This window comes from Leucopleurus acutus (assembly GCF_964270905.1).
Source record: "Leucopleurus acutus genome assembly, chromosome: 11".
Lineage (NCBI taxonomy): Eukaryota > Metazoa > Chordata > Mammalia > Artiodactyla > Delphinidae > Leucopleurus > Leucopleurus acutus.
The window spans coordinates 53,117,878-53,262,056 of record NC_139152.1 but is presented as its reverse complement, the minus strand read 5'-3'; positions in this window follow the sequence as shown (position 1 = coordinate 53,262,056).

The window sequence follows — 144,179 nt, the reverse complement described above, 5'->3', positions numbered from 1 at the left end:
CTAGTTCATGTGGATGCTTTTTGGTCAGAATCATTCAGTCTCTGCAGCTTCAGGGCTAACAAAAGCTCATGAAAGTAGCCCCCACCAAGGTCCTTGCATCTGTTGCAAGACCATACTTGTCGGTTGCTTTCTCTCTCCTGTTTCTGATAAAAATTTCACATTGCCACATGGTTCTGGTGGAAGAGGCCTGAGAGGCAATGGTAATAGGCTTCCCTTAGACTGAACTAGCTGTTTTATTTGCACAATGCACCTTGTCTATCTTCAAAGTCTTATGGAAATAAACGATTTGATTTTGGTTTTGACTAGTATATTTACTCCTTTTGTCTCCAAACATTTCCACAAGTGAGCTGAATTTATGATTCAGTATGAAACTGACCACTTGCTTACCTGGGTCTTAGACATAAGATCAGTTCTCAAAGCCTTGGAATGACTTAAATGCCCATTCAGCTAATAGGATGAGAGTTAAACCTTTAGACCCATGATTTTATATTCACTCCAGACTCCATGGAGTCCCAGAACCTCACATTTTAATTTTCCTTTCATCTTAAGTCAATTCTGGCACTTCCAGAAACTACCACAAGTTCTGATATCTCCCAACTGGTAATTCCTATACAGAATGAAATATGTTAGGACTTCCCTGGTGGCACAGTGGTTAAGAATCCGCCTGCCAATGCAGGGGACATGGGTTTGAGCCCTGGTCCGGGAAGATCCCACATGCCACAGAGCAACTAAGCCCATGTGCCACAACTACTGAGCCTGCGCTCTAGAGCCTGCGAGCCACAACTACTGAGCCCGTGTGCCACAACTGCTGAAGCCTGTGTGCCTAGAGCCCATGCTCTGCAAGAAGAGAAGCCACTACAATGAGAAGCCTGCACACCGCAACGAAGAGTAGTTGCTCGCTGCAACTAGAGAAAGCCCACACGAAGCAACGAAGACCCGATGCAGCCAAAAATAAATTAAATTTATTAAAAAAAAAAAAAAAAGAAATACGTTAGAAAAATAGGTAAAATCTCTTATAGCTAGACGGATATCAGTTGGCTGGACGTATGGCAGCTCAAAAGTACAAGCTAATCCTTCTATAATGTGGTGGTAACCTGAGAAGTAAGCCCTCTCTCCTGGTTCAAATTTTCATTTGGATGGTGGACTCACTTTAAAGTTTTTATTTGTGAAGGCCTTAAGACTTTACTTCCTTACTTGGAGGGGACTTGGCAGGCGATAAATCTAGGTTTATATAGGTTTTCTTCAAGTGATGTTTAAAAATTATATGACTTGACTCGAGTCAAGTTTAAGGTCTCCTGTCTTTAAAGATTTTCCCTCCGGAGATCAATGTCTTCAGCCTCTCCACCACTGAGATGCCGTTGCTTTGTGTTGCCTTATTTGCACACCCGAAGGCAACTGGTGACTTAACAGGTGACAAGACCGTCTCAGATGCAGCTTCCGTTTTTGTGGTTGACTTTTTATAGTTCTTATATCCCAGCTGACTTAAATGTATTTTTGCTTCAGTTAATACCACCATTCCTCTAGCAAATATATATTGGGAACCCAATTTAGTAAGAACAGCAAACATTACTGAGCATTTACTATATTCCAGGCACTGCTGTAAGAGCTTTACAGATATTTTCTTGCGTTCAATCCTTTTGACATCCCTGTGATATAGTTTTATTATTCATTTATAAGTGAATACATGAAAAAACCCAAGAGGTTAAGTAACTTGCCTCTGCAGGTTGTTAATAAGTGTCAGAGAGAGGATGTGAACCCAGGCAGTCTGACTTCAGAGCCTCGACATTTAATCCCTACCCTATACTACTTGCAGCCCCATACAGACAATCAATAAAGGTATGAAAGAAAATAAAGCATGATCATTGCTGTACTTTTCACTCCCTCCTCCCTGCCCACTACCATCTAGGTCAGATTCCTGAGGGCAGTGCACCCACTCCTACATCTGTGCTCAAACACTGGTCCTGTATGCTGAGTGCCATCTGTATCCAAATCTGACTGCATTCTTCAAGCAGTTTTATCTCTCCTCCCACCCGCCCCTCCCTGCCTTCCGAAGCCATGCTAGCTCACTTCTGTCTCCTCTTCCTTTGACCTTATTACAACTAATCAGACACTACCAGCAACATTGTTAGCTCCTTGAGGGTAGGGTTTCACGCGTGTTACTTCCTTTATATTCTCTAGGTTAGATAGAGCAGCCAAGCTGCTTCTACAAAGCACCTTCAAATCCACCTCCAGCACCTAGCAGTTTCTTCTGTTTGGCTACCCTACTGTTTTTCTTTTCTTCCTCTTCCTCATTTGTCTCCTCCTCCCCCCTCAATATTATAAAAGTAATATCCATATACTCATTGTATCTCTTCATTGTTTCTGATGAGAGGTCAGCCTTCATTTGTCTCATCATTCCTCTGAATATGATTTGTTTTCTTTATTTCTCTGGCTGTTTTTTGCTTTGTTTTGGGTTTTCAGCAGTTTGACTATGATGTGCTGAAATGTGGTTTTCCTTGTACTTATTGGCATTTGCAGAGCTTCTTGGATTTGGAGGTCAATTTTTTTGTTTGTTTATATGGCTTTTTAAAACCAAATTTGGGGAATTTGGGGCTATTACTTCCTCAAATATTTTTTCTACTACATTTTTCTTTATTGGAGTATAGTTGCTTTACAATGTTGTGTTCGTTTCTGCTGTACAGCAAATTGAATCAGCCACACACATACATATATCCCCTCTTCCTTGGATTTCTTTCCCACTTAGGTCACCACAGAGCATTGAGTAGAGGTCCCAGTGCTATACAGTCAGTTCTCATTAGTTATCTATTTTATACATAGTAGTGTATACATGTCAGTCGCAATCTCCCAGTCCATCCCATCACCTCCCCCCTTGGTATCCATGTTTGTTCTCTACATCTGTGTCTCTGTTTCTGCTTTGCAAATAAGTTCATCTATACCATTTTTCTAGATTCTACATATATGTGTTAACATATGATATTTGTTTTTTTCTTTCTGACTCACTTCACTCTGTATAACAGTCTTTAGCCCACGTCTCTGCATATGGCACAATTTCGTTCCCTTTCATGGCTGAGTAATATTCCACTGTATATATGTACCACATCGTCTTTATCCATTCTTCTGCTGATGGACACTTAGGTGGTCTCCATGTCCTCGCTATTGTAAATAGTGCTGTAATGAACATTGGGGTGCATGTATCAGTTTGAATTATGGATTTCTCTGGGTACATGCCCACGAGTGGGATTGTTGACCCTGAATAGCCAAAGCAATCTTGAGAAAGAAAAACGGAGCTGGAGGAATCAGCCTCCCTGACTTCAGACTATACTACAAAGCTACAGTAATCAAGACAGTATGGTACTGGCCCAAAAACAGAAATATAGATCAGTGATATAGGATAGAAAGCCCAGAGATAAACCCATGCACCTATGGTCACCTAATCTACAGTAAAGGAGGCAAAAATATATAATGAAGAAAAGACATCCTCTTCAAAAAGTGGTGTTGGGAAAACTGGACAGCTACATATAAAAGAATGAAATTAGAACACTCCCTCACACCATATACAAAAACAAACTCAAAATGGATTAAAGACCTAAATGTAAGACTAGACACTATCAAACTCTTAGAAGAAAACATAGGAAGAACACTGTTTGACGTGAATCACAGCAAGATCTTTTTTGACCCACCTCCTAGAGTAATGAAAATAAAAACAAAAGTAAACAAATGGGACCTAATGAAACTTAAAAGCTTTTGCACAGCAAAGGAACCATAAACACGATGAAAAGACAAACCTCAGAATGGGAGGAAATATTTGCAAATGAAGCAACTGACAAGTGGTTAATCTCCAAAATATACAAACAGCTCATACAGCTCAATATAAAAAAAAAACAAACAACCCAATCAAAAAATGGGTGGAAGACCTAAATAGACATTTCTCCAAAGAAGACATAAAGATGGCCAACGAGCGCATGAAAGGATGCTCAACATTACTAATTATTAGAGAAACGCAAATCAAAACTGCAATGAGGTATCACCTCACACCGGTCAGAATGGCCATCATTACAAAATCTACAAACAATAAATGCTGGAGAGGCTGTGGAGAAAAGGGAACCCTCCTGCACTGTTGGTGGGAATGTAAATTGATACAGCCACTATGGAGAACAATATGAAGGTTCCTTAAAAAATCTGCTCCGTTCTTTCTCTCCTCTTTCTGAGACTCCAACACATACCTTAGGCTGCTTGAAATTTTGCTACCACTCACTTTTTAAAAACTGTTTTTCTCTTTGTTCTATGGATTAAATAATTTCTATTGATCTGTACTTAGGTTCACTGGCCTTTGTTCTACAGACTCCAGTGTCCTGTTAAACCAATTCAACGAGTTTTCCATTATAGATATTATAATTTTCAGTTCTAGAATTTCCATTTATTTCTTTGTTATCACCTCTCTCCTGATAATTCCCATCTATTCTGTCACTATGTCTATCATTTCCTAAGTTCTTAGACATATTTATTATCACTGCTTTATAAAGTCCTTGTCACCTAATTCATCATCTGAGGAATCTCAGTATCTATTTCTATTGACTGCTTCTTTTCTTTGACTATGAGTCACATTTTCCGACTTCTTTGCACACTTTGCTCAGTAGATTTTTATTATAATCTGGACAACTTCGATGATCAGTCATAGGGAGACTAGAATAGGTTGTCTTCCTTTAAAAGACATCTATATACTTTTTTTAAAAAGCATGTATTTATTATTTATTTATTTTGGCTGCATTGGGTCTTTGTTGCTGCACACGGGCATTCTCTAGTTGCGGTGAGTGGGGGCTACTCCTCATTGCAGTGCACAGGCTTCTCATTGCGGTGGCTTCTCTTGTTGTGAAGCACAGGCTCTAGGTGTGCAGGCTTCAGTAGTTGTGGCACGTGGGCTCAGTAGTTGTGGCTCGCGGGCTCTAGAGGGCAGGCTCAGTAGTTGTGGTGCACAGGCTCAGTTGCTCCGCAGCATGTGGGATCTCCCCTGACCAGGGATCGAACCCATGTCCCCTGCATTGGCAGGTGGATTTGTATTCACTGCACCACCCGGGAAATCCCAATATACTTATTTAAAAATGCATTTGAAAGTACAGGGGAAAAGAAATTATCAATTTGTTCATAGGCCAATGTAAACATTTTAAAAATAACTATTCATCTAGCAGACAGTGTCTTCCATCATTCTACCATAAGTCACTCTCAAGAGCTGGTTTCTTTATGTTGCTGGAAACATACTCAAATGGAACTGACTCCAAGTTGTTTGTTAAAAAGATAAATGAACAAATGAATTGTAGTTGTAAATTCCAGGGAAAGACTTGAAGAAAGGTTAGAATTTGGAAAAGGTTATGCTAGGCACATGGGGCGTAAATGCATATACTCAACAATAAGTTCCATATCTTCTTGACACTATCAAGAAATAGTGTTCTTATTTCATCCTTTTCCACTACCCTGTTGACAGCATTCAGAAAAGATATAATATGTTCATAGATCTCCCTTTCATGGGTTTCTTGCCGCTTTACTTAGTCTTCTAAACTGCCGTCAACTATTGCCTTATTCCAGGATCTGACCCCAATCCTTTGCTTTCAGGGATCGGGGGCACAGCACTTGAAATAAAGATAGAAAGGTGGTTTACTATGACAGCTACCCTTCAGCTTAATTCCTGTCTTCTTCCTGCCCTGCTTCAGCGCTGCTGTCACCCTCCTTGACTTGAGTGGACTGTCTGATGTCTTAAAAAAGTAAATTTCTGAATTTCTAGTTCTGTGAGCAGTGGGTCACCGTGGGAACAGCCTAAAATGGCAGCCCTAGTTTACCGGCAACTTCTTAACTGAGTCCAGTTTTTAAATTCTTCTCCACTAAGCCCATTTTCAGTCCCACCACCCTACCCCATTCCTTGCCCCTGTTTTTCCTTCCTTTTAAGAGCAAACAGAGCCTGCCAGTCAAAAGTCCTGAAGTCCTATACATCTTGGACCCTTCTAAGCCTTCAGGCCTCTATCCCTTCTGGGAGGTGAAATGGGAATAGCTAGAACATGAGATTAGACCAGACATTTGGTTTTAATATTTAAATGCTGGGATCATGTTTTATGGAAGATGCTTAGTTAAGTATCCACTGCCCCCCTTTCTTCCTTGCTGACAGAACTCTATTTGCCTTGTGTTGGCAGTGTGTTCAGTCCCAGGCTTTGGCTCATAATTGTGATGGTAATGCTCACCTCCTTTGCAGCTAGTTGTGGTCATTTTCCCAATTCTGACCAGTGAGATGATAGGAAATCTGTTATAGTGGGATGTTGTGGGAAAATGTTTGCTTTTCTCATAAAAGAATAGTCATGTGGGCATTGACCCTTCCTTCTTCTACCCTGCATTGAATATGAATGTGCCAGGAGAACGCGCAGCTCTGTGACACTGAGGAAAAGTCAGGGATGAGCAGAGATGCCATAGAATCTGTCCCAGCAGGTATCTCCCTCAAGCTTCTTATCACTTGGAAAAAAATATTTGTTTGAGTTACTGGTCATCAGGTTTTATTTGTTGTTTTATTTTTTATTTATTTATTTTTGCAGTACGCGGGCCTCTCACTGCTGTGGCCTCTCCTGTTGCGGAGCACGGGCTCCGGACGCGCAGGCTCAGCGGCCATGGCTTACGGGCCCAGCCGCTCCACGGCATGTGGGATCTTCCCGAACTGGGGCACGAACCTGCGTCCCCTGCATCGGCAGGCGGACTCTCAACCACTGCGCCACCAGGGAAGCCCTGTTGTTTTATTTTTGTTTCTTTGTTTTTTGTAGCTGAAGCATTCCAAATTGATAGGTTTGGGGGATTTTTTCTTTCTTATTCTAATAGGAAAAAACACAAATCCATAGCGGAAATGAAAAGAACAGTGGAAGAAAATACAGATCAATGTAAGAAGTGCCTGTTTCAAAACACCTAAAGCCTGTGGTTGATAGAGGGCGCTATGATCTGAATGTTTGCGTCCCCTTAAAATTCATATATTGAAGCCTAATGCCCAGTGTGACAGTATTGGGAGGTGGGAAATTTGAATGATGATTAGGTCATGAAGGTGGAGTCCTAATGAGTTGGATTGGTGCCCTTATAAAAGAAGCTCTAGGCAGCTCTCATGCCCTTTCCACCACATGAGGACACAGCAAAAAGGTACCATCTATGAAGAAACGAGCTCTCACCAGACACCGAATCTGCCAGTGACTTGATCTTGGACTTTCCAGGTTCCAGAACAGGGAGAAATAAATGTTTGTTGTTTATAAACCAGCCAGTCTATGGTGTTTTGTTATAGCAGCCCCAAAAGACTAAGACAGAGAATATTGTTTTAAAGTTACAATACTGTATTTTAGATTTTTCCCCTTCAGGCTATTTTTTTTCCGGAACTCTTCATTCATTCATTCGTTCATTCATGCATTCAGCAAACATTTACTGAGCCCCAGCTATTTGGCTTTCACTAGGATAGGTACTGGGGGTACAAAAATGAGATGAACAGCAAAACCTCTTCTGTCCTCACGGAGCTCAGACTAGTAGGGGAGACACAAAAGTAAAGCAGCGTGATTAGTAGGGGAGGGAAGAACAAACATAACAAGCTGAGAGAACTGTACGTACAGAGGTTCAGAGATAAACTGGCCTATGGAATATTAGTGATGAGTGAGAAGTTCTGCGTAGAACTTGCAGGATTGAACGACTGGAAATAAAGTTGACATACTGAGCAGGGCTAGGTGCAAAACCCTTGATTGCCAAACTTTATAATTTGGTGAAGCCTACGGGCAATAAACTGTAGGTAATCTAAACCTTTTTTAGATTTTGTCATATTTTAAAATTGTTGGGTTGACATGGTCAGATTTCCTTTGTAGGAAAATTGATGGGAGTTTAGAGGACTAACTAAAGTGAAAAGAAATCTGTGAAAGGGAGTGCCACCATCTGTGTGCTACCATCACAGAAAGTTCTGTTCAACGATGCTGGTTAAATGTTTTAAAAGACTTGAATGAGGAATCAGGGAAATATAAATTTAAATGACAGTCCATTTCATATCTGTGAGATTAGGGAAAAAATGGAAAAAGCCTGATAATTCCAAGTGTTGCTGGGGATGTGGGAAAGGGGGGCGTCTGACACGCCTTTAATAATCAAGCACACGGTTATAAGCACTTTGAAGAACAATTTGGCCCCATCTAGTAAAGATGAAGCTATGTAACCCTACAACCCAGCAATTTAATTTTTAGGGCCAAAAGTAAGAGAAACATTCTCAAGCAAACAAGGAGCCCAACCAGTACAAGGACATTGCTACAACAGTCTTTCTAACAGGAAAAAAAAAAAATCCTCTAAATACCCAAATTGGAGGATAAGTAAGTAAATTCTGGACTCTTCATTTAGTGGAAAACTATACAGTGGTTAAAATAAAGAGCTCCATGTCTCAAAATGAATATATCTCAAAAGTTTATTGTTGGACTTCCCTGGTGGCACAGTGGTTAAGAATCCGCCTGCCAATGCAGGGGACACGGGTTCGAGCCCTGGTCCGGGAAGATCCCACATGTTGCGGAGCAACTAAGCAAGTGCGCCACAACTACTGAGCCTGTGCTCTAGAGACGGCGAGCCACAACTAGTGAGCCCATGTGCCGCAACTGCTGAAGCCTGCGCGCCTAGAGCCCGTCCTCCGAAATAAGAGAAGCCACCACAATGAGAAGCCCGCGCACCTCAAGGAAGAGTAGCACCTGCTCGCCACAACTAGAGAAAGCCCGCGCGCAGCAACGAAGACCCAACACAGCCAAGAACAAACAAACAAATAAATAAATAAATTTATTTAAAACAAGAACTTTAGGGCTTCCCTGGTGGCGCAGTGGTTGAGAGTCCGCCTGCCGATGCAGGGCACACAGGTTCGTGACCCGGTCCGGGAAGATCCCACATGCCGCGGAGCAGCTAGGCCCATGAGCCATGGCTGCTGAGCCTGCGCATCCGGAGCCTGTGCTCCGCAACTGGAGAGGCCACAATAGTGAGAGGCCCACGTACTGCAAAAAAGAAAAAAAAAAGAACTTTAAAAATAATTTTTAAAAAAGTCTATTGTTGAATGAAAAATTTTGTCTATATTGTAAACAATATGCAGGGGGGTATACTGTGTTTGTTAATTCCCTGGCATAGGGTTATTCTGCACACTGCCTCCATGCTGCCACCAATTTCTCTAAAAAGCTAATCTGGTTATGTGAACCCTTGCACTTTCTTTAAATGGGATAAAAGTTCCCTCACTGAAAAAAATATACGTTGTCATTTTCCACATTTGAACAATCTCTATCCAGTTAAGTCTTGTGTTCTCAGCTCAGCATTTATGTAGTTTGAAGGTGGGTCAGAAAAGTAATAAAGACAATGCAAAGTTGGAGAATGTTACATAATAAGGAATGTTGGCATTGTTAGCCTGGAAAACAATATGAACTTGAGGTGTTTAATGATGGTTTGAGGGCTTCTGTGTTTTCACTTAGATGTGCAGGATCTGTCTGGTTTAGCCTTGAAGATCTAAGTCTAACCTGTTTCTTTCAGTGGATCTGAAATTATTCTGGGATTCCCTCCCCCACCCTCCTTTTCTTTCTCTCCTTCTCTTTTCTCTTCTTCTTGGAAAGCTTTATATAACAATGTTAGGAAAGCTTCAGGTGAAAAGCTGATTCAGTTGAATTCAACATGATTAAAGGCAGAGCTACTATTTATTTACCAAGCCCTGTACTAGGGTCTGGAGACATCGAACTGAGTAACACAAACCTACCCTCAAAAATCTCAGAGTCTAGTTGAATAAAGATCAATATAAACTAGTCATTGTACCCCTGCAAGATTAATGCCAAAATAGACTACTTCAGCGTCTTTATTCTATGCAAAATAGCCTTTATAGAGTCAAGGAGAAGAATGGCTGTAAAGGAATCTCGGTCACTGCGACCACCCAGGTGGTGCCAGAGCTGGAAGTAGCCCTCCTCCCCCAGCACCCGCCAGCAATGCGGCTCAGAACGAATCAGCTTTTCAGGAGCGCAGAGAGCAACGGAAAAGGCGGCCAAATCTTCCAGGCAGAAGCAATTCCGATCTGAGGATTAGAGCCTATCAGTGAGGGGTGACCGAACTGGAGGGAGGATAGAAGGAAGGAAATAGGGCTTAAGCTCCGAGGGAGACTCTCTCAGGAGACAGGGTCAGGCACCAAGCCGCCGCCTTCGTCGGAAAGCTTCCACCCGCGCGGGGCTCTCGCGGCTGGGCTGCGGCCTGGCTGGGACCCCGCGCCCGCCCGGCTCCAGCCCGCGCCCCGACCGCCCGCGATCTGAGTCGCCCGGAGGAGGAACTCCAGCGGCCAGGCCTCCTTTGAAGTCTCGGCGGCCGAAGGGAAGGGAGATGGATGACACGGGGGACAGGGCCGGGGCGGAGGGGCCCTGCCCGGTTCCCACGATCGATCGGCCAGCTCGAGGGGCCAACGCAGGGTGCGGGCTGGTCCTAGCGTAGGACGTGGAGTGGGTGTGCACACGTGTGCGGAGCTGCGCGGGGAGAGGAGCCGGCCGAGCGCACGTGAGAGAGGAGGCCTGGTGGACTCTGGCTAGGGGCTCGGGGTCAGCTACCAGGAGTGTGGGCGGGACCGAAGGCTGGCGGGGAGGCGGCCGAGAAGCCGCGAACACTACGCCCCTCTTTCAGGGTGGCAGGCGGAATCCCTGCCCCTTCCCGGGCGGCCTGGGGCACGTCGGTGGAAGGAGACTTGGCAGGAATGAGGTTCCGTTTAACCTAGCAGCGCAGGAAGAGCTATTAACTTGTCACTGGCATCTGCTCATTCTTGAAAGAAAAAACCCCGCGAGCCAGGGGACCCCCAGGAGGGAGCGCTGGGGGCGTGGCCGTCGCCCCCTCTGCTCTCAGGGGTTGTTTCCAAAGCTCGCCCGGCCCCGCCCATCAGCTCGACCCCGCCCGCTCAGACTGCGCGGCGTCGGCCAGCGAGCCAATGGGAAGCTCTCAACCTCCAGCCCTGGCTGCAAATCACCGCAGGAAGTGTTAGGCTCGCCTCAGCCCCAGACAAAATCGATTACTTTTCTCCCCTGCTTGGTCCGACTGGGAACTCGAGAAGAACTCGGGTTGTAACCTGTTGGTCTGCACTCGGGCCAGGAGAACTAGAGCTGATGGCTCCGGGGGCTCGGGAGGTCTGCTACTTACCTCTTCCTCCAGCCTTGCCGACACGGATAATAACGCGCCCAGTTTGAGGCTCGGAGAGAGGCTCATTAACTAGACACAATAAAGGCTCTCCTGGAGAGGAAGGCGGTCTTCTCAGACCCCGACCCCAGATTATTTCCGATGGGGGTCATCGGATAAATCCACAGGTCACATCTGTTCAAAGGGACCTATTAAAATATTTGTTGACCTAGAGTGAGAGTTACATCTGAGAGGGCGTGTGTGTGTGTAAATTTGGAGGATGCACCCCACCCACCTGCTAAAATGCACACAATGAGAGGATATGAAGGGGTCTTAAATAACTACCAGTTCAAATCCCCCTTCTCTCCCAGTCTTTATGTTTGAATAGTCTCCGCGTGCAAGGTAGAACTTTGGGTTGCAAGGTAGTTGGGAATTCCTAAGATTTAGTGGTTAAGAAAAGCTTTGAAATGGGGGCAATATTACACTGAAAAAATTTGAGCAGCGAAACCAAAAGATGGGAGGGAGGGAGATAACAAAATAGATAATAGAGGACGCTTTAAAAAATATCTGTATTCTTCAAGCTCAATAGGCATTCCTAGAGACCTCGGCTTTCTGTGGCTGATTCAGAGCTCAAATCTTTGTCCTTAGGGAGCTGCAGATAAGGGTGTTTTTCTTAGCACTTACATTATATATTTATGTGCTCTTTTGGCTTATTATCTGTTTTCCTTGGTACAACATAAACTCCCCAAAGGCAGGCGGCAATTTTGTTTGTTCGGTCATTGCTGAATCCTCAGTGCCTCTGTGTGTGGACATAGTAGGCCCTCAGTAAATGTTTTTCGAATGACAGTTCTCCTAACTTGTCTCACTGACATCTGTCACCCTCCTTCATTCATCCTTTGAGCTGCCATCAGGGTGATTTGCAAATCCAAATCTTCTTCTCTCCTTGCAGGGGCACATCATGAGGTCCAATCTCCTTAGCATGTATTGCATAACTGTTGCCCAAAGGCCACCCAGCTACCAAGTGGCAGAGCTGAAATTCAAATCTGGCTCTGACTGACTTCAAGCATCCAAACTCTTCAGAAGTGTATTTTTCTTCTTCTTTTTTCCAGAAACATGGGGACTCTTTGGGCTTCCAACACAATGGGCTGTTTCACACTTCTGTGCTTTGACATATGCTGTTCCATCTGCCAGCAATGTTCTTCCACTTCTTCCTTATTCACCTTGTAGCTCCTACTCATCTTTCAAGACCCAACCCAAATGTCACTACCTTTGAACCTTCACTGATCCATCAACCTGAATGAATCGCTCTGTTAGCTGTCCAACCAAAATACTTTACACTGTTTCTGTTTTTGCATTATCGCTCAATGTTGTAATTATTTATTTACTTTTTTTTCATCCACACAGTGAGTATTCAATCAATGACTATTGAATATTTTAGATACTTAAGAGTCCAGTTTTCATTAACTATACTTGAGATGGATGGATAGCACGTTAAAAATTAGTTTCTTTACCAGCCTACTTCAGCTTAGCTGCTCCTAAGTCTCTCTAGACTCATAACTTAATTGGCTAGTTAGAGAATTTAGAAAGTGTAGCATTTAGGAGTTACCTTCAGCTGCTAATGACCGAGACCAGAAATAACATTTGCCAAAACATGACAGAAATTTTTTTTCTCTTGCAGAGACAGTCCAGGGCTAGTATGGTGGCTTCACAGCCATCAATGACTCTTTTTACATTTTTGTTCAGCGGTGTGAACACACTGATTTGCTTCTGCAACTTTAGTAGAAGGATGATGACACACTTAGCATTTGTTCAGCTGTTTTCCAAACCCTACGAATCTGTACTCTATGATCCCAAAGTAATACTAACACCCTGGGCTCTTGCCAGAGAGAAGAATCTTAATTTTAAGTTATTTGGCTCAGCTGAGACAAGTGATATATGGGGAAGGCTGCCCAGTGGATATGTTATTTAGTGTTTAAAGTGAACCCTCAAATACTGAATTATATTAGCTTAGTCTCCAAAGACTCCCCTTCACTCAAGTCTTGATTTTTATGGAAGGTTATTACAAGAAGGTTATTACAAGCCACCACCATTCATAGTAGGTTGCTTCCATTCCCCAGATTGTTTCATGGTCCATGATGGACACTGGAGCTGTAGCCATCACATCTTTTTTTTAAAGACAGGAAGAAGGAGAAAGGGACATTAGAATCACAGAACAGCTATATAAAGTTCTGTAGATCCTTGGTGCCTCTTGGACTAGATTCTACAAGCTTCTCCTTCCACAACACAGCTGGTTAACACTGACTATAATTGGATTAAAGCATTTTGCTACCTGTAGTGGTTATTTTAAAGATTGCTGCAAATCCTTTGCTACTCTTCCCATTGGGTGGTAAAGTGCATGTCCACTTCATGCAAATCTGGGTAACCTTGTTTTGACTAATGAAGTATGGCAGAAGTGATGCTCTGTGACTTTCAAAATTAGATCATAAGAGGCCGTGGAGCATCCCTCTGGCTCTCCCGAGAGGTTTGCTCTAGGTTAAGCCAGTTGCTATAGAAGAAGTCTGAATATCCTGAGACTGCTATGCTGGAGAGGCCACGTGTAGTCACCATTGGTAGCCCCAGCTGAGCTTTCAACTGAGAAGCAACACCATTGGCCTACCTGTGTTGGATGTCCCAGCTGACATGTCAGTGTGACCACAGGAGAGACCCCAGGGCAGAACCGCCCAGCTGAGCCATGCCCAAATTCCTGACCGACAGAATTGTGAGCAAACTGAAATGGCAGTGCTAAGCTGTTGGGTTTGGGGGTTATTTGTTCACAATAACAGATAGCTGAAACATGACCAGACTGTTCCGATTGAGGTGTGCCAGTCTTTACCAAAGTATTTCAAACAACCCCTCTGGTAGGATCCTGTTTACACTCCTAATGATGTATCAGCAGCTCTTTGTATCGCACCGATTATAAATCCAACCATATTTTTGCATAGTTGCTCCAAAACTTTTTCCAGTTTTCTGTATTTCTGAGGCTCTCAGCCTGACAGTTTACCTAAGGAACAAGTAGGTTACAGATGCAACTACCCTTCCTTAATGTTCAATGATATATTACCTATCTCCTTCGGGAGAAAGTTGCCTAGAACCATGTAAGATGGTTTACAGGTTTCACCGACTCTTCATTTTGTGGATAAGAACTGGTTATGAGTCACATGGCGTGATTTCAACATAGATTATTAGTTAGTCATGACCTTTTAAAAAAGTTCTCCTTAAAGTCACTATGCTACATAAGTCAGTCACAAAAGTACACATACTGTGTGATTCCATTTATATGAGGAGGTAGAATAGTCAAATTCATAGAGACAGAAAGTAAAGTGGTGGTTACCAGGGACTGGGGAAGAGAGAAATGGGAAGTTAGTGTTTAATGAAACAGAATTTCAGGTGGAGAAGATGGAAAACTTCAGGCAAATGATGGTGGTGATGGTTGCACAACACTAAACTGTACACTGAAAAATGGTTAAATGATAAATTTTATATTATATACATTTTGCCACAATAAAAAAAATTCAAAATAATTCTCCATTCCAACACCCCCTATAAAAATCAAGACAAGCAGTAACAGTCTCCTGACAGATCAGATAACAGTCCTTTGAGGGGTATAAAACAGGATGATCTCCCTTGTCCTTTAAAAGACTCCCTGCCATGGTAAATAGGAAGAGAAACCTTTTCCTCTGGTCTGATGGCATTGTTTTATTACCAAGAACCAAAAGTGGCCTCAAAAAAAAAAAGTGGTTGCAGTATCTAACACCTGTCAAAAATAACAGCCTAACCAACTATAATAAAATTAAAGTCCTCGTTTGTGGGAGCTATTCTCAACTCATTCAATTTCATTTTGCAATGAACTTATTCTGGAGTCTCGTCAGAAAGCCTCGTCATTCAGTCAGAGGTACTCTGGGAGTCCTACTGATGTTTTCCTCCAGCCACTGTGGGTGATTAGGAAACACCAGCTTTGAAATTTTTTCCATGCCAAAACAGTATGGAGCTCCAGGGACGCAATTAAACATTTGTTCAAGTGCTGGAGCATGTTCAAAGCAACTTCCTAAAGAAAATTTTGGCTCACCCTTGAGGTGCCCCTGCAGCCTACCTCTGAGGAAACCTGGGGTGGTCTTCATCGGTGTGAACACACTGATTTGCTTCTGCAACTTTAGTAGAAGGATGATGACAAACTTAGCATTTGTTCAGTTGTTTTCCAAACCCTACGAATCTGTACTCTATGATCCCAAAGTAATACCAACACCCTGGGCTCTTGCCAGAGAGAAGAATCTTAATTTTAAGTTATTTGGCTCAGCTGAGACAAGTGATATATGGGGAAGGCTGCCCAGTGGATATGTTATTTAGTGTTTAAAGTGAACCCCCAGGGCTTCGCTGGTGACGCAGTGGTTAAGAATCCGCCTGCCAATGCAGGGGACACGGGTTCGAGTCCTGGTCCAGGAAGATCCCACATGCTGCGGAGCAACTAAGCCCATGCACCACAACTACTGAGCCTGTGCTCTAGAGGCCCTGTGCCACAACTACTGAAGCCCGCATGCCTAGAGCCCATGCTTCGCCACAACAGAAGCCACCGCAATGAGAAGCCCGCGCACTGCAACGAAGAGTAGCCCCCACTCTCTGCAGCTAGAGAAAAGCCCACGCAGCAACGAAGACCCAACGCAGCCAAAAATAAATTAATTAAAAAAATAAAGTGAACCCCCAAATTCTGAGTTATATTAGCTTAGTCTGCAAAGACTCCCCTTCACTCAAGTCTTGATTTTTATGGAAGGCTATTACAAGAAAGAGGGCTGTGATAGCCTCTTTTCTTTTCCATAAAAGTACTGTTAGGACACTTCCTGTTACGTCCTTTGGTGCCCTTTATGATACTCCACATAGGAAATTTCTTTTAAAATTTAATTTCATTTGAAAATAGGCATTCTTTGCACTTTTCAACAGCAAGATCAATATCAGGGTTTTTCTCTCTTTACCTTGGCTTCTGAGAAGCTCAGAACCAAATCTGAAGCTTGATTTTAATAATCATGTTCACTCTTAGGGTTGCCTTATTTCAAGTTTCCATTTTTTTCCCTGGTTTTCTATTTTGATTTTACCAATTTATTTGAAATGGGGGTGTTTTCAGTTGTAGACCACCCAGATTCTTTTTGGAAAGAAATAATAAGTAAAACGTACTTAGCTCATAACTCTTAACTCCCTTTGATTGTGTCACCTCAGCTCAGCCTCAATTTACAGGGATTAACCCTCAAAACGAGTGCTTAAGAAACTTAAGGGAAGAAGGTGACGACTTAAGGCTGGTAGGAGGAAACATACTGAAGGTTCTGGAAGAGGCAATCTGTATGCTAAATCCACATCAGAGACTTTCTTAGAAGGAAATGACCTTTAGTGAATTCCTTCACTTACTTGGAGCCCAAGACAGAACTGAAGTTTGGCCAGACTCAGTTTAATAAAGGACTATCCCTCAGCTGGGAGTAATCCTGCCTCCACTGAATTCCCTAGTACTTTATTTGGAGCCTATCTTGAGGCATTTACACTTTCTACCCCTTGTTACTGTCTAAACTTTCTTCCTATCACTAGACTGGATGATCCATGTGGGTAGGAGCCCTGCATTTATTCATATTTTATCCCTTTCCCAATTCTTTCTGAACCCTCCTACCAGAAGAGGTTTGTCCAAATATTCCTTGAATGAAAAATCACTCACTCACTCATGAAGTGATGTTCTTTCAAAAGTTGCTGTGTGTGTGTTATTCACTCTTGGGAATCTGCTGCACAGGTTTGTCCCTTTCTCTGTAGTGTCAAACACTGGCTCTTTGCCCAGACAGGATACCAAGATCTAAGAAGCATGTGACATTCCTGGCATTGCTTTGCTCTCCAATGATGGTCGGCCATAAGGTTTCTGATAAGTAAATGGATGTCTCAGTCGGTCCTTTCTATTCCTTCCCCAAATTATCCTGATCATTAATTACACTTTCCAAAATTACTAGGCTTATTTGTCTCGAATGATGGCAATTAGACTTTGGAATACATTCCTAGAAGAAGATGCGGTTGAAAAACGAATTTGTATGAGTATGCCATTTGTGATTTTCTTACCAGGGATGAGTTTTTTAAAAATACTAAATAGAAATCTGCTCTAAAGAGATGTTAGCCAACTTCTAATCCGAAGTGCAAAAAAAAAAAAAAATCTAGTGGCTGAATTCTTTCCAGGGAAGGAGGGCAGCGGGATGAATTAATAAAGGAAAGTCTGACAAGCCAACCTGTAAGAAAGCACAGAGGCATAATGTTATGTTTGTGGGCGGAGGCTGCCGTTCATTACTATTCCTTAGGTATCCTGAATGACCCACGGCTCGGCTTTTGTACTTAGAATAGCTTTTGGGGGACGTCCTCCCCCTCCCGCAGAATCGCAGTTAGCAGCAGCTCGCCGCTGCCCGCTCCCCGCCCTATCGGGTCGCCGGCCAGGCTGCGGCGCCGGTAAAGCCGAACCCGCGCTCCCCGGGACCGCCCGGCCGCTCGACCGCCCCGACCCCCAGCCGCGCGCGCTCGCGGTCCCCGGCGATCGGGACGCGCCGCCGGAGCCCCTCCGCCAGCTGCCGGCTTCCGGGGGTCTCTGGCCCGCGGACCCGCAGGGACCCCCGCTTCCTGGGACGCGGAAGTCGCGCCCGGGAGCAACCAACGTTTCCATCCCGAGGGCAGTGTTGGGAACCCGCGGACACCTTTTCCGGCCGCAGGGGGACCGGCGTCGAGCACGGGGGCGGTTGCTCCCCGAAGATGCGCCCCGGGCGCCCACCTAGGGTGTCCTCGCGGTGACGTCGGCTCCCAGGTCTGCGGCGCGCAAGTGCCCACGACCCGGGCGGAGCGAGGGGTGTTCAATTTCTCCCTCCTCGCGGGCGTCCAGGTCCCGGTGTTCCTCTCAGCCACGCGCCGATGCAGGGCGCTTTGACTTTCACCAATTAGGGGCACGTTTAGAGCCGGCATGAGCGTTTAAAATAATAACAATGATAATAACTATTATATTAATTAATTAGTATAATTAATATATTAATAATAATTATTATTATTTTAAGCGTTTCGAAGAGGGAGGGGCCGGAGTGAAAGTGGAGGGTAGGAGGGGAGAAGTGTTAAAATCTCTACCAGACCAGGAGAACTCTTAACTGGTTACGAGTTTGTGACAGTTTATTGGCTTTCCCCAAATATCCTCAGATTAGCCTGACAGCTCCTTCCCTAAAAATACCGAGTAAAAGCCCCCGACTCGGGAGCAGTTAAACGGTGTCACTGAATCCAATCTCAGAGCGATTACAGAGTTAATTCACATAATAAGCAAATCATAGAGTTGACAGATTATTATATGAACACGGACAAATTGTTACATAAAATATTTTAATACTGATTGTTATATTAGTAATGTTAAGCCTCTTCATGGCTGTTTCTGTTTCTCAGGACTGACATGTTAAACAATGCTCCCTGCTAAATAAATAAATCAAAACGGTGTGAACTGTCTCCGTCATTTAACTGTACACTTTCATTAACATTATTAACAAGATTATTGATAATTCTACTGGATATTTAACCCGTATAAGGTTTTTCAGTAGCAAATGTTACCCACAGAGGAAAAAAAAAAATGCCAGCTTGAAGTGGACTTGAATAACATCCGGGAGTGAAACAGATCTTTTTGATGTTTAAAGATAACATTAAGGGTTCTTGTATCCTTAGACTATTATGATTTTCCAGTGCACATGCTCCAGCTCTTAAAATCAATTTCAATTATTAATGACAACAACAACAAAAAAGTACAAGGGGTGTAATCATAAGTCAAAACTTAGAAAAATGTTTTGCCTAGCAAAGAAAGGGGAAATGTAATTTATATTTCATTTTATCAAAGAAAGCTCTGTGCAGTTTACTTAGTGCTGTATAATTATGATTTCTAGTTTTAATAGAGACATGTGCATATAAAATCAAAATGATTAATAGGTATTTTGCTGATAAAAAGAAACACAGCAACTCAATCTTTTACATTTCAAGTAAAGCTTCATTGACAAGGAACATTTTAGCTAATGAAAAGTCTTTAAGAACTTAAGTGGGGTGTTATAAGTAAGTGAAAAGTCAAATTTTAAATTCAGCTGGGGTTATCACTTTCTCTCAGAAACTGGAATCTTACCTATAAAATGAAGTGAACTTGGGGAAGGGGTGAAGAATTTGGAAAGAAGAAGAAGGAAACTAAAGAAATTTTAGTTTATGAACATCATAAATACATCAGTAAATCATATACATCTTTTTCTTGTAAAGAATAAATAAAAGGACAACAGTAAAACTTGTTAAAATTTCGTGCAACACAAAGGAAGTGTTCAAGCAACACCATCTATACTGTCCTGTCATTCTCTTTCTGGGCACTAATTTAACCAAAAATATGTTTCCTAGTAAAAGAAGCAAGAAATCCAGAGAGACATCACTGAAAAGTGTCGTTTCTTAGGGGGCAGCTTTGCACATTGCAGTATTAGTAGCCTTGAAGGTACTAACTATGGCATGAGGTGGTCATTAGACCAAAAGTCAAATTTGCCTGTATGTTTTAGACAATGCGAACTGGAAGTATTTCAGAGAAGAGCACCGCCAGGACTAGAAATTTAAGTTACATCAATTGGAAACATTAAAGGAGTTAAGTTTAAATCCCTGGTAAGGGAAGGTTTAGGATGACTGATAATCATATTCAGTTATTTAAGTGTTATCCTAAGGGCACTGGAGTTGGGACATACTAAAAATTTTAGTGAGAAGAAATGAGACTTCAGTGGCAATGGGAGAAATGGGTATTAGTATCTGAAGACTTTCCTAATCTTAAAGTTACTGAACAGTAACAAGTCACTAAGCAATGCATTCCTACGGAGCTATAGCTCAACTACCTGTTTAATGTACCTTAACGTTTAGAATCTTCTAGACTAGCTGGTGAAGAAAGCTGAACTTGGGAGGTCCTTCTGGTCGTTCATTGTGAAGTTCTACATAAAAATAAAACTTGTGCAAAAATATTTCATTAAAATATTATTTTTTATTGGAGTATATTTACTTTACAATGTTAGTTTCTACTGTACAGCAAAGTGAATTAGCTATACATATACATATATCCCCTCTTTTTGGATATCTTTCCCAGTTAGGTCACGACAGAACACTGAGTAGAGTTCCCTGTGCTATACAGTAGGTTCTCATTAGTTATCTATTTTATACATAGTATTAATAGTGTATATATGTCAATTCCCATCTCCCAATCCATCCCACCCCCCTCTTCCCCCTTGGTATCCATATGTTTGTTCTCTACGCCTGTGTCTCTATTTCTGCTTTGCAAATAAGATCATCTATACCATCTTTCTAGATTCCACATATATGCGTTATTTTATGATATATTTTTTTCTCTTTTTGACGTACTTCACTCTGTATGACAGTCTCTAGGTCCATCCACGCTCTACAAATGACCCAATTTCGTTCCTAAGTAATATTCCATTGTATATATGTACCACACCTTCTTTTTCCATTCCTCTGTTGATGGACATTTAGGTTGCTTCCATGTCCTGGCTATTGTAAATAGTGTTACAATGAACATTGGGGTGCATGTGTCTTTTTTTTTTTTTGAGGTACGCAGGCCTCTCACTGTTGTGGCCTCTCCCGCTGCGGAGCACAGGCTCCGGACGCGCAGGCTCAGCGGCCATGGCTCACGGGCCCAGCCGCCCCGCGGCATGTGGGATCTTCCCGGACCCGGGCACGAACCCTTGTCCCCTGCATCGGCAGGCGGACTCTCAACCATTGCGCCACCAGGGAAGCCCACATGTGCCTTTTTGAATTATGGTTTTCTCTGGGTATATGCCCAGTAGTGGGATTGCTGGGTCATATGGAATTCTATTTTTAGTTTTTTAAGGAACCTCCATACTGTTCTCCATAGTGGTTGTATAAATTTACATTCCCACCAACAGTGCAAGAGGATTCCCTTTTCTCCACACCCTCTCCAGCATTTATTGTTTATAGATTTTGAAATGATGGCCATTCTTACTGGTGTGAGGTGATACCTCATTGTAGTTTTGGTTTGCATTTCTCTAATAATTAGTGATGTTGTGCATCTTTTCATGTGTTTGTTGGTCATCTGTATGTCTTCTTCGGAGAAATGTCTATTTAGGTCTTCCTCCCATTTTTTGATTGGGTTGTTTGTTTTTTGACATTGAGCTGTATGAGCTGCTTGTATATTTTGGAGATTAATCCTTTGTCAGTTGCTTCATTTGCAAATATTTTCTCCCATTCTGAAGGTTGTCTTTTCACCTTGTTTATGGGTTCCTTTGTTGTGCAAAAGTTTTTAAGTTTCATTAGGTCCCATTTGTTTACTTTTGTTTTTATTTTCATTACTCTAGGAGGTGGGTCAAAAAAGATCTTGCTGTGATTTATGTCAAAGAGTGTTCTGCCTATGTTTTCCTCTAAGAGTTTGATAGTGTCTGGCCTTACATTTAGGTCTTTAATCCATTTTGAGTTTATTTTTGTGTATGGTGTGAGGGAGTGTTCTAATTTCATTCTTTTACATGTAGCTGTCCAGTTTTCCCAGCACCACTTATTGAAGAGGCTCTCTTTTCTTCATTGTATATTCTTGCCTCCTTTGTCATAGATTAGTTGACCATAGCTTCATATTATTTTTGATGATAGGTTCCTCCTTTGTCATTTTCCCCCCTGTATTCCTACAATTTATTTGAATTTTTATAAGAATAATTATCTACTAGCTTGGACTGACTGCATAAACTCACTGAGTCTCATTTTCTTCCACTATGGTAATAATTCCTATCTCACAAGTTGTCTTGATGATCAAATATGATAATGAAGTAAATTCATGTTTAAAAAGGGTAATTAATATTAAAAGAAACTCCGTACATATTTATATTATGGGTGATGACTTTCTATATTTTTTTCTTGCTGTATTTGGTTGCCTTTTTCCCAAGTGGTTAAAAGATCAAGAGCACAGTTGTCTTTCCTTGTTAGTTGTTTTAGCTGTAATTACAATTTTTTGTTTTTCTTTTGAGAAGTTAAATGAATACCCTAGTGGAGACCTACCTTTATTTAGCATGCCTTAAGGAACAAATTCACCATTAACGGTGAATATCAGAATTCCCTATCGTGGGTCCCAGTGACCTACCCCTGATACAGTGAGTCATGAAGTCCAAGGGTGGGATACAGAAATCCTAGTTTGAAAACGCTCCAAGAAACAAGATGCATGCCCCCAAATCTGAGAACCCCTGTCCCAAGAGTTAAATTCATTGCCTTCTGTCTATAGCCAGATATGCCAGTCACGTTTGTGTATTGAGACCACAGAATGATTCTAGCTTATGGCTGTCATCTTCACTCCCTAGCCTTCAGGGAGACTGCAGAGAGCTGATGTCCTTTGTCACTTGCGAGCTAATCTGGCTCACACTCCTTCAAATTCAAAAGGGCTCAGAAATGATTGGGTCTCCTAGAGATCTCAGAGCCTAAACTTTAGGATGGGCTTAGAATTTGCATCCATCTCTTTTCACAGTGATCGATGTGTTATTAATTCTCATGGAATAACAGGTGTCAATTGTGTCTGCCCTGAGCAAACATGGATGTAGGGTCAGCCTACCAAACTTAGACCAGACTTTCTGGAATCAGCCTGGAAGCATCAGAAAAATCTCAGCAAACCCTCCGTAACCAAGGGGCATATCCAATCTCCTTCCTTCCCCCACCCCCAGATCCTGACTCAGAGCTGCAAAACAGGACTTAGGATGCTTTGGGGGATCGAGAGTGGCCCTGGAATCCAGTCTGGTAGTCCTAAAATGAGGAATATCTTCCCTGGGGACTCCCCTTTCATCATTCTGTTGGTTGCCAGACAACCGAGAAATGTCATGAGGGTAAGGGTGTCCTGGGGCTCCTGAGCTTCTAAGTCCATGGCTGGCCGTTGTGCACAGCCCCTCCCAGGCAGAGCTCCTCCTGTCGCTGCTGGTGAAATGCAACTTCTCTCTCCATTTGCTGATCACCTCCTCATTTCCCAGTTTTCCCTGAAAAGCTCAAATGTTTTACAGGCCTAATACAATTAACCTTCCCAGATTCTTTCTCTTTCTCTAGGACTTTGTAGTTATGGAATTGCATTAATCTTTTGTTTCCATTCTTTCCTATCTGTTGACGTTTTCTTCTCTTTACTTTCCTCTTTTCTGTATTATTCTTTCTATCTGGATGCTATGACAGGAAGCCTGACTAGAGGAAGGCCAAAATTAACATATGAGGACCAGATTGAATGACTAAGAGACAAGGAGATGGTTGAAAACCTTGATGGAGTTTAAAAGATCCTTTAGGAATAGGTATTCAGGATAAAAAAGCAGAGGAAGAACATTGGAATCTCAGTGTTACTTTTGAAAATGTAAGGATTTGTGGTGTGTGTATGTGTGTCACTACAGACTTTATCTTTCCTGAATTCTGAGAGCAGCCAGGAGACTAAATAAGCAACATCAATGCCAGCACTTATTTTTGATCATTCAGTGCCAGCAGCAGAGGCGAGAAAATACAAAGTCTGTTGTGTTTTGTAATTTTATTTAAGGACCAAATAACAAGAGGGAGGACGTTCAGTGGTCTCTCATTTAATCTTTATGAAATTTGTTGCTGAAGCTGTTTTCTTAGAACTATTTTAACCTTTTCTTATGTATATATTTTCAGTTCCCTGCTGCACTGCTTCTCTATGTCTTATAAGGTAATCCATGAATTTCTCCTCCATTTCTACAGATGAGAAAACTGAACCACCTTTATTTGTAATCCATTTCTGAATTCTCACTAAAGCATGAACCCCTGGACATTATCACAACACTAAACTCCTTGCAAATTACTTCTACCCTTTGACTGAAAAAAGAATGAAAGGAGTCTTAGAAAAATAAGGTTAGCATTTCTAGAAGAACGCCATGAACATTTCATGTAATACAGTGTGAAGGCAGGAAAGACCACACCACTGTGGACATCACCGCCATACACAAAACACTTGCCATTTTTATCAAGCTATTCCACAAATTTGGCTTAGTTGGGGGCAAATTCTTGCCCTTTTCAAGGTGAAAGGGAACGATCAAGTTAAAACCATAAAAAATTCCATAGTTTCAGCTTTTGTTTTTAGGATTATTGGAGCTTGAAATAATGAGTTCCAAAATCAAGGGTGCAAATTCTAAGAAAACCAAAACCAAACTAAAAATAATGGAAACAAAGAAGAGGTTCATCGAACACTACAGCAAGCCACTCCTCCAGTTTTGCAGTTTCACTCCCCTGGAACTTTAAGATTTTACATAGTTATATATCTAGTAAAGCTAAAATCATTTATCTAAGAAAGAATTGTATAATATTAAGAAATGTACAAGAAAACAGTTGACTATCTTACTGAACCAAATGTGAATGTTCAAAATTTGATCAGATCTCTTACTAAAATTCATTACATTTTTAGAACTCTACATCTATGAAAGCTTTTCCAGGAGAGAAGTTTATATTGTAAAACATTTCATAAAAACAAAGAAACAAACACAACTCTGACCTTTGAAATTACCATGGAAAAGAAATCCAAAATATTGACATAAACTGAGAAACATACTTGGGAATTTAAAAGTTGTTCCTTCTTTGCTTATCGGCTTGCTCCACTTAAATTAACAATGAATGAAATACACTCTGCCTTTTTCCTCAATTAACTTTCCATTCATTGACAAATACAGTGGGCCTGGGCCCTGGAATTAGATCTTTCATTCTTCTTCTTCTTCTTCTTCTTCTTTTTTTTTTTTTCTCTTAAAGCAAAATCATGTAAATTTTATTTGCCAAATAATATGAGTAAAAGTTTTCATGGCTTTCAAACAAGCACATATTAACATTGGTAATATTTTTGTGACCTGAGAAAATAAATAAAATAAACAGATATTAGATCTTTCATTCTTAAGTCTGTGAAAGTTGTTAAACTAATCAAAGAAACAAAACAAAATGTGAAGTAGCTCCAAGGAATTAAGGCTGTTCCCTTAAGGTAGAGATGATGTCTCATCACCTACAGTCCTACAAATCCTTGGCATTCTCCAAAAAGTGAAGATTCCCAAATTTAATTTCCCTCTTAACTGACAGTTAACAAATCCCATAAAAAAAGTTAACTGGTAACCACAGGAGGGAGAGAAGGGACGGAGGGAGGGGGGTGTGCATCGGAGCATCAGACTTGGAAGGAGTTAGAGAGCTTTGCGTCCCCATCTAGTTCTTCTGTTTGTAAGGAAGGAACGGTTGTTAATGAAGATCAGACAACGTTAGAAACCAAAATCTCAGTTTGTAGGGTCAAACAACTCATGGGCCTTTTAAATATTTAAAAAACAAAACAAGTTGCACAATCAATGTTATGCTTTAAATAACCTACTTAAATAATCTGAGATGTTTCAGATTTCATTCCACGAAGTAAAATGAAATCCAGAGACATAAGTTTTCATCAAACAATTTGATATGTTTGTAACATATATATACACTCACAAACAATAAGCACATACACAGACGTCTGACTTTCAAGGTTTTAAGATTACATGCACCTGAGTCATTAAATTAGAGGAAGTGCTACAGGTCTGTTTTAATAGAACATGAAATAAAATCTGTATATACTTCAAGGGGTTAGGATTACTAGCATAGAAATGGGTAAATAAAAGCTTAAATCTCCTCTGATCACACTGTGTCATCATTCTAAAGGCTCTACGTGCTTTCCTTGGAGAGTTAGTAGAGTAGACCATAAGCCCTTCCTGGAACCATGGGTGTCCCAGTATAATAAAGACAGAGCGGCCTGAGGGGAAACCATGCTTGACTATTGTAACCACGCTATTTATCACAATAATGAAACTCTGTCGAAAGCAGTGGTCAGGATGATGCATTGCATGGCCGAATCGTAAAGCATGGTTACCACCAGTACTGAAAAATCTCAAGACTTCGGCCACCTCACAGATGGGCTTGATGTTTGTCCTCTGTGATAGATCCTCTGCACTCCATCAACTGTGTTTACGATATTGCAATTCTCCCTTGTTGTAGATGTCAGGTCAATATACTTGCAATTTTAGGCAATAATTTTTTTTTTTTTTTTTTTTGCGGTACGCGGGGCTCTCACTGTTGTGGCCTCTCCCGTTGCGGAGCACAGGCTCCGGGCGCGCAGACTCAGGGGCCATGGCTCACGGACCCAGCTGTTCCGCGGCATGTGGGATCCTCTCGGACCGGGGCACGAACACGTGTCCCCTGCATCGGCAGGCAGACTCTCAAGCACTGCGCCACCAGGGAAGCCCTAGGCAATAATTTTTAACTTATGCAGTTGACATCTTTGCTCAGTTTAGATTTGTGGGCTGGACCATAGGACTTTCCAGGTGACTGAGTGCCCTCCCTGTCGCTGACCATAGATGGATTTTAATCATAGATTTCAGATACAGCCAGCGGAATACAGAGGGTGTGAGGCCCAGGACCAGATGCACCTCCTGACTCCATAATACCTGCTACAGTCCTTCCCCTTTGCCTCTCTAAATTATTCTTTAGGTCTAGCTTTGCTGTCCCAGAGCTGTGATTTTAAAGATGCTATAGTGTCTTTTCAACTTCCTCCTTTACCTTGTGCCTATCACCTCCACCTTTTTGCCAAGGATTGACATAGGACAGCTTCCTACACTGAAAGAAGGTTTAATGTACAAATAGCTTTCAGTGAGTTAGTATTTAATTGTAATTCACACTATAATGTAAATGACCTGCACAGAATCCTTTCAGTGTCTGAAAAAGAGAAACAGCATAATGTTAATAGGTGTAGGCATTGTCACGAGCATTTCACAAGTCCTTCATTTACAAGGCCATCCCCATTAAAGCACAGCTATCCTCATTTTACAGCTGAAGACAGTGAGGTTTAGAGAAGTGTGAGAAAATTGTTTAAGGGTTACTATAGGACAGAGCCAGGCTTCACCCACATCCACCTGATACAAAATTTTAAGCATTCAACTCTACTACCTGAAGGAATTTAGCAGCTTGGCCTAGGCCTTTGTTCTCAGCCTCATCGCAGATTGACCCACAGGCATATCACCATTATGCCAATCCTTTATTTCACCAATATCTCTTTTATTGTTTCCCTAAATGCCACCACCTCCCTTCTCATCCTCTGTCTTGTCTGTGAGAAGCACCTGTAACCTCCATTTAGAATCTCTTTACCCAGACTTGTGGACTTTATTCCAGAAGATTGATTTCTTCCCTTTAATTCAAGGTTCTTTTGTTTTAATTGAAGTAGAGTTGATTTACAATGTTTCAGGTGTATAGCAAAGTGATTCAATTATACATATACATTTTTTTTCAGATTCTCTTCCATTACAAGTTATTACAAGATATATAGTTCCCTGTGCTATATGGCAGGTCCTTGCTGTTTACCTATTTTATATACAGTAGTGTGTACCTGTTAATTCCAAATTCCTAATTTAGCCCTCCCCTTCTCTTTCCCCTTTGGTAACCATAAGTTTGTTTGCTATGTCTGTGAGTCTATTTCTGTTTTACAAATAAGCTCATCTGTGTCATTTTTTTAGATTCCACATACAAGTGATATCATATGATATTTGTCTTTCTCTGCCTGACTTATTTCACTTAGTATGATAATCTCTAGGTCCATCCATGTTGCCACAAATGGCATTATTTCATTCTTTTTAATGGCTGAGTAATATTCCATTGTATATATATAGAGACTACATCTTCTTTATCCATTCATCTGTCAATGGACATTTAGGTTGTCTCCATGACTTGGCTATTGTGAATAGTGCTGCTTTGTATTTCAGGGTTCTTAACCTAAGATCTAAGAAAAAAACTTCTGGGGGTAAGGGGCATTAGGATAGGCAAAAGCCTTGAAACTGTAATTTTTCATGTATATAAACAAGTACATTTTTTCAGAAAAAGGAGGGTTCATGGTTTTCATCAGGTTCTCAAGGAATCTGTGACCACAAAATATGAAAACCATGGCTTGATTCAATTTCCAGTGTATAGAGGTGAGAGAGAATGAATTTGCCTAGAAAGTGGAGTTTGGGTGACATCAGAGTAGCGCAAGAAGAATTTACTTTGAACTTCACAAATATGCCTGAAATGTTCTATATGCTCTGTTGCAAAAGTTTTACCCACTGCCCACTATTTGTTATGGAACTTAGCTCACTGCTAAAAAATCAATCCTCAAGAGAGGCAAATGTTGGTAGAAAGGAAAGTTGCTTTTAATCAGAATGCCAGCAATCTGGGGAGATGGTGGACTCAGTGTCCCCCAAAAACCACCTCTGAAGATTCTGCTCGGCCATGAAAGTTTTTAAAGGCGAAAAGGGAAGTAATATCAGTTAGCCATTGAGATGGGGGTCAGAGTCATTGCCATCCGCCACTGTATGCAGGCTTGTCAACTTCTTGGGATTTTCCTTTAGATGCTATCTTGTTCACACAGTTTGTTCCTGAGATTACTGAAGGGGAAGCTAGGGAAGAGATCTTCTCAGCTGTTAATTACTTATTTTTCATTTCTAATTCTTCGGTCTATGGAAAGAACCAACAGGTTAGGCAAGGTATTGTGTGACCAAGAGATTTGAATGGTGCGCTAAGTCCGCAGATGAGTAGAGCATGGGGGTGCCTGGTTTAAGGTTAGTGACAAGACAACGGGGTGCCTCCTGCAGAGAGCTCTTTCCTGCGGAAGCTGCTTACATATTTAGTTCTGCACGTCTTATATGTGGAGCATGTAGTAGGCATTCTTGATGCACCACCTTCCCAGCTGGTCCTTGGTGGAAGGGGTTCTTGGTTTCAGACTTGACTGCTAGAGCGACAGTGCCCCTGAGCTTCTGGGATGCTCAATAAGCGTTTGAGGAAAGTGGGAGAGATGGTGACAAGAGTGGTAGAGTGTGTCTGGTAACTATGAACTATGAAACTCCTTGGGTCCCTGGAGACTCTTCAATAGCCTCGCATTTTATGGTGTGGTTTACTGGGTCATGCAAGGTGAAATTATAAACTGCTGTCTGATGAGACCCAACGCTTTTGATCATGATTAAAGTGTTAGGAGAGTTGAACGTAAGTGAGATTTAATGCAATTTAAGGAAGGTATTTAGCGGTGAGTGGATAAATAGAAAAAGTTTAAGAGGAAAAGTGTACTTTTCAAAAGAGAACATACTCAAATGCAAGGAAAGGAAAGGCTAATGACAAATGATGACAATCCTAATTACTAATAGTTCTAATTACTATTTGGATGTTAGTAGTTAAAAAGGTTGTAACCACCCAATAACTATGTTTTCTCATTGATGGAGAACACAATGAAATCTTTAAGGAAAATAATTTCCTTCTGAAAAATCATGGTTGTTGATCTGGAGGTGTGGCAGGGAGATGGAGAGAGGAGAGAATCAGAAATGGCAGTAGCCTTGTTGTTTTTTACTAAAAGTAAACGAACAGGTCCAAAGTGGTTTAACACATGCAAGTAAAGCCTCTAGGAGCTGCACTGAAGATGTCAAGGAGCATTGTGACATCTTGCTGGGGAGGCTTTGGGAAGCAGCTGGGCTGGGTCCAAGCAGACGGTCCCAAGCAGACGAAGGAGAGTCAAATTGGGAGGGACGAGGATGCACCATTAAAAGTCCTAAAAAGGAAAGACAGAAAGGATGCCAGGAGACCACGTGTGGGGCATCTTCTGTGACCCCCTTGGAAGCAGGCAGCACAGAGAAGAAAGCTGGACTCGGAGGTGGGTCTTGATCACAAATAAACTGGAAAGAATCTTCAGGATTAAGTTAAAAGAAGACATTCAGCACATGGGAGAGACTAAATGGTTTTTTAAACCCTGGCTAAGGCCACAAGACAACATGAAACTGTGGTATTAGTCCTTAGTTATATATGGTTTGCATTACCAAATTCTCTGGACACACAAAAGTCATACAAACTCCTTATAAAATACATTTCACAGTGTGTACAAAACTATACAGAATTATATAAATTCCGGATACAAACTATAACATAAAAGTCTTTCCTGATCCCATTACTTTTTCCAGAGGCAACCAGTGTTAATAGTTCTATATGCATCAAACACTCACATACACATATGCACACAAGTTTTTTGTATATATGCCTGTGTATTCTGTGATTTACTAAACAGTGTACTACAATCTTCTCACCATTTTAACTCATATAGATCTGCCTCATGCTATTAATGGTTACAGATGATTTTGAAGTATCAAATATTGTAATTTATTTAGCCATGTCCCCTTGCCAATCCCGTCTTTAGCAGAAATCTCTCAAATGCCCTTTCATTCATTTATTCATTCATTCGTTGGATTCTGAACATCCGCAATCAGTATGGCTTCACGTCAAACATATGGTTAGTACAAAGATGTAAAATCCATGATTTTTACACTCAATACTTAAAATCAAGTGGAGGAGATAAGAACCTAGTTGTATTAATCTAGCTGTAAAATATAAGACAGTTTAAAGCCACATTAAATCCTTTCTGCTCTAGGCAAAGTATTAGTAGGAAGGGAGTCAACGTAAACAAATAACCAATTTGCAGCACTGTATTAATGCTGCACGGGGAGTATAAACTAAGAGCGTCGGGAGTTCAGAAGAGGGAGAGATGTCTTCCAGCAGGGCTTTCCTGCTCCCATCCCCTCCACGCAGCCCCGCCAGATCAGTCTTCCCGCAGCAGCACTTCGATCATGCCACTGCTCTTCTCATAAACCTCCCGTGACCCTCCATGGCCTGGCCTTTCTTCCCATTTGCTGCAGAAATTACTTCATCCATGTCACTGTACCATTAGAATGGAGGTCATTGTCATAGGGTTGAAAGCAACCCAGAGTTGTTCCAAGACCTGAGTGTGAAACCTGCTTCTGTCACTTCTCAGCTAGGTGACCTTGGGTAATCCATGCAACTTCCCCGGATTCAGCTTCTTCCTTTGTCGACTGTTGATGTGGCCCATCTCATGGGTTTGGTATAAGAATTAAATGAGATAAGGTGGGTGAAAGTTCTTTGTTAACTATCGAGTGTGAGTACAAGATATATACGCATATGTGATATACAGATTTGCAAAAAAAAATCATGTATTTATAAATATGGCTAGTACTTCTGTATGATATGTCTAAAGGAAGCTTTGATATTTGGTTTAGACTCTGAAGGATTGATGGGATTTTGAGAGGAGAATGGGGGAATGGCATGAGAGTATGTAAAGAGGTTGGAAGGCCCACAGTGTGTTCGGGGAACAGCAAGTCATGACCGGCTCAAGTGTGAGGTTTACCCAGAGGAGAGCAGGAGCTCATGTTGGAAAGAACTGGGATCAGCTCTTGTGGAGGTTCCCAAGGGCTGGGCCACGAGAGGTTTCTGAGCAGAGGAGCGATGTGATCAGTGTTCTGCGGGATGGATCGACAGGAGGGTGGTTAGAGGGAGAGAGGATTGCTGAAAGACGATGGTTAGGCCAGGTGGCAAAAAATAAGCTACTGAGCCAGGATTCTGGCAGAGGAAATGGAGAGGAAGAGATAAGTTAGTGAGATTGCTGTGAAATCACTGGCTGGATTCTTCTTGGTCATTGATGGTACTCTGGGGCGGAGGGAGAAAGATGGATGAAGGAGGTTTTAAGCTTGATGGTGATCTGGGGTTGGGAAATGGGGCCGCTGAACAACAGAGAAAATGGGGGCGGAGGGACGGTGCATTTATTTGCCTGGGATATTGTGGTAATGGAAGAGAAAATAGAAAATGTAGCCAGCAGTGATAACTGACCTAGCCAGAGAGGCAGCCGCCTAGGGGCTAGTTAATGCCCCCCAGTTTCTCCCAAACCTCACTGATTCAGAAACCCGATTGAAGCATACATTTGCATTCTCTGTGAACACAAAGTGTACCCAGATAATTAATAGTGAAAACTAGACTTGGGGAGACTCTTAAATCTTAAAGGAACAAACAGTTTTCTAGAACCCACTTATTAGAAACAATTGACTTGATGATTATAATTTATTCTCAACTGTCTCTTCTATTCATGAAAGAGTTTCCTTCAAAGGATTTGGCTTAGAAACTTTATTAATCATGTTTCAATGACGGTATATCCTTAAAAGGAATCCAGATGCATTTCTCTACAAATAGTCTTCAATTCAGACATTTTACCAGTTCAAACCCACTTTGATTTCTAATATGTTTGAATAAATAAGCCTATGCTGCAAAGCTAATCTATTTCCTGAGGATTTGAGAAATAACTTGGAAATCAATTGTGAAGCACTATTTTCTGGGAAAACCCAATACTCTGTAGCCAGATGTCTCCTAAAACACTATAACCAAGAAATATCCTTCATCTGCATTATTCACCAAAGGAAACAGGAATTTCTCCCCATTGTCAAAACTAATAGAAATTTCTCTATTTTATGTGGGTTTACTCCATTTCGTCTTGTGATCTACTATTATCTATACTGAAAGCAGCAACGAAATATAGTTCACCATAAAAATAAGTCACTGAAGTATAAATGAGACCTTGTCATGCAAATAGATTTTCACGTTGGGACAGTAACCAACACAGGGAAAATCAATGGTATAATTCCCAGACGTTAAAAAATGCACAACTTCATATTGTCTCATTTATTCCAAAGACATATATATTTTGAATTTTATTTATTTATTTATTTTTGGCTGCGTTGAGTGTTCATTGCTTCGTGCGGGCTTTCTCTAGCTGCAGCGAGCACGGGCTACTCTTCGTTGTGGTGCGCGGGCTTCTCATTGCACTGGCTTCTCTTGTTGCAGAGCACGGGCTCTAGGCGCGCGGGCTTCAGTGGTTGTGACTCACTGGCTTAGTTGCTCCGCGGCATGTGGGATCTTCCCGGACCAGGACTCAAACCCATGAACCCCTGCATTGGCAGGCGGACTCTCAACCACTGCGCCACCAGGGAAGCCCTAGAGACCTATATATTTTAAAGAACTGACTAGAATTTTTGGTGATTTTTATACTTGAAATTATATAATGGACCTTCTTGAAAAGTTTCCAACAGGGAATTCCCTGGCGGTCCAGTGGTTAGGACTCTGTGCTTTCACTGCCGAGGGCCGGGTTCGATTCCTGGTCTGGGAACTAAGATCCCACAAGCTGCGCAGCACAGCCAAAAAAAAAAAAACCCAAAGAAAAAACAACTTACCAACATAATTAGAAATAATACTTTCAGATCTTAAAACACTATATAGTGGGAGGTGGTTATTGGATTCAAAAGTACTTCTGCTGAGGGAAGTAAAAGAAAACACTTTGGAAACAATTGTTCAATGCATGTAATGGAGTGTCAAGAAATTGATAGGCTTTTTGATCAGTTCATTTCTAAAAGCCACTGATGCTAATATCTAGTGTCTTTTTTTTTTTTTTTTTGTGGTACGTGGGCCTCTCACTGTTGTGGCCTCTCCCGTTGCAGAGCACAGGCTCCGGACGGACGCGCAGGCTCAGCGGCCATGGCTCACGGGTCCAGCCGCTCCGCGACATGTGGGATCCTCCCAGACCGGGGCACGAACCCACGTCCCCTGCATCGGCAGGCGGACTCTCAACCACTGCGTCACCAGGGAAGCCCTTTTTTCTTTTTTTTTTTTTTTTTGAGAAAAAGTATTCACTGTAGAAGTCTAGTGAGGCAGAGGACATAGAAACATTGGAATGAATGTGTGGCCAGTAAGTAAGAGCCATAGAGGTCTCTATCTTTGCTCCATATGTTCTGAAGTGAGTCTGATGGGATTTCAGATCATGGCCCGAGATAGCCCAGGATTGTGCAAAGCTGCTGAATGAAAACTCCAAACTTCTGAATCAAAACCTCAGATTCAGGCCAAGCTGGCCGAGAGGTTTGCTGCCTCCAGTCCTAAACTAGAGAGGTGCACATTTCAAATGAACCTGAGATGAATTCTGGTTTCAGGTGGAAACCAAGTGAAACTCAGTTTCAGCTGTGCTTCTGTGTAAACTTAGGGTGAGAATCCACATAAGCCAGAAATATGTGCTCTTTCCCAATGTCTTGTGAACCTCACACAACAGAAAACACGAAACCTCCAGCCACTCAAGTTAAAGACGTTTTTGTAAAAGGCATGCTTTTGTCTTGTACAAAAGTATAACCCACAGCCATGTTACTTCAATGGGTTGGGGGCTTTGGGATTCCTGAAGCAAAGGATGAAAGTATTAATGTTCTGGACATGTTTCATATGGATACCTGGCATAGAACCCCAACTCATCCTGAAATAATACTTTATGCTGGTAGCTTTGAACAAAAACTAAGTATGCTGGGTAGACAGTCTTCATAATCCTCTGGCTGGCAGGATACATAGTCTCCCATTTCATGGACAAAGAAGTCAAGAGGGCCAAAATTCTGGATTACTGATTTTAAGGCCCAGGATTACATAACCACAAGTCATTTAACACAGAAAATGAAGATGTGCTACCTATTACTTGGCCCTTTCCATACCTGTCCCATCCACACCATCTCTTTAAAAGATGAAGATAGAATGAAATAGAAATGAAGAAAACAATAGCAAAGATCAATAAAACTAAAAGCTGGTTCTTTGAGAAGATAAACAAAATCTATAAACCTTTAGCCAGACTCATCAAGAAAAAAAGGGAGCGGATGCAAATCACCAAAATTAGAAATGAAAAAGGAGAACTTACAGCTGATAGCATAGAAATACAAAGGACCATAAGAGACTACTACAAGCAACTCTATGCCAATAAAATGGACAACCGGGATGAAATGGACAAATTCTTAGAAAAGTACAACCTTTCAAGACTGAACCAAGAAGAAATAGAAAATATGAACAGACCAATCACAAGTAATGCAATTGAAACTGTTATTAAAAATCTTCCAACAAAGAAAAGCCCAGGACCAGATGGCTTCACAGGTGAATTCTATCAAACATTTAGAGAAGAGCTAACACCTATCCTTCTCAAACTCTTCCAAAAAATTGCAGAGGGTGGAACGCTCCCAAACTCATTCTACGAGGCTACCATTACCCTGATACCAAAACCAGACAAAGATATCACAAAAAAAGAAAATTACAGACCAATATCACTGATGAATATAGATGCAAAAATCCCCAACAAAATACTAGCAAACAGAATCCAACAACACATTAAAAGGATCATACACCATGATCAAGTGGGATTTATCACAGGGATGCAAGGATTCTTCATAAACGCAAATCAATCAGTGTGATACACCATATTAACAAATTGAAGAATAAAAACCATATGATCATCTCAATAGATGCAGAAAAAGTTTTTGACAAAATTCAACACCCATTTATGATAAAAACTCTCCAGAAAATGGGTGAAGAGGGAAACTACGTCAACATAATAAAGGCCATATATGACAAACTCACAGCAAACATTATTCTCAATGGTGAAAAACTGAAAGCATTTCCTCTAAGATCAGGAACAAGACAAGGATGTCCACTCCAGCCACTATTATTCAACATAGTTTTGGACGTCCTAGCCACAGCAATCAGGGAAGAAAAAGAAATAAAAGGAATACAAATCGGAAAAGAAGAAGTAAAACTGTCACTGTTTGCAGATGACACGATTCTATACATAGAAGATCCTAACGATGTCACCAGAGAACTACTAGAGCTAATCAATGAATTTGGTAAATTTGCAGGATACAAAATTAATACACAGAAATCTCTTGCATTCCTATACACTAACAACGAAAGGGCAGAAACAGAAATTAAGGAAACCATCCCATTTACCACTGCAACAAAAAGAATAAAATACTTAGGAATAAACCTACCTAAGAAGGCAAAATACCTGTACGCAGAAAACTATAAGACACTCTTGAAAGAAAACAAAGATGACACAAACAGATGGAGAGATATACCATGTTCTTGGATTGGAAGAATCAATATTGTGAAAATGATGATACTACCCAAAGCAATCTACAGATTCAGTGCAATCCCTATCAAATTACTAATGGCATTTTTTACAGAACTAGAACAAAAAATTTTACAATTTGTATGGAAACACAAAAGACCCTGAATGTCAAACCAATCTTGAGAAAGAGAAAAGGAGCTGGAGGAATCAGGCTCCCTGACTTCAGACTATACTACAAAGTTACAGTAATCAAGACAGTACGGTCCTGGCACAAAAACAGAAATATAGATCAGTGGAGCAAGATAGAAAGCCCAGAGATAAACCCACGCACCCATGGTCAACTAATATATGATAAAAGGAGGCAAAAATTTACAGGGGAAAAAAGACAGCCTCTTCAATAAGTGGTGCTGGGAAAACTGGACAGCTACATGTAAAAGAATGAAACTAGAACCCTCCCTAACACCATACACAAAAATAAACTCAAAATGGATTAAAGACCTAAATGTAAGGCTAGACACTATCAAACTCTTAGAGGAAAACATAGGCAGAACACTCCTTGACATAAATCGCAGCAAGATCTTTTTTGACCCACCTCCTAGAGTAATGAAAATAAAAACAAAAGTAAACAAATGGGACCTAATGAAACTTAAAAACTGTTGCACAACAAAGGAACCCATAAACGAGGTGAAAAGACAACCTTCAGAATGGGAGAAAATATTTGCAAATGAAGCAACTGATGAAGGTTTAATCTCCAAAATATACAAGCAGCTCATATAGCTCAATGTCAAAAAAACAAAAAACCCAATCAAAAGTGGGAGGAAGACCTAGACAGAAATAGACATTTCTCCAAAGAAGACATACAGATGGCCAAGAGGCACATGAAAAGATGCTCAGCATCACTAATTATTAGAGAAATGCAAATCAAAACTACAGTGAGGTATCACCTCACACCAGTCTGAATGGCCATCATCAAAAAAATCTACAAACAATAAATGCTGGAGAGTGTGTGGAGAAAAGGGAACCCTCTTGCACTGTTGGTGGGAATGTAAGTTGATACAGCCACTATGGAGAACAGTATGGAGGTTCCTTAAAAAACTAAAAGTAGAGCTACCATATGATCATGCAATCCCACTCCTGAGCATACACCCTAAGAAAACCATAATTCAAAGAGACACATGCACCCCAATGTTCATTGCAACACTATTTACAATAGCCAGGTCATGGAAGCAACCAAAACTTCCATCAACAGAGGAATGGATAAAGAAGATGTGGTACATATATACAGTGGAATATTACTCAGCCATAAGAAAATGAAACTGGGTCATTTACAGAGACGTGGATGGACCTAGAGACTGTCATATAGAGTGCAGTAAGTCAGAAAGGGAAAAACATATATCGTACATTAATGCATGTATGTGGAATCTAGAAAAATGGTATAGATGATCTTATTTGCAAAGCAGAAATAGAGACACAGATGTAGAGAACAGATGTATAAATATCAAGGGGAAAGGAGTGGGGTGGGAGGAACTGGGAGATGGGGATTGACACATATACATATTGATACTATGTATAAAACAGACAACTGATGGGAACATACTGTATAGCACAGGGAACTCTACCTAATGCACTCTGGTAACCTAAATGGGAGGGAAGTCCAACAGGGAGGGGATATCTGTATGTGTATGGCTGATTCATTTTGTTGTATAGTGGAGGTTAACACAACATTGTAAAGCAACCATATTCCAATAAAAATTAATTTTAAAAGTTAAAATAAAAAAGATGAAGATAATATGAGTTTGTAACTTCTAATAACGTTGTGAGTTCCCACCACTCAAGAAGGAGAGACTGAATTGGGGGAAGTAACTGGGATAATGACTGTTGGAAACAGAATTTCCCCTCCTGGGGAGGCAAGAGAGGTCTGCTGTGACACAGAAGGGGGAGACAGGCAGAGAAGGGGACAGCCCTCTGGGGCAGGGGAACTTCATTAACGTGAAGTTCAAAAGCTTCATCAACAGCGCCCTGGATGTCGGCTCAGAATGGCTTACTGAACATCAGCTACTGCGTGTGTGTGTGTGTGTGTGTGTGTGTGTGTGTGTGTGTGTACATGCGTTCACGTGTGTATAGAAAAGTTAAAGAGAGGAAAGCAATCACATTGCTGTGACAGAGATGGGAAGAGAATAAACTATAGCAGCTACAATAATTGGATCCTAAGGATAATTCAGGAGTCACTTGAGATGTTGGTGTGGATGGAGAGCAAGTGGAAAAAAGCTGGGGTTCCAACAAAGTTACAAGTGCTGGTCCCAATCAAACAGCGGTTGTCCCAGCCTTTAGTTTGTTGCCATGATGATTCACATCCTTTGCTTTTTACCCTCTCAGGCTAAGTGGCCTGGCCAACACCATAGCATGATGTGTATCACTCTCCCCGACCTATCCCACTAGTGTGTCCTTCATTGAAACAGGGTTTGTGAGAATTTGAACAAAGGCAGAGCTAGAGATAAGCTTGTATCATTTAAGAATCAGTGTATAATAAAACTGTAGGGAAAAAGCATAAATGTGAGGGAAGTTTTAAGTATTCCAAAAATACAGACAGATAGCTGACAATGCCATTAAATTCTTTCATATCTATTTGCAACTGTCCGAAGAGTCTTTTTTTTTTAATGATTCATCAGAAAATGCAAAGTTGGACTGAAAATTACCAGCAACAATAATATAATATGAAATGACTGTGAAAAAGATAATATGAAATATGAAAATATCGTTTGGTGTTTAAGCAGATAATTTCTTAGAACCAAAGGACAAGATGAAGACCATGTCTCCTACTTGTTTTTCTGGATGACAAAAACATATTCAGAGGTTTTGAACTTGAAATTTTAAATGCAAAACTAGAAATATTTTGGTCACATTTAAAAATTTTCAATTCTCATTAATAAGATGTATGCAAAGTCTTAATACAAAGTGAAGTTGAGGTAGACAAATAACCAGTGGCTACATTTAATATCTCTTTGGACATCTGTTTGGACCACTTTTGTGCATTTTCCATATTTTTTAGCCAAAAACTTAATGAATTCAGGAAACAAATTATCTACAGATTATTTACAGAAAAATGTAAAGATATGCTCTGAACATGAAGAGGCTAACATTTTTGTTGTTTTTGTTCCTAACATGGGGCTCATCAAGTTGTATTTCAGCTTCCGGGCTTTGGTCAGATTCTCATTCTTGAACTTGGAAATTTTACATAATAAAATTAAACAACGATCGACCAAAATAGGATGTCACATACTTTTGGAAAAAAATTCATTCCAATCTATGGAGAAGACCAGAGTGATATAGTTTTAACATAATGTAGTTTATTCCTAAAAACTAAGGGTCTTGGACTTCCCTGGTGGCACAGTGGTTAAGAGGCTGCCTGCCAATGCGCGGGACATGGGTTCGAGCCCTGGTCTGGGAAGATCCTACATGCCGCAGAGCAACTAAAGCCTGTGAGCCACAACTGCTGAGCCTGCGTGCCACAGCTACTGAAGCCCACGCACCTAGAGCCCATGCTCCGCAAAAAGAGAAACCACCACAATGAGAAGTCCGCACACCGCAACAAAGAGTAGCCCCCCATCGCCCCAACTAGAGAAAGCCCATGCGCAGCAGCGAAGACCCAACGCGGCCAAAAATAAATAAATAAATTTATTTCCAAAAAAAAAGAAAGACTAAGGGTCTTTTTTTGAATAAAACAGACTTGAGCCAATTCCTAATATTGTGTGTGCTTGAAAGTCATGAAAATGTCTGTTGTTCAAACATTTACCTCTTTGGTGATAACTTTTCACTTTCCAATCTCCTCTTCCCTCCTCATCTTATTGCCCTTCCTTTACCTCTGTCCCACACAAATCTATCCAAATGGGGGAGTGGTTTGTTTGGTTTTTTTTTAACCATAAAACACTTTGCCTACTACCATCTGTTGACTTTTGGTTTTCATTCCACACTCCTGTATGAATAATCAACTAAACAATGCCTCCAATGTAACCTCAATGAAATCGACATACGGATTGGCCTCGCTTCAATTTAAAGGTAGAGGCAGTTTCCCACATATCTATTTTCAGGTAAATGGCTCAGATTCCCTCCTGGGGTTCACAGAAAACTCTTAGTAACATCTGATGTGTTTGAACTTTAGAGTGGCAAGGCAAACAAAGAAACTTGATTCTTCTTAAGGTGGATCTATTTCTATAAAAAGTAACCATTATAAATTAGAAATGTTGGAAATAAAATGAAAACTACATGCTGAATTAATCCTAGGCTCCTGGTACCTGGTCAGCTCCTGAACATCTTTAAACAGTTCCCTTAAAGATGTTGGGGTCAGCCTACAAACACTGAGCCCTTTATGGGACACCAAAACTCAGACTTGGAGTAAATAATGATCAGAAAACAACTCTCCAACCCTAACCTCTAGCCCTATATCCCTCCCTGCACTGTCCTCCCTATGCAGTGGAAATTGAATACAAAATTTATATCATCAACTCAAGATGAAATCATCCCCTTACCACTTTACTAACTTACTTACGTTTTAACCTCTTTGACATCTTACAATCAATGGTCTCATAATCAGTGTTGGCCAGGTAGAAGTTCTGACATAACCGTCATTGCTTTTGTTCCCATAACCTTGAATTTGGTTGACATTTTGGAAACATGACTGGATAACTGCAACCCTTCAATATTTAAGTCAACAAACTCTTAAAAGATAATTTGAGGAAGAAACATGAATTCTGGCTGTTGTCTGAAAATCTTCCTTTGATCTGGTGAGATCAACCAATAACCAGCATTTGCAGAAATGGGTGTCTATGACTTGAAGGAAAATCCCATAGAGAATAGTGGAGCACTCTTGTGCAGCAAACACAACATTTTGATAGCACAGAGAGCAACGCTGTGTGTGGAGAAAAATTCTGAATCAAAAAATGATGGAAGGGCTTCCCTGGTGGCGCAGTGGTTGAGAGTCCACCTGCCGATGCGGGGGACACGGGTTCGTGCCCTGGTCCGGGAGGATCCCACATGCCGCGGAGCGGCTGGGCCCGTGAGCCATGGCCGCTGAGCCTGCGCGTCCGGAGCCTGTGCTCTGCAACGGGAGAGGCCACAACAGTGAGAGGCCCGCGTACCGCAAAAAAAAAAACAAAAAAACCACAAAATTATACCTGAAATGTTGGTTAGTCTTATAATCAGTGTTATCTCAGATTTGATGAAATAGAAACACATTCTATTCTTTGTGGAGGGAAAAGAAAAGAGGGAGGGAGTGGATATAGAGGAAAAGGAGAGATTTCTCTGTGGCTAGGAGGACTCTTCTATTGCTTCTTGCTATGTAGAGGTACAAAGCTGAAACTAGCCACTGGTTCAGTCTAAAGATAGCAGACTAGAACTTTGCACAGGATTAAAACAAGTGTGCCAAACACCTTCAAAGTAAGAAAATATAAGGAGGAGGCAAACCAGTGTTATTTATTTTACGACCTTTCTGTTGACCATCAACACTTGGTATTCCTGCAACGTGTTTCTTGGCAATTTGCAGCTATAGGCTGATGGACCTTTGATCCTGTGAGGCTGACAGTTTGTTTTTACTTCCACTTTCCATTTCTACAAAACATGAAGCCAACCAGTGCCTCCTGTAAGAATTGAGTCAAGCTATTGACTGTTGAGAAAGAACTGTAGTCCTCTGCTTCTGCCACTAGACAGTGTACTCTCTCTATATTCAAGGCACTGACAATGCTGTGTTTCCTTAACCCTGAGAAACTGGCTATCTAATAGAAAAGGTAGCCTTATAAATAACTAAACACTAAGTGTAGATGGACTAGCTAATATTTACTACAGATCGTATCTGGGATGTACTCAGTGTCTTAAGTGCTTGTCTCCTCTGGATTTATTCCAAGAGTAAGAGAGAGAAGATTCCCAGGAGGAACATTGCATTCTTATGGCTCACTATTTTTTCTTGGGAAATGAATGATCTAAACTGCAGATGAATTCATTGACTCTCCAAGCTGTAGGCACTAGCTCCCCCACTCGCACCACAGGAATCCAAAAGCAGAACTCCCTTGTCTTCTGGAATGTTGGAAAAATAGAAAGAGATATGGAGCTCCTTATAGTTATTTTTGAAGTAAACAATTGACACATATTTATAAATAGAACTACTGAGGTATAATGGAAAGAATAAGGTTTTGATGCCAGATCTGGGTTAGCACCAAAACTGTGTGATATTGGGCAGATTACTAAACCCCTCTGAGCCTGATTTCATAATCTGCATCATGGGAAGCTTACAGGAGATAAATTAATCACTGGCTTGTAGTAGAAGCTCAATAAATTTTCATTTCTGTGAAAGAGAATGAATACTGGTATCATTACTTTATAAATCACCTCTTCTTAGCATGTGTGTTATTGTAAATAATGCTACAATGAACATTTTTGTGCACAAATCTTTGTCTAATTCTCCAATTTTTTTCTTAAAATATGTTTTGATCAGTGAAATCATGAGATCAAGGGTATAAACATTTTTAAAACAAATTATATCCATGCCTTTTCAGAAAGTTTATGTCTTTTTATTTTTATTTTATTTATTTTTGGCTGTGTTGGGTCTTCGTTACTGCCTGCAGACTTTCTCTAGTTGCGGCGAGCAGGGGTTACTCTTTGTTGCGGTGTGTGGGCTTCTCATTGCAGTGGCTTCTCTAGTTGCGGATCAACTTCTCTAGGCACGTGGGCTTCAGTAGTTGTGGCTCGCGGGCTCTAGAGCGCAGGATCAGTAGTTGTGGTGCATGGGCTTATTGCTCTGAGGCATGTGGGATCTTTCCAGACCAGAGCTCGAACCTGTGTCCCCTGCATTGGCAGGCAGATTCTTATCAACTGCGTCACTAGGGCAGCCCAGAAAAGTTATGTTTTTTTTTACTGAGTAGGAGAATGCCTTTCTCACCTATACCTCATGGGCATTACATTTAATTTTTCTTGTTTAATGGTATCTTTTACCTTACCTTTGTTTTAGTTAGCATTTTTTGATTACTTATGAAATTGAACTTTATTATTTATTAATTATTTGTATCAATAACACTTTTTCATGAAATACTGATTTGTGATGATTCATTTCTCATATAAGTTTTCATGCATACTAGAGTCTGATTCTGAATCAGCTATGTCTTCCAGTGCTATGTCTTTCCAATCTTGTAACAATGTCACACTGTTTCAATTATCATAGCTTTACTCCAAATTTGAATATGTTTTGAAAAGCCTTAGGACCACTGAGCTCAAAAATAGCAAGGCATGGTAAGATGCTGCGGAAAAAGCAAAAAGAGAAAAAAGAGACCTAGACAGAGATAAAATGTTGGGAAGCCTCAACAAACTTCCCAAAGACTTGCATAAGGCTTGACATAAGATTTGGAAAGTCCCTTAAATCCATTAAGGATCACGATAGAGATGAAAAAGATGGGTAGGGGGGTAGCTTTTCTCTGTACTCTGATCACAGCCTCAATGACCAGATGATAGGTGAAGAGTGGATCCCTTTGTGTATGCATTCAGTTTTCCAAATTGATTTTTTATTCACCTGCAAATGAGATCACATCACTTTTTTGTTTGGAAATTTCCAATCACCTAACCATCACATAAGAGTGAAAACTACACTTCCAAGGCATTGAATGGCCTGGTTCTTGCTGTTCTGTGCAGCCCTATCTCCCTCAAAGCCTTCCCCCTTCTGATGGCAGGAGAGGATCTGAATTCCCTGGGTAACCATCCCCCTTCCTTCTGTTCTCCTGATTTTTTTCCTCTGACAAATCCCCATAGTCCTTTACATTTCAGTTCAAATAGAATCTCCTTAATCAACTCTTTCCAGCCTCTTTCAGCTGCTCTCTTTTGTACTTTCTTCATCTTTCCATCACAGCAATGACTTTATTTTAAGGATATACACTCCTTGGGGGCAATGACCATGTTGTTTTCATCTTTGAATCCCTGGCATCTAGCATGGTTCCTGGCACAGAATGAGTGACTAATAAAAAGTTCTCAAATAAATGAGACCAGATTGGATCTCGGATGCCATGTAAGAGATACAGCCCCCTTTTTCCCCTCCTGAGAAATACTCCAGAGTTAGAAATGAAACACAACTCTGTACAAATTTTTTCAATATTAGTCTTTTGAATTTGTTTATTTGCTATAGCCAGAAGGGCATACTTGAAGATTTTTCTCCATCCACCTTATTGAGGGATGTGTAATGATTGTAAAGCTCTTTTTGTAGAGAGGAAGCACGTGGCTGGGATAAATGTGGCTAATCTGAAGAAGAGGAGCGATATCTCTGAAAAAGCACCGCCATCATCCAAAGAAGGGAACTCGCAAATCCGCCCACTCACTCATCAAAAACCAAGTAGGACAAAAACTATCAGCACCTTCTAACCACAAGACTAAATTATAAACTTCCAGCTGCCAAGCCTCGCTTCAGATAATGCTCTTATTTCTGGCTTTTCCAGAATTTTCCAGCTCTGACACACATCTCAATTTTAGTGCTAAACAATAAAGCACATCTTAAGGCCACAACTGAACAAAAACCCCTGCTGGCCTCAAAGTCCAGTGCTTCTGGGGACAATCCCTGGGAAGTGGGCTAGACAGGAAGCAAAGCTACCTCTCACTTTCACAAGTTGTAACAGCCTTCCAGATCGTGTCTGTGGTCAATGACTGGCCAGAACTGGCCAGCCTCCAACAGGCTTGTTTAGACTACTTGATGAGTTGACACAAGCAAGGACTCTTTCCAGTGCTATTAGTGTCTGAACATTAACGAGCAAGCGTTCAGGGAGACTATTAAAGAGAAAGGGCATTTTAATCTTTGTTTTGGAAGTGAGCCCTCCAAGTAAACCCGTGGTGAGGGAACCCTTCTGAGCCAGTGACTGGATGGCGGCAGCGGTTGACAGGAGATGGGCTGAGTCATCGCTGCCCAAGGATCCTCCGCTCAGGGACCGGGAAGAAGGGAGGGGACCGCCCCAGCCCACCGCCCTGAGAGAAAGAAAATGCTAAATACACCATATGATGAATTGTCAGCACTCTGTCAGCAATACTATACGTTTAAATTCCAAGCCAGTGGTTCACAAAGGAGTCCCTTATCTTTCCTAACTGCAAAATAAACAAACCTCCAGGAGAGAGGGTTTCTCACCTTACAAAGGAACCCTTGCAATTGAGAGACTGCTAGGATGGTATTTAAAATTATGGTTCTGGGAACTGGTGTGGTTCCCAGGTGTGTTACCCTGTCAATGACAATCTCAACTAAAAGTGTAGAGATGGTGGCAAGAATGTGACACACGAGGCTGTATCTGTCTCTAAGAGTGGGCATTCCAAGCCAAAACAAAGGCAAATGTTTCACGCGCGAAGGAGAAACATGTGCTGATCTTTGCTTCTTTTTTTCATGTTCTTTTGTCAGCAAACACAAAAGCAGAGAATCATAAAACTTAGAGTTTAAAGGGAACTTAGAGGTTTTCTGATCTAAGATCAGTCTGTTTTGCATATTATTAAGCTGGAGAGTTCAGCTAATGAGGGCTCTAATCATACTTTTCATCAAATAGTAATAACCATTTAATTTTCTCCCTGGGGACTTATAAAACTAGAAAGAGAAAAGTTGAATATCTCTGCATCCATAAGTATGAATCAAGAATCATTGGTAGGGGATTCCCTGGTGGCGCAGTGGTTGAGAATCTGCCTGCCGATGCAGGGGACACGGGTTCGAGCCCTGGTCTGGGAAGATCCCACATGCCGCGGAGCAACTAGGCCCGTGAGCCGCAACTACTGAGCCTGCGCGTCTGAAGCCTGTGCTCCACAACAAGAGAGGCCGCGATAGTGAGAGGCACGCGCACCGCGATGAAGAGTAGCCCCCACTTGCCACAACTAGAGAAAGCCCTCGCACAGAAACAAAGACCCAACACAGCAAAAATAAATAAATAAATAAATAAATAAATAAATAAACTCCTACCCCTAACATCTTCAAAGAAGAAAAAAAGAATCATTGGTAGGATCTATGACACTTCTACTGAGTACTCATCGGTGTTTATTTTTAATCATTCTTATGCAGAATTTCCAAGCAGCAAGAAATTACTGACTGTTCCACAAAATCTCTTTTCTTCTAACCATTCGGTTAACTGAGTCCATCATCAATTTTGTTTGTATAACAGGGGCTGAAATGAAAAACAGAGAGTTTTAACTTCAGACTCTCATGTTTAATAAAAGTGTTTGAAAATGGGAGAGAGTGAGAAATAAAACCATCACATAATATTCAAGCTGAAGAGGATGAGAAATCGGACCTGTGTATCCTTTCATCCTCCCCCTCCATCACTGAGGAAACTATAAACACTGGATTGTGAGAGCCCACTCAAATAAGTAATCTTGGAGAACAGCAAAAGAAAAGAATGGTTACAGCCTCAATTATGTTAGTGATTACAATCAGCACCTGCAAGCCTGCTGCAACTATTTCTATGTTGACAATGTTAGAAATGATGGAAGATTGGTGCCCATTTTCAGGATGAGGTATATATGCTGGTGATGACTTAAGGTTGTCATAGAAAGTAACCACAGCTGTCTTTTGCTTCATTTATCTGTTTCTTTCATGCAAACTATATATTTTAGAAAGTAATTGCCTCTGTCTTATTCCAAATTTGGAAGTAGAACTTTAAACCACCGGCCTCCTATTCAAATATATGTTTTTCACTTTGGTAGGCTGAATAATGGCCCCCCCCAAAATACCCAGGTCCTGATTCCTAGAAACTGTGAGAGGTACCTTGTACGATAAAAGGGACTTTGCAGATCTAAGTTCAGGTTCTTGAGATGGGGAGGTGATCTGGGATTATCTTGGTGGGTTCCAAATACAATCACAAGTATACTTATAAGGGGCAGACTTGATTATAAAGAAGAAGGAAAAGGTAATGTGACCACTGAAACAAAAGTCCAGACTGTTGACTTTGAAGATGGAGGAAGGGGTCGTGAGCCAAGGAAAGCAGAGTGCAATTCCAGAAACTGGAAAAGGCAAGGAAACAGATTCTTCCTTAAAGCCTTCAGAGGGCATGAACCCTGCTGACACCTTGGTTTCCACCCAGAAAAACCATTTTGGGCTTCCCAGCTTCCAGAACTGAAAGAGAATAAATTTCTCTTATTTTAGGTCACTGAGTTTGTGGTAATTTGTTACAGCAGCCATAGGAAACTAATACAGTCACCTTTCCTTATTAAACAGGCTTTGTGGGAGTTCCCTGGTGTCACAGTGGTTAAGAATCCACCTGTCAATGCAGGGGACACAGGTTCGAGCCCTGGTCGGTGAAGATCCCACATGCCGCTGAGCAACAAAGCCCGTGTGCCACAACTACTGAGCCTGTGTTCTTGAGCCCCCAAGCCACAACTACTGAGCCCACGAGCCACAGCTACTGAAGCCCGCGTGCCTAGAGCCCGTGCTCCGCAACAAGAGAAGCCACCGCAATGAGAAGCCCCGTGCACCGCAACGAAGAGTAGCCCCCGCTCGCCGCAACTAGAGAAAGCCCGCGCGCAGCCACAAAGACCCAATGCAGCCAAAAATTTAAAAACGAGACAAAATAAAATAGGCTTTGTAAATCACTCACAAAATCAACATTTTTTTTTCCTTAGAATTATAGCTGATGTATATGGAAAACCTGGGCTGTTGAAGAAGTTGCACAATGCAGCACGATAAATTGAAATACTCTGCCCCTTTAAAATTGGTCATCTTTGGAAAGACACTTTTGCTCAACTATTTTTTGGCTTGCAACTTATAGCTTGTATAACTCCAAATAAATATTATATATTTCTAAAATTAGAATATTTTTGACATAATTTTATTTAACCCTTCGTTTCTATTACTCAATATTTAAAATTTCCAGTTTGGGCCTATTGTTCCTTTTAAAGCAATTTGCCTTTACAAAACACAGTATTTTCCCCCCCTTCTGAGAAATTAAATGAGAAATGGTGGCAGTCTATGTTGAAACATTTGTCCTTTAAATTATTTAAAAATCTCCAGAATAATCACATTTTAAACATCTGAAATGGCATAGGACCATTAAGGGTATGACTAGTAAGGAAGTGATTCCGGAGAGAGGAATTGTAGAGAGATGACACTGATGATCTACATACTTCATTGTCAAGCCTGTTTTTGAGTATGGACCCTTTCCCTCCTGGCACACTAATATTTAGCTATGACACCTTTATGAAAATACTTTCACTGCTTGTCATACTTTTATCTTATGTGATCTCATTAATTCAATCAACACTTGTTAATTAGTACCAGGCAATGTGCTAGATAACAGGGAGACAGTGTTAAAAGAAGACCCAGGTCCTTGCCCTCATGGAACTTATATTCTCATCTCAAATCAAATTTAAATTCTTTACCACCAATCTTTAGCAAATCTCCAATGCTATGAATTTCTCTTTCCTTTCTATCCAAGGACATACCAGCTTCTCAATAAATTGGTAAAAGAAGTAATGCTCTCTACATATGAAAGGTTACAGAATTTATGGAGTTTGGAATCTCATATAGAGAGCATACTCTTTTCCTTCCTTATTGGATTTACAGTTATTCTCTTAGCCTCTATACCCCACCTGTCTACCAATTCATCCTCACAGTTACCTCCCAAATAATCCTTCACCTGAGTGCACTTTGAAACCCAAGGAGGAGTCAAAAAGAAAAAAAGAAAAGGAAAGAAAAAACAAAAGGGGAAAAAAACGAAAGAAAACATTTGGGAAAAACAAACAAACAAAAAAACAACCCAAAGAGTCAACTCTTGGGAGTGTGAGTGAATGTGTTGGCCAGGAGTTTATGAGGACAAGCCTATGAGATTTCAAGGCAAGGGAGACCAGAAACAGGAGAACCGCACATCTTCTCTCCTATGGTTTGCTACAGAATGCTATGTCATCAGTCAGTGGTAACAAGAGACATTAACTGAACACCTACTTTGCTGTAGGTACTCTGCTCAGCACTGGAGTTGAGGTGAAGATTTCCCATCTTCAAGGAGCTCACAGACCATGAATTTAATGAGTACCTGCATGATAGTATTGTTTCCTCTTAATTACCATAACTCAAGAGGATGATAAAAGAGAAGGTCACATGAATGTATGAAACGGTAAGAAACTCTTTATGTCTCTTTATGCTTGGTGGATTGTAGTAAGACCCACATTAGCAGGGTCCAAATGTTATCAGCTGGTTATTAATCCCATTGTTATATCATTTGTTGTTTCTTGTCTTGGTGAAAAGTACTGCTCAGAACCAACAATCACCTGTGCTTTTCTGCTATGTTCATTGTGTAGTAATTTTATAAGTGAACATGAAAGGGTGATGGTGGATGGGGAAGCATGGGTATTAAGAGTTGAAGTATCTATGTTACAATCCCAGTTCTGCTATTTGCTAACTCTGTGACTTTATACAGATTTCTTAATTTCTCCCTATCTTCATCTGTAAAGGTAGAGATAATATCTCTTCATAGTGATTTTAAAAAAGGATCAAATTAGATAACAGATAAGGAATATATCGAACCAAACCCAGGCACCATTGCCCTAGGAGGAGAGACAGGACATAATAGTGCCATGTTGGAATTGGGTCACAACCACGAGCTGGGATTTTTTTAGAGGGCTGACATTCAGCTGATGGGCACTGGTTCTGCTAGAGTTGTCGCTTATAGTTGGGGTCCATTTTGATCTGTTGGTGTTTGCACTAGACTGGCTATAAAATATTCTCAATTTCACTCTTGCCTTGCAGGAAGCTCTTTCAAGGATAAAACTACTTGTTAGTCTGTTGACTCTAGAGCAGTTGAAAACAACCTTACAGAGGTCAGAGCTCCCTTTTTATAATAATTCCCTTTATTATTCTAAAATAAATTTTTTTTATTATTCTGTACAAGAAATATAGAAAAATTAAGGAGGAAAAGTACAAATGGATACTCGAATAAACCTAGTGTTAGGGTGAGTAATAACAGTATATGTGTTTACATATAATAATAAAAAGAAAACTAATCTTAATTTAAGTAAGGGGAAATGTCAAGAAGATATACAGAGTCGAAGTGCAGAAAATGAAGTCCAATACTCTTACAAATGAGCTGGGTTCTGTTTATAAGTATAATATCAAAATGATTCCCAATTTATGACATGGATTAGGCTAATAACACTATCTTACTAGACGTGTATTCAGTCTCTAGGATTTTAAAAATCCTTGGAGGCTGTATCTTGTTTTTTCTTTTTTTTTTTCTTTGCGGTACGCGGGCCTCTCACTGCTGTGGCCTCTCCCGCTGCGGAGCACAGGCTCCAGACGCGCAGGCTCAGCGGCCATGGCCCACGGGCCCAGCCGCTCCACGGCATGTGGGATCCTCCCGGACCGGGGCACGAACCTGCGTCCCCTGCATCGGCAGGCGGACTCTCAACCACTGCGCCACCAGGGAAGCCCCGAGGCTGTATTTTTTGTTGGATGATGCAGAATAGAAGGTTTGGGAAAGGGAACTATAGTTCAAGAGGTTGTTGAGAAGTTGTGTGGTGGTACACCTCTGGGGACAAGGTCAGAGTCAGACTGAAAAACATCAAACACCCCCCGCCCAAATTAGCAAGTACTTCCAAAACATAATTTTCACAACATAAATTTCTTATTATAGTGCCTCCAAATTTTTGAATATGAAATATTATAAACCAGCCCTTTTTTAAATGGACCTCAATCTGATCTCTATGTTTTGCGTGTCTCTGCTCATATAATGTTTGAATGTTAAGTTCATTAAAAATACATCTCAGATATCTTTTATTACAATTTTTGGTGACATCTACAGATGTAGACTGAAACAGGTTTGTTGTATGGGCTGTTGAAGACCTTGAACAGCATTGTGATTGGTGACACGACTTCTCAAAATGACAAACAACACTTACTAACCTTCTGAACCAAACAAAGGACCTTCTTCCTTTGACTTAGATGGTCTGTTGCTTTGCTGGAAAGTCAGTGTCTATTAAAACTGTTCAAAAATTCTCTATATAAAGTAGCATTAGGTTCCGGCTGAGATAATTATAAACAAATTACTCACTTATTTGACTATTTGCTGGGATATTTAAAAGCTGTACAAAGCTCAGCTTCTTCATTGAGCAGACTGTCCCCTGCCCTGGGAGACCTCTAGCATGCCTGCTTCATCAACTGCTAGAAGTATACCCTAATCATTGTGAAAACAAAAAATACCTCCACAGATTTCCAAAATGCCCTCTAGGGGGAGGTACCACCTCTGTTGAGAATCAATGATCCAGATCTGTGAACTTGCAAGTATGAGGATGGCCGTTCTCACGTAGCCTCTGAACACATACTTTCCCCTTTGTTTCTGTGTTGCATTATCCAGGCAATCCTATGTGATATTTCCAATTTTAATGACAAATGAACTATAGAATAATTAAAATATTTCTTAAGGTAACACTTGGCTAGAAGTCCAATTTGGTTGGACCCTGTTTTTAGTCTTTCTGTATAACACACAGGATGTGGTCCAGTGAGGGAGGTGCTTCACAAGTTATAGATCAGAACATGAGCATTAGTAGAGACGGGTGAGGGCTGTAGACCTCTTGATGCTGGGATTTGCCTTTTCATCTCTTCATCAACTAGGACAATGCCTGGCCTGTGACAGCTGCCACTGTTCCTTTCTGTTGGGTCCGTGTTGAACGCGGTATGCTGCCACACCTGTTGCAATGCAAGGTAGAGGAAATAGGGACAGTGTCAGAGCTTGGCATCACACTCATCCGTTAGGAAGGATGGTCATTTCTGGAAACTGGTACCTGAGGGGCACACCAGGCTCAGTCTTAATCCTGGAGCTTGTGAGCCCAGGGGATGTGTGAGGTGGGTGGGAAGGGAGAGGAGTGAGAAAGCACAGTTCAAGATGAGGTTCTAAAGGCTGTGGTGTGGGGCAGAGTAACCAAGAGTCTTGGGACAACACCTAGGCAAGCAGGAAAGCTACACTGCTGGTTCACATCCCCTATAGCCGGGCTGAGACCCTGGGGTGAGACTCTTGGTCCTCCTGAGAGGGCCTTCAGGAACACAGTACAGCAAGGGGCTCTGGCGCCAGCTTGGAGTTTAGGATCATGTCCCAGGTCTCAGGGAAGTAAGCAGGGCAACCGGCTGGACATTTCAAAACAGAGTCAAAGGAAGGGTCCCAGTTCGATAGCCTGAAGGGGAGCATGAGATGGCCTGAAGAATTGGGGTGGGATGAGTTGTGCTGGGGGACGTTGTGGACGACCAGGGGCCACGGTCTCAAGTCTCAGGTATGATTGATGGCAAACGTAAGTTTAGGAGCAATGTGGTGGGACAGAGTCTGCCACCGGGCCCTGTGAGTGGAGCAAGGCATGTTGAGATACTTTCCAATGAAAGAGAACCTGAGGGTGTCCTGGAAAGTAGGGTCAGGCTGGTCTCAGCTTGGAAAGACTGGATGAGGCAGAAGGAAGGGAAACTAACTGGGTGGGTGGTAGAAGTGAGGTGAGGTAGGCAGCATCATTTTTCAAGTGTACATTTGAACGAGGTGATGTATTTTGACGTATAATGTACTGTGAGGTGCGTGAATTATGGTTAGTTTTAACTATGTAAGTAAATCACAGGAACTTACTAAGAAAGGCTTAATTCTTAGTGCCCTGACCCGAGGGCAAGCAGACCAAAATTCCCAGGTTAATTTTCAGTCACTAAATGTTGGGGAAAGGTCTAAAGTCTTCCAGATGGAATGTAACTTGAAGTGGGAAGCAGGAAGGAGGGAGAAGTGTGTGCCATTTCTCACCTTGACTTTACATCTGTTATTAGTTTCTTATTTCCCTGAGATACTAGCCTTGCCTCCACAAAAAACAATCCCTTCTCCCTTCCCGTAGCAAAAAGAAGGCAGTAATATAAATGTGAGGCTTTTTTGTTTCTAAACCTATCAATAGGATTGATTTTATTTGAGCATCAGTTATCTTAAGTTTCAAGATTGTCTTATCCTGAGCCAAGCAGCGACTGCTTATGTAGAAACAAAGATCACATCACCGTTTAATGATGACATTAAACGGGGTGCGATGACAACACATTTCACTCTAAACAGGAATCTCAGCATTAATAGATTTCATGTTATTGAAACCTCAAAACTTTTTAGCCACATGGCCTTGTATTATGGATCCTTGGTCCACGTTACTCCCGAGCTGGATCCAGTGGGAACGACAAGTAGTTATTTCAACCTAACATTTTGTGTAGATCAAAACAAAGAATCAAAGAGAATCGTTTAAAACAACAGACAGCAAATAAAGTAGAAGAAATTTGAGACAAGATATCTGTCTCAGGGTCTGGTAAGCTGTGCTGATTCAAGAAAAATATCTTCACACCTTTGTTGGTCCATTCGTGGGTCAGATTTAGAAGCAGTAAATTTAAGTTCTGGGGCGTTTACAAAGCAAAGATGAGATTTCTCACCGTCATCCTTCAGAGTCATCAAATAGCTATGGACAAGGATCTACGACAAGATGCTGGGAACCTAATAAAATAGCTGCTAAGGGCCAGATCACGCACCTGGATGATAACTAGTGAAACATTGTTGCCACCCTGTAAGTATCAGTCCTTGCTGTTTCCCAAGTCCTTTTTTTGTAATTTTAAAGTTAGGTTAACCCACAGGAGCAAGTAAGCCTTCCCCGCTTAATAAGAACCATGATTGGCCCTACGGTGAAAAGATCCTGACCATGTTGGATAAATTAAGCCTATCATTGTTATTTTGCAAGTAGACGGCATTCTCTTCTCCTTACCTAGAACACCGTCTTCACACCCTCCACTGATCTAAACAGCATGCCTCAGGCCTAGTGAAAGTCATTCATCATCCTAGAGCCTGACACTCACTGAAGCTCCCTACAGTCCTGAGAGTCTCAGCTACATAATTCAACCTGTGTTTCTTTGGGGTTTTCTTTCTTTCTTTCTTTTTCTTGATGCATGCTATTGCTTCCAGTGTTAATCCGGCCTCTTCCACCAGAGCACTTCACTTATTCCCTTAAGGCGAGTTTCATGTGGTAAGCATCTTTTGCCTTCAACTGGTACAGAAATGAGTTACTATTTTTGGCAAAACGAGTTTAAGACTTACAAAGCACTTTCCTGTATATTTTTCTTTAATCCTCATGATAATTCAGTGAGATGATACTATCATTATCATCATTTTATAGATGAGGAAACAGACTCACACAGGTCAAATTACTGGCCTGGGATCACACCCTTAGGGAATGGTGAGACTAGAATTGAACTCGGTACTCTGGATTCTAAATCGTTGACAATTTCCACTCTGTAGATGGCCCCTTCCTAACAGGGTGCTCAGTGGACCTAGAATTTTCTTATAGAATAATTCTGTTATACAGGGGTGGGCAGGGGCATGCTTATGATTCTTGTGGTTTACAAGATGGAATTTAGTTTGTGAATATTCAAACATTTTAAAGGTTCATGCTTGTAAGAACTTTAAATGCATGGATACTGTGGGAAGAGATAGATGTGAATTTCACTTCCATAACTGCCTGGAGCCATGTAGTTTTACACCTACATGTAGATATGTACTGTATATGTTCAGTTCTTCTTCTTTTTTTTTTTTTTTTACTAATTAAATAACTTAATTTTGAAATTAAAAATTTCATATGGTTGATCACCTTCACTCATTTAACCCATCCCCAAACCCCCTTATCCTCTGGTAACCTCCAATATGTTCTCTGTATCTATGAGTTTGTTTTTGTTTTATTTATTTTTTGTTTTGTTTTTTAGATTCCACATATGAGTGAAATCATGTGGTATTTTTTTCTGTCTCCACCTGACTTAGTTCACTTAGCATAATACCTTCAAGGTTCATCCATGTTATCACAAACGGCAAGATTTCATTCTTTTTTTATGGCTGAGCAGGATTCCATTGAATATCTTTATCCATTCATCCATCGATGGACACACAGGTTGTTTCCATATCTTGGCTACTATAAATATGCCACAGTGAACATAGGAGTGCACATATCTTTTTGAATTAAGTATTAAGTGTTTTTGTGTTCTTCGGATAGATACTAAGAAGTGTAATAGCTGGGTCATATGGTAGTTCTATTCTTAAATTTTTGAGGAATCATCATACTGTTTTTCCATAGTGACTAAACAAATTTATGGTCCCACCAACAGAGTACAAGGGCTCCCTTTTCTCCACATCCACCCCAACATTTGTTATTCCTTGTCTTTTCATAATAACCATTCTAACAATTGTCAGGGGATATGTCTTTTGATTTGCATTTCCCTAATAATTAGTGATGTTGAGCATATTTTCTTGTGCCTATTGACCATCTGTATGTCTTCTTTGGAAAATTATCTATTTAGATCCTCTGCCCATTTTTAAATCGGGTTGTTTTATTGTTGTTGAGTTGTGTGAGCTCTTGATATATTTTGGGTATTAACACTTTATCAGATATATGATTTGTAAATATCTTTTCCCATTCAGTAGGTTGCCTTTTTGTTTTGATGATGGTTTGTTTCACTGTGTAGAAGTTTTTAGTTTAAGTCCTGTTTGTTTATTTTTGCTTTTGTTTCCCTTTGGAGTCAGATCCTCAAAACTATCACTAACACCAATGTCAATGAGATTACCACCTCTGTGTTCTTCTAGGAATTTTATGGTTTCAGGTCTTACAGTCAAGTCTTTAATCCATTTTGAGTTAATTTTTGTGTATGATGTAAGATAGTAGTCTAGTTTCATTCTGCATGTGGCTGTCCAGTTTCCCCAGTGCTATTTATTGAAGAGATTATCCTTTCTCCATTGTGTATTTGTTGCCCCTTTATTGTAAATTAATTGTCCATATGTTTGTGGGTTTATTTCAGGGCTCTCGATTCTGCTCCATTGATCTGTGGGTCTGTTTTTGTGCTAATAGCATACCGTTTGGATTACTATAGCTTTGTGTAGTATAGTTTGAAATCAGGGAGCATGAGACCTCCAGCTTTGTTTTCCTTTTTCAAGATTGTTTTGGCTATTCAAGATCTTTTGTGTTTCTATACAAATTTTAGAATTATTTTTTCTAGTTCTTTGAAATATGCCATTCAAATTTTGACAGGGTTTGCATTAAGTCTGTAGATTGTTTTGGGCAATATAAACATTTTAACAATATTAATTATTCCAAACCAGGAACAAGGAATAGCTTTCCATTTATTTGTGTCTTTTTCAATTTCAAGTTTAGTTCTTTATTCCACATTAAATTTCTTTTTTAAGTATGGTGTGAGGCAGGGATTCAGTTTATTTTTCCATTTGGAAGGCCAGTTGTTCCAACACTATTTGATGAGTAATCCATCACTTTCATTGATCATCAGTACCATTTCTACACTCATCAAGTTTCCATGTAGGTTTTTGATTATGGACTTCTTATTTTGATCCATTAGTTTGTCTATCCCTGTGCTAATAACTTTATAGCTCCTTAATATTTTAGGGAAAATTCCTTAGTCTTAAAAATCATTGTGACTCTTCTTGGCTTTTTGTTCTTCTAGGCCCTTAACCAGTTTGTTAAGTTTCACAAAAAATCCTTTTGGAGGTTGATTATAATCACATTGAATTTATATATGTACTATACCCATATTAGAGAAAATTCAAAAGCAGAAAGAACAAAGTCTCACAATATTAGCACCCTAACACCATCACTCATGGATACATATATATTCATACATGTGCTTATTGTGTATTTCCCACTAGAATGTTTCCTCCCTGAGAACCAGGACTTTGCATGGCTTGTATTGCAGCAATACTGTTGCCTGGAAAAGTGCCCAGCACATAGTAGATACTCACTCATTTGTAGAATAAATAAATAAATAAATAAATGTAGGTGCATTTTCTTATCATCTTTTTTTTCATTACTGCATCTTTAGGTAGTTTTAAAACCTTTAACAGAGGAATTCGATTTTTTTTTCCATGTAGATTTGTGAAGAATAAGACATTATTCTAAGAAGACATATTTCCCATAATGTGTTGCACAGACATTAGACCAGCAGGATGCTGTGGGAAAAGAGAGCTCAGTGGGCAAACATGTTTGAGAAATGCCTCGTGCAATACTTGTCTCTTAGAGTCACCATGTATATCAGAATATTAAAGGTTCTAAGAAGTTCTGTAGTCATAAAGCTAGTTCAATTATTTTCCAGAAATGATCTGCCCCCCTCCCACCTTTTAAAAATGCCAAACCCCTTATTATGTCAAACGCAAATACTGTTCTAAAAAGCAAATCTACTATATCTGGGAAAGTGTAGAACTGGAAAATATTAGAAAATGTAAAATGATTTAAATATCTTCTCCTATACAATTGAACACTTACTATAGTAATGCTATACGGCATAGAAAAGATGAGTGGATGGGACTGGCACATCCCTTGAGAAGACTTCAACTTTAATAACTTTTCCCCTGCTAGTATTAGATAAAGTGGAAATGATTAGTTGCCATAAACTTCCAAATTTTTGCTAGTTCATAGAAGTAAAATATAGTCAGGGAAATACATTTACAAATGTCAATTTCATTAATTTTATGCCTGAAGGAGAATAAACTTGTAAACACTGTCCTGTATTTGTGTGTCTATGCTATTATACTAGTGCTGGCATGGCAGCCAAGCTACCTCTGTGCTACAGCCCTTTTTTTTTTTTTTTTTTTTGCGGTACGTGAGACTGTCACTGTTGTGGCCTCTCCCGTTGCGGAGCACAGGCTCCGGACGCGCAGGCTCAGCGGCCATGGCTCACGGGCCCAGCCGCTCCGCGGCACGTGGGATCCCCCCGGACCGGGGCACGAACCCGTGTGCCCTGCATCGGCAGGCGGACTCTCAACCACTGCGCCACCAGGGAAGCCCTACAGCCCTTTTTAGTCACTCTTTGATTCTTTGGCTCCCAGAGGAGGAAAATTATTTAAATAATTGAATATTATATACTGTGACAACTGTATTTTCCAGATTTTAGTGACAGGTGGTATTTCCTGTCCCGGACCAAACACTAGATTTAAAAAATTTCTTCACTATAACCATTCTGCAATTGATTTTACATCGAATAACTGTAGTTCACTAGGACTTTTTTTTTTTTTTTTTTGCGGTACACGTGCCTCTCACTGTTGTGGCCTCTCCCGCCGGGGAGCACAGGCTCCGGACGCGCAGGCTCAGCGGCCATGGCTCACGGGCCCGGCCGCTCCGCGGCACGTGGGACCCCCCCGGACCGGGGCATGAACCCGCGTTCCCTGCATCGGCAGGCAGACTCTCAACCACTGAGCCACCAGGGAAGCCCAAGACTTTCTTGAGAGTCAGTGTGGGCACTGTTCTTACATCAGGACAGTAGACATAAACTGGGACTGTCCCCTGCAAGTCAGGCATGCAGTCGTCCTAATTAAATAAGACTCATTTCAAATGACTCCTTTAGTGTAGGATGACTGATTGTAACTATCCTACTTTTGAGGGCTTTAAAGCATATATTTTTATTATAATTGATGCAGTCATTTAAAAAATTACCCACGGGCTTCCCTGGTGGCGCAGTGGTTGACAGTCTGCCTGCCGATGCAGGGAACGCAGGTTCGTGCCCTGGTCTGGGAAGATCCCACATGCCGCGGAGCGGCTGGCCCCGTGAGCCATGGCCGCTGAGCCTGCGCGTCCGGAGCCTGTGCTCCACAACGGGAGAGGCCACAGCAGTGAGAGGCCCGCGTACCGCAAAAAAAAAAAAAAAATTACCCACAATTTTATGATTCCATCATAAAATCAAGAGTGTGAGGGAGTTGTAAGTGATAAATATCAGTCTTACCAGGCATCAGAAAATGTAGGATCTCTTTTTATAAAGCATCATAACACTGTACTTTAAAAAGAACTGTAGGACCCTGAATATAGACAAAGCCAGTGTGTTTCTTTTTGTTTGCAACTCTTTTAAAATAAAATTTATGTATCATAGCTTTGAAAAAATGCCATGGATATGTCAGCTACCCTGGAGGTGACTGCACTGGCATTGGTAACACATCTTCAATTTCTGTTTGGGGAACGGGGGTGGCTCTTTCCAAGGGGAAACCTTAAGGATAAAGCAGTGGTGATATTTTTACATTTTTTCAAATAATAAAGTATGATTTTGTATGCTATTTAGAATTAATAATTTATCTTTTGGGAACCTCTTTTCGACATCTCGTTAGAAGATAGTAACAAAATAATCCCCCCAATTGGTGTTTTATGAGTAGAGTCATCTTCTTGCTGTAGATATTTGATTCAGTTGGTCTGTAAAGGTATAACCTGGGAGTGCTTAAACTGAAGTCTTATGTATACATAACACAATTATAAGCATAGCCAGATACAGATACAGATACACATGGTATAGATACACAGTTATATATTCTACTTCTGAGGAGTTTCTCGTAGGACAGTTTGCTTATTTCAGAAATAAGTTAATCAGCTGTGAGGCCTTAGTAGTAAAATAATCAGGTCACATAGCCAGCAGCACATTGATAGATGATAGATAGGTAGATAGATGGATAGATAGATGCAGGTATGGGTATAACCAGAGTATATAGCATATTTCAAATGTAAATAGAGATATAGATGATACAAATATAGGTATATGCAAATAGAGACATAGACACAAATATAAGTTATATAGCTTATTCTTTCCTATTTGAATGAATGTAATTTAACGAATGCACATTAATAACAGCAAATCCTTACTTTCATCTTGATTTATTTTTCCAAAATATATTTTGGCTGTTATATAAATGAAACCGAAGGAATGGCTAAGATTCACATTAAGATTACAGACTTCTTCCATTACATGCTAATCTGAGTTGTAAGTTTAGAGAATAACTGAGTTGGAAGACTACTCAATGGCTTGTGCCCTGCTGGCTCCCCAGCCTGGAGTGTTCTTGCCACAAATTTCCAAGGCACAATGTTAGTGTCATCTACTCAGAGAGGCCTTCTTGAGCACTCTGACCAGGAGAGTGGACCAACCCCGAACTCTCTCTAATACTCTGCTTTGTTTTATTCTCTTACATTTGTCATTCCTCCTCCCTTCCTTCCTTCCTTCTTTCCTTCCTTCCTTCTTTCCTTCCCTCCTTCCTTCCCTCTTTCTTCTTTTTCCACTGTCTTTGTCTCTAAGGGGCTGGAACTTCATTTACATTATAGTGTTTTCAGTGCCTAGAATATTGCCTGGCACAGAGTAGGTATTCAAAATATCTTTGTTACAAGGGTAAATGGATAAATGAATTAAAGTTCACCCAGTTTAACTCACCAGATAATGAGAATTTTGTGATCCTCCAATACGAAGAGGAAACCACAGTTTTTTGAACTCCAACCATATTGCAGGCACTGTGCTGGGAACTGCTGGAATATCATTCAACAAAATCATACGTGTGAAATGGAACTGTTCTCATGTTTCTTTAACTGAATATAATTTCTATCTGGGGCCCTTATTTTGTTGGGCAGCGGGAACTTTATCTTCATCTATTTGGAATTCCATGCCCCTTTCTTTGGGGTTGTGCCTACATTTCCAAGATTGACATGTGTGAGTGCGGAAACCAGGTTCTGGTGTTATCAGCTCTCCATGCTGGGATCTGACGAAGCATCCTTTTTTCTGTGTGGTCCTTGTCTTTTGTCCAGTCAGGTCCGTTCAGGTGTGACCCTCTCAGCTAATTCCTGACACTCTGAGCACGTGGCCAGGCTGAGATGTGGGAAACTCTGCTTCCTTGCTTCTTTCAGCTACCTGAGACCACTGTCCTTCATCTGAGAAGAGAAGGACAATGCAGATGGCACTCAAGGGAACGTTTAGGAAACAAGCAGAGGAAAAGGTGCTCCATTAGATCCTTAGAAATGATCAAGAGATATGAGGACAGAATGGCATCATGGGAACCAAAGAAAGAGAGGATTTTGTAAAAGTGAAAGTGGTCAACAGCATCAGACACCAAGAAAAATCAGTTGAAACGGTGAAAAAGAGGCCCTAGGATCATGTCTATGCGGTGCCCAAACAATGATTGAAAAAAAGAGAGAGAGTGAAAAGAAACATTAGCTAATATATGGTAAAACATGGACAAAACATTTGTTTGGACTCTTTTTCCTTATGGAAAAGTTTTGCCGTTATTCTATACAAATACAATGAATGAATGCTGGTCAAAGGTGACTTTTCAGTCGTAAGATCGCTGACTACGGGGATGTTCACTGGCTCTGTCTCCTCAGCCTTTAATTTAACTAACTTGGCATACTTGAAAAATATTTTGTATTCCATCCTTAGATTTGTCAGTGACCTTTTGATATGGTCAGTTGCTCATTTTCTTTCCGCCCGCCCCCCAAAGAGAAAGGTTTTGTAGAGGCATTATACAGAACAGCTGCTTGAAACATGCATAGGCCAGTTTACATTAGGCTGTTTTTTCTAGAGAAAGTCATAGTTTAAACAAATGGTTGTGTCTATTTTAATCATTTTTGCCCTCTTTTGAAGTGTTTTTTCAAGCATAAGTTTTTTTTTTTAGAATAGAGTTTTGCATTATAAATTAGTCTGCTCTGTCATGTCCCTTTTAAACACAGCTGTTACTACAATGTAAACAGAGTTTTTAAAATGTAGATAAACAGTTATAAGAGGAAGAGTTTCAGGTGTTTTTAACACATGGTCAGTTTTTGCTTACTTGAATTCTGTGGTTTGAAAGTTGAATTCAAAATACACTTTTGATTTCACAGATGTCAGGCTATTCAATACAGCTGTTCATGGATGCCCTAAAAGGCATCTTAATTTCACAGTCATTACAATTTGATAGTATCATATTTTTGAAGTCATACTGGTAGTAAACGTAAGATGAATATGGAAATTTTATAATGGTACACTACATAGTACCCTTTTGAGGCATAAAAGTGGAATGGAAAAAATATCTAGTGGCCCAAAGCTAAAATATGAAAGGATTTTGTGTGACCAACCCAACAATGTGAAATATATAGTAAATTTTAGTATCTTGGAAGGAATGATAGTCTTAGTAAAAGAGTCCTTATTCTTCAGTGGAATGATCTTATACCTATAGTCTAAGAATTTGTGCCTAAGTCTACACCTTGAAATGTGAAAAATTAGGCACTGTTTGAACATAAAGCTGATCTAAGTTTATTATTTAACAAATTTCAAAAAAATGGACCTGGGTACAGCAATGAGTCTAATATTTCCCGAACACCAAACTAGGTCTTCTAGGTACACAAGAAACACAAGCATTTGAAACTGAGAGAGTATTAGAACTAGAACATTTCAATGATTTTTGGCGGTATGGTGACAATATATTTGAAATCAATACTTCCATGAAATATCTGGAAATCTACTATCAAAATATTCTAATGGATGTTTATGGATATCATTGTATAAATTATTATCCCAAACTCCTCGATTCATTGTTTATCTGTAATAACATGACATATTACTTGAGTGATAAATTTAGGGACCACAATATTTTAGATGATTATTTGGAAAATGTTCTCCCAGGCAATGTCACATAAAGTAAAAATTAGAGTAAATTAAATTATATCTAAAATGTAGTCTAGTTAGAAAGTGGCATTCATTTGAACGTCCAAGAAAAACATACACAATTTCTACCCATATTGTTCCCAAACCACCATGTCTGAGTTATGGATCTTAGGGAGGAAGCCATGTTACTAAACCTAATTACTCTGTGTTTGCTTGGAAAAATAGTTAAGTGATTATTTAGCTATATCACACAACCCAACATGACCTCATTTTCAACAAAAAAACATCTGATTTGATCCACAGCCTTCTTTCTGCAGTACTGCATAATTAGACACCTTATCCATCAAGGTGCAAGGAAACCTTGCTAAAGAGTAAAACAAGAATTTTCATGTGTTAAGTTATACAGTAGAGGGAGTCCCGTGAATATAATACATACATACTGATATTGCCAAAGAAAAGTCAATTAAAAATTATATGCACTCTAAGAGTTACAAAACTCAAAACGTGCTGTGTAATTCAGGTCAAATAGCCCTTGAGTACAGGTATTCATGAAAATTAGGCTTCATTTATTAGAGTTTTCATCTCTAAGAGCTTTTAAGACTTTTCCTAAGTGAATTTTGGAACTGATCTAAAAAGTATAAACAACATTTTTTCTTCATCAGAATGTTCAGAACATGTTTGTATGTATGAACACACATATTGTGTATTTTTAAGTAGTGCCATGTTTGGAATCTTAAATTTTCCCCTAAAATTTGATCTAATACCTGATCCTGTAATGTTTTTACCTCCAGTGTACATAATCGTGTTTCAAGGTAGATTGAACTGACTCCCTTAAATAAGAGAGAACTTGGATTTCTTCCAAAACGCCACCTCTTATTTTTATTCTCTGTGATGGCTGTCCCTTATACCTCCCTAGTCATATAAGTGAAGGTTAAGACCAAGATGTTTTGCCAAATCTTTTCCCTTTATTTCTCTGTTTTGTTCAGCCTCACACTGTACAATTGACATGGAGAATCTTGCCAAATACAAGTAACAGTAACTCTATAGACTACATTAATTATGGTCCCTAAAGAACTTTGAATAGTGCTTAGAAACTTGTGATCAAGGAAAGCTGTTAATATCTTCATAGGCTCTTCATTTACTTGTTTATATTTTAAAAAACATGCTCCTCTGGGGTTTATTTTGCCTATTACTATAGCCCATTGATATAATTAGGATAAAATATGTAGTCAAATGTTATTTTATAAGCATAATACAAAAGGACCCACCCAACATATAAGTCATTTCTTTACTAGTTAAGAAGAAAGAACTAGTGAGATGTTGAAAAATTTAGGCAAGGTGTTAAATCGCTGCTGAAAATGTAGACTCCTGAGTGGATAGTTAACTATTCTACTGGAGAAGCTGTCTTACTGGTGGACTTTCCTGTTTCTTTTAAATATTCTTAATATGACCCTGGAAAGGGCTCTCCTTAGGTCAAACGTTGAAATGTAAAGTGATGAAGAGATGATTGAGTTGACTATTATGAAAACTTCACTCTTCATTACTTTAGCATAACACAGCCTAATGCCAATATAATCTTTTCTACCAGATATGAAGGGTACGTACGGAATGATGAAAAGAAAATGATTTCGTTTACTATCTTAATCATATTTTCTTTTTTGATTTCTTTATTGTTAATTTCCTTTATTCCAACAACAACAAAAAAAGTCTGTACGAAGTAGAGAGGAGTAATTTATAAGTATGGTGCTAGCCATTGCCACTTTTGTAAAGGAAGCCCAGGGAACTCTAGGGAATGTAATCCGGTAAGTGTTTTATACCTTGTCACTTCCCTACATTTTTGACCAGCTTCCTCTTGCCCTGGTCCCTTTCCTAAATGCCCCATGGTCCTCCCTTTTCACTTTCTCCAGTAGCTTTGTCCAAGATTACCTAGTGACCTTGCTAGCCTTTCCTCTAATTCTTTTTTGCTCCTCAGTCAATACATTTCTTGGAGATTTCTCAGATAGTCCTATCTCCTTGAGGGAAAATGCTGGGTTCCCACTGGAGGCTTTGTGGCACTGAATAAATTCCATGACAGTGGCAGTGTCCTGGTCAAAGGATGAAATAATTTACACGCTCACCAAATAAAGCACAAATGTCCCTTGGGTACAACCCCAGCTCAAAAAGTTTTCCTGCCCCATGCACCACACCATTTCCATTGAGCAGCCAAGTATTTAAAATTATATATATATATATATATATATATATATATATATATATATATATATATATATATATATGTTTTGTTAAAGTTTCTAACCATCAGTTGTGGTTTTAAATGACAGAAAAATCAAATTCAATCTTGCATGCACGATAAGAGAAATTTATTGGTTCAGGTAATTGAAAAGCCTGGGAGTAGGTCTGGCTTCAAGTGTGACCTGATTTAGTGACTGAAGTGATGTCATTGGGATCTTTGAGTCTTAGTTTTGCCTTTTCTCTGTTAGCTTCAGGCTCCAGAGCTTCAAGCTCCATATTCACTGATACAAATTGAGAGGAAAACTCAGTACTTCTTTGCGGTTCCCACTGAAATCCCAGAATTCATTTTTATTAGATCAATTTGAGACAAATCTGTGAACCCATAGCTGTAGTTAGGGAGAAGCAGTTCCATTGATAGACAATGCCTGGGTCACAAGTTCCAGTCCTGGGGTGGGGAATAGAGACCATCCAATCACATCGTCTGAGAGTAGAAGACAGGTGGTTCCCCAAAGCAAGTTCTGGTACTGTTTCCAAGAAAGAGAGATGAAAAAAAAAAAAAAAGAAAAGAAAAGAAAGGGAGATGAACACTGGGCAGTATTATCTTCTCAACTCTAGGCAAAGACACAGAATGTCCTAACCTGTTCTCAAGGTGGGCTTTCATTTGGCTCCAGGAAAAATGAGGCCATGTTCAAGGAACATAAAAATCAGGTGTGAACATCCAAATGGACACTAAAATATCTAATTCAATAGTAGGTTATTTTAAATATTTAAGCAATATTTGTGTCCTAGATCCGTTCCTTCTCTTTAATTTCCCATTTTTGTAAGGAAAACCACCTCCTCGTAGTGTTCCAGGCCCAAATGGTCCAGGGCTGGGACCAGGGTGGGTGAGGAGAGTGAAGGGAGGCACTTGCCCGAGATGCCAAATTTAAAGAGTCCTAGGGGGTTTCCCTGGTGGCGCAGTGGTTAAGAATCCACCTGTCAATGCGGGGGACACGGGTTCGAGCCCTGGTCCAGGAAGATCCCACATGCTGCAGGGCAACTAAGCCCATGCGCCACAACTACTGAACCTGCGCTCTAGGGCCCGTGTGCCACAACTACTGAGCCCACGCACTGCAACTACTCAAGCCTGCACGCCTAGAGCCCATGCTCCACAACAAGAGAAGGCACCACAATGAGAAAACGCACAGACCCCAACGAAGAGTAGCCCCCGCTCCTCACCACTAGAGAAAGCTAGTGTGCAGAATGAAGACCCAACGCAGCCAAAAATAAATAAATTAATAAACAGATGTAAGAAAACTCAGTGTAGTAGGCTAAAAATTAGCCCCCCTGCCCTGCCCCCACCAAATCCACATCTAATCTCTGGAACCTATGAATGGCAAAGACTTTGCAGCTATGATTAAGTTAAGGATCATGAGATGGGGATATTATCTGGGGTTATCTGGGTGAGCCCTAAATGTAATTAATTATAGATGTCCTTACAAGAGAGAGGCAGAGGGAGATTTTACACAGGAAGAAGTGAGGGTAGTGTGACTACATGGTAGAGATGGAAGTGATGCAGCCACAAACCAAGGAATGCTCACAGCCACCAGAAGCTGGAAGAGGCAAGGAATGGATTATCCCCTAGAGCCTCCGGAGGGACTGTGGTCCTGCAGACACCTTGATTTCAGACTTCCGGCCTCCACAATTGTGATAGAATAAATGTCTGTTGTTTTAAGCCACTAAATGTATAGTACTTTGTCACAGCAGCCACAAGAAAATAATGCACTCTGTGATCGAGATAAATATTTTAATGAAATATTTCTTTTTAAACATCAAAATTAATGCAAAAAAATCCATGGTAAACAAAATATGAAAACTTTAAACAAATATGGGCTATCTTTGGAGTAATCCTTACTTCTTTTGCTCCCTTACTCCCTACAGCCAATCATTTGATTACTCCTGTGGTCTGTGCCGCTGTAATTTCTCTTGACTTGCTGTTTTGCTCATCTTTCCATGGAGGCCACTTTTCCGGCTCAAATGCCCATGATATCTCACTGTCATGATGTCAACAAACAGTAATCTGCTTTGTCTTTCTCTGCTTTCTCCTCCTTTCTAATCCATCCTCATTCCAGATAGATTTTTCCTAAAACATATATTTGGTCATGTCCTTCTATTTTTTAAAAAATCTTTAATGGGTTATCAAAGCCCTTGGAAACCAGCTTTCCAGTCTCATCTAACACGTTTCCTTTCCACATAGCCTTAGTTACCCAAATACACCCTGCTCTTTTCTAGCCGGCTATCTTTGTTCATGCACTTTCCTTATATTTCTCATCTATTTATGTTTTATAGACTCTGTGGCGTAAGCCTTAAAATTAAGGTCCACTATTATGTGCTGTCTTGACATTTGGTAAAATTGGAAGGACTTCAAATGGTCCAACTGCAAATTCCCTTTCCCACCGTGCTTCTGCAGCTAAGGTCTCATAGGCGAACAACCCTCCTCATTAGGGGGATCACGTATAGCTCCTGTTTATCCCCAAGTAGCAGTTTTCAGATCCCTACCAGCCTGCAGGATTATTCAAACAAGCCAATTGTATTCTCCTGTGGAATAGGGGATACCCCACCCTCTTGATACTACAAAGACTGCTTCCCACAGGCTCTGCTTTTCTCTGTTTCTAAATGCAACCCCTGGCATGCAGTGTCCCCCTCCCCCAGGTGGTGAGTAGCTGTGATTAATGAACTGCTATCCATGTCATCTGTCCAGTGTTGGGTGTTGTGTGTTCAGCCATCCCCATAACCCTAGGGCAGGAATCCCTCCCTCACCAATGAGGTGAATTGGAGGTGATTAAAACAGAGATTCCTGTCCAGATCCCAATATACCATTTACTATCTTTGTGACTTAAGGAAAATGAAAAGAACGGGAGAATCATTTTAAAATTTAACAAATTATGAGCATTACTACCTCATTTTAAAGTTTAAAAAAAGACTGCCAAGGACCAGCTTCAACGTTCAAAGTACTGGGACTTTGTCACCCCATAGGGGGGTGACATAACGGTCAGAAGTTCAGGCTCTGGAGTCAATTTTCCTGGGTTCAAATTGTGGCTCTACCTCTTACTAGCTGTGCAATCCTGGTCAGGTTTCTTAATCTTCCTAAGCTCTAGTTTCCTCAAGAATCGGGACAATGATGATATCTACTTTCAGTGTTGTTGTATTGTCCGCATAAAGGAGATAATCTGTGGAAAAGCCCCGTCACAGTCCCTAGCACATAAGTGCTTAGTAGATATTAGTTTTTATTATTATTTGTATTATAGCATGAGCCAGGGCAATAGATGTATGTTTGGCTCTGCTACTGAGATCATAATTTAGTTTCAAACAATGAAGCCTCAAGAGGCTCCTGGAGTCCTTGATCCTACAGTTTCATGTCTGCCATTTTATATATGTTGTCTTTGGAACAAAAGTGACTTTTCTAAGAATTCTATCACACAGACTGCAGGGTTCAGGTTGCCCTGGATAGAATGCCACCCTATTGATTGAGCCCTCACCTTTCACGCTTTTTGATGCTATTGGAAGAGACTATCCTCAAGTTAATCCTAAGGATTATCCAGGTGATCATTCCAGCCCTTTTATCGGGGCTCCCTGCTTGACACCTTGCAAATGTATTTGGGCAAGTGATGTGCAGGGGTGAGGGGCGGGGAACAGTTTACATTCACACAGCAGCATATGTCTTTCTCCCACATGATTTTCTCCCATACAGGGAGTAGAATAGAGACATCTTTACATACTAGTCAGATTTCTGTGTGTTGTATTTTGCCAAGTGCCAGACACTCTAGGTAAATGAGATTATATTCCATGTTTTTCAAAGTCATTTCAAATTAAACAACTTTGATTCGGATTTCTCAGACTGCATCCCAGAACACTGTTTGGTTAAACATGTTTTTGTTTCCTTTTAGTCTCTGGGTGTCGTTCCATAAATATTGCTTTTTAACTAATCTTTCTTCAGGATTCCATTACTGTCCCCAACAGCACTGGGGTTTACAACAGCCTTGGAGTTCATCTTACCTTATAGCCTAGGGTAAATAAAACTTCTGAAAAAACAAGTAGAAAGATGGTTGATATCATCCATTCATCATGAAGGAGGGAACATTGCCTGAGAGCTTCCATCTCCCAGATTTAGTTTCAGATCCTGGTGTTGCTAGCGATCTGTTTGGTTTTGGTTCTTTTGAACTTTTTTGTTTGTTTGTTTGTTTTGTTTTGTTTTGTTTGCGGTACGCGGGCCTCTCCCTGCTGTGGCCTCTCCCGTCGCGGAGCACAGGCTCCGGACGCGCAGGCTCAGCGGCCAAGGCTCATGGGCCCAGCCGCTCCGCGGCATGTGGGATCTTCCCGGACTGGGGCACGAACCCGCGTCCCCTGCATCGGCAGGCGGACTCTCAACCACTGCGCCACCAGGGAAGCCCTCTTTTGAACTTTTAATTTCTGCTTTGGCAAACCCTCCATGGCACTTCTGGCTTCCTCTCTTTTTCTTTCCTCCATTAAAAAAAAAAAAAATCCCAAAGAAACAGACTTGGATGGTGGGTGACCCAGGTATTGTATGGATGGTTGTTAGTTGTGGTGGGGCAAGGAAGGGGCAGAAAGGGAAGAAAAGTGTTGTCAGGAATAAGGAAAATATAATGGGTGTAATTGTTCCCTTCCTATTTCACTTCTGTGTAATCTTTTGAATTTTTATTTTTAAATTTAAAACAATTTTAATTTAAAAAATTTAAAATTTTCAATTAAATAATTTTAATTAAAAATTTCTAATTAAATTTATTTATTGAAGTATATTTGATTTACAATGTTGTGTTAGTGTACAGCAGAGTGATTCGGTTATATGCAGTATATATACATATATATTTTTTCATATTTTTTCACTGTGATTTATTACATGATATTGAATATAGTTCCCTGTGCTATACAGTAGGACCTTGTTGTCTATCAATTTTATATATAGTAGTTTGTATCTGCTAATCCCAAACCCTTTTTTCTGAAATTAATTAATTAATTTATTTATTTATTTTTGGCTGCATTGGGTCTTTGTAGCTGTGTGCCGGCTTTCTCTAGTTGCAGCGAGTGGGGGCTACTCTTTGCTGTGGTGCGCGGGCTTCTCATTGCAGTGGCTTCTCTTGTTGCGGAGCACAGGATCTAGGCATGTGGGCTTCAGTAGTTGTGGCCCGTGGGCTTTAAAGCACAGGCTCAGCAGTTGTGGCGCATGGGGTTAGTTGCTCCACAGCATGTGGGATCTTCCTGGACCAGGGCTCGAACCCGTGTCCCCTGCATGGCAGGCGGATTCTTAACCACTGTGCCACCAGGGAAGCCCCAAACCCTTTTTTTAAGTTAATTATTCTTTATACAGCAGGTTCTTATTACTTATCTATTTTATACATATTAGTGTATATATGTCCAACCCCATCTCCCAATTCATCCCACCACCATCACCCCCCGCCCCCCTGCTTTCCCTCTTTGGTGTCCATATATCTGTTCTCTACACCTGTGTCTCTATTTCTGCCTTGCAAACGGGTTCATCTGTACCATTTTTCTAGATTCCATATATATGCGTTAATATATGATATTTGTTTTTCTCTTTCTGACTTATTTCACTCTGTATGACAGTCTCTTGGTCCATTCACGTCGTTACAAATGACCCAATTTTGTTCCTTTTTATGGCTGAGTAATATTCCATTGTATATATATACCACATCTTCTTTATCCATTTGTCTGTCGATGGGCATTTAGGTTGCTTCCAGGACATGGCTATTGTAAATGGTGCTGCAATGAACGTTGAGGTGATTGTGTCCTTTTGAATTATGTTTTTCTGTGGGTATATGCCCAGTAGTGGGATTGCTGGGTCATATGGCAATTCTATTTTTAGTTTTTCAAGGAACCTCCATACTGTTCTCCATAATGGCTGTATCAATTTACATTCTCACCAACAGGGCAAGAGGGTTCCCTTTTCTCCACACCCTCTCCAGCATTTATTGTTTGCAGATTTTCTGATGATGCCCATTCTAACTGGTGTGAGGTGATACACACTTTGCAGTTTTGATTTGCGTTTCTGTAATGATTAGTGATGTTGAGCATCTTTTCATATGCCTCTTGGCCATCTGTATGTCTTCTTTAGAGAAATGTCAATTTAGGTCTTCTGCCCAATTTTGAATTGGATTGTTTGTTTTTTTAATATTGAGCTGCATGAGCTGTTTATATATTTTGAAGATTAATCCTTTGTCTGTTGATTTGCTTGCAAATATTTTCTCCCATTCTGAGGGTTGTCTTTTTGCCTTGTTTATCATTTCCTTTGCTGTGCAAAAGCTTTGAAGTATCATTAGCTCCCATTTGTTTATTTTTCTTTTTATTTCCACTATGCTAGGTGGTGGGTCAAAAAAAAGATCTTGCTGTGATTTATGTCAAAGAGTGTTCTTCCTATGTTTTCCACTAAGATTTTATAGTGTCCAGTCTTACATTTAGATCTTTAATCCATTTTGAGTTTATTTTTGTGTATGGTCTTAGGAAGTGTTCTAATTTCATTCCTTTATGTGTAGCTGTCCAGTTTTCCCAGCCCCACTTATTGAAGAGACTGTATTTTCTCCATTGTATACCTTGCCTCCATTGTCATAGATTAGTTGACCATAGGTGCGTGGGTTTATCTCTGGGCTTTCTATCCTGTTCCATTGATCTATATTTCTGTTTTTGTGCCAGTACCATATTGTCTTGATTACTGTAGCTTTGTAGTATAGTCTGAAGTCAGGGAGCCTGATTCCTACAGCTCCATTTTTTTCCCTCAAGATTGCTTTGGCTATTCTGGGTCTTTTGTGTCTCCATACAAATTTTAAGATTTTTGTGTTCTAGTTCTGTAAAAAATGCCACTAGTGATTTGATAGGGATTGCATTGAATCTGTAGATTGCTTTGGGTAGTATAGTCATTTTCACAATATTGATCCTACCAAGCCAAGAACATGGTATACCTCTCCATCTGTTTGTGCCATCTTTGATTTCTTTCATCAGTATCTTATAGTTTTCTGAGTACAGATCTTTTACCTCCTTAGGTAGGTTTATTCCTAGGTATTTTATTCTTTTTGTTGCACTGGTGAATGGGATTGTTTCCTTAATTTCTCTTTCAGATTTTTCATCGTTAGTGTATAGCAATGCAAGGGATTTCTGTGCATTAGTTTTGTATCCTGCAACTTTACCAAATTCATTGATAGCTCTAGTAGTTTTCTGGTGGCATCCTTAGGATTATCTCTGTATAATATCATGTCATCTGCAAACAGTAACAGTTTTACTTCTTCTTTTCCAAAGTGTATTCCTTTTAATTGTTTTTCTTCTGTGATTGCTGTGGCTAGGACTTCCAAAACTATGTTGAATAATAGTGGCAAGAGAGGGCATCCTTGTCTTGCTCCTGATCTTAGAGGAAATGCTTTCAGTTTTTCACCGTTGAGAATGATGTTTGCTGTGGGTTGGTCATATATGGTCTTTATATTTCATTGAGGTAGGTTCCCTCTATGCCCACTTTCTGGAGAGTTTTTATCATAAATCGGTGTTGAATGTTGTCAAAAGTTTTTTCTGCGTCTATTGCAATGATCATATGGTTTTTATTCTTCAATTTGTTAATATGGTGTATCATATTGATTGATTTATATATATTGAAGAATCTTTGCATCCCTGTGATAAAACCCACTTGATCATGGTGTATGATCCTTTTAATGTGTTGTTGGATTCTGTTTCCTAGTATTTTGTTGAGGATTTTTTGTATCTATATTCATCAGTGATATTGGTCTGTATTTTACTTCTTTTTTTGGTAGTATCTTAGTCTGGTTTTGGTATCAGGGTGATGGTGACCTTGTAGAATGAGCTTGGAAGTGTTCGTTCCACTGCAATTTTTTGGAAGAGTTTGAGAGGGATGTGTGTTAGCTCTTCTCTAAATGTTTGATAGAATTCACCTGTGAAGCCATCTGGTCCCAAACTTTTGTTTATTGGAAGATTTTTAATAACAGATTCAATTGCATTACTTGTGATTGGTCTGTTCATATTTTCTTTTTCATCCCAGTTCAGTCTTGGAAGGTTATACCTTTCTAAGAATTTGTCCATTTCTTCCAGGTTGTCCATTTTATTGGCATAGAGTTGCTTGTAGTAGTCTCTTATGATGCTTTGTATCTCTGCGGTGTCCGTTGTAACCTCTCCTTTTTCATTTCTAATTTTATTGATTTGAGTGTTCTCCCTTTTTTTCTTCATGAGTCTGGCTAATGGTTTGTCAATTTTGTTTATCTTCTGAAAGAATCAACTTGTAGTTTTATTGATTTTTCTATTGTTTTCTTTGTTTCTTTCATTTATTTCTGCTCTGATCTTTATGACTTCTTTCCTTCTACTAACTTTGGGTTTTGTTTGTTCTTCTTGCTCTAGTTCCTTTAGGTGTAAGGTTAGATTGTTTGTTTACAATTTTTCTTGTTTCTTGAGGTAGGATTGTATTGGTATAAACTTCCCTCTGAGAACTGCTTTTGCTGCATCCCATAGGTTTTGGATCATCGTGTTTTCATTGTAATTTGTCTCTAGGTACTTTTTCATTTCCTCTTTGATTTCTTCAGTTATCTCTTGGTTATTTAGTAACGTATTGTGTGGCCTCCATGTGTTTGTGTTTTTTAAGTTTTTTCACCTGTAATTGATTTCTAACCTCATAGCATTGTGGTCAGAAAAATGCTCAATATGATTTCAATTTTGTTAAATTTACCAAGGCTTGATTTGTGACCCAAGTTGTGATCTCTCCTTGAGAATGTCCTGTGTGCACTTGAGAAGAAAGTGTAATCTGCTGTTTTCAGATGGAATGTTCTATAAATATCAATTAAATCTATGTGGTCTATTGTGTCACTTAAAGCTTGTGTTTCCTTATTAATTTTGTGTCTGAATGATCTTTCCATTGGTGTAAGTGAGGTATTAAAGTCCCCCACTATTATTGTGTTACTGTCAATTTCCTCTCTTATAGCTGTTAGCATTTGCCTTATGTATTGAGGCACTCCTATGTTGGGTGCATATATATTTATAATTGTTATATCTTCTTCTTGGATTGATCCCTTGATCATTATGTAGTGTCCTTCCTTGTCTCTTGTAACAGTCTTTATTTTAAAGTCTATTTTATCTGATATGAGTATTGCTACTCTAGCTTTCTTTTGATTTCCATTTGCATGTAATACCTTTTTCCATCCCCTCACTTTCACTCTGTATGTGTCCCAGGTCTGAAGTGGGTCTCTTGTAGACAGCATATATATGGGTCTTGTTTTTGTATCCATTCAGCAAGCCTGTGTCTTTTGGCTGGACCATTTAACACATTCACTTTTAAGGTACTTATTGATGTGTGTGTTCCTATTACCATTTTCTTAATTGTTTTGGGTTTGTGTTTGTAGGTCCTTTTCTACTCTTGTGTTTCCCACTTAGAGAAGTTCCTTTCACTTTGTTGTAGAGCTGGTTTGGTGGTGCTGAATTCTCTTAGCTGTTGCTTGTCTGTAAAGCTTTTGATTTCTCCATTGAATCTGAATGAGATCCTTGCTGGGTAGAGTAATCTTGGTTGTAGGTTCTTCCCTTTCATCACTTTAAATATATCATTCCACTCCCTCTGGCTTGTAGAGTTTCTGCTAAGAAATCAGCTGTTAACCTTATGGGAGTTCCCTTGTATGTTATTTGTTGTTTTTCCCTTGCTGCTTTTAGTAATTTTTCTTTAGCTTTAATTTTTGTCAATTTGATAACTATGTGTCTTGGCGTGTTTCTCCTTGGGTTTTTCCTGCCTGGGACTCTCTGTGCTTCTTGGACTTGGGTGGCTATTTCCTTTCCCAGGTTAGGGAAGTTTTCGACTATAATCACTTCAAATATTTTCTCGGAGTCTTTCTCTCTCTCTTCTCCTTCTGGGACCCCTATTATGCGAATGCTGGTGCATTTTATGTTTTCCCAGAGGTCTCTTAGGCTGTCTTCCTTCTTTTCATTCTTTTCTCTTTATTCTATCCTGCAGCAGGGAATTCTTCCATTCTGTCTTCCAGGTCACTTAGCCATTCTTCTGCCTCGGTTTTTCTGCTGTTGTTTCCGTCTAGTGTATTTTTTATTTCAGTTATTGTATTGCTTGTCTCTGATTATTTGTTCTTTAATTCTTCTAGGTGTTTGTTCTTTATTTTTCTAGTTCTTTGTTAAACATTTATTGCATCTTCTCTATCTTTGCCTCCATTCTTTTTCTGAGGTTCTGGATCATCTTCCCTATCATATTAAGAATTCTTTTTCTGGAAAGTTGCCTATCTCCATTTCATTTAGTTGTTTTGCTGGAGTTTTATCTTGTTCCTTCATCTGGTACATAGTCCTCTGCCTTTTCATGTTGTCTATGTTTCTGTGAATGTGGTCTTTGTTCCACAGGCTGCAGGACTGTAGTTCTTCTTGCTTCTGCTGTCTGCCCTCTGGTGGATGAGGCTATCTAAGCAGCTTGTGCAAGCTTCCTCATGGGAGGGACTGGTCGTGGGTAGAGCTGGGTGTTGCTCTGGTAGGCAGAGCTCCTAAAACTTTAATCCACGTGTTTACTTATAGGTGGGGCTGAGTTCCCTCCCTGTTTGTTGTTTGGCCTGAGGCAACCCAGCACAGGAGCCCACAGGCTCCTTGGTGGGGCTAATGGCGGACTCTGGGAGGACTCATGCCAAGTACTTCCCAGAACTTCTGCTGCCAGTGTCCTCATCCCTGCAGTGAGCCACAGCCACCTTCGCCTCTGCAGGAGACCCACCAAAACTAGCAGGTAGGTCTGGTTCAGTCTCCTATGGGGTCACTGCTTCTTGTCCCTGGGTCCTCATGCACACACTACTTTGTGTGTGCCCTCCAAGAATGGAGTCTCTCTTTCCCTCAGTCCTGTCAAAGTCCTGCAATCAAATCCCGCTAGCCTTCAAAGTCTGATTCTCTGGGAATTCCTCCTCCTGTTTCTGGTCCAGGTTGGGAAGCCTGACGTGGGGCTCAGAACATTCACTCCAGTGGGTGGACTTCTGTGGTATAATTGTTCTCCAATTTGTGAGTCACCCACCCTGTGGTTATGTGATTTGATTTCATTGTGATTGTGCCCCTCATACCATCTCATTGTGGCTTCTCCTTTGTCTTTGGATGTCGGGTATCTTTTTTGGTGAGTTCCAGTGTTCTCTTGCCGATGATTGTTCAGCAGTTAGTTGTGATTCTGGTGCCCTCACAAGAGGGAGTGATCACACGTCCCTATATTCCACTGTCTTGAACCAATCTCCCAAACTCTTAATTTGTCTCTCCCCACCCCCTTAACCCTTTGGTAACCATAAGTATATTTTCTATGTCTGTGAGTCTGTTTCTGTTTTTTAAATAAGTTCATTTGTATCATATTTTAGATTCCATATGTAAGTGATATCATATGGTATTTGTCTTTCTCTGTCTGACTTACTTCACTTAGCATTATCTTCTCTAGGTCCATCCGTGTTGCTACAAATGGCATTATTTCATTCTTTTCTTATGGCTGAATAGTATTCCATTGTATATATATATCACATCTTCTTTATTCATTCATCTGTTGATGGACATTTAGGTTGCTACCATGTCTTGGCTATTGTGAATAGTGCTGCTATGAATATTGGGGTACATGTATCTTTTTGAATTAGCATTTTCTGCCCAGGTGTGGGATTGCTGGATTATATGGCAGCTCTATTTTTAGTTTTTAAAGGAATCTCCATACTGTTTTCTATAGTGGCGGTACCAATTTACATTCCCATCAACAGTGTAGGAGGGTTCCCTTTTCTCCACACCCTCCCCAGCATTTGTTATTTGTAGACATTTTAATGATGGTCATTCTGCCTGGTATTAGGTGATACCTCAATGTAGTTTTGATTTGCATTTCTCTAATAATTAGTGATGTTGAGCATCTGTTCTTGTGCCTATTTTCCATCTGTATGTCTTCTTTGGAGAAATGTCTATTTAGGTCTTCTGCCCAATTTTTGATTGGGTTGTTTGTTTTTTGTTATTGGGTTGTGTGAGCTGTTTGCATATTTTGGAAATTATGCCCTTGTCGGTCGCAAAGGTTTGCAAACATTTTCTCCCAGTCTTTAGGTTGTCTTTTTACTTTGTTGATGGCTTCCTTTGCTGTGCAAACTCATATAAGTTTGATTAGGTCCCATTTGTTGATTTTTGCCTTTATTTCTATTGCCTTGGGAAACTGACCTAAGAAAACATTGCTATGATTTATGTCAGAGAATGTTTTGCCTATGTTCTCTTCTAGGAGTTTTATAGTGTCTTGTCTTATATTCAAGTCTTTAAGCCATTTTGTGTTTATTTTTGTGTATGGTGTGAGAGAGTTTTCTAACTTCATTGATTTACATGTGGGTATCCAGCTTTCCCAACACCACTTGCTGAAGAGACTATCTTTTCTCCATTGTATATTCTTGCCTCCTTTATTAAAAATGCACTTGAAACTAACACAACATTGTAAATCAACTATCTCCAATAAAAAAATTTTTAAAAAAGATTAATTGACCGTAGGTGTGTGTGTTTAATTCTGGGCTCTCTATTCTGTTCCATTGATCCATATGTCTGCTTTTATGCCAATACCATGCTGTTTTGATTACTGTAGCTTTGTAGTATCGTCTGAAGTCTGGGAGGATTATGCCTCCAGTTTTGTTCTTTTTCCTCAGGCCTGTTTTGGCAATTCTGTGTCTTTTATTGTTCCATATAAATTTTAGGATTATTTGTTCTAGTTCTGTGAAAAATGTCATGGGTAATTTGATAGGGATCTCACTAAATCTGTAGACTGATTTGAGTATTGTGGCCATTTTAACAACATTAATTCTTCCAATCCAAGAGCATGGGATATATTTCCATTTCTTTGAATCATCCTCAATTTCCTTTAACAATGTTTTATAGTTCTCAGCATATAAGTCTTTCACCTCCTTGGTCAGGTTTATTCCTAAGTATTTTATTTTTTTGGATGTGGTTTTAAAAGGTTTTTTTTTTTTTTTTTTTTTACTCTTCAGTGTAATCTTAATTCCAGGCTAGGTATCAATATGTATTTGGTTTATTCCTAAGTATATTATTTTTTTGGATGTGGTTTTAAAAGGGATTTTTTTTTTACTCTTCAGTGTAATCTTAATTCCTGGCTAGGGATCAATATGTATTTGGTGAGTTAATGCTTATACTTATTGCGGTCTCCTTAATGTAGCTGTGGGGCATTGTTAACAAGCAGAAAATGTGGAAAATGTACATACCTTCTTCTCAACAGCTGAGAATATTTATGAAAAGACATATGAGGGTATATTTCTCAGACCTACTTCATTTGTAGAGAGAGAGAACACAAAATTCCACACTCTTAGCAACCTGACCCCTGGGCAAACAGGAACAAACACAAGATAATGTGTAATAAGTGAGGGTTACAGTGCCGGCTGGCAGCCTTCACACCACAGAAGGCCCTACTGTCTGCCTTCTGGGCTTTAGTGGGAAAATTCTCATGCAGGGAAATTTGCACAATGCAGCAGCAAGAAAGACATCACTAAATAATTTCAAGAAACATAGAATTTTATCAACCTGAGGACTGGTCTCGTCATGAGGCCAATGTTTGGCATCAACAGTTCCTACCAGCTGTGCAGGATGATGTACCATGGACATCTGTTGTTTTTGCCTGCAGAGAATCTAGCTCCTCTTCTTCTGGTACAAGCACCTCCATTTCCATTTGGGAAATCATCCAACGACTCTCACATGCAGGATAGGCAAGACCAGTACTTGATCTGCTAAGGAGTGGGAACAAGAGCCAAACTAGGACTCTCCTATTTTTCCTCCTAGGAATGTGACTATTGAATGGAGTGACGCAATAAAGGGAAAAGATCTGAGTGTTAGTTCATCCTGACTTAGTGCCCTGACTGTCCATTGACACTTGTTACCTGAATATTCAGAGTCACTCTAGTGTGTGTCCTTTCTAAAGCCAGGGGTAGCAGATTTCCGCTTAATTCTAGGAGCAACCAACCTCAAACCCTTTTAATAATCCCTTTATTACTTAAATTTTCCAGAGTCAGTGTCCTTGCAACTGAAGAACCTGAGGGAGTCCTCACGGGACAAAAGGAGGGGCAAGGGACTGGGAGTCAGACTTGGCTCTGTCCTAAAATAGTCTATTAACCCAGAGGGGTCCCTTAGTCTTTCTTCATCATGAGCCCCAGTTTCTTCATCATTAGATTAAATCATTGGGTTAGATGATTCTAAGGTCCATTTATCTAAAATGTTCCTGAATTCTAGGTTATTTAAAAAAACAACAACAACAGTCTTTACAGAGTTGTATTCATTTGTAAACATAATTTATTGAGCTCCTGTTGTGCTAGTCATTGGGGATACAGGAATGACCTTGGGATAGAGAGGTAATATTCTAGTGCAGGAGATAAACTATAACACAGTAAGCAAATAAAATCATTACAGACTGTGAGAAGTTCTTTGCCAGCAACAAACAAGTTGATGAGACAGAGAATCAGTGGGGAAAGCCAGTTGGGAGAGCACGGCCAGGGAAACCTCTTTGAGGATGTGAACTGGAATGGAAACTAAAAGATGTGAAGAGGTGGGGAAAAGCACATTCTAGGTAGAGAGAAAAAACAAGTGCTCAAGCCTGGGGTTAGGAAAGGGGACTTGTTCCTAGAGGACAGTGAGGAGTAGGAGAATGGTAAGATAGAGACTGCAGAGGGAGGGGGACCGAGACCAGGCAGGACCTCGTGGGCCAAGGAAAAGAATTTGCATTTTACCTTAAAAAATCCAATGTCTGGGCTTCCCTGGTGGTGCAGTGGTTGAGAATCTGCCTGCCGATGCAGGAGACACGGGTTCGAGCCCTGGTCTGGGAAGATCCCACATGCCGCGGAGCAACTGGGCCTGTGAGCCACAACTACTGAGCCTGCGCGTCTGGAGCCTGTGCTCCGCAACAAGAGAGGCCAAGATAGTGAGAGGCCCGCGCACTGTAATGAAGAGTGGCCCCCGCTTGCCGCAACTAGAGAAAGCCCTCGCACAGAAACGAAGACCCAACACAGCCAAAACTAAATAAATAAATAAATAATTTTATTTTTTTAAAAAAAACCAAACAAACTAGATAAGATTACAGAAAGCAAAAACTAAAAAAACAAAAATCCAATGTCTATATCAAGGGGATCTCTTTGAATGCTCTGTGGGGTTTTGAATGCCACAGGAGAGGAGCAAGATGAGTTAGGAAGTTATTGCAGTTGTCTAGGTGGGCAAGGATTGTGGCTTAGACTAAAAAGGTGTGGAGATGGAGAAATGGGTGGATTTGAGATAATTTTAGAAAAAACACCCAGAGGACTTGGTGGTGAGGAGGTTGAGGAAAAGAGAAGACTCTAAAAAGACTCTTAAACATCTCGCTGGACCATGTGGGTGGAGATGTTACCCTTTATCAAAATAGAAGAACCAGGGAAGCAAGCATTATGATGTATATAGTGGTGGGGGGTTCACTTGGCACATATGAGAAGTTTGATATCCTTATTAGATACCTGGTGGAGCTGTCACACAGGAAGTTGACTATAAGTATCTGGAGCTCAAGGGAGGTTGGAGATAAATATTTGAATATCAGCCACATAAAGATTGTATTCATAGATGCAATTCCTTAGAGAAGAACTATCAATAGGGAAGAGGGCTGAAGACCAAAACCTGAGACTCTCCAACATTAGAGGTCAAGTAACAAATGAGACTGTAGCCAAGAAGAGTGAGAAGAAGTGACCAGTGGGGGTGGAGGAGAGGGATGAAACCCAAGAGAGTGTGGTGTGATAGAAGCTGAGAGTAGAGAGTGTTTCATGAAGGAGAGAGAATGGTCAACTGTGTTCAGTGCTTGTGAATGTCTTAGGAGCATGGACTTAGCAACATGGAAGCCATTGGTGACAGTGACTGGGACAGTTTTAGTAAAGTGGTAGGAATGGAAGATAGACTGGAATGCATTGAATACTGAATGAATGGGAGGTGACTAAAGTGCTGACAGCTTGTTTAGAAGTCTTTTGAGAAAGTTTGGTCTGAAAGGAAACACAGAAATGGGGCAACGGTTGAATAGTTGAATGGAGGGTTGTTAGAGGATGATGCTAACATAGCCCTATGAAAACGATTCAGTAAAGAGAAAGAGATTGCTGGTGCACAAAAGCTGTAATAGCTGGCCAAGAAATGTCCCTGGGAAGGGGAGAGGAGATGGCATGGTATCTGAGCGCAAATGAAGGGACTTCTTACTTTTTTTAGGTATAGAGATGATTCTTCTATAAAAGCAGGGGAAATACTTAAAAGGCAGATATGTGGGGAAATACCTAAGCCACCCATCAGAATGCTAAGGAGTTTCTTTTCTCAGTAAAGTATGAGATACCAATGCTTGGGTGGTAGAAATAAGGGGAGGTTTGAGGCAACTGGAGAAAGTATTAAATTTTAACTCAAAGAGTAAGAAAGCAGGCTTCCCTGGTGGCGCAGTGGTTGAGAGTCCGGCTGCCGATGCAGGGGACACGGGTTTGTGCCCCGGTCCGGGAAGATCCCACATGCCACGGAGCGGCTGGGCCCGTGAGCCATGGCCACTGAGCCTGCGCATCCGGAGCCTGTGCTCCGCAACTGGAGAGGCCACAACAGTGAGAGGCCCGCGTACCGCCAAAAAAAAAAAAAAAAAAAGAGCAAGAAAGCAAGTTACAGAGAAAATAAATTAGAACTATTGGGCAGTGGCTTGGGGATTTGGGATGTGCGGTCATGATTTTAAAATAGGTCCTGTTGGTGGGATCTCATCTGGCAACATGGCAACATGGGTTCATTCACAGAGATGGAAGAGAGTTAGGTTTAAGTAAGGTTATTTTTGTTTTTTTCTGTGTTTTGCTTTGCTTTGCTTTATTTTATTTTATTTCTTTCTTTCTTTTGCGGTACGTGGGCCTCTCACTGTTGTGGCCTCTCCCGTTGCGGAGCACAGGCTCTGGACGCGCAGGCTCAGCAGCCACAGCTCACGGGCCTAGCTGCTCCGCGGCATGTGGGATCTTCCCGGACCGGGGCACGAACCCATGTCCCTTGCGTCAGCAGGCAGACTCTTAACCACTGTGCCACCAGGGAAGCCTGCTTTATTTTAATCAGAAGAGTATGATGAAGGTGAAAGAAGGGAGTTGAGGGTGTTTGTAAGTGATACACAGTGGAATCTAAATTGAATAAAGGAGGGAAGTGAAGATATGAAGGACTGTGAATAGTGCACCAGTTGTAGGATAAATGAACAGTAAAAAAGAGGTGGGATCACCGAAGTAGAAAATTGTTGCAGGGGGAGGCGTCAGAGTAAGTGAGCTGGAAGGGTAGGAGGTAGGGACTCAGGGAATGGGTTTTTTAAAATCCAGGTTTTGGAGGAGGCATGTTGGGTTATAGGACTTGCAGTGAGGGTGGGGTGGAGCACACAGGCAATGAGCAAAGTGCTCTTGTATACCTTGTGCTACTTGATTTTTAGTTGGATTCACCTGGTGAGATTTAGGCCTACTTTCTAAAACCTAAAGCGATCAGTCCAAATTCCAAACCTAACATTGTTCTGAGAGTGTCAGATTAAGCTGGGGCTGGGTGTGTTCAGACAGGGATGTATTTTGCTGCCAATAGTAGGAAACTCAACCAACAGTGGCTTAAACAACTAGATAATTATCTTCCGAAGAGCCTAAGAGCTTTGTAGAGAGGTGACTGCTAGCCTTGGTTTAGGGCCTCTACAATGTAAAAGCCAGGGTTTGTGATTCTTTGGGCCTTTTCCTCTTGGATACAAGGTGGCTGCTGCATCTTCACGTATCACAATTTCTGGGTCCGTTCTCTGCTGAGACCAGGTGGAACCATTTCAGATTCCAGGAAGAGGATGGAAGAAGAGTCATTCTGGACAGTCACCAGGGTCTATTGATTATTATTATTGTTATTATTATTATTATTATTATTTGGAACTGTTATATGAGTGCAAATGAGTATGAAACTAAAAATATTTTTAATCTGTCATCAGATGTTTCCCTTCTCCCACTCCTACCCGTCTCCCCAAAAGATTTGTATATAGACACGCACACTAGATTTATCAGAAATCTATAATTTGGCTCTCTTTGGGCAAAGAAACTACTCTATGCTTATTGCTGAGATTCTAGATATAAATGTAGAACTACAGACAAAGAAATATGGGTTTCACCTACAAGGATTTTCCAGCCATTTCTGCAACCCCACCTTAGGCAACCTCCTCCCACCACCCATAACTCTTGAAGAATATCAAGTTTCTTATTGGAAGCAGATGGGATGTCTTCAGGAGTTGACACCTCTATGCCAATGACTCAAAGTTTAAGTGCTTGGGTATCTGTGGAATTCTGAACTGAATGAATGGAAATGGCTAATGAATGGAAAGTAATTAAAATTCCCTACATAAAACAGTAACCACCCAACTTCAGAGGGGTTACTTAGCCATTTTCAGTTCTTCTAATCTTGCTTATCTAAATAAAAATCACGGCTAGCTATTCTATATTCTAAGTTGTTTGATCTTTGACATTTATTGTTTTAGACATATTTGATTTTTTTGTTATTTAGAAATATGTCTTAATTCTTTCCTGCTTTAGGACTTCATGAACATCCATTATGAGAATATCTTACTGCTGAAATTAGCACTCAAATTACTAAGGTGTGTGCCTTCAGTTGAAAGGATGGCATCCAGGTACCTACATGCCTTCTGTTAGTAATTGCTACACATGAAATCTACTCTGTGCAGAATTTTAAAAGAAAAGCATAGATGACCCTGAAAATCAAATCCCTAGAAGGGTCAGAATAGCAAGAGTCCCTACCAGCACTGGGGTTTAAAAAACTGTTAATTTCCGGTTTCACTGAAGTAAATTTCAGTGGCTCTACACGTTTGTGTTTGATGCTCTCCTGATCTGGCCATCTTGTTATTGTTACCCTGAAAAGTGCTGTTAAACTGCTGCTTTCCTAACTTAACTATGTCCCCACTTTCTATTTCAGAAAAAAAAAAAAAAAAAGGAAAGAAAGAAACGCCATAAAAACAATGGGCAAGTTAAATATACATTGACTTTTGACCTTGATGTTGACCAGCAAAGATTCTAATTATTTTCTTGTACCTAAAGGGGAAGGGAGGCCTCTCTGATTTATAGTACACTTAACTTAGTAACACTGCTATCTCAAAGGACTATAGATCAGGTCACCATCAATATTGTCACTCTCATAAATAATGACAAAGTCTTCTGAAATTGCTGAAATATATGCCCATAATTTCACTTTGATCTCTTTTTCTTTAAGACATGCATGACAACATCTACTTTATGCACCATCATTCAAAGGGAAAATAAAAGACTTCAAGGAGTTTATAATGGAGTGACCCACCACGTGGGCAGGATTTATAAGCTAATATGGAAATTCTCCATGAGCATCCAGACTCATATTCCCATTCATTGGTGTGTGTCCAGTCTAACGATGTTGGAATGTGTTTAAGTTTCCCTCACATCCAAAGGTGCAATGGACGATTTCCATGCTGGCTGAGATGCCATCGACTTCGCCCTTTCCCATAGTTACCTTAAATTTTAACTATAGGGACTGATTGAGTGGCTCAGGACTTTAATTTAGAAAGATGGGGGGATTGAGCTTTTGGGGTAGAACAGGGATATGGATGGTGGTTCAGAAATCTAGAAACTGGATGTTAATATACAACTGAGTAAAATTTACTGAGCACCTAGTTTAGGCTAGGTGCTATTCTCAACACCACACAAGACAAACTCTTCTTGCATTCTTATGGCTCATCATCTCTTGGAGACTTTCCCAAGGCTTGAAAGAACTAAGAAGGTATAGGAAGGAAGAGAAAAGATTAGTACCTAATGAAAGAAAAGATTCTTGATGTTGCTTTTCTTATCCTTTGACTAAAGGAATGGCAAAGGTTATCACACTAGTAGATCAACAGCAAAACCACACTTTTAAACTACTAATTGCTCTATACAAGATGCAGGTGTCTCTAACAAAGTTTTTAGACTACTAGAAACAGTTATCACCCTAGAAGACTAATAGGTCCAGCTTTGTTGACAAGCCATTGGAACTATTACCAGGTGTTTAGTGCTGTCTTTAAGTTGAGCAGCTCAAAACCTAGCACACGCAGGAAAGTGTTAATAACTCTTCCACGCTTGGTTGGCATGCCAGATTGGGAGGTGAAAGACTCTGATCCTTTCCGTTCATATTAATTCAATTCAGTAATGTCCAATTCATTTTAAATGAATTAAGACATGACTTTGCTTTAGGTGTTTTTCATACCCAGTCTATCCACTAAATCCAGGTCTAGCTGACTTCCTACTGGGTTTTTCCACATGACTATCTCACAGGCACCTAAAACTCAACATGTTCAAATTTTGTTCTCCAAAACGCTCCTTGTTCTATGTTCCCTGTTGCAGGGAGTAGAGCATTGTCATCTCAAATTGCCAAACCTGAAAAACGGGCATCTCCCTGTCCTTCAACCCTTCATCCAATCAATGCATTCACTCACTGTGAACATGTACAAAGAGGTCGTATTCCAGCCACGGGGATGCAGCAGTGCATAAAACAGATAAAATTCCCTACCCGCAAGGAGCTTAAATTCTAGTTGGGGGCAGACAATAAATATAATAAATCTAAGAAGGTGGTAAGATTGATGGAGAAAATAAAGTGAGGTGAGTGGGGAGTACTGGCTCTAAATTTTTCTAAATATTTGGTCAGGTGACTTTGAGAAAAGATCTGAGGGTGGTGAGGAAAAAAAGCAAGTGAGTATCTGGGATGGGAGGATTACAAGGAGAGAGCATGGTGGAGCAAAAGACCTTGAGGCAGGAACATACATGCTGGAGGAATAGTCAAGAGACCAGATGGCTGGATCTGTGAGCAGAGGGAGATGAGTCCACTGGAGAACTGGGGACTAGATCATGCAGGGCCTCAGAGGTAAAAACTTTGCTTTTTACTCTTGAGCGACGTGGGACGTCATCAGTGTGGTTTGAGTTGAGGAGTAGAACATGATCTGATACACATTTTTAATGAATCTTTCTGTGTAACTGATTGTAACACATTGAATGAAAACGAATCTATGAATCCATTGTGAAAGTCAAAAGAAGAAAGAGGAAGGAGAAGGGGGGGAGGAGGAAGAGGAGAGGAAGAAGGGCAAGAGGATGAATCAGGGAGGAAGAAAAAGGAAAAAATAAGGAAGGCAATGTTTTAACTAAAATGTCTGCTAAAAAATGAGTGGGAGTATTTTGAAATCACCATTTCCCAACTTCCACTATAATAAATAATCTAGGAAGGGTTATCCATAGATCCTAAAATCAGTGGGTAAAATGTTGTGGATAAGATATTTGGAAGGTACCAGAATAGCACCCCACAACTTTTGACTAATTACAGAAAGGAAAATGTACTTTCCTAATGGAGAGCTCTGGCAGGTCACCACGTTAACCAAGTGATCAAACTGCATCGCTAATATTAGGACAACCTGACATTATCTGCCTCTTGATATGATGCAATATGAAGTACATGACATCATCTATGAGGAAACTGACAAATTCAGAATGTGTGAGACATTCTTGATGGAAAAATGAATGTCATTTTTAAAAAAGCAGGAGGACGGTTCTAGATTAAGAGAGATTAAAAAGATAAATGAATACGTGAAACTGATTGGATCCTGGATCAGAAAAAAAAAAAAGAACTGTAAAAGACATTTTATATTCTATTTTTTCAACTTTTCTATATGCTTGAAAAGTTTCAAATAAGAAGTTGACAGGATAGAGTCTTATCGTTCTGGCTGCTCTGTAGAGAATAGGGGGCAGGGGAAGAAGCAGGGAGACAGGTTAGGAAGTTGTTTTTTTTTTGTTTTTTGTTTGTTTTTGCGGTACGCGGGCCTCTCACTGCTGTGGCCTCTCTCGTTGCGGAGCACAGGCTCCGGATGCGCAGGCTCAGCGGCCATGGCTCACGGGCCCAGCTGCTCCGCAGCATGTGGGATCTTCCCGGACCGGGGCACGAACCCGTGTCCCCTGCACCGGAAGGCGGACTCTCAACCACTGCGCCACCAGGGAAGCCCATAGGAAGTTATTATACTAATCCAGGAGAAAAAGATGACGCCTTAGATCAGGGTGGTAGCAGTGGAGGTGCTGGGAAGTGGTCAGATTCTTCATAAATTTTGAAGTTAAAGCTACGTGAATGTGCCGATGGAATGAATGTGAAATAAATACACATAGTCAAGAATTACGTCGAAGCTTTAGATCCAAGAAACCAAAAATGAAACTGAGGTTACCAAAAACGGAGAGGGCTGCAGGTAAAAGAGGTTTTAGGGGAGGGCTCACATTCAGACTGGAGTGTGTGAAGTTTGCTGTCTGCACTGGACATCCAAGCGGAGATGCTACATAGACCATTGAATATTCAAGTCTAGGGTTCAGAGAAGTGTGAGCTGACGTCATGAATTTGGGTATCATCACAGGTTGGTTGAGATTGCCAAGGGAGTGAATGTATCCAGAAAAAAAAAAGAGGACCAAGGATTGTGCCCTTGGGGTTGGGCAGGGGATTGGGCTCCAACTTCGAGAGTCTGAGCACCAGGACCCTAAATCACAGCCCAGAGTCCATCAGCAGGTCCTATCTCCTGTTTCCTTCACCTACTCTCCATTCCCACTGAGCTTACTTTCATTTGGGCTCAATGCCGTTTTCCCTTTGGCTTATCAAGATAGGCTCCTGACGAATCGGCTTACCTACAATCTTACTTTGCCCTCATCTAATCTCTCCTTAACACCTCTGCAAGTCGTGTCCTGTCACCCCTCTGCTGAAACCTTTCAGGGCTCCTCCTGGATACCAGGAGAAAGTCATCAGGCTCCTTAAGACCTAGCTCCCGCCTTCCCTCCCTGACCTCATCCCTTACATGTTCCCTAGTAGTGTTCACAATCTGTGCTTCAGCCATGCTGAACTGATCTTTTAAGAGCCATCTTCTCTCCTGATGTCTTGCCTTTAGACATGCCTTCTCATAGGTTTTGTCATTTACTCACTTTGTATGTTTCCCCCACCACCTCTAAGCTTCTTGAGGTCAGAGGCCTCACCTTAATTCCTCTCTCCCTATCTCAGTAAGTGGGACACACTTATTTATCCAATAAATATTCATTGAATAAATGAATAAATAAAGATTTGCCTTTAGGAACGCTGAAGTTGAAGTTGGTGGCATGTCCGTAGTCTGGAAAAAAGAACTCAAATGTTTACTGTATACCGACTGCTATGGTCTGAATATTTGTGTCCCCCAAATTAATATGTTAACATCTAATCCCAATGTATGGATGGTATTTGGAGGTGGGGCCCTTGGGAGGTGATTAGGTCGTGAGTGTGGAACCCTCATAAATAGCATTAGTGTCCTTCTAAAAAAAGAGCCCCAAGAGAGCTCTCTCACCCTGCCGTGTGGTATTATAGCAAGAAGGTGGCTGTCTATGAACCAGGAAGCAGGTTATCCCCAGATACTGAATCTGCTGGTGCCTTCATCTTGGACTTGCCAGGCTCCAGAACTGTGAGAAATAAATGTCCTTTGTTTATAGGCTACGTGGTCTATGGTGTTTTGTTATAGCAGCCTCAATGGACTAAGACATCTACTTTACTTAGACCAAAAAGAGGGCATTGCAGGTCTTTTAAAATAAGAATTACAAACGAGTCTAGACCAGTTTAATTATAATCTTGTCAAAAGGTTGGGAAGAGACGATCTCAGTAAAGTCCATTTCAAAGCCCTGATTGCATGTTTCCGGTGTTTCTCCCTCCATAATAAAACTCTGAGCAGCTGGGTGCCACATTACCGAATTTGAAAAGCTACACTATGTTGATCCATAGCAAAAGAGTCTGAGTCAGGTGATGATCCAACCATCAGTCATAGGAAACATGAGGCACTGAAAATTTAGTATAAAACCCCAAACCCACAAAAACTAGCCACAGTTTCCTATCACAGGGGATGTGACTCATATCTCAGCAGGGGTACACATACCTTATTACAGTCACAAAAGAAAATGTTTCTCAAACAAACTTTATCCCCCCCAAAATCATTTGCACAGAGCAGTAATTTGGTGAAAATCTTTTGAAACTTACAAAGTAATTTATTTCTTTGTGGTTGGCGCATATTGCTAGGCTTGGTTCTTACCACAATGACTCTTAATTTAGGGAACAAGATGATGGGCAATTAATCCTTTAACCATATTCAGCTGAATCTAGAGTCCAATGGAGGATGGATGGAAAGAAAAAGCCCTTGGCTAACCTAACCTCTGGACCTCCCAGGAAGTACTCCCACACTCTAGGGATGCCCCCACCAATGCCCATAGCCAAGAGTTCCTAAACTAGCCATCTCAGTCCCAAGTGGACTCTTAGAAATGCACTGCTTTTCTTGGTTGTGGATAAGGGAGAGATGCAAGGGAGGGAAGTGTTGCTGAGAGAAAGAAAGAGAGATCACAAAAATACATCTGAATTTATAGCAAAGAACTTTTTCTTAATACATCTTTAAAGTTGCAGTACAGAGTTGATGATTTTGTTCGTAAATAAAGAATAAGAGGAATGAATGAGTGGGTAGCATGGAGACCTCAATTATGCAACCACTCGATTATTCAGCATTAATTCATTACATGTCTATCATATGCCAGAGATTTAATAACAAAAGAACTAAAACATGAGCCATACCCTAGAGAGAGCCAGGACGCAGTGCGTTAGAATATGAAACAGAGAAAGGAATTCCAGGCAGAGGGAACAATATATGCAAAAGCCAAGAGGTGAAAACAGCATTGCTTGACTCCCACTGAGGGGTCACAGCAAGTTATATTCTCACTGCTTTGACCCTGAGGATGTTTTGAGGCTGAAGTTATACCAAAAAAAAAGAAAAGAAAAGAAAAAAAAAAAAAGGCCTTTAAATGGAAATGGTAACAACATTAATGCATTTTTGTCAAAAAAGCATTTTCTGCAGTAATTTTCCTTAATCAGTTAAACCATTTCCAGTTACTTTTTTCCATTTTAAATTTTATTTACATTTTCTTGGAGATCAATTCTTTCTTCTTTGGACCGATATTTACAAAATTCGATTAATCAATCAGCACTTTGATCATAATAAGTCTATGGATTCCAGTTTTTTCTAGGAAAAGAGAGAGAGAGAGAGAATTACTTCAATAAGGACAACATCCCTGGAGCAATTTTGTAAATCTAAATTTTACTGAGTATCTTTCTATTTGTTGTTTTATTTTTTTTTTAAGATTTGTTTTTGATGTGGACCATTTTTAAAGTCCTTATTGAATATGTTACAATATTGCTTCTGTTTTATGTTTTGGTTCTTTGGCTGTGAGACATGTGGGATCTTAGCTCCCTGACCAGGGATCAGACCCGCACCACGGGCATTGGAAGGTGAAGTCTTAACCATTGGATTGCCAGGGAAGTTCCTGTTGTTTTAATTTGTGTCAATTATTTCTATTAATAATATTATTCAGAAATGGAATAAAATACATATCCAGACATTGCTGGTTAATCAACCGGAAAAACCGAGAGAAATTCCTTTAAATAGTCTGGAGTCGCACTATTACATTGGTCTTTGAATTTTTGATAAACCTATCTTCATTAACAGTCTGTGCTACTTTAGGTCCAAACAACGAATGATAAATGTTGGAGACAAAATGTCCTGCTTCAGATAGAGCCCATCTGTGACGTGTCATATCCCTGCTTCTTCTACCTCCAGATTAACCCATGGACCAACAATGGAATGCCAGATTGCCATTTGGGAAACTTATAATCCCCTAGAACATAATCACCCAATTAAACAGCATAGACTGCTGTCAAAAGGATTCTTGAAGACCACATCAGTCACCATTCAGTCTTAAACTAGGCATTCCATTTTTCCTTGGTTCTCTGGATTTGATCTCTAAACTCCAGGTGCCATTTAAGTCAGTACCTTCCTGTGTTAAAACTTTCTGTGTCAAATTCAGCCCTTCCTTAGCATATACTCTGTTCAAACTGTTTTAGTTAATTTATTTCCCAGGTAACAGCTATACTATTTATTTTATTTTATTTTATTTTTAACATCTTTATTGGAGTATAATTGCTTTACAAGTGTGTGTTAGCTTCTGCTTTATAACAAAGTGAATCAGCTATACATATACATATACCTCCAAATCTCCTCCCTCTTGCGTCTCCTTCCCACCCTCCGTATCCCACCCCTCTAGGTGGTCACAAAGCACCGAGCTGATCACCCTGTGCTATGCAGCTGCTTCCCACTAGCTATCTATTTTACATTTGGTAGTGTATATATGTCCATGCCACTCTTTCACTTTGTTCCAGTTTACCCTTCCCTTCCCCTCGCTGTGTCCTCAAGTCTATTCTCTACGTCTGCGTCTTTATTCCTGTCTTGCCCCTAGGCTCTTCAGAACTTTTTTTTTTTAGCTTCCATATATATGTGTTAGAATATGATATTTATTTTTCTCTTTCTGACTAACTTCCCTCTGTATGACAGTCTCTAAGTCCATCCACCTCACTACAAATAACTCAATTTCGTTTATTTTTATGGCTGAGTAATATTCCATCATATATATGTGCCACATCTTCTTTATCCATTCATCTGTCCATGGACACTTAGGTTGCTTCCATGTCCTGGCTATTGTAAATAGAACTGCAATGAACATTGTGATACCTGACTTTTTTTGAATTATGGTTTTCTCAGGATATATGCCCAGTAGTGGATTGCTCGGTCATATGGTAGTCCTATTTTTAGTTTTTTAAGGAACCTCCATACTGTTCTCCATAGTGGCTGTATCAGTTTACATTCCCACCAACAGTGCAGGAGAGTTCCATTTTCTCCACACCCTCTCCAGCATTTATTGTTTGTAGATTTTTTTATGATGGCCATTCTGACCAGTGTGAGGTGATACGTCATTGTAGTTTTGATTTACATTTCTCTAATGATTAGTGATGTTGAGCATCCTTTCATGTGTTTGTTGGTAATCTGTATATCTTCTTTGGAAAAATGTCTATTTAGGTCTTCTGCCCATTTTTGGATTGGTTTATTTGTTTCTTTGATATTGAGCTGCATGAGCTGCTTGTATATTTTGGAGATGAATCCTTTGTCAGTTGCTCCATTTGCAAATATTTTCTCCCATTCTGAGGGTTGTCTTTTCGTCTTGTGTATGGTTTACTTTGCTGTGCAAAAGCTTTTAAGTTTCATTAGGTCCCATTTTTTAATTTTAGTTTTTATTTCCATTTCTCTAGGAGGTGGGTCAAAAAGGATCTTGCTGTGATGTATGTCATAGAGTGTTCTGCATATGTTGTCCTCTAAGAGTTTGATAGTGTCTGGCCTTACATTTAGGTCTTTAATCCATTTTGAGTTTATTTTTGTGTATGGTCTTAGGGAGTGTTCTAGTTTCATTCTTTTACTTGTAGCTGTCCAGTTTTCCAGGCACCACTTATTGAAGAGGCTGTCTTTTCTTCATTGTATATTCTTGCCTCCTTTAGCAAAAATAAGGTGCATGGGTTTATCTCTGGGCTTTCTATCCTGTTCCATTGATCTATAGTTCTGTTTTTGTGCCAGTACCATACTGTCTTGATTACTGTAGCTTTGTAGTATAGTCTGAAGTCAGGGAGCCTGATTCCTCCAGCTTTGTTTTCCTTTCTCAAGATTGCTTTGGCTATTTGGGGTCTTTTGTGTTTCCATACAAATTGTGAAATTTTTTGTTCTAGTACTGTGAAAATTCCCATTGGTAGTTTGATAGGGACTGCATTGAATCTGTAGATTGCTTTGGGTAGTATAGTCATTTTCACAATGTTGATTCTTCCAATCCAAGAACATGGTATATCTCTCCATCTGTTTGTATCATCTTTAATTTCTTTCATCAGTGTCTTATAGTTTTCTGTATACAGGTATTTTGTCTCCTTGGGTAGGTTTATTCCTAGGTGTTTTATTCTTTTTGTTGCAGTGATAAATGGGAGTGTTTCCTTAATTTCTCTTTCAGATTTTTCATCATAAGTGTATAGGAATGCAAGAGATTTCTGTGCATTAATTTTGTATCCTGCTACTTTACCAAATTCATTGATTAGCTCTAGTAGTTTTCTGGTAGCATCTTTAGGATTCTCTATGTTTAGTATCATGTCATCTGCAAAGTGACAGCTTTACTTCTTTTCTGATTTGGATTCCTTTTATTTCTTTTTCTTCTCTGATTGCTGTGGCTAAAACTTCCAAAACTATGTTGAATAATAGTGGTGAGAGTGGACAACCTTGGCTTGTTCCTGATCTTAGAGGAAATGGTTTCAGTTTTTCATCATTGAGAAAAATGTTGGCTGTGGGTTAGTCATATATGGCCTTTATTATGTTAAGGTAAGTTCCCTGTATGCCTACTTTCTGGAGGGTTTTTATCATAAATGGGTGTTGAATTTTGTCAAAAGTTTTTCTGCATCTCTTGAGATGATCATATGGTTTTTCTCCATCAATTTATTTGTATGTTGTATCACATTGAATGATTTGTGCATATTGAAGAATTCTTGCATTCCTGCATTCTTCCCACTTGATCATGGTGTTTGATCCTTTTAATGTGCTGTTGGATTCTGTTTGCTAGTATTTTGTTGAGGATTTTTGCATCTATGTTCATCAGTGATATTGGGATGTAGTTTTCTTTCTTAGTGATATCTTTGTCTGGTTTTGGTATGATGGCCTCGTAGAATGAGTTTGGGGGTGTTCCTCCCTCTGCTATATTTTGGAAGAGCTTGAGAAGGATAGGTGTTAGCTCTTCTCTAAATGTTTGATAGAATTTGCCGGTGAAGCCATTTGGTCCTGGGCTTTTGTTTATTGGAAGATTTTTAATCACAGTCTCAATTTCAGTGCTTGTGATTGGTCTATTTTCCATTTCTTACTGGTTCAGTCTCGGGAGGTTGTGCTTTTCTAAGAATTTGTCCATTTTTTTCCAGCTTGTGCATTTTATTGACATATAGGTGCTTGTAGTAATTTCTCAGGATCCTTTGTATTTCTGCTGTGTCAGTTGTTACTTTTCCTTTTTCATTTCTAATTCTATTGATTTGAATCTTCTCCCTTTTTTTTCTTGATGAGTCTGGCTAATGGTCTGTCAATTTTGTTTATCTTCTCAAAGAACTAGCTTTTAGTTTTATTGATCTTTGCTATCATTTCCTTCATTTCTTTTTCATTTATATCTGATTTGATCTTTATAATTTCTTTCCTTATGCTAACTTTGGGGTTTTTTTGTTCTTCTTTCTCTAATTTATTTAGGTGTAAGCTTAGTTTGTTTATTTGAGATGTATCTTATTTCTTGAGGTAGGATTGTATTGCTATAAACTTCCCTCTTAGAACTGCTTTCGCTGCATCTCAGAGGTTTTGGGTCATCATGTTTTCATTGTCATTTGTTTCTAGGTATTTTTTGATTTCCTCTTTGATTTCCTCAGTGATCACTTGGTTATTAAATAGTGAATTGTTTAGCCTCCATGTGTTTTTATTTTTTACAGACTTTTTCCTGTAATTGATATCTAGTCTCATAGCATTATGGTCAGAAAAGATACTTGATACGATTTTAATTTTCATACATTTATCAAGGGTTGATTTGTGACCCAAGATATGACCTATCCTGGAGAATGTTCCAAGAGCACTTGAGAAGAAATGTATTCTGTTGTTTTTGGATGGAATGTCCTATAAATATCAATTAAGTCCATCTTGTTTAATGTATCATTTAAAGCTTGTGTTTCCTTATTTATTTTCATTTTGGATGATCTGTCCATTGGTGAAAGTGGGGTGTTAAAGTCCCCTACTCTGATTGTATTACTATCGATTTCCCCTTTTGTGGCTGTTAGCATTTGCCTTATGTATTGAGGTGCTCCTATGTTGGGTGCATAAATATTTACAGTTGTTATATCTTCTTCTTGGATTGATCCCTTGATCATTATGTAGTGTCCTTCTTTGTCTCTTGTAATAGTCTTTATTTTAAAGTCTATTTTTTCTGATATGAGAATTGCTATTCCAGCTTTCTTTTGATTTCCATTTGCATGGGATATCTTTTTCCATCCCCTCACTTTCAGTCTGTATGTGTCCCTAAGTGTGAAGTGGGTCTCTTGGAGACAGCATATATACGGGTCTTGTTTTTGTATCCATTCAGGCAGTCTGTCTTTTGGTTGGAGCATTTAATCCATTTACATTTAAGGTATTTATCGATATGTATGTTCCTATTACAATTTTCTTAATTGTGTGGCGTTTGTTATTGTACATCTTTTCCTTCTCTTGTGTTTTCTGCCTAGAGAAGTTCCTTTTGCATTTGTTGTAGAGCTGGTTTGGTGGTGCTGAATTCTCTTGGCTTTTGCTTGTCTGTAAAGGTTTTAATTTCTCTGTCAAATCTGAATGAGATCCTTGCTGGGCAGAGTAATCTTCATTGTAGGTTTTTCCCTTTCATCAGTTTAAATATGTCCTGCTACTCCCTTCTGGCTTGCAGAGTTTCTGCTGAAAGATCAGCTGTTAAACTTATGGGAATTCCCTTGTCTGCTCTTTGTTGCTTTTCCCTTGCTGCTTTTAATATTTTTTCTTTGTATTTAATTTTTGATAGTTTGATTCATATGTGTCTTGGCATGTTTCTCCTTGGATTTATCCCGTATGGGACTCTTGTGCTTCCTGGACTTGATTGACTACTTCCTTTCCCATATTAGGGAAGTTTTCAACTATAATCTCTTCAGATATTTTCTCAGTCCCTTTCTTTTTCTCTTCTTCTTCTGGAACCCCTGTAATTCGAGTGTTGGTGCGTTTAATGTTGTCCCATAGGTCTCTGAGACTGTCTTCAGTTCTTTTCATTCTTTTTTCTTTATTCTGCTCTGCAGTACTTATTTCCACTATTTTATCTTCCAGGTCACTTATCCGTTTTTCTGCCTCAGTTATTCTGCTATGGATCCCTTCTAGAGTTTTTTTTAATTTCATTTATTGTGTTGTTCATCATTGCTTGTTTCATCTTTATTTCTTCTAGGTCCTTGTTAACTGTTTCTTGCATTTTGTCCATTCTATTTCCAAGATTTCGGATCATCCTTACTATCATTATTCTGAATTCTTTTTCAGGTAGACTGCCTATTTCCTCTTCATTTGTTAGGTCTGGTGGGTTTTTACCTTGCTCCTTCATCTGCTGTGTCTTTCTCTGTCTTCTCATTTTGCTTATCTTACTGTGTTTGGGGTCTCCTTTTCACAGGCTGCAGGTTCATAGTTCCCATTGTTTTTGGTGTCTGCCCCAAGTGGCTAAGGTTGGTTCAGTGGGTTGTGTAGGCTTCCTGGTGGAGGGGCCTACTGCCTGTGTTCTGGTGGATGAGGTTGGATCTTGTCTTTCTGGTGGGCAGAACCATGTCCGGTGGTGTGTTTTGGGGTGTCTGTGACCTTATTATGATTTTAGGCAGCCTCTCTGCTAATGGGTGGGGTTGTGCGTCTGTCTTGCTAGTTGTTTGGCATAGGGTGTCCACCACTGTAGTTTGCTTTTTTTTGAGTGGAGCTGGGTCTTAGTGTTGAGATGGAGAACTCTGGGAGAGCTTTCACCATTTCATATTATGTGGAGCCAGGAGGCCCTTGGCGGACCAATGTCCTGAACTCGGCTGTCCCACCTCAGAGGCACAGGCCTGACACCCGGCTGGAGTACCGAGAGAGAGAGAGAGGGAGAGAGAGACAGACAGAAAGAAAGAAAGAAAGAAAGGAAGGAAGGAAGGAAGAAAGAAGGAAAGAAGAAAGGAAGGAAGGAAGGAAGGAAAGAAGAAAGAAAAATAAATAAATAGAAATAAAGTTATTAAAATTAAAAAGTAATTAAAAAAAGAAAGAAGAGAGCAAACAAACCAAAAAGCAAATCCACCGATGATAAAAAGTGCAAAAACTATACTAGAAAAACAAAAACAAAAACGGACAGGCAGAACCCAGGACAAGTGGTAAAAGCAAAGCTATACAGACAAAATCATACAAAGAAGCATGCACATACGCTCACAGAAAGAGGAAAAGGGAAAAAAACTCTCTATTTTTTTATAAAAAGGAAGACAGCAACCAATTCAATAAACAAATCTACCAATGATAATAAACTCTAAATACTAAACTAAGATAAACATAAAACCAGAAACCAGTTAAAACCAGAAACCAGTCAGTCTTATACAACAAACCCCAAATCTACAGTTCCTCCTAAAGTCCACTGCCTCAGTTTTGGAATGACTCATTGTCTGTTCAGGTATTCCACAGGTGCAGGGTACATCAAGTTGATTGTGGAGATTTAATCCGCTGCTCCTGAGGCTGCTGGGAGAAATTTCCCTTTCTCTTCTTTGTTTGCACAGCTCATGGGGTTCAGCTTTGTATTGGCCCCGCCTCCACGTGTAGGTCACCTGAAGGCGTCTGTTCCCACTGAGACAGGACGGGGTTAAAGGAGCAGCTGATTAGGGGGCTCTGGGTCACTGAGGCCTGGGGGAGAGGGGTAGTGAATGTGGCGTGAGCCTGTGGCCCGCGTGAAGTTGCACCAGCCTGAGGTGTGCCATGGTTCTCCCAGGGAAGTTGTTCCTGGATCACGGGACCCTGGCAGTGGTGGGCTGCACAGACTCCTGGGAGGGGAGGTGTGGATAGTGACCTGTGCTTGCACACAGGCTTCTTTGTGGCTGCAGCAGTAGCCTTAGCCTTTCATGGCGGTCTCTGGTGTCTGCACTGATAGCCACGGCTCGCGCCCATCTCTGGAGCTCGTTTAGGCAGTGCTCTGAATCCCCTCTCCTCACACCCCAAAACAATGGTCTCTTGCCTGTTAGGCAGTTCCAGACTTATTCCTGGACTCCCTCCCAGCTAGCTGTGGTGCACTAGCCCCCTTCAGGCTGCGTTCACTCAGCCAACCCCAGTCCTCTCCCTGAGATCTGACCTTCGAAGCCCACGCCTCAGCTCCCAGCCCCCACCCACCCCGGCGGGTGAGCAGACAAGCCTCTCAGGCTGGTGAGTGCTGGTTGGCAACGATCCTCTGTGCGGGAATCTCTCTGCTTTGCCCTCTGCACCCCTGTTGCTGCGCTTTCCTTCGTGGCTCCAAAGTTTCCCCCCTGCCCCGCGCCACCCCCCGTCTCTGCCAGTAAAGGGGCTTCCTAGTGTGTGGAAACTTTTCCTCCTTCACAGCTCCCTCCCAGTGGTGCAGGTCCCGTCCCTATTCTTTGTCTCTGTTTTGCCTTTTCTTCTTTTGCCCTACCCAGGTACGTGGGGGAGTTTCTAGCCTTTTGGCAAGTCTGAGGTCTTCTGCCAGCGTTCAGTAGGTGTTCTGTAGGAGTTGTTCCACGTGTAGATGTATTTCTGATGTGTTTGTGGGGAGGAAGGTGATCTCTGTGTCCTACTCCTCAGCCATCTTGAAGGTCTCCTCCACCTGTACTATTTTAAAAATAGAACTGACACTCTTCAGAAGCTTTATATAATTTATGATTTTTTAAAATAGGAGAGATCTTTTTTGCTTTCATCATTTCAAGGATTATCACCTTCATATAAGATTAAATTTTCATAGACCAGATCTCCTAACAGTTAGCACTCTGATTAGTTATTAGTCATTAAGAAAGACTTTCAATGAAGTGAAGTACCCTTGCCTAATGTGAATCTGTAGCTCATAAAATGGTGGTTCGATATGTCAGGATTTTATTTTATATATATTTTATAATATATTTGTATTTGCTTTTACTAGGTAATCAGTCTAGTGTTAGAAGTCCAATTGATTATATTTTCACATAGAATTCTTGACATAAGGACAGTCTCATGCTTCCATGTTGGTGTCATATGAGGAGGAAAACATCTTCAGAATTCATTAGAGTTTTTCTCCTAATTGCATTTAAAGATACATTTCAGGCATCTCTCACTCTCTTAGACATTGCTGCTTTCTTGCACACGCCACACCATGTACCAAATGCCTTGAGATTGGTGGCCTCTGATGCAGAAAGGGCTAAGGGCTTACGATTAATTAGTCTAACAAAAATACTTCATATAACTTCCTTTTGTTAATAGTCTCCATTTAAACAAACAAAAAAAATCAAACTTTCATCTTCCAAGTTTTGTTAGAATTTATCTAAATGGACTTGAAACCCCTAGGAAGTTGATGCCTCAGGAACTGGAGCAACAGTGAGGATGCCCATGTGGCAGTGGCTTCTTGCTGGGCAGCAGTGAGGTCTTGGGAGGCAAAGGCCCCAAACCTGAAACCTGAGCAGAGGTCCCTTGTGATTCCAAATAAAAAGCCGTTACTGGGCCCAAATAGCCAAAACAATTTTGAAAAAGAAGAGCAAAGTTAGAGGACTCACACTTCCTGATTTCAAAACATATTTAAGAGACAGTAAGAAGTTCTGGGAGGTGCTCCTTGGTGTGAGCCTTCCCATAGTCCACCTTTAGCCCCACCAAAGGACCTGTAGGCTTCAGTGCTTGGTTGCCTCAGGCCAAACAACCAAAAGGGAGGGAATTCAGCCCCACCCATAAGCAGACAAGCAGATAAAAGTTTTACTGAGCTCTGCCCACCAAAGCAACACCCAGCTCTACCCACCACCAGTCCCTCCCATCAGGAAGCTTGCACAAGCCTCTTAGATAGCCTCATTCACCAGAGAGCAGACAGCAGAAGCAAGAGTAACTACAATTCTGCAGCCTGTGGAACGAAAACCACATTCACAGAAAGATAGACAAAATGAAAAGGCAGAGGACTGTGTACCAGATGAAGGAACAGGATAAAACCCCAGAAAAACAACTAAATGAAGTGGAGATAGGCAACCTTCCAGAAAAAGAATTTAGAATAATAATAGTGAAGATGTTCCAGGACCTCGGAAAAAGAATGGAGGTAAAGATCAAGAAGATGCAAGAAATGTTTAACAAAGACCTAGAAGAATTAAGGAACAAATAATCAGAGATGAACAATACAATAACTGAAATGAAAAATACACTACAAGGAAGCAATAGCAGAATAACTGGGTCAGAAGAATGGATAAGTGACCTGGAAGACAGAATGGTGGAATTCACTGCTGTGGAACAGAATAAAGAAAAAAGAATGAAAAGAAATGAAGACAGCATAAGAGACCTCTGGGACAACATTAAATGCACCAACATTTGCATTATAGGGATCCCAGAAGAAGAGAGAGAGAAAGGACCCAAGAAAATATTTGTAGAGATTATAGTTGAAAACTTCCCTAACATGGGAAAGGAAATAGCCACCCAAGTCCAGGAAGCGCAGAGAGTCCCCGGAAGGATGAACCCAAGGAAAAACATGCCAAAGCACATAGTAATCAAATAGACAAAAATTAAAGACAAAAAAAAAAAATTATTGAAAGCAACAAGGGGTTAAATGACAAATAACATACAAGGGAACTCCCATAAGGTTAACAGCTGATTTCTCAGCAGAAACTCTATAAGCCAGAAGGGAGTGGCACAATATATTTAAAGTGGTGAAAGGGGAGAACCTACAACCAAGATTACTCTACCCGGCAAGGATCTCATTCAGATTCGATGGAGAAATCAAAAGCTTTACAGACAAGCAAAAGCTAAGAGAATTCAGCACCACCCAACCAGCTCTACAACAAATGCACAAGGAACTTTTCTAAGTAGGAAACATAGGGCTTCCCTGGTGGCGCAGTGGCTGAGAGTCCGCTTGCCAATGCAGGGGACACAGGTTCGTGACCCGGTCCGGGAAGATCCCACATGCCGCGGAGCGGCTGGGCCTGTGAGCCATGGCCGCTGGGCCTGCACATCCAGAGCCTGTGCTCCACAACGGGAGAGGCCACAACAGTGAGAGGCCTGCGTACCGCAACAACAACAACAACAAAAATCTGTATTCAGAAAACTATAAGACACTGATGAAAGTAATCAAAGATGACACAAACAGTTGGAGAGATATACCATGTTCTTGGATTGGAAGAATAAATATTGTGAAAATGTACTATCCAAAGCAATCTACAGATTCAATGCAGTCCCTATCAAATTACCAATGGCAGTTTTTACACACCTAGAGCAAAAAATCTTAAAATTTGTATGGGGACATAAAGGACCCTGAAAAGCCAAGCAATCTTGAGGGAAAAAAAATGGAGCTAGAGGAATCAGGCTCCCTGACTTCAGACTATACTACAAAGCTACAGTAATCAAGACAATATGGTACTGGCAGAAAAACAGAAATATAGATCAATGGAACAGGATAGAAAGCCCAGAGATAAACCCATGCACCCATGGTCAACTAATCTATGACAAAGGAGGCAAGGATATACAATGGAGAAAAGACAGTCTCTTCAATAGGTGGGGCTGGGAAAACTGGACAGCTACATGTAAAAGGATGAAATTAGACACTCCCTAACACTATACACAAAAATAAACTCAAAATAGATTAGAGACCTAAATGTAAGGCCAGACACTATCAAACTCTTAGAGGAAAACAGGAAGAACATTCTTTGACATAAATCACAGCAAGAAGTTTTTTGACCCACCTCTTAGAGTAATGGAAATAAAAACAAGAGTAAACAAATGGGACCTAATGAAACTTCAAAGCTTTTGCACAGCAAAGGAAATGATAAATAAGACAAAACGACAACCCTCAGAAAGGGAGAAAATATTTGCAAACGAATCAACGGACAAAGGATTAATCTCCAAAATATGTAGACAGCTCATGCAGCTCAATATTAGAAAAACAAACAACCCAATGAAAAAATGGGCAGAAGACCTAAATAGACATTTCTCCAAAGAAGACATACAGATGGCCAAGAGGCAGGTGGAAAGCTGGTCAACATCACTAATTATTAGAGAAATGCAAATCAAAACTACAATGAGGTATCACTTCACACTAGTTAGAATGGGCATCACCAGAAAATCTACAAACAACAAACGCTGGAGTAGGTGTGGAGAAAAGGGAACCTTCTTGCACTGTTGGTGGGAATGTAAATTGATACAGCCATTATGGAGAACAGTATGGACATTCCCTAAAAAACTAAAAATAGAATTGCCATATGACCCAGCAAACCCACTACTGGGCATATACCCAGAGAAAACCATAATTCAAAAAGACACATGCATCCCAATGTTCATTGCAACACTATTTACAATAGCCAAGTCCTGGAAACGACCTAAATGCTCATTGACAGACAAATGGATAAAGAAGATGTGGCACATATATACAATGGAATATTAGCCATAAAAAGGAACGAAATTGGGTCATTTGTAGCTACGTGGACGGACCTAGAGACTGTCATACAAAGTGAAGTAAGTGAGAAAGAGAATAACAAATATCGTATATTAACGCATATATGTGGAATCTAGAAAAATGGTACAGATGAACCGGTGTGCAAGGCGGAAATACAGACACAGATGTAGAGCACAAACATATGCACACCAAGGGGGGAATGCAAGGGAGGGGAGTGGTGGTTGGATGAATGAGGAGATTGGCATGGACATATATACACTATGTATAATATACATAACTAATAAGAACCTGCTGTATAAAAAATAAATAATTAAAAAAAAAAGAAACCCTTAGGAAGTAAAAGGGGGCAGAGAAATGAGTTGATGATTCTCCGTATCACACAGCATGGCTGTACCTGCACTTTAAAGGCATTTCATATTTACAGAGCTAAAGGATAGGTTGCTATCTGTATCTTAATTAGAAATTTGAGCAGTGACATCTTGCAAAATATACTATCTTACAGTTTGTATTGACACTAGGAATTTCAATGTTGTATGTTCCCTTTTTGCTACAGAAGGAGGTTTTCACTGATCATTCTTCTGGCAGCAAAAATTGCAGAGTTTTTGCAGAGGTGACTTTGGCATTATATAGACAATTGTGTGTTTGTGTGTGTGTGTGTGTGTGTGAGAGAGAGAGAGAGAGAGAGAGTGTTGGGAGACAGAGTGTAGGGTCGTGGTGAGGAAATGGAGGATGGTTCTTATTTCTTCTCCTTTTGTGCTGTGCTGGCCCAGGCAGTAACCTGACTGTCTACAAGTCATCTTTTATGTGCAAGGCTCTGAAGGGAAACAAGAGTATTTGCAGTTCATGCGCATGTGAGTTGGAAAGGAGCAGCAGGCAGTCCACACAGCATTAGAAGTTGTAGCACTCTATAAGCTATTGTAGCAAACAGTATGAAATAGCATTTTGATAATAGCTCATTTTCATTGGCTGCAGCAAAGGTTCAATGAGTAAATGGCTCTAGAGAAACAGGAAATTCTTCAACCTAAAATCAATTTAGTCAAGATGTCTGCATGGGCACAGGCTCCCCACAAGTTAATAGCAGCTACTTCTGAACAAAAATATTTTTCAAAAGGGAGAAGGAGCGAGCTCTGCTTTATTTCAGGCTCAAGCAAATGCCAGGTTTTTTTTTTTAATAAATAAACTTTTAATTTTAGAATAATTTTAGATTTACAGAAAAGTTTCAAAGCTAGTCTAGAGAGTTCCCTTGTACTCTATGCCCGGTTTCCCCTATTCTTAACATTTTACATTAGTAATGGTACATTTGTCCTAATCAATTAACCAATAATCATGCATTATTATTAATTAAAGTCTGCACTTTATTCAGTATTCCTTAGTTTATACCCAATGTCCTTTCTCTGTCCCAGGGTCTCACCTGGTATACTGTATTAAATTTACTCGTCACATCTCCTTAGGCATCTCTTGGCTGTGACCGTCTCTCAGACTTTCCCTATGTTTGATGACCTTGACAGTTTTGAGGAGTACTGGTCATGTATTTTATAGAATGTCCTCAACTGGGATTTGTCTAATATTTTCCTCATGATTAGCCTGGAGTTACCAGGTTTGAGGAGGAAGACCATTCAAGGTAGAGTATCACTTCCATTCCATCACATCAAAAGTCTGAACATGTACCTTATCACTGTTGATGTTTTACCTTGATCACCTGGCTAAGGTAGAGTTTTTCAGGTTTCTCCACTATAAATTTACCCTGTTCCCCACTTTCCCATACACTAGCCTTTAGGAGGAATTCACTATGTGCAGCCCACCCTTCAAGAGTGGGGACTTAGGCTTCACAAAGGCCAGTTTTTGTTTTTTCTTTGTTTTTTTGAATTTTATTTATTGTTTGTTTTTTGTTTGTTTGTTTGTTTTTGCGGTACTTGGGCCTCTCACTGTTGCGGCCTCTCCCGTTGCGGAGCACAGGCTCCGGACGCGCAGGCTCAGCGGCCATGGCTCACGGGCCCAGCCGCTCCGCGGCATGTGGGATCTTCCCGGACCGGGTCACGAACCTGTGTCCCCTGCATTGGCAGGCGGACTCTCAACCACTGCGCCACCAGAGAAGCCCTATTTATTTATTTTTTATACAGCAGGTTCTTATTAGTTATCTATTTTATACATATTAGTGTATATATGCCAATCCCAATCTCCCAATTCATCACACCACCACCACCCCACAAGGCCAGTTTTTACACGGGCAGATTATGGAAGAAGTTGATACTTATCTTCAAAGCTTGTTCTCCACAAGTGTGTGCTTGTACATTCTGTAGGTTAGTTATCCTATAGCTACTCACATCCCCTGATTTGGTCCAGGTATTAGGTGGCCACGGGCAGAGACTATGTGGTGCCCTTTCCTCCCAGGCACACAGCTAAGCTACATCTCCCAGGCATCCCTATTTCTGACCGATAGAACGTGACCAGAGGGGATGTGTACCCACAGAAGCCTCCCAATCAGCTCAGCTTCTCCCCGCACCGGGCTCTCCTCCAGGTAAAGAATTCATGATACTATTTTCTAATACTTCTAAGATGTATATTTAAAAAAATTCAACTTTGCTGACATCAGTGGCACCTTACATTTTTCAAGATGTAGTAGCTTAAGCCAAAGTGATGATTCTGTTTTTCCCATCAATGATTGTTTCCGGCCAATGGAGTGGAAGGGGAAGCTCTCTGGGGTCCCGATAGATGTTTTCTCGCTCTTAAAAAGGGGCTCAAGAAAGATATTTTCCCCCTTCTGGCTTAAGGACTTATGTGAATTGCTATCATTATCTTGTGATAATAAGGAAATTACCCTGGGAACCTGAGTTGACATGCTGAGCATGGCAGAGTGGAAATATGGGAAGAATCTGTGGTTTTAATGATGCTGTTGATCTCTGGACTCACCAACAGTGGAATCCACCTCTCTCTGGACTTCTTGATATGTGTACATTAAATCCCTTAATTTAAAAATCACTTGAGCTACTTGCAGCCAAAACCATCCTAATAGTTATAAAGATAACAGTGAAATAAACACACCTTCAGAAGCCCGTCAAGTGGTGTTAGGGAGAGGGCACTGGGACGGGAGTTAGGGCAGGTGGGTGTCAGCCTGCACAGCTGCCAGCAGGTGCTTGATATCGATCAAGTGACTAACTCCTTGGGCTGTGGTTTTCTCATTTCTAAAATAAAGGATCTCCAAGGCCTCTACCCGTTCTAAAATACTTGTTTCTTGAGTGTATCTAGACCAAACTCTTCTGTTATATTTAAGTCATGGGGGAGTTCAGAGGTTTAAATACCTGGCCTAAGGTTTCTTCTCTAGTTAGTGAAGAAACCTTACCGCTGACTTTGTGACTACCAGTCCAGTGTACTCTTTTATTTATGCCTTCCCAAGGAGGCGTTTATTAGAACACATATGATTCGCACAAAAGTTCACAAACTCAACTCACAATAGTTCAAGCCAATTTATTGGTGTCTATGACTGGTAGTCCTGGGATTAATTTGGCTTCATACATGGTTGGTTCTGAGAGTTCAAACAATGCTTCTCTCCCTCTCTCTTTCTCTCTCTTCCTTCCACTTTCTTTTTTTCTTAAGCCCACCGCATTCTTAATTAAGATCCCTCCACATAGTGGGAGAGATGGGCACTCACAGTTGCAGGTGATATTGTCCTCACAGGTCATGATCTTAGCGGAATCACCTTCCTTGTAGGGGACATATGTTGATCGACAAACTTTCGGAAGAAGAATCACACTTCTTCGAATTCATATGATGGGAATGGGGGGCAACTCCCTCTCTCACCTAGGGAGGGTGAGATGCACTCCAAGCTGGCCCGTCAGGCTGTTACATTCCCCCAGCCGTGAAGATTGTCTTCACAAGGAAGGTAGGGATTTGAAATGAAACGACTATCAATACTTTGAAAAGAGGCTGGTAGTAATAAAAATACCAATTTGCCTCCCTCTAGATAAACAATGTAAATCAATCCATTAGAAAGTACTTGTGAGATAGGCTTTGACATTTCTGCTTTGATAATTTTGAAATTTCTCAGAATAATTTTCCACTCGATTGAGGTTTTTCTCTACTTCAGAACTCAAGTCACAGCTAATGACCCTAAAGACTTTGAATAGTTCCAGAGGTGGTTTAAAAGCAGGGGCTCTCAAACTTAAGCTTGGGTCAGAATCACCAGGAGAGTTTGTTAAAACAGACTGCTGGGCCCCTCCTCCAGGGTTTCCAGGTCAGTAGGTCTGGGGTGTAGCCTGAGAATCTGCATTTCTAATAAGTTCCCAGGGACCTTGCTGCTGGTCCAGGGACCCCACTTTGAGAATCACTACCCTAGAACATTCATGGAGGCTCCTACATGTACATTATTTAGACATACACATCATTATGACAAAAGAGGAATCTTATCAATACAAGGTATTATATTCATCATTACAAGGAAAGAATCTTATTTCTTCTTGTAGGCATAGCATAAAAGTTAAACTAGATGTAATTTTGGAACTGGGATTTTTGAGAGAGACTTTTCAGTTTGAACTTACCAAATCCTTCCATGGGCACAGAATCACCCGAGGATCTTTTTAAAGCAGAGATTCTCAATCAGGGTCTCTGGGACGAGGCCTGAGAGTTTGTGTTTCTGGCAGGCTGCCTGTAGCAAAGCTAGCCCACGTAAACAAGGCTAGCCCGTATAAATTCTTGGGAAACAAAGGGTTTTCTGCGTCTCAAGTCCCAGCCCTGAAATGTATGCCTGTTGGTGAAAAGATGACTTTCTCAGAGTGAATTAATGGATGATTTGGAAGTGGCCCATCGCTTTCTTGCACTGTACTCTCCTTGAGGGCTGGCCTCAAGAAACACATTTCAGCCTCTTTTTTTTTTTTTTTTTTTTTGTCAGTTTAGTCCAGATTCCCCAACTTATAGTTTAGGTAGAATCTTGCTATGACACTTTTTTTTTTTTTTTTTTTTTTTGCGGTACACGGGCCTCTCACTGTTGTGGCCTCTCCCGTTGCGGAGCACAGGCTCCGGACGCGCAGGCTCAGCGGCCATGGCTCACGGACCCAGCCGCTCCGCGGCATGTGGGATCTTCCCGGACCGGGCCACGAACCCATGTCCCCTGCATCGGCAGGCAGACTCTCAACCACTGCGCCACCAGGGAAGCCCAACACTTTTATAATTTAGGTTGAAATTCTAACCTTCCAAACACTTTGTGATTAAAGGACCTAGATGCTGTGGATAATACATTCAAGTTCTCTGGTGACCGTTTGCCTTTTACACATGTCCAAATGGCCTTATTTTTTCATCAGCTCAGTTCAAGTTGTACATAGAGCCCTCTTTGGCCTCCAGTGGCCGTGCCCACTACAGCTCTGGCAACTACTTCTTTCTCGCTCATTCCCACTCTGTTCTTTTAATGTCACTCTTGTATTTCAAGAACTTCTGTTTTTGGTTACTGTCGCCAATGGGTAAAGTAACCGGATTTCTTTAAGCAGTGTTTATACAATTTGTGAGAAGACCTGACTTTTCAATCAAATCCTTCCTTCCTCACTCAGTGACCCACTGTGACTTCCTAGTGCCGCCACATCAAATCTGTACTCCTCTGCCTGCCTTTAAAAGCAGGAATTTCTGGTGACCTGACATCTAGCAGGTTATGGATTTTTACAAGCATCTTTTCTAATAGAGACCAGTACCTACAGTATCAAACTAGTAATAATGCAGCCAGTGGCCAGCCTAGGTCAGTGTTCTTCCTGAGCTAAAAGCTGCATAATTTAAAACAAGGGCTCAATGGGAGTTCTGTATCACAGAGCCATAGCTGGCCATCCTTTCTTGAAAATTTTTTGATTACGTTATATTAATAAGAAACAGGCCAAATTCTTTAATCAGTCTCCTTGAGTGAGTGAAAATATTCCACTTCAATACGACCAGGCTGCATCTCTTAGCTTGTAATTAATGAGTGGGAGTTGCACAAGGGCAAATGAAACTCTAGTACATCCGATCTTGTGATGGTTAACATCTATGGATATTCTGTTTAATGCTGAATTCAATTTAACGTTGAATCACTTCAGGAAATCCAAAGGATTCTCATTACACATGGGTGAGTGTTTCCTCACAGAGGTACAGTACTTGGCATCTCCTAGATGAGTGTGAATCACCACTTCGTCTGGCTGCTATACAAGCACACATTGTTTTATTGAACAGAGGGTAAAAAGTCACATAAAACACTGCATACTACAAATGGCTGGGGAATAATTTGACTTGCCTTGGTGCAACTTAATTTACACATTGGACTTCTAGAAAATAAAAAAGAACAACTCTGCCATAAATATAGCTTAGTCTGGGCACATAAACCATGAATGGCTTTGATTATTATTTTTTTAGTTAAATTCCTCTTACCCTTTTTTTGGATTGTAATATTTCTAAGATAAAACTACTTGAAGGTAGGGAGAAAATTAAAGAGAATGAAAATAGGGTAAGAAAGCCTTGCTGTAGGCAAAATAGAAGAGGAAGACAAAGAACATAAATTTTTCTCAGATTTCTAACACATAACCATTTATTCCCAACTCTATGGAATATAGCATATTTTCTTCTTTGAGGGCTGAAATGTTTTTCCCCTGAACTTCTGATTTTTAGCCACATTTAAGGTTTGGCATATTGTCTCCAGAAAGAAACAATAATGAACTTGTATTTCAAGCTCAGACAACACCCAGGGGATATTGCTTTAAATAGGATATTCTTGATGACTTTGTAAATTATGCTTGTTCTATAGGATGTCACTATCTCTGGAATTTTGTATACATGAAGATATTTGGATAAATATTGTATGCAGAGATCCTGATTTGAGCATTTGTGTTAGTAAAGGGAAAAATTAGACTATAACTAGAATGTTAACTTGACATTTCCAAACATCCCATGCATTTGTCCTGAAATATCCAGTTCAGTGATACAAAATGTCTTCTGAGGGGAGATCTGAGCTACTTAGAACATTTACAAGTGAATAATGCGTATGGATATACATGGATCCAGTGTGAATTGGTTTCCACACTGAATCAGAATTAAGGAAAAGGGAGAGACAGGCACAAAAATGTGCTCTAGAGCTGTTCTTGCCTCCTTACCCCCTGAGGCTATAGAAAGCCTTGCTGTCACCCAGGATTCCACTGTCGAGCAGAGTTGTAGGTAGGAAATTCAGTCCTTTCTCTTATTTCTCATACATTTTAAACTTTGTTTTCAGTATTGCAGTGCACATTTTTATTTCTACACATCAATTCATTAAAACCTCTAGCTCTCTTTCTGGAAGGTAATTTAATAGCAGACTGGGGCTTTGCTGTGGTTTCAGGTAGTGCTAATTTTTCTGAAATATCCTTTGGGCTGTTGATTATTCCAGCTCGCCTGGTCCCATCTGATGGGTCTGCCTACGCCACACTGAGGGCAGAGCAATCTTTGGTGAACACCAGGCCTTGGATTCAGGCCTGTGTCACCTCATGGCCATTTTTCTCTCATCTCCTCCCATGATCTCCAGGTGGTAAGAACCCATCTTCCTCCCCGCGACTCTAAAATGCCTTCCTAGTCTGGCTGAAATCTCTCTCTCTTCAGACTCTCTCCTCTGGCATGGGCTGAGGCTTAGAAAAGAAACCCAAGAAGTCCTGTTTCAGACCTCCCATAGGCAAGGAAGCCCAGCCCAGAGTCTACTACCTGCTTGAATGCAGAAGAGAAAATGAAAAATATCTCAAAATATTAAACTGCCACACATGTTTTCTTGTTTTTGGATCCTTCAGTTCCTGGATCTGGACCGTAATATCTGATTTTCACAACATGACTTGGATGTGAAGGGCTTGTGGGAGGCCAGCTTGCCATAACTTTGGTTAAGAAAGATGGACGTCATGTACGTGGACTTAGAGCCAAAGATTAGAGTTTGAATCCTCCCTCTTGCTACTACTCAACTGTCATGATGGATAACTTTCTTAACATTTCTCCTCCTCATTCCTTTTCCCCCATCGGACCTCCATTGTCTTTCACCTGGACCACTATAAAAATCTCCTAACTAGTCCCTTGTCTCCAATATTACCCTCTCCAGTCTATCATCTATCTTAATCATATATACACATATGGTCACCTCAGGTCCTTCATCCAAAACCCTCCAATGACTCCCTGTTGGCCAGAGGGCAAAGTTCAAAATTCATAGCAATTTGTGATGGGCTTTTTCATGCTACTCAGGGGCAGATACTCCCAGTTGTCTTCCAAATTCCGTTCTCTCTTTTTTTCTATACTAATATTATCACAAATTTTAAACGGAGCACATTGGTCCCCATAGCAGAAGCTATTAGAAGTCTTTAGCAGTAGACGTGGCCATGTGACTAGTTCTGATGAATGAATTATAAGCAGAAGCGTCCCATGGCAGCTTCTAAGAATCTCCCTTAAAAGAAAGCTGGTTTATGCCTTTGTTCCTTTTTTCTTTTCTTTCCCTTCTTTCTGCTGCTGAAAATGTGGATGGGATGGCTGAATCAGGAGTAGCCATCTTGGACCACAGGGAGGCCATGCATGTTGAAAAAGATCAAATGAATCTGATTTCCTGAAGAATTCTTTTCACCAACTCACCGTACCAACCCAGAAACTTCTTGTTTCTCACTGGAAACAAGTGAAAACACTTGCTCTCATTTGTTTAGCTCTAGGAAAGCTAGAAAACGCTCTCCAATCTCATTTTCCTCCTTCCTGTCCTCACAAGCATGCTGAACTGTTTGCTGTTCTTGAATTCATCATACAGTTCCTTGCTTCTGTGTCTTGCCACTTCTCTGCTTTATGTTTTATCTTTTCTGGTAAATTTCTTGTTAAGACCCACGTCAAGAATCTCCTCCTTTGGGAAGACTATTCACTCACAGCCAGGCAAATATGGTAATTTTTTTTTTTCCATCATTGTATCTCGTGCATCTGACTAACACAGACTCATCACATCCCACTATCAATGTTTTATTTACCTATTTGTTCTACATAATAGACAGTGAACTTCATCAGGTCGTGACTAAGTTTTTGTCATCTTTGTATTTCCAGTGACTAGCACACATTTGGGTCCAAAATTAAAATTATTGAATGGATGAATGATTGAATGAAATTCTCTTAACTTCCATTCCATCATCTGTAAAATGACAGTAATATTAATTCCCATCCTATAGGTTTTATTTTTTGAGAATTACATGAGATGAGAAATGAGAAGGTTCTTTGTAACTATAACGTGTTATCCAAAAAGTAAAGATATTGTGTATTTATGCAGATTTCTACTATGTGGTCAGTCATCTTGCACAAATATAATGTGTATAGAATCCAGGGCTATTGACCTACATTACACCTACAGGAAATGGAAGCAAAGGATGAATCAGAAAGAGGGCATACTTCTGATACTAGCAATGTAAAAATTAGAAATATAACCAAGAGTTCTTATGGTCAATTTATTTATTTATTTAAGATTTATTATTTATTTATTTATTTATTTGGTTGTGTTGGGTCTTAGCTGTGGCATGTGGGACCTTTGTTGAGGCATGCAGGATCTTTCATTGCAGCACACGGGCTCTTCGTTGTGGTGAGTGGGCTTCTCTCTAGTTGTGGTGTGTGGGTTTTCTCTAGTTGTGGTGCGCAGGCTCCAGGGCACGTGAGCTCTGTAGTTGTGCTGCATGGGTTGCAGAGTGCGTGGGCTCTATAGTTCGTGGCATGTGGGCTCTTTCGTTGAGGCACACGGGCTCAGTAGTTGTGGTGCGCAGGCTTAGTTGCCCCGTGGCATGTGGGATCTTAGCTCCCTGACCAGGGATCGAACCCGCATCCCCTGCATTGTAAGGGAGATTCTCTACTACTGGACCACCAGGGAAGTCCCCTTATGGTCAATTTAATATCTGTTGCTTGATAGTTAAGTATATTTGATCGCACCTATCCTACAAATGCTTAGCTTTAAGTAAGCTCTTTAGCCACTGGGCAAACATAGCTCCATGCAAAATAATTCTGCTTAAAACAAAAATAAGACGTGTCAAGCAGCTTCCACTTGCTGAGATCACCTCTAGAACATAGAACAGGCGTAGGAGCCAAGAGCTCAGCTGCTCTAAGAGAACATGGGACAGTCAAAATCGGAGCTGCAGCCCGAGATACGATGCGCTTTTGTTTCTGCCATATTAACCTAAGCAGCCAGGGAACTCCAGACATCCTTGGAAGAAAAGGGATCCTATGGGGCGATGGGCCTGCTCAGCTCATGCTCACTTCTCTCTTGGGACTTGTATTCTAAGCTCTGCAGCCTCATGAAGTCATTACCAGAGCCACTGTGTGATGTTGATTCCGCTATGGTTCTTCAACCATCTGCTGTCCCTGGACCCTTGCTTTGGTCCCTAAAACTTCCCAGCACCAGGATCTCATGTCTGAGATTCTAAAAGCCCCTTTTTATAGGAGTGAATTTGCTCTCACTACTTCCATGGAATCCAGCCTTGTTTTTGCCTGTAGGTTCCTGTCTGTGGGCGTGGGGGGCAGTGAGGGGGCATAGATTTAATGTCACCTCTTATATTATGAATCAAGGACATAGGCTTTTAAAGCCAAAGTACTTGTAACATCTCCTTTTAAAAAATAGAAGATTTAACTACCTTCACTCTCCCATTTAAACTGATTTCAGAAGGAAACGTAGGGTTCAAAGCGAAGTTCAGGCTCTTCTCTTCTGTATATTTGCAAATGCACAAAGCTGGGTCTGTTATGTCCTGTCTGAAAGGCTATCTATTTGTACAGCTTTATGCATCTCTTCAAAGAACACCCATGAAGTTACAGCTCATATTTCTACTTTAAATATTCGATCTTTTGGCTTTAAACACCCATAAGGGTTATTTGTCAAAACGGGTCTTAAACCTCGCCCCACAGCTCTGCAACAGATCTTTAAAGTAATGCTGTAGGGGTGGGAAGGAAAGGGTGGGGAGACGGGAAGAGTCAGCCATTCAGCAAGCATTTATTGAGTGCCAAGTACGTGCAGAGCATATGGTATCTAGTAATAGGTGCTGTGAGGGGGATAAAAAAGAAATGGAATACGCGTTCTTGCCCTCAAGATGAAGGGGACAGAAACATAAGCACTGTCAGTTCAATCCTAGATCGAGACATTTTAACCTTATTTTCCAAAGATGTTTGAATGAAGAGCAGGGACCAGCAACCTGGGGCATGTAAGAACACTTTAGCAGCAGAAGTGTTCTTACAGAAGGGGAGGGGGGAGGGGGAGGGGGAGAGGAGGGAAGGGGGAGGGGAGAGAGGAGGGAAGGGGGAGAAGACGGAAGGGGGAGGGGGGAGAGGAGGGAAGGGGGAGGGGGGCGAGGAGGGAAGGGGGAGTGGGAGAGGAGGGAAGGAGGAAGGGGGGAGGGAGGGAGAAAAAGGAGGAGGAGGAAGAAGAGAAAGGGTTTGTGGGTACAGGGATGGGATTGAGGGTGAAGGAAGAGTCATGCCTTGTATGCAAGGTCCTTTCTTGTTGTGTTTTCTCAGTGATCTTCTGAGCCAAGATGGCTTTTGCTGGTTTTCTGAGATGCCAGGGGCAAGCTCCTATGTTCCCTTTTTACAACAATGCGTGTGTTCCTGATCCTTGGGACCCAGGCTTTCTCTTTTTCCGAATTTGTGTTTGTTTTGGTCTTATATGAAGATCAGCTTGCCTTGTTCCTCCTGATCGTTCATTTCTACCATCAGCCTCTGTGGTTCTGAACTGTGTTGTGGCCAGACTCCTGGAGGGACACCTGCGTGAACCCAGGAGGGTGGTCTCCATGTGCTCAACCACAGGTGGCCTCCTTATCCTGCCCACAGGAGGCCTGGCCACTCTAGTCCTTGTGCTGGGAGTGGAGACTTGGAAACCACTGTGAGGTACTGCTGAGCCCTTAGAGAAGTGTGCAGGGTAGTGAAGAGTCAGGCAGGCTTGGACTGGAATCCTGCTTCTACTATTAAACTACCTGATAAAACCACATTGAGCCTCAGTCGCTCCATCTGTCACATGGAAATTCTCTTCACGTTATTGTGATAGGCAAATGATTAATGCGTATAAAGTGCTTAGCATATAGTAAGCACTCAATAAAAATTTTGGCTAGTATGATAACATTAATATAGTTTTCATTACTGGTTATGCATTTGCCTTGAGACTTTTCTTTGCGACCTAACATAACATTTGTTCTGTCCTACAGAGTACATGACTAAGAGGGAAACAGGAAATGTGACTTACTCTATCCATTAAACAAGCTTTTTTAAGTGCTGACTGCATTGCCAAGTACTGTATCAGATCCCTTCCTCCTAGCTCCCTTCCTTCATCCTTCCACAAACATTTGCTGTGTGTCTGTGAGGTGCATTGCATTAGATTCTAGTAAAATAGCAATGAGACAGACAGATAGGTTTTCTTCCACCAGAGGGCTTATGATTCAGGGAGCAAAGAAATATATTACACAAGTACACCCAGGTATAGAACCAGGTGTAGTTTCTAGGTGCTACAGTGGTTCTTGTGGAATATGGGGGATGTACTAGGACCTGCAAGATCAGCAATTGTCAAGTTATAAGTTTCCATTTCTGAGGCCTGCTCTCAAAAGAGTAAGTGACTTGGCTTCCAATAGGTCAGTGATGTTTTCATTATGCTTCTCTAGACAAGGCTGGCATTTTCTAATGAGATATCTCTCAATCAAATCCATGAATTTCCAACTCCATATTTTAAGTGACAAAATGGCTCTTCACTGGAAGATTTGAACATAGTACCTATTGAAAAAGGGACACATAAAGAATCAAGATTTAAAATAAGAACTTCATAGGTACAACCTGGTGTGTGCTTTACTAATGCTTAGTGCAATGTGTTTTGTCTTAACAGCTCTATTCAGAACTTAGTCACCCAGTTCAGACTTTACTAGAATATTTCTTTGTAAATCATCCTCCACTGATTAAGGCAAAAGCTAGATTATGAACACGGTTCTAAAACTTCTCAAATCATACCTGTATCTTTCTGCTGCAGCTAATAGCTTCCATGCCATTACAGCAAGGACAAAGGGATGGGGAACGTATGTCTACTGATGATCAGTTGTGTGAGTGCCAAATGTAGTCTCATGTAATTCTCACAGGAACCTTGTAAAAGAGGTCTTATTTCCATCTCTTTTCACATATTATGAAATTGAGGTTCTCTCTCTTAACCTCTCTAGGTTAAGAAATTTGTCCAAATTTGCAGGGCCTTATTCAAAGCCAAGACTACCTGATTCTCAAGGGTAGTCTCAATTTGGCCATGAATGAGCTGACCATTCACAGAAAGTCACATAAAGGGGCTTATTTCCACCCGTGCACAGTATATTTTAATTTATATAACCACTGCAAGGCTGAACAATCATGCAATTATCACAGTTTAACTTACAAAAATCTAGTTATCATTTTTGTATCACAAATTGTGTACAATTTATCCTAGGCCCTAGGAACTCCCTTCCCTTTTTGCCCTAAATCTGTATTTCTTTGAAATTCTTTTCATATACTATAGTTTAAATTCACAGGGTGCTTAAGCCCTTTCAATATGCCATAAACAGGAAGACAATACTATATATACCACTCTTTCTGAGATGATAATTTTACTTTCCCATATTCATGAAAAGTTCTCTTTTCAGCAGAGCAAACAAAATATTTGTCCTCATTCGGTGTGCCATCAGGGCTGGATTGATCTTCCCTCTTTCCTGTTGCTTTCCAGGGAGCCGTCTGCTTTCCGGCACCTGGGGTCAGGTCCTTGCAGCCATCTTTGACTGCTCACACCTTCTCACTCTCCCACATCCAGGTGTTGTTTATAATAAGAACAGCTTCTGTATCAAATGGCAATAAACCTTCACTCTGTCGTTTGCCTTCATAGCAGCCCCCTAAGGCAACTGTTATCAATTCCATTTGACCGATAAGGCACCTGAGCTTCAGAGGACTCAGAAGTTGATAATTAGTGGAGATTTGAACCCAGATCTTTATGGACGACAAAATACCGTCTATGCTTCCTTCATCATTGATCTTGTGCTCAGCTATTTCCTTTTATTTCCCATGAACTCACCTTGAGTCGGACTTGCATTTCTTTATGTTCAAATTAGTGCCACAGTTTCCTAACCATTCTCCTTCCTCAACTTCAGTCAAAATTCTATGCCCCAAACCAGATATATCTTCCCAACCACTCCTCTTTTTCCATTGTCTAATGCAGTAGTTCTGAAGCTACTAAAAATCAAATAATAATGGTGTTTCACTTGTTTACAGAAAAGGAAATGTTTACTTCTTAAAATAAGTATCTAAAATTTAATATTTTAAATTTCTCTCGCTGAAGTTTTATTCTTAAACTTTTTTTTTTTTTTTTTTTGGCTGCACCGCACAGCCTTCAGGATCTTAGTTACCCAACCAGGGATCGAACCTATGCCCCCTGCATTGGAAACGCAGAGTCTTATCCACTGGACCGCCAGGGAGGTCCCCTTTTCTAAAAAACTTTTATCTTGATCGTCGGCTAATACATAGTTATTTCATATCGCCTGAAAATACTGCGGTTTCTAGGGACCCTGTCATTTGTCAAATTGAGATTCATAGCTTTAGATTGTAAGTGCTAAAAGGATGGTCAAGACCCTCTAAACTCTGCCCACAGGTCACATTTCAACTACTCTTTAATCCAGCATCCTTCCTTTGTATGCACTGGGTTGAAGTTCCGAGCCTAATGCGGGGCACACACGAGTGGATTCAGTCCTGGTCCGCTGCCGTCAATCCACTCATTACTCAGAGGATACGCTCTGCCGCGGGACGTTCCTGGCTTTGCTCATGCAAGGCACTTGCTCCCAACTTCTTCCTTTCCTCTCCTTTTTATCATGTTGTAAAAGATAACGGTTAATATTTATTGAATGCTTCTGTTGCTCCAGACGCTTCCCAAGGGCATTACATATATTGACTCCTTTAAGCTTCGCAGTACCCTCTATGGTGGGTATTAGCAAGCCCACTTTCTGGGCTTCAGTTTCTGATTTTGTAAAATAAAGATTAAAATAATACTTGCCTCATAGGATTGTTGTGAAGGTTAAGTGAGTTAGCACATGAATTGCCTAGGACATGGTACTTAGTAAATATTATTTTTTTTTATGCCACCTTCCAATTGTGGAAATTAAAACTTACGTTGATTAACGATTTGCTAGTCACCAGTAAAGCCAAGATTTGGACTCAGCCATGTCTCCGGAGTCCGAACTCTCAAACACTGGGCTTCTTCCTTACGCTTTTTCCTACTTACTCAAATATCCCACCCACTCCAGGAAGTCTTGGTCACTCATCTGTGTTCCTAATACCTCCTTTGAACACATCATGATAGGGAGCATAGTACTCACTCATATAAGACCTTAAGTATATGAAATACTTTCCATCTTTGTTTCCGTGGTATTAACAGTTAGAGACAGACCTATGCAAATGACATACTTTTTCCATTTCCTATTTGTGCTAGGGCCCCCCAGGACCTCTCTCAGGTTCAGTGATTTGCTAGGAAAAGTCAGAGGACTCAGCATAGAGTCATAGTCATAAATAAGATTTATTATAGCAAAAGGGTACAAAGCAAAATCAGCAAAGGGAAAATGTACACAAGGCAAACTCTGGAGGAAACCAGGCACAAGCTTCCAAGAGTCCTCTCCCCGTGGAGTCACACAGGATGTGCTTCCTTCCTCCGGTGACGAGTTCTGACAACACACGAGAATCGTCTACCAGGGATGCTCGTTACAGTCTCGGTGCCCAGGGTTTTACTGGTGTCCAGTCACGTAGGCACTCTGCCAAGCACATAATAAAATTCTAGACTGGGAATGCCTTTTTTAATTCTCCATGGGAATAATGAAAGCGGCTGTTCAGCACGAACCACGTTACTCATACAAACAGTTTAGTCACAGTGAGTCACTCTTGTCAGTTCTGGGGATGATGGGAACCCTCCTGTGTTGGTTCATTTTATATGTCAACTTGGAGGGTGCTTTTGGATGAGATTAACATTTAAACGAGTAAATTCTGAGGAAGCAGATTGCCTTCCATGATATGGGTGGGCCTCGTCCAATCAGTTGAAGGCCTAAATAGAACAAACAGATTGGCCTCCCCAGCACAAGGGAATTCTCAAGCAGACGGCCTTTGGACTTCAGGTCAGCTCTCGTGGGTTACCAGCCTGCTGGCACACACAGCAGATTTCAGACTTGCCAGCCTCCATAATCACATGAACCCATTTCTTATAAGAAATCTTTTTCTCTCTATTATACACACACATATCCTTTTGGTTGTGTATCTCTGAAGAAACCCGACTAATCCAAGTTCCCAGATCCCAGTCAAGGGTCAACCTTGAAAGCAGGCCTTCCTAAGGAAAGCAGTCTCAGGCCGGCTATGTCAGCTTTATTCTGCACATTGCTAACTTTTATACCAGCAGAAGCCACAGGTGGTAATACCATGGAGCAGCAGAGCCCATGGAAGATAAGAAACTATAGGGTGGAAAGAAAGGGAGTAGAGAGAAATGGGCTGGTAGTGGCAGAGAAGTGGAAGCAGCAGACAGAGTGCTGGGGTGGAGGATTCATGTAATAGTGCAACATTCAAACAGGAAACAGGAGGTGTCTGCAGCAGGGGCAGCAGGATGAGCAGGTAACAAGATACTCCTTTATTCCACAAGACCTGATTACATAATTGTGGTGGGTTGAAGATAGCCAGAGATTCTTTGCCACTCCTTACATGAAGGTGTTTTCCTTCTCCTTGATTCCGGGCTGGAATGTGACTTGCTTTAACCAGTAGAACACCACAGAGTTGGCACTGTGGCTGTTCTAGGCATGAGCCTTAAGAAGGCCTTGCAGCTTCTGCTTTTGTGATTTGGGGAGCCATGAGTCACCATGCCATAAAGTTCATCTACTGTGCTTGGAGAAACTTGGAGAGAAAGGAAGAGAGAGAAGGATGCCTAGCCAGCCCCCCGCTGTTCCAGCTATCCCAGCTGAGGTTCATGCATGTCAGTGATGTCATTCTGGATGTTCCAGCCCAGTTTGAGATTCCAGATGACAGCACCTGCCTACGTGACCCCAGGCCGGACCAGCAGAAGAATCACCCTGCTGAGCCCCACTCAAATGACAGAATCAAGAGCAAATAATAAAACGTTGTGACCCTAAACTACAAACTGTTTATTTCATAGCAATAGATACGTGATGCGGTGAAACAGCTGAAGCAGTCTGAGCACAGTGGCTTCCTTGCAGTGCTGGGGCACCGGAGGAGAAAGCAAGAGATGTCTGTGGATGGGGCAGCGGGATGACTCCGTGAGACTTGACGCGAGGCACCCTTTTCCAGTTTTCACTGTTTCACAACAGTGACATGTGTCACTTCACAAAGAAAACAGTCTGTACCCTTCTGAATCAAGCTTTACCCGAGAATCTTTTCCAGACTTCCCCAACCCTCAAACCAAAGTTTGTGAACAGTTGATTGAGATCCCATGCGTGATGAGTCATGTTTGCCTTCAGAATGCCTATTGCCTTAGTGGAGATCTTAGATCATCAGAAGTCCCATGCCCTGGAGCTCGTTTCTTCCTTTGGGAAGCCAACGTACGATGTATAACTTCATCTCTGGCAAAGATTCTCAACATGTGCCTGAACATGTATGCGCAGGATGCCAAATCAGTGAGTCCAAAAATGTAATAGTTACCTGCCAAAACCAGTCTGACTGATTTTATTGACAGAATGAATGGGTCATTTAGTTGTAGCAGAAACTGGGCCTATGACCAATTGTTGCAAATATTTTCATCTCTCTTTTATGGATGAGGATACCAAGAGGGAGAGACAAAGAGAGAGAGAGAGATCCCATGAATTACCAGAGCCACTCAACAAGTCAAAATTGAAGGCAGGGACAAAATCCAGAGCTCCCCAATCTCTCTTCAGGGCTTTCTCCACTATTGGCAGTGTTAGTTTTCATGGTTAGTTGATAGTTAGTTGATATGTTTGTATATTTCTCTGCTGGAGAGGGCATAGGTGCAGCCCAGCATTTTTTATTACCTTAAGCAAAACGTATTTCTTCTTTGTGATATCACTGTTTTACCCTGAACACTTGATTAGTTTCTTATGGGCAGTCTCAGCTATCTCTTGGAAAAAAAAAAAAAAAAAAAAGATCCAGTAAGAAATAAACTCCCCAAGGACCATGTGTGGAGAAAGAATGTAGAAGCCCAGCCAGCGGGGTGAGTGTAGAGAGGCTCTCCCTGCTGATAAACTTGGGAGAAAGAATTGCCTGACTTAGAAATATGACATTTTTCTAGGCCACCTCATTTCATCTGATAAAAAAAATGACCACTTTCCAATATGTTCCTGTTAAAGAAAATGAATGAAAACATAGCTAGGAGGTAACCTAGAATGGTAAATCAGAATGAGTAAAATCTACCTGTCCATATCTAGTCAGTAGATACTCTGTTTTACTTATAGCTTACGGAGAATTCACTCACTCACCCATCCATCCACCCATCCATCCATCCATCCATTCACCAAATGTTGCTTCACCGACCACGAGCAAAGCCCTATGGAGACACAATAGGTACAAACCATACCTCCCGCTCTACAGAGACTGCTTTTACAGTCTCATAAAGGAGATAAGACAAGACGTGAACACAAAGAACTATGATCAAGGTAATAAATGAGTAAGTACCACCGGAGAGAAAAATAAGGTGAGATGAAAGTTCAGAAAAGGGAGACATCACTTCTGGCCAAAGGAAATATAGAGTAGAATGATTTTTTAAAAGTATAATCTATCACCTTCCAACTCCTGGTTTAAAAGCCTCACACAGTTATTAGCTATATGACCTTGGGCAAATCATAAATTTTCTCTGTCTTAGTTTGCTTATCTTTTAAAAGGAAGGGTTGGAGTACATGATCTTGAGGGTCCTGTCCGCTCTAAAGTACTAGGGTACGTAATTTTTCATGAGATGGCCTAGCTAAATATGTGACAATCTATTATACAACCAGAGTAACTCTTTAAACCTAAATAAGATCATGTTACCCATGGCTTAAAACCCCTTCGTGGCTGCATTTCAAAGAAAACCCGAGCTCCTTTTGATGGCGTGCGAGGTCTTGCAACATCTGGCCCTGCTCCTTCTCTAACCCCATCTCCCAGATCTCCTCCTCTCGCCCTTGCCCTCCCAACAGAGGGACCTCTTCTCTGGTCCCTAATGTACCAACCAGGACCTTCACACATGCTGTTCCCTCTGCCAGGAATGCCTTTCCTCTCCTCTTAAAAAAATGTATATGTGCGTGTGCCTATAATTTTTATGAAAAGGATAAATGTACACAATTTAAAACAAATGATGCTATAGGGTTATAACCCAAAGCCAGAGACTTAGGAGGCTGGGAGGAGTAGAAATCATGTTCCGATATATAAATTTGTGCTTAAACCCTTGTTTCCATGCATCTCTCCCCTACTTCCTCTGGGCATGGCATCCTGGGTATGAAGCCACTCAAATTTTCCATGGAATAAAAATCCTCTGTCAGCCTGGCAGAATGAGGGAGGGACAGTTGCCTGAATAGGTGGAATGGAGGAGAGAATCTGGGGGCCTAAATGTTCTTTATACTGACTTTCAAGACATTTTTCTGATTTCCTCCCTATACTTTCTACCCCTACATGACCCACGTCAGGTGCCTTCAATTCCTGAGACTTTTCTGGGGAGTTCAGTGCTGTGACTTGACGCCTTTAACAATGGCATCGCCTTTGCAAGCACTTGGTATTTTGCATTTTTAGTTTTGCTAACTCTTCCTTCCACTTTTTATCTTCCGAAACTGTGATCACTCTTTGCAACCACAATGCTCTCTCTCTTCACCCATTCTCTTTGTCCTTCTGAGTTTCTTTCTCATGAATTCTTTTAATACTCAATTTGAGTAGGGATTGTTGAAGGGGTCAGGATGAATGTCTTATACCTTCCATGTTTAACTGGAGTGCCTCTTCCCTTTTCTCAGTTTTAGACTTTACGTCCTTTAGATATCAGGTTCAAAGTCAGAGTGAACTTCCCCGACGACATGTCTAAGTGCATCCTCTTGGGTTTGTCTATTAGAGCACCGTGTTTGCTTCTTTCGTAACAATGAATGCCACTTCAAGCTGAATCCTTATTTACTGACTTACTAATTTTAAAAAATGTATGTTTATGACTTTCTTTAAGGTCTGTTGCTCCCACTAGAGTGCAGACTCAGGGAAGACAGGAACCATGTCTGTTTTCTTCAACCAATTTATACCAAGTGCTCAGCACAGTACCTCACCCTAGCAGGTACTCAAGAATTCTTATCGGGCTTCCCTGGTGGCGCGGTGGTTGGGAGTCTGCCTGCCGATGCAGGGGGCGCGGGTTCGTGCCCCGGTCCGGGAGGATCCCGTGTGCCGCAGAGCAGCTGTGCCCGTGGCCCGTGGCCGCTGGGCCTGCGCGTCCAGAGCCTGTGCTCCACGGCGGGAGAGACCACAACAGTGAGAGGCCCGCGTACCGCAAAAAAAAAAAAAAAAAAAAAAAAAGGATTCTTATCTATGAATGTTGACAAACATGAGGATCAAATCTTAGACTCCACGGACAGCACTACCAACACAAGGACAGCCTAGAAAGAAGAAAGACAAAGATGTAGCATATTGCTTAAGAGGATGAACTCTGGAGCCAGACTTTCTGTGTTCAAATCTTAGAATGACCACTCACTTAGCTGTGCAGATAAATTACATTAACAAGGAGATAATAATAGTACACTTACCTCATGAGACTATTGTAAAGATTAAAGCGAGTCAGCATAGCTAGAACTCTTAGAACAATGGCTAGCATGTAGTCAGTGCTTTATTAGTGTTGACTGTTACTATCAGAGTACTTGGCTTGGGGAGACCTTGGCTGGGTGAGGACCAAAGTCTGAAGTTTCACTTTGAAAAAAGTCTAAACTTCCATAGACTATAAAACACGTTGACCTTGTATGTCCAGAATGTTTAGAATCCAATTTTGAATACTGGGTTCCACTTCTTAGGTTTTCATTATGACCCCACTTATGTCCAGTAATGTATAAAGCAAGTCCCCTTAGGGTAGCCCCACACAGAAGACTCCTCCTTGGGGACAAGTTATGGTGGGTAGGGTGGGGCAATGGATTAAAGGAAGGAGGTAACTTGATAGGCTTAAAAGAATAGAAGGCCTAGAAGAGTGGCATGTGAGGGTGAAGAAAGGGGTTTGGGGCACTAGGAAGGCTTTGGTTGAAATGCCAGCTCTACCTGTACCAGCTGTATGACCTTGAACAATCTGCTAGGCCTCTTGGTGCTGCAGTTTCCTTGGTATATATATATATAATCTGAGATGATGATGTACATATAAAACTTAGGTGAGTACCTGATGTAGAGAAAAATACTCCAGTATTTAAATTATTATCACTATGATTAAGATTAGTCAGGAGACCTGGGTTTTAATACCATCTCTGAATCTGACTGGCCTTGTGGCCTTAGAGAATTCATTTTCCTTTTCTATGTCCACGAGGTTCATCTATGAAACTAAGTCACTCTATTTCTTTGCAGCTTATGAGTCAGAATCCTGCCAGTAGCTACTTCTGGAGACCCCGCTATACACACACACACACACACACACACACACACACACACACACACACTTACAAATTCCTGGGATCCTGGGCCTTTTCCACCTCTTGCCAGGACAGTGTTTCCAAATTCTGGTCTGCAGCTGGACAAAATTAACCTACGTTACAGCGTGAAGAGTCAGGGGAAGCCAACCTCCAAGAGGGTCCTCTTGAGCCCCACCTCCTGGTGGTCATACCCTGTGCAGTCCCCTCCCATAGTGAATAGAGCTGACCAGTGTAACCAGGAGGGATTTTTAGAAATGTCGGAGTGTGACTCTGAGACTAGGTCATGAAAGACATTGAGGCTTTCCCTTTTGTTCTTGGCTCCCTCACTCTGGAGGAAGCCAGCTGCCATGTCAGAAGGACACTCAAGAGGCCCTGTGGGGCTTCCCTGGTGGCGCAGTGGTTGGGAGTCCGCCTGCCGATGCAGGGGACGCGGGTTCGTGCCCTGGTCTGGGAAGATCCCACATGCCGCGGAGCGGCTGGTCCCATGAGCCATGGCCGCTGAGCCTGCGCGTCCGGAGCCTGTGCTCCACAACGGGAGAGGCCACAGCAGTGAGAGGCCCGCGTACCGCAAAAAAAAAAAAGAAAAAGAGGCCCTGTGGAGAGGTGCATGTGGTCAGAACTGATGCCTCTTGTCAACAACTAGCACAAACTTGTCAGGCATGAGAATGACATGATCCTCCAACCTCAACGAAGCCTTCAAGTGACCAGTCCCAGCCAATGTCATGACTGAAACCTCACGGGAGACCCTGAGTCAGAACCTCCCAGCTAAACACTCCCAAATACCCAACACTTAGAAACTGTGTGTGATCATTTATGCTTATTTTTGTTTCACGCCTCTGCATATTGGAGTAATTTGTTATGCAGCAACAGTAGGTAATACAGGGTTCCCTGGGAACATGTTATGCACAGTTGAGTCAGAGAGCCTTACAAGCGCAGACTCTCCACCTAATCTTCACACTGGCTAAAATCTTATGAACCTTTCTAAAATCTCATTTATTTCTCCTCCCCTTTAGGTAGCAGGCCTGTTTCCCAGATCTTAACACTGGATTACAGTTCCTTTTTTTCTAGGTGTTTTTTGTTCTTTGTTTGTTCTGCGTATGGAGCATTGTTCAGAGGTTTCTTGAATACCCAGGCCCTCTCCAGGGTCTGGCAAAGTTCAAAGTCCGTCACTTGCACAGTTATTTTTCAAGGCCCTGAGAGGGGCCTGTGCAACGTGTTACATGGTCATATGGACAATAAAATTTGTGGAAGAACAATAGTTGATGACAATTGGTTAGCACCACTCTATTTCTATTTCTCCTTCCACTCTGTCATGCTTCCCTTCACGTTCAGTGGCATTTAAGTGGCCATGGGCATTCTGTCATTCAACTAAGCGAGAGTTGAGTTTAATTTGAATGTAGTGGGATATGTTTTGTGGTTCACAGGCACTTCTATGTGGAGTTAAGGAATTTCTGGGCTTTTCAGTGTTGGAATGGCTTCCAGCAATATTCCTGGAAATACTGCTGTACTTATACAAAGGGACATGACCAGAAGCCCTATCACGGTAATACACTCTATGCCATGTCCTATGGGCATCAGAAGCCTGTGGATTGGGGAGGAGAAATAAGGTTGGAAATATACAGAGCCAGAAGCTAGTTTGTGAAAACTTCTTCCTATCTTCAGATGTATAAGACTGTAAGCCAAAGACTGACCAGGTCAATGTCTAGTTAAAAATACCAAAAATTAAAAAATTAATCATTTGATAGACAAAAGACTGAATTATTTTTCTGTTCACTCTGTAGAGAATTATGCTACAAAGTCATTTTCATAGGAAGAAATGAATGACCAGAAAGAAAATACAGCCAATAAATAAAAATTAGGAAAACCAATATAGATGTGTGTCCATGAGTACAACTATTATCTTTTTCTGGATTTTGCAAAGTCTGAGGTAATTGTCACATTTAAAGATGTGTAATGCATTGTGATTTCTCTTTCCAAATAAGTGTTCGCTTTCAAAGCTGAGTCGCTATTTACAGTTTTGTGTTCTTCTTAAAGAGAGTCCTCGAAATTGAATGCTGCTTCAGGCTCCATAGAACCTGGCCCTCCGCCTGGCCCTTCCCACCTGGCTCCAGATTTTTGCAGAAAGAGCTCCTCCTTTTCTGCAGCGCAGCCTCCCACTTTGGTTTTGATCTGAGCTGCCCTCCATTCCCTCACTTGTTGTTCTCAGTAGTTCTCGTGAGGATCCCGTGGCTCTTCCTTTTGGTTCAGGTCCCTTCGTTTTCTGAGTGCCTTCTCATATCTCCACTGGCAGGTGTTGAATTCTTTCTTCATGAAACTCAGTTTCCTTTGGGAGTCCTCGTGTGCTTTTTCTTTGATGGGAGCCCATGGCAGCCTCAACTCTTCCCCACCCCCCAAACGCTCTCCCAGGTCTCTGTTATTTCTACCTGCCTCACGGCCGCCATTACCTATCACCTCTGTGAGGGCAGGAAACACATCAGAATCATTCACGAGTGCTGAGTGCAAGTGCAGGCACAGTAAAGGTTTGTGGAAGAAATAAATGGGCACATAAATTATACTGTATATCTGTTGGCATAAACATGAATCCTCATTTATGTGATCAGTCTTCACTTATGATCAAAATCTTTTAGCACCTAGTAGGCAAATTGCCCTAAAATCCATTAGCTTGGGGGAAAAGAAGATGTTTTCACCACAGGGATTTCCTCTTTGCTTTTCCACTGTTGAGGCTTTATCCCTAAGTTTTCTTCTCCTTCCCTTTTTCTAGCCTTTTCCCCTCACCTGTCACTTTCACCTAACACGTGCATGTGCACGCACGCGCACACACACTGGAGGAATTGATTGTGAATAACCTGACGCTTGTGATCAGAGTCATTTATTTAATACTTAAATTTGTTGCCCAAGTTGCTTGAAATCTAGAGAGGGCAAGAACAGAGGAAATCCTGTGGTTAGGAATCAGCAGTGCCCTGTTCCAGCTGAGAGTTTGCAGAAGATGAGGGACACCTTTCTTAAAATGGGCCTCAGGAGTGAAAACACATGTCTAGGACTAAATCTCTGTTAGCTTCTCATAGTTAACAGGAAGGATACCTTATTTTCCCAGCAATAATACATTTCCTTCATTGAGATAAGTGACCTGTAGCTTTATTTCCTTGCAAACTAGATTATAACCCTCTAAAATGAAACACCTCACCCTATGATATTTTCATGGAATGGAGTGGACAACTGTCGCATTTGCCTGTCCAGCCCAGTATCCATTACCTGTGATTCTGATAATAGTCCACTGGGTTTAGGATGATGGGGCTTCATTGCATGCCGGGATCCAGGAATAAGAATGTATCAGACGTTCTTACCCCAGAAATTAAAACTTGAATAAGCTGTCAAAAAATGAAAATCGTAGCAATTCTTTTATCTCAACCTCAGTGGCCTGAAGAAAGTGTCCATGTATTGCTGGCCCCAGATCCTCAAAGCTGTTTGAGTTAACACTTAGTTTTTTTTCTAAAAATTGAAGTACAGTTGATTTACAATGTTTCAGGTGTACGGCAAAGTGGTTCAGTTATATATCCATTCTTTTTCAGATTCTTTTCCATTATAGGTTATTACAAGACACTGAATATAGTTCCCTGCGCTATACAGTAGGTCCTTGTTGTTTATCTGTTTTATATATAATAGGGTGTATCTGATAATCCCAAATTCCTAATTTATCCCTCCTGCCTCCCTTTCCCCTTTGGTAACCATAAATTTGTTTTCTATGTCTGTGAGTCTATTTCTGTTTTGTAAATAAGACCTAGTTCTTTTATTTTTACTTCCAAGCTACTTCTTAACCTTGATTCTTTTCACTCTTTTTTTTTTTCTTAAGTCTTCCAGTGTGGGTTTCTGTAGTCTGCAATCAAAGAACCTAGCAGATACAGATAACTGAAGTGGATCTAAGCTGTCAAGAAGACCAAAATCTGGGACCAGACCCAGTTATAATTCTGAGGGTTGCATTTTCGTCTTTTTTGTAGTTTCCTTTGCTTTGCAAAAGATTTTAACTTTCATTAGGTCCCATTTGTTTATTTTTGATTTTAGTTCCATCACTCTAGGAGGTGGGTCAAAAAAGATCTTGCTGTGATTTATGTCAAAGAGTGTTCTGCCTATGTTTTCCTCTAAGAGTTTTATAGTGTCCAGTCTTACATTTAGGTCTCTAATCCATTTTGAGTTTATTTTTGTGTATGGTGATAGGCAGTGTTCTAATTTCATTCTTTAACATGTAGCTGTCCAGTTTTTCCAGCACCTCTTATTGAAGAGACTGTCTTTTCTCCATTGTATATCCTTGCCTCCTTTGTCACAGATTAGTTGACCATAGGTGCATGGGTTTACCTCTGGGCTTTCTATCCTGTTCCATTGATCTATACTTCTTCTGTCTTTGTGCCAGTACCATATTGTCTTGATTACTGTAGCTTTGTAGTATAGTCTGAAGGCAGGGAGTCTGATTCCTCCAGCTCTGTTTTTTCCCCACAAGACCGCTTTGGCTATTCAGGGTCTTTTGTGCCTCTATACAAATTTTAATATTTTTTTTCTAGTTCTGTAGAAAATGCCACTGGTAATTTGATAGGGATTGCATTGAATCTGTAGATTGCTTTGGGTAGTATAGTCATCTTCACAATATTGATTCTTCCAATCCAAGAACATGGCATATCTCTCCATCTGTTTGTGTCATCTTTGATTTCTTTCATCAGTGTCTTATAGTTTTCTGAGTACAGGTCTTTTACCTCCTTAGGTAGGTTTATTCCTAAGTATTTTATTCTTTTTGTTGCAACAGTGAATATAGGATTGTTTTCTTAATTTCTCTTTCTGATCTTTCGTTGTTAGTGTATAGGAATGCAAGAGATTTCTGTGCATTAATTTTGTATCCTGCAACTTAACCAAATTCAGTGACTAGCTCTAGTAGTTTTCTGGTGGCATCTTTAGGATTTTCTATGTATAGTATCATGTCATCTGCAAACAGTGACAGTTTTACTTCTTTTCTGATTTGGATTCCTTTTTCTTCTCTGATTGCCGTGGCTAGGACTTCCAAAACTATACTGAATAATAGTGGCAAGAGTGGACCTCCTTATTTTGTTCCTCCTGATATTAGAGGAAATGCTTTCAGTTTTTCACCATTCAGAATGATGTTTGCTGTGGGTTTGTCATATGTGGCCTTTATTATGTTGAGGTAGGTTCCCTCTATGCCCACATTCTGGAGAGTTTTTTATCATAAATGGGTGCTGAATTTTGTCAAAAACTTTACTTGCATCTATTGAGATGATCATATGGTTCTTATTCTTCAATTTGTTAATATGGTGTATCACACTGATTGATTTGTGTATATGAAGAATCCTTGCATCCCTGTGATAAATCCCACTTGATCATGGTATATGATCCTTTTAATGTGTTGTTGGGTCCTGTTTGCTAGTATTTTGTTGAGGATTTTTGCATCTATATTCATCAGTGATATTGGTCTGTAATTTTCTTCTTTTGTAGTATCTTTGTTTGGTTTGGGTATGAGGGTGGTGGAGGCCTCATAGAATGAGTTTGGGAGAGTTCCTTCCATTGCAAATTTTTGGAAGAGTTTGAGAGAGATGTGTGTTAGCTCTTCTCTTAATGTTTGATAGAATTCACCTGTGAAGACATCTGGTCCCAAACTTTTGTTTGTTGGAATTTTTTTTTTTTTTTTTTTTTTTGTGGTACACGGGCCTCTCACTGCTGTGGCCTCTTCCGTTAAGGAGCACAGGCTCCGGACGCTCAGGCCCAGCGGGCATGGCTCACGGGCCCAGCTGCTCCGCGGCACGTGGGATCTTCCTGGTCCAGGGCACGAACCCGTGTCCCCTGCATCGGCAGGCGGATTCTCAACCACTGCGCCACCAGGGAAGCCCCTGTTGGAATATTTTTAATAACAGTTTCAATTTCATTACTTGTGATTGGTCTGTTCATATTTTCTATTTCTTCCTGGTTCAGTCTTGGAAGGTTATACCTTTCTAAGTATCTGTCCATTTCTTCCAGGTTATCAATTTTATTGGCATAGAGTTTCTTGTAGTAGTCTCTTATGATGCTTTGTATTTCTGTGATGTCCATTGTAACTTCTCCTTTTTCATTTCTAATTTTATTGATTTGAGTCCTCTCCCTCTTTTTCTTGATGAGTCTGGTTAAAGGTTTATTAATTTTGTTTATCTTCTCAAAGAACCAGCTTTTAGTTTTATTGACCATTGCTATTGTTTCCTTTGTTTCTATTTCTTTTATTTGTGCTCTGATTTTAAGATATCTTTCCTTCTACTAACTTTGGGTTTTGTTTGCTCTTCTTTCTCTACTTCCCTTAGGTGTAAGTTTAGATTGTTTATTTGAGACTTTTTTCTTGTTTCTTGAGGTAGGATTGTATTGCTATAAACCTTCCTCTTAGAAGGGCTTTTGCTGCATCCCATAGGTTTTGGATCATCATATTTTTGTTGTCATTTGTCTCTAGGTTTTCTTTTATTTCCTCTTTGATTTCTTCAGTGATCTCTTGGTTGTTAAGTAGTGTATTGTTTAGCCTCCATGTGTTTGTGCTTTTTACGTTTTTTTCCCTGTAATTTATTTCTAATCTCATAGCATTGTGGTTGGAAAAGATGCTTGATATGATTTCAATTTTCTTAAATTTACCAAGGCTTGATTTGTGACCCAAGGTATGATCTATCCTGGAGAATGTTCCATGTGTACGTGAGACGAAAGTGTAATCTGCTGTTTTTGGATGGAATGTCCTATAAATATCAATTAAATCTATCTCGTCTATGGTGTCATTTAAAGCTTGTGTTTCCTTATTAATTTTCTGTCTGGATGATCTGTCATTTGGTGTAAGTGAGGTGTTAAAACTCCCCCACTATTATTGTGTTACTGTTGATCTCCTCTTTTATAGCTCTTAGCATTTGCCTTATGTATTGTGGTGCCCCTATGTTGGGTGCATATATATTTATAATTGTTATATCTTCTTCTTGGATTGATCCCTTGATCATTATGTAGTGTCCTTCCTTGTCTCTTGTAACATTCTTTATTTTAAAGTCTATTTTATCTGATATGAGTATTGCTACTCCAGCTTCTTTTGACTTCCATTTGCATGGAGTATGTTTTTCCATCCCCTTACTTTCAGTGTGTATGTGTCCCTAGGTCTGAAGTGGGTCTCCTGTAGACAGCATATAGACGGGTCTTGTTTTTGTATCCATTCAGCGAGCCTTTGTCTTCTGGTTGGATCATTTAATCCATTCACGTTTAAGGTAATTATCGATATATATGTTCCTATTACCATTTTCTTAATTGTTATGGGGTTGTTTTTGTAGGTTCTTTTCTTCTCTTGTGTTTCCCACTTAGAGAAGTTCCTTGTGCGTTTGTTGTAGAGCTTGTTTGGTGGTGCTGAATTCTTTTAGCTTTTGCTTGCCGGTAAAGCTTTTGATTTCTCCGCGAATCTGAATGAGATCCTTGCTGGGTAATCTTGGTTGTAGGTTCTTCCCTTTCATCACTTTAAATATATCATGCCACTCCCTTCTGGTTTGTAGAGTTTCTGCTGAGAAATCAGCTGTTAACCTTATGGGAGTTCCCTTGTATGTTATTTGTCATTTTTCCCCTGTTGCTTTTAATAATTTTTCTTTGTCTTTAATTTTTTGTCAATTTGATTACTATGTGCCTCAGCATGTTTCTCCTTGGGTTTATCCTGCCTGGGACTCTCTGTGCTTCCTGGACTTGGGTGGCTATTTCCTTTCCCGTGTTAGGGAAGTTTTCGACTATAATCACTTCAAATATTTTCTCGGAGTCTTTCTCTCTCTCTTCTCTTTCTGGGATCCCTATAATGCAAATGTTGGTGTGTTTAATGTTGTCTCAGAGGTCTCTTAGGCTGTCTTCATTTCTTTCATTCTTTTTTCTTTATTCTGTTGCGCAGCAGTGAATTCCACCATCTTGTCTTCCAGGTCACTTGTCCGTTCTTCTGCCTCAGTTATTCTGCTATTGATTCCTTCTAGTGTATTTTTCGTTTCAGTTATTGTATTGTTCATCTCTATTCGTTTGTTCTTTAATTCTTCTAGGCGTTTGTTCTTTAATTCTTCTAGGTCTTTGTTAAACATTTCTTGCATCTTCTCGATCTTGGCCTCCATTCTTCCTCTGAGGTCCTGGATCACCTTCACTATCATTATTGTGAATTCTTTTTCTGGAAGGTTGCCTATCTCCACTTCATTTATTTGTTTTCCAGCGTTTTATCTTGTTCCTTCATCTGGTACATAGTCCTCTGCCTTTTCATTTTGTCTATCTTTCTGTGAATGTGGTTTTCCTTCCACAGGCTGCAGAATTGTAGTTCTTCTTGCTTCTGCTGTCTGCCCTCTGGTGGATGAGGCTATCTAAGAGACCTGTGCAAGTTTCCTGGTTGGGAGGGACTGGTGGTGGGTAAAGCTGGGTGTTGCTCTGGTAGGCAGAGCTCCGTAAAACTTTAATCCATTTGTCTGCTGATGGGTGGGGCTGGGTTCCCTCCCTGTTTGTTGTTTGGCCTTAGGAGACCCAGCACTGCAGCCTACCCGGCTCTTTGGTGGGGCTAATGGCAGACTCTGGGAGGGCTCACACCAAGGAGTACTTCCCAGAACTTGTGCTGCCAGTGTCCTTGTTCCCACCGTGAGCCACAGCCACCCGCTGCCTCCGCAGGAGGCCGTCCAACACTAGCAGGTAGGTCTGGTTCAGTCTCCTATGGGGTCACTGCTCCTTCCCCTGGGTCCCAATGTGCACAGTACTTTGTGTGTGCCCTCCAAGAGTGGAGTCTCTGTTGTCCCCAGTCCTGTCGAAGTCCTGCAATCAAATCCCATTAGCCTTCAAAGTCTGATTCTCTGGGAATTCCTCCTCCCATTGCCGGACTCCCAGGTTGGGAAGCCTGACGTGGGGCTCAGAGGCTTCCCTTCAGTGGGTGGACTTCTGTGGTATAAGTGTTCTCCAGTTTGTGAATCACCCACCCAGCATTTATGGGGTTTGATTTTATTGTGATTGCGCCCCTCCTACCGTCTCATTGCGGCTTCTCCTTTGTCTTTGGATGTGGGGTATCTTTTCTGGTGAGTTCCAGTGTCTTCCTGTCGATGACTGTTCAGCAGTTAGTTGTGATTCCAGTGCTCCTGCAAGAGGGAGTGAGCGCACATCCTTCTACTCCGCCATCTTGAACCAATCTCAGCATTCATTATTTTTTTAATGGCAGGATATTCCTCCAAAGCAATCTTATAGCTCAATCTAAATCTAAAATTGGAAGTGCTCTGGTTGTTTCTGGGTGGAGATGGGGGCTAGTCCACCCCCAAAGTCCTGCACTCTCAGTTTTCCCTCAGACACCCTCCCCCCAACACTTACACTGAAAATGATACCTGAGGGCTCACTATGGAACTCAATGGGTACATGGAGAACAGAATAAAAAGTCCCTGACCTCCTTCAAGTCTATGGTCAAATGTCACCTCTTTGATAAGAGACTATAGAAAAATTGCAGATTGCAATTGCAGATTGTCCCCATACCTACCCTTAGTCCTCCTGATACTTTTAGCCTACTCTTTGTTTAAATCAAATATAAAATACTAACATACTATATGCTTTACTTATTATTTTTGTTTTCTTTTGAATTGTCTCTCCTTGCTAGAACATAAGCTCCACAAAGACAGTCATTTTTTTTTCTCTGTACTGATGTTTCCTACATACTTATAAATAATGCCTGGCACATGGTAGTACTCAATCAATAATTCTGGAATGACTCAATGAATGGATGAACTAATGTTACAAAAGAAGCAATTCCTTAGTGAGCACAGTATTTTTTTTAATTCCTCAAATATTTATTGAATATCCAGTTAATCTACTCTGTGCCAGATAATACAGGAAAATTAAAAGCATTTAGAAAATTAGATTTCAAATAAGGATTTGTCTTATTCTAGGCAACTTGGAGAACTCGGTAGTGTAATTTCTGATTCTAGAGAAAAGTAATATTTCCTTTCTGTTTTAAGTGGTAGATTGGAATGCTGGTCTCAGTTTTCCACTCCCACCCTAGAAAAGCATTCTGATTCCATACCGCTTGCCATATAACTTTGCAGTGCCTTTTAGTAGAGGAGGTGGGACAGTCATCTCTGACTTGGGCTTTGCGGTATTACTTGCTTTGGCCAATGGAAAGTGATCAGATGTGTTATGAGCTGAAGCTTTCATTATGCTTGCATGGTCGGGCTTGTCCTGGGCTTTTGCCATCTGCCAGGAGATGAGCTAGTCCCAGTCAGCCACTGTTCCCAGAATGAGAGACCAGGAGAGCAAATCTGAATCCAATCCAAAGCCTAAAACCAAGCCACCTGCCTACCCACAGAACTATGAGCAAAAAGTTAATATCTGTTGCTTTTATTATAAACCACTGAGATTTGGGGGTTGTTTGTTCCCCAGAAGTAGCACATTAAAAATCTGACCAATATAGTCACAAATAAATATAATGAACTTACTAATAGTGGCTCTCCTTGTTGGAATTCAAATGAAAAAAAAATCCACTTTCTATTAAAATTGAAATTAGAAGGCACTTCCTGGTTTTTCTTAAAGCACTAGTAAGCCAAAATCGAGGCATATTTCCTAAGGGAAACATGGTTTAAGGTGTGATACTAATGAAGGCTAAATGATTTTGCAGTAAAAGAACAGAAAGGTGAGTCCTAGCAGACTATGCCCCTCTTCCCCTGAGTGAGCCATGGGAAGTCTAGTAATTCCTGGATGGTCCTGCGTGCAGAAGATGAGGGTAGCCAAGTGGATGGTTGCTAAGGTAGCTTTCTGCTCTAACATCAGACTAACCATCCTTATGTAGAAGCAGAGGAAAAGTTATTATGTAGCAATAGAAATAAAGTACTCTACTGATGAATGGAAAAAATTAAGAATTTTTGAAAGAATAAAAAGAATTCCATGCAATTGATTTATTCTGCTGTTGTAAATAGAATTTTGTTTAATTAATTCATTTATTTATTTTTATTTTTGGTGCGTTGGGTCACCAGGTAAGAAGCCACCAGGTAAGTTCTTGCTTCTGTTTTATGTCTTGGTTTTTTGGCCGCAAGGCATTTGGGATCTTAGCTCCTCGACCAGGGATCGAACCCACACCCCCTGAACTGGAAGGCGAAGTCTTAACCAGTGGACTGCCAGGGAAGTCCCGAGACTGAATTTATTTTAATATGCAATACAAACAAATTACGAGGCTAATTGGTTTTCTACCTTAGCGTTTTTTGCATCACTTAATGCATTTATAAGTGATCCAACAATTTTACGAATTCACTGCATAAAAAGCATTTTGCTTTAGAAAATAAAACAATGGGTAAGACATGCTTCGTGCTTCACTCATTTTCTACCCTCACACTTCGTGGAATAATTTTAAGTGCCTACTGTGTGCAAAGCATTTTACTGGATGCTGCAAATAATGGAAAGAAGAAACAAAACTTATTTCTGCCCTCTAGAAGCTCAAAGTGACATGGGAAAGACATATGCATAAAATAATGTTAATATAAGATAGACTCAGGTAAGTAAGTGCTAAAATAATAAAGGTACAAAGTGATTGGGAGGTATAAGGAAGGGAGGGAGTAAGTCCGGTGGGGAGGGGATCAAGAAAGGCTTCTTGGAGGAGGAAGGATTTGAGCTTGGCCTTGAGAGATGGCTGGGCATTTAACAAGAGGCTGGGGGATGGGGAGTCAGAGGAGGAGAGAGGGGGTTTGTGTCGTCTGGGTTGCTGGGTTGCTCTATAGGGAGGTTTTCATTTCTCTGGACAATTTTCAACTGTCACATGGAAGAGTCATGTCACACGGAAAATACACAGACCAACTGAAAACCGGTCTGCAAATACAGCTATGTGACTTCAGAGAGGGAAACCGTTTCAGGCTGGGGTGTGGGCTACAAAAGTGACAGGTATAATTAGACATTGAGCAGATCAGCATTTTTTGATTAATAAGCTCATTCTTCCTATACATTGACTCCCGGGCCTAAAAGGAAGCTCAGGAAGTTATTTAGGTCACCCTTGACTGGGATGTTTTTCTATGTTGTTCCCTTAGCCTTGGCCCTATAACATGAGCTCTTCCAATGCTGAGATGTTTAGGTTCCACACGAGGACCAGTACAATAAAATATAGACGCGGCATCAGTAGAAACAGCCTTGTAATACCCCTGTTTCGTAGCTATGTTAGTAACATTGGGTGCGCATTGAGGCAAGGATCTGTGGGTCTCTCAGGGCTGTCTTTTCAGTCTGTTCCCATCATGGGGGCACCTCCTGCTTGAGATGAAAGCTGATCATTGAAGTGATTCATGCTGGTTTCCCATGGCCTTGCCTTAAGAAAGTTCATCCCTAGCAAGCTACCGATTAGAAGTCTAAAATGATAGAATGTTAGAGCTGGAGGAGCTATTAGGAATAATACAGCCCAGCCCCTTCAAGGTCTCCACTTTACAGTAGTGGAAAGAGAATATTGGGGAGAAATGATTCTAAAGTCACACAATGGCTTACCTGAACTAGAACTAGAATGCAAGACTCTAGGCTTCCCTTCTTTCAGATCAGTTTCTTTCCCCTGCACCATACTGGCTTCTTTATTTGCATCACTGAATGAGTGAGAGAGAGAGAGAGAGAGAGAGAGAGAGAGAGAGAGAGAGAGTGTGAATATTTCCAACATTTCAGCTTAAAGCCTTCAGTAGAATCACAAAGAATAATGTATGCTAAGCAAAAGAGGTAAAATGCATTGGCTCCTAACCCTCCCCCTTGGAAAAACATTAGAATCCTGGGAATTTCTTGAGACGCAAGAAAGCTCGGCCCCCAGGACTTGCAGTGTAAACACTGTGGCTAATTTGTTGAAGTGAGATGCCATTGATGATTCTCTCTGCCTTGAGAGATGACAGGGCTCCTGATGGAACAAAGCAGATTGCTGTAGCAGATTGCTGGGTGCAGGCAGACTGCAAAAAGTGATCAGGAAAAGACAAGACATTTTACTGAGACAGATCATCTTTCTTAAAGAATAGTTGCGGGGGCAGGGAGACAACTAAAAAGGAATTCCTCCCATAAAGTTTGCCTAGAGGAAAACCTGCCTCTGCCCCAGAACGTTGGACAATAACTGGAGTGAGGCTCATCAAAGCTAGTACATTTGTTCTACATAAGCAGTTTTAAGAACACTGAATTTGCTTCTCTACTTATTTTCTTATCAAAGAAAAATGTCCACAAGCTTCTCTGTAGAATAACCTTTCTTACAGACAGGAGTTGTATCCTTTTGATGTGATTCGATTTGGGGTGGTCCGGGAAGATCCCACATGCCGCGGAGCAACTAAGCCCGTGTGCCGCAACTACTGAGCCTGTGCTCTAGAGCCACGAGCCACAACTACTGAGCCTGCGTGCCACAACTACTGAAGCCCCCCCCCCCCGCCTAGAGCCCGTGCTCTGCAACAAGAGAAGCCATCGCAATGAGAAGCCCGCCCACCCCAACGAAGAGTAGCCCCCGCTCGCCGCAACTAGAGAAAGCCCGCGCAGAGCAACAAGGACCCAACACAGCCAAAAATAGATAAATATATTTTTAAAAAAACAGAAGCAATATTGTAACAAATTCAATAACGACTTTAAAAATGGTCCACATAAAAAAATCTTAAAAAAAAATACAGTCTGTTTAATCGATGTCAAGAATGAAATTTGCCAGTAATATTCATTTAGAAGTAAATGCTCCTTTCATTCATCCAATGAATTTATTTATAACGAGTCTCCACACACTTTAATTTGGAAGGAATGCATACTTTTAATGAAACACTCAGCGTATTTAATTAATCATTTACAACAAGCCGTAAAAGACATGAAAAACCATCTTTCCATTTAAATGACTATTTCCTAATATAACAAACTTTTCCACTTCTACTCAAGGCAAGTACAGTAATTTCTGTTACAGCATTTTACATTTGTCAATTTTGCCATCTCCTCATTCTTTTTCTCCTTTTTTTTTTTTTGCACTCAATCAATTAAACTAAATCAAAGGCTGTTAAAGTGATCTTGGTCTATCTCAGCCTCTTTCTGCTCCTCCCTCCACTTCACCTAATGTCATAACATCCTTCACATACACTTCTTAAAATTCTCAGAAATATTCTCTGAATTTTGAGCTTTATAGACTTATAAAAAGAAATGCAGTATCTTGCCTAATTGCCATTTTCCACACCTCTTTTCCATACAGGGTTCTGTGCGGTTCACTAAAATCCAACTGTCTTTGGATAACCTGTGTTCCTTGGGCAAAGTTAAGCAAGAAATGTACTCATTGTCTGTCACAATTGTGCTTTGTCCCTTCCCACAATAATGCTATTATAAAATGATGAAGTTAGTTTGATATAACCAATGCTTAATCTGCTAGTATAGAACAGTTCCATTGGAGGGGAGGTTCCATTTTGTTTTAAACAAAAGACAGAAAAATATACTTCACATTTTTCACAATAACCATTCATTCAACAAGCAGTTGTTCACTGTTTGCTGAGCATCTGTTATGAGATACGTGTTGTTCTAAAAAGGTTTTAGTCTTGTCAGACAGATAGATTATCATTCAACTTTCCAACTCAGTGCAGTCAGTGCTAAAATAAAGTACATGCTAGAGTTTCCCACAGGGAAACAGAGACAAAAGTTAAGATGATCAATGGAATGTGAGCAAGGAACTGTACAAGGTTTTACGGAGAATCAATACAAAGATAAATTGGACCTTAAAAAGTGTAGCGTACAATATGAGAATTAGAGCTTGTGCTTACATAGCAATGACATGGTAGAGAGCCTATTAGTATCAGAGGAAAGATACAGTCATGCTATAGAGAGGCTGCTTTCAGATTGAGCCATGAGAGCAGTCTTCAGGGAGGAGATGGCACTTGAGATTAGCCTGGAAAGGTGAATAGAATATAGATGCATAAGGATGGGGAAGGGGAAGGGAAAGGAGAAAGTGGGAATATGAGTCTTGGTAAGACTAGGACAGCACATGACATAGTTCTTCTCTTCACCTTTCTAAGCAAACACCAGATAGGGTAATGTTGCCTTTTGCTTTTAAAATGTTGCTGTGCTACCAACTACCCATGGTCTAACCAGTCCTTGGTCTCTCCCCTTTGACCTTCTCATCTGCTACTAATTGTGAGAAAACTTTCATTGGAGAGTTTTATTGTAATCCTCCTTAATAGCCAGGGAATAAATGGGGAATGGTACCACCTGAGTGATTTGCTTATTTTCTCCCATAAAGGTACATCTCACATTGCTCATCATAAGTGAAAAGCAAATGCAAGCGAAAGCAAAGAATCTCTATGTTCTTGGCTTTCACTCTTTGAAAAAAGAAAAGAAAACCACAGCACAATGGTACAGAGCTTGGACTTTAGCTGCTATGCCAATGATGGTAGCCACTAGCCACATGTGGCTACTTAAACGTCAACTAGGTTAAAATCAAATAAAATTAAAAGTGCAGTTTCTCAGTCACCCTAGCCACATTTCAAGTGTTCAACAGCTACATGGGGCCAGTGGCTATCCTGTTGGGCAATGCAAATATAGAATGCCTCTGGCATCACAGAAAGTTCTATTGGACAGTGTTGCTCTAGAGCCTTACGACTTGGTGACCTTGGGCAAATTCCTCTATGCCTCGGTTTCCTCATCTGTAAATGGGATAATAAATAGTGCCCATTTCACAAGATTCCTATGAGGATTAAATGAGTTAATATTTGTAAAGAGCTTAGAACAATGCACGGCACATGGTAAGCCCTGTGTAAGTGTATCTTAAACCAATACAAACACACAATTTACAAATCTGAAATATGGCGGCCACTTCCGAATAATATCCAGCGTGAATAAAAGTCGGTGGGTGAAGAATCAATTCCTATTGTTTCCCACCAGCTGAGGTTCTCTTCCCACCTCTTCCCTTGGCCTCTACTCATGTTTGTTTTGTTCAGCTGGGAAGACCACCAAGCAGGAGCTCTTTTCTATTACACAGTGAGTGCTTCATAAATATTTATACTAGAAATAATAATGATGTATATGGAAAAGAATCATTCCATCATCTTGGAATTGTAGCCACTGCCAAAAATTAGATGACTTCAAGCCCCTCGGCTGTGCTCCATAGCAGATTAGGAGAGGAAGTGAAAAACTCAACTTGTTTGGGGATTTATGATGAGAAATAGTTCTGTTAACCGAAGTCTCTTGGATCCAACCCAGGCTGGTAATCCCACTTGAATATATATTTGGGTGTTTTATCATAAATACCAAAAAAAAAAAAGTCTCTTTGCCTGAGACACTCAAAGTGTGTGTTGTTGAATGAAATTCTTCCTCACTCCCCACTTTATGGGGATGATGGACAGATTGTAAAGAGAGAAACTGATGTCATTAGGATATGTACCCAAACTACAGACATCAATTTCTCCTGGCCTGGAAAATTTTTGTACCTGTGCACGATATAATACGTGCCAATAACAGGCACAGCCTTCATTATCAAACAACAATTTGCCTTCTCTCGTGCCATCCTTGTACCAGCTTTGCCCTCTGTCCCACCTCTTACTATCCAAATTCTCTTCACCCTCTAGGTCCTTATAAAATATCCTCCCTCTAGATGGCCTTCTCTGATCACCCCAGCTGGGCATGCTCATGTCCTCTTCTGAAATTTCTGTGTCATTAACAAGTTGCTGCCATATGTGACATCTATGTGCTTACATGTTTATTTCCCCTGTTGATCTAATGTCTTTGCATCCTCTGCATCTAGCTGTATTTTCAACATAGCAACTGTTGCTCAGTGTCTCAGACTGCTAGCTGCCTTCTCCAACATCCTGTCCCCACTTTTTATGTAGAAAAAGAGTCCTGATTTTTAGCCAAGCCTCTCTCTCTGTTTTTTTTTTAATTCAATATAAATTAAATAGCTAAAAATTTGTCAGACTCCTTGAGGGGTAAGTGTGGCCATTTGTCTACGTGCCTGACCAATGAGATTGAAGCAGAAGTATAATATAAAACTTCCAGCAAGTCTCCATTAAAGGGAGGAAGCAGGCCTTATTCTCTGGTTTCTCACTCTCTGCTTCTTGGAAGGCAGATGTAATGGCTGGAGATCTGGCAACCATATCAGGCCATGGGATAGTAGTTACGTGCTGGTGCGAGAGCCTCAGCAAAGCCAGAAGCCTTGGTCTACAAAGTCTTTATGGTGTCACCACTCTGGCCCAGGACTGCCAACTTCTTATTTTACATGAGATAGAAATATTCTTTTTTCTAAGATTTTGTTGTTTTTTTCTGTCAGGTATAATCCTAAAGCATGCATTCAACAATGATTTTCATTCATTTATAAATGATTAATATGTAATTACACCCACTTTCTACTGTATAATAATTTATTTAGGTTTTCAAATTCATTTATTTTTAATTAATAGACTTTAGTTTTGAAACAATTTTTGTGCACAGCAAAATTGAGCAGAAGGTACAGAGTTCCCACAGAACCCCTCGCCCCATACCCAGCCTCCCTGACCATTAACATCCCACACTCTGTTTCGTTACAGTCCTTGAAGCAACATTGACACATCATTATCAACCAAAGTTCACGTTTATTGTGGATGACTCTGGTTATACATTGGTTACATTCTGTGGATTTTGACAAATGTATAAGGACATGTATTCATCCTTACAGTGTCATACAGAGTAGTTTCACGACCTTAAAAATCCCCTGTGCGCCACCTATTAATCTCTCCTTCCCTCCTCCCAAGCCCCTGACACCCACTGATCTTTTTACTCCCTCCATAATATTGCCTTTTCCTGAATGTCATATAGTTGGAATCACACAGTATGTAGCCTTTTCAGATTAGCTTCTTTCACTTAATACTATGCCCTTAAGTTCCCTCCATGTCTTCTCATGGCTTGATAGCTCCTTTCTTTAGCATTGGATAATATCCCATTGTATGGATAATACCACAGTTTATTTATCCATTCACCTACTGAGGGACGTCTTGATTGGTTACAAGTTTTGACAATTATGAATAAAGCTGCTATAAACATCCATGAGCAAGTGTTGTGTGCACATAAGTTTTTAACTCCTTTGGGTAAATATCAGGGAGCACAATGGCTGGATGGTATGGTAAGAATATGTTTAACTTTGTAAGACATGATCAAACTGTCTTCCAAAGTGGTGGTACCATTTTGTATTTCCACCAGAAGTGAATGAGAGTTCCTGGTATTTTGTTGTTTTCATTTGCAATTCCCTCATGACAATTGATGTTGAGCATATTTTTACAATTATTTTAAATAACCATTCCTTCCGACAACATTGTGAGGAAAGGTTACATTGTTACCACCTCTACCTAGCCGCAGAGGAGACAGACCCAGAAAACTTCCTGATTGTCTGTGTAATCTTTACAGGTAAGGAATGGGAAATTATAGTGAGAGTTCTGAGCCATCCAGCTAACGGAGGCTTCGTTGTTGAATCTCCAAGGATTGCTCCCTCTGCTTAATGGCAACCAAGAAGCTGTCTCAACACTTTGAGCAATGGCTATGTCTGGCCATGCCTGTGTAATACAGAAGAAGGATAATGTTTGGTAAATCAACACCTGTAAAGAAACAGCAGTCATTGACCAGAACACAGTTGGCTGTCAAGAGCATATCATGCTGGGCAAAACCTTGCTTGCTTATTTTCAGGCAAACCCCTATTCCTTTCATCTGAGAAACAAAAGCAAAAAAGCCTTCAGACAAAACAAAACAAAAAACAACCAAGGAAACCAAAAACACATAAACAAATCATACTGAGTTCCTCACACATGAAGCACCTTTTAGAGTGCCCAATAGACCCTCATAGCACTTGCAAACAACACTTTTCTGTCAGGCTTTGATTTTTCTCTTAAACATTTCAGATGTGAATGCTAAATTTTTGAACGCCACAAAAACTGAATTTCCTATGCACTACTTTAGCACTGAAATCTGAATGCCTAATCAGCTCTGTCTGTACTTTGAGCTCAGGATGGTATTAGGATTAATCAAAAATCCAATAGATGTAAAAGAAAAAAGTGTAGATCTTCAAGTTAACTAAAAATATGGACACAGCATAATTCCCTGCTCATGTATAATGAAATTCAGACTCTTCCAGAATAGAAATAAGGACAGGAACTTCTGAAACAAACAAATTTTTTAAATGGATATGTTCCCTAGAGCAGAATATCCCCTAGGCCATTGTGTTGTACCATTTTCAGTAACAGTAGTTTAGATTTTAGTTTATGATATGCAGAGTGAAAGACATGCCAGTCTGGCAAGTTACTAGGACCAGAGGATGTAAAAGTTGGGCAGTGGTGGCAGTGAGGAGGGGGAGAAGAGTTGGATCACTCTGGAGATTAACTAAATTTCTGCTTATTCAGTAGAGCATATTCCAACATTCCATATATACATTTTTGGCACCGCTCCAAATCAATCAGCCAGCTTTCTTTTTATTGCTTTACCATATTGAAAAAGTAAGTAACCTCAGAGTTGACAAAATAGGAAAGGAAAAGAAGTTCTCTGAAGTCAAAGTAAGAAACAAAGGAAAGGTAAGATTGTGGAAAATGAGAAAAAGGAGGTAAAGAAACATGGTGTGAAATATGGAGTAAAATCCTCCTTTCCTTTCTCATACTGAATTGTAACATCAATAATTCCTGTTTCCTAGAAATAAACAGAGTGTTCATGGCCTTAGGCTCTGCCAAGATTAGCCAACGAATTCTCAGATCACAGTCAAACAAACACTGGTTTTCTACTTTTGCCAAGAGGAATATGCCAGACTACATCCATGAATACCAGAGACTCGAGATGACCAGAGGCTACAGCCCACATGATTTTTTTCAGGGTTATGTGCTCTATTGGAACATACGGCCACCTTTTCACTGGATGTATTTAATTAGAAGGCTTTGGATTGTAATGGAATACCCATCTGAAAGTGGCTTCAACAAGAAATCAAGAGGTACCTGGTCCCAGGACTAAAACAGTGGCTCAATGATATAATCACAACATCAGGAAGTTTCTGCCCTTTCATCTTGTCCATCCTACTGAGATATCTTTGATCCTCAGGCTTGTCATCTCAGGATCACAAAACAGCAACCACAATTCCAAGCATCATATTCTTTCACAGTTACATCAAAGAGAAGAAGGGGTGGCAGGAAAATAAAAACACACACACAAAAAAAACACACAAAAAAACCTCTCCTCCCATACCTCTCTCCTTTTATCAAAAAGGAAAACATTTCCCAGAATCCCCCAAGCCAGAAATGGCCAGAACTGAGTCACATGACCAACCTTAGGTACAAGATACAGCTGGAACACTGGATGCCTATCTGGAATTTCAAGTTTTTATCATGGGAAGTGGGCTTTGCTAAGAAAGAAGGCATAGGAGAGTGGAGTTGTATAGACAACAGTGTCTGCTATTGCCATAAGTCCAGAAAGATTGATGGGTATCCAGAGGAAAAAATCCCTCCTGACGCAAAAGATAGATAGAGTTCTTACTGGGACACAGGACTGTCACACAACTAAATAATTCAGACTTGGAGAAAAGGTCCTACAGTGAAAATCCACCCTTCCTGATCTGATCAGATTGATTATGTATTCTAGCTTTAACAGAGAAAATCATAACACTGAGGGATTGACTGGTTATAAGCTGAAAGATGAACCTTTTGTACCATGAGGCTGGTTTTGCTATTCTTGTTTCTTAATTCTTCTGGTCCCAGATGGGATTCACTCTATAAAACTTAGCTTTCATTGATTCCCTGGGGCCCAAATGTTTTTCATTGAACCACTGGAGTTGAATATTTTCACAAAATTTCCCATAGAGAGATGGTGGGTGAAAACCCACCCAGCCCAATAAAATCTGCCATCTCCTCCTCTAGGACCTTTAATCATGACCAAGCTTCAAATACTTCGGCTCAAAAACACATTTTATTTTTCTGCTTAAGATGAAGGGAGTATTTTGAAATAGCCAGTACTTCAAGAATGTGTTTCTCCCTGCTCAGGAGTCTCAACTAATTAAGATGATCTTA